Consider the following 144,179-nt stretch of genomic DNA (forward strand, 5'->3'; position numbering starts at 1 on the left):
TCTTCAAAAACAGACCTGGAGTTGTGTTTTGTTTTGTGTAACTCTTTATTATTAGTTTGTCTGTATCTCCAAAGCTCAGAATGTTCTGTTCCACCTTGTGATGTCATGAAGTGGTAGTTTTCAAGGTAACAGCTCCAGAGATTTGCACACTGGAAAAAAAAAAAAAACAACAATCTGTAGGTAAGTTAAAATGACTTAAATTAAGAATATTTTACTTTATTTGAGTAAATTTTACTTGTCAAGTTGAATAATCTGTCAATGGAATAAGTTTGTTTTTCTTAATTCAAGCAACATTTGATTTTGTTTCTTATTTTAAGTGTAAAAAGTTGTTGTTTTTTGTTGTTGTAGAAAGATGTATTTTCATATTTTAAGTACAAAAAAAAAATCATATTCCACTGGCAGATCATTTTATTTGTCAAGGGAAATTTACTCAAATCATGAAAAAAACTTTCTTATTTCAGGTCATCTTGAATCACAGATGAGTAAATTTTTTATTTAGTTTATATTTTTAGTCTTTAGTTTCTTTGCTTTGAGTCACGTTAAATCTCAAATCCAAACCAACACCTGTATTTTCTGCTGTTTCCTGTACAGCTGTGTTTCCCGTCTCGTCCAGCAGGTGTCGCCCTTGACCCGGAGATGCGGCGGGCGTTCCTCTGTCCGCGTGCAGCTGCCTGTGCCGTGCTGCATGTAAACGGCCGCGACCACCCATGATCCACCGCGCGAAAGTCACACAATGTTCCAGCTGCCCCGGCCCCTCGCCCCTCGCCCCATTCACCCGCACAGTACACAGCCTCCTGTCTCTGTCTGCGCGCAAACTACCCGCAAAAACCTGAGGAAGAAAAGCAAAACAATGTCACATCTAACGCTCCTGTTCAAATCTGCTCTCACGTTTAAAGATACACTGTGTAACTTTTCCGTGAATGTACTTTTTTAGACGTATCTGCTTATTCTCTTGTAAACTATAGAAAATAATAACAACGTCAAGCTTCGTCAGGGTTTAGAGTCCGTTTAATCCAGGTTTTTGTTCTAATTTACGTCTAAAATAGTCCAGTTTTAGACCTGGTTTAGTTCTAGTTGAACTCGGAAGATCAATTATTTTCTGAAGTGGTAAAAAAGTGCGAAAAGTTTGAGAAAAATCTGAGCACCGGGCAGAAAGAAAAGTAACAATGTCAAGCTTCTTCAGGGTTTAGAGTCCGTTTAATCCAGGTTTTTGTTCTCATTTACGTCTAAAATAGTCCAGTTTTAGACCTGGTTTAGTTCTAGTTGAACTCGGAAGACCAAATATTTTCTGAAGTGGTAAAAAAGTCTGAAAAGTTTGAGAAAAATCTGAGCACCGGGCAGAAAGAGACGAATAACAATGTAATATCGAATGTTTCTGTTGTAATCATGTTATGTCATATTATGTCATGTTATTTCATGTTATTTCATGTTATTAATGTTATTTCTTCGTCTGAAATGTCCCGCAGTGTGTCATTACTTGTTTCCATCTTGCGATTTATTCACTTACCTTTATTTTACTGCTAAAAAATAACTTGCAAAAACCAAACAAACATGTATTTTTGTCGTAAGCGTCGCCGCCTCTACGCAGATCTGACCTGTAACTCCGTCTGGTGGCTTCGTCGTCTGCCCGTTGCTATGGAAATGAGCAAACTTGATGCCCCGTACCGCGGAAACTTCTCGCCAAAGCAGTCATATCGCCACGGAGACGAACCTCTTCCAGAAAAGTTACGCGGAGCAGCTTTAAATCAAGAATAACGTCTCTGAAAAGGCAATATCATCTTGGTTTTTTCGCTTTGGTTACCACGGCAACGAGTGATTTAAAAATGTTTTGTGCAGCGGTTTTTGAGACGCCCCGGGGCAGATCGGCGAAGACGTGGCTGCCGTTTTCGCGGCTGTGGACTCCACCCCCCCCCCAAGTTTCCGGGAACGGTGAGTGAAGTGTCTTGCCCAAGGACACAAAAGCAGCTCTCGATGTTATTAATGTGTGTTTTTGTCATTTATAAGGGCGATTAGTCGGGTTTGTGGAGACGCGAGCCCGCTCAGAGTCAGGAGGCGTGTTTTTTAGTGCAATAAAAACAGCAAAAAATAAAACAAAATACGTAAAAAGTTGTATTTTAGTGAATTTTTGAGCTAAAACGTTTGATACTGCAGCTTTAATGTTGCTTTTTGTTGATGTTTTCGTTTGCTTTTTAAGGGACACGGTGTGATTTTTCTAATGTAGGGTGGGTTTTTTTTCACTTACAGCAATGTTTGTTTATGTTTACTTGTGTGTTTATGTTTTGTTTAATGGGCTCCGGTAAAAATCGTCTGGAAAAATGAACAAAAACAGCGTGTACGAAAACATTTCTTTAACTGCCCATGTCCTGTTTACTCCCTGTTGTTTCTCCCATGCATGTTACAGGGTGGGTGCGCTTCACTGTTTGCATTGTGCCAGCCCCGGGACCCTCTCCACCCCTCCTTCACTCCGCTCCTCCTCTTTCTCTCTCTTCATCTCATCCCCTCCTCCTCCCTCCTCCTCTCATCCCTCGCTTCTTCTTCTTCTGTCTCTTCTCCACCCCCTTTACTCCTCCTCCTCCTCCTCTGTCCCTCCTCTCCCCCTTCTCTGTTGCATTATTTATTTTATCTCTTCTTTTCCTCTCTCCCTTCCTTCCTCTCCTCTCCTCTCCTCTGCTTTTCTCTCTTTTCTCTTTCTCTCCCTCTTTTCTACTCTTCTATCCCTTCTTTCTCTCTCTTCCTCTATCCCTCCGTCTGCTCTTTTATTTATTCTATCTCTCCTCTTCCTCTCCCCTGTCCTCTACTCATCTCTCCCTCTATCCCTTAACTATTCCTCTATTTCTCCTCTCTCCTCCTCTACTCCTCCATTTATTCTATCTTTCCTCTTCCTCTCCCCCGTTCTCTATTCCTCTATTTATTCTCTCTTCTTTTCTCTTTTCTTTTCTACTCCTCCTCTGTTTATTCTGTCTTTTCTCTCTTCCTCTCCTTTAACTGTTCCTCTATCCCTTCTTCTACCTCTCTATTTATTCTATCTCTTCTCTTCCCTCTTCCCATTGGCTATTCTTCTGCCCCTCTCCTTCCTCTTCCTCTATCCCTCCTATCTTCTTTCAACCCTTCCTCTACTCTTTCTATTCTATCTCTCCTTTTCCTCTTCCCCTTGACTACTCCTCTATCCCTCCTCTCTCTTCCTCTATCCCTTCTTCTATTCCTCTATTTATTCTATCTCTTCTGTTCCTCTCCCCCTTCCCTCCTCTACTCCTCCTCTATTTATTTTTATCTTTTCTCTTCCTCTAACCCTTCCTCTACTCTTCTATTTATTCTATCTCTCCTCTTCATCTGCTCCTCTATCTCTTCTTTCCCCCTTCCTCTATTTCTCTATTTATTCTATCTTTTCTTTTCCTCTCCCACTTCCTCCCTCTACTCCTCTTTTCTCTTCCTCTATCCCTTTACTACTCCTCTATTCCTCCTCTCTCTTTCTCTAACCCTTCCTCTCCTCCTCTATTTATTCTATCTCTCCTCTTTCCCCCTTGACTCTCCTCTATCAATCTCTCCTTCTTCCTCCATCCCTTCCCTACTCTTTTATTTATTCTTCCTCTCTCCCTTTACACTCCTCTATCCATCTCTCCCTCTTCCTCTTCTCCCTCCTCTCCCCCTTCAGTGCTCCTCTATCCCTTCTTTTCCCCTCCTCTTCTCCTCCTCTTCCTCTGCTCCTCTACACCTCCTCTCCTTTTTCCTCTCCCCCTTCCTCTACTTCTCCTCTATGTATTCTATCTCTCCTCTTCCTCTAACCCTTCCTCTACTCCTCTATTTATTCTATCTTTCCTCTTCCTCCTCTACGCCTCCTCTCCTCCTTTCTCTACTCCTTGTCTATTCATTCTATCTCTCCTTTTCTTCTCCTCCTCTATACCTCCTCTCCTTTTTTTCTCCTCTCCTCCTCCTCTATTTATTTTCTCTCTCTTCTTCCTCTCTCTACACCTCCTCTCCTCCTTCCTTTACTCCTCTATTTATTCTATCTTCCTTTTTCTATTCCTCTCCTCCTCTCTCCTTTTCTCTACTTTCCTCTATTTATTCTATCTCTCCCTTCTCTACCTCTACACCTCCTCTCCCTCTTCCTCTACTCCTCCTCTATTTATTCTATCTCTCTCTTCTTCCTCTAGTCCTCTACACCTCCTCTCCTCCTTCCTTTACTCCTCCTCTAGTCTATCTCTCCTTTTCCTCTCCTCCACTCCTCCTCCTCTTCTACTTCTCCTCTGTGTATTTTATCTTTCCTCTACCCCTTGACTCCTCCTCCACTCCTCCTCCTCTTCCCCTTCCTCTCTCTTTCTCTACTTTATTCTGTCTCTCCTCTTCCTCTCTCCCTTCACACCTCCTCTCCTTTTTCCTCTCCTCCTCCTCCCTCTACTCCTTCCCTATGCGTTTTATCTTTCCCCTCTTCCTCCTCTCCTCCGTCTCTCCTTCCTCTTCTCCTCCCTCTATCCCTTTAACGCTCTACACTTTCTATGTTCTCACACACCTCCCCTTCATCTTCCATACACGTTACAGGGTGTTCAGTCCAACCCTTGTGCCAGGCCCGGGACCCTCCCCTCCCTCTCCCTCCCTCTCCCTCCCTCCTTCCCTCCTTCTCTCCCTCCTCCCCTCCAGGAACCTGCCTGTTGCTTCTCATCCCACCAGAGCCCAACCAAACCCTCCTTCGCTCCCCTCGCGCTCACTTCAGCTGTGCCTCTACCAGCTCTCGTCCAAAAACGATCTCTCCGCAAACTTTTCCTCTCACTCTCTTTTTTCTCTCCCGTTTTTTTTTTTTGTATTATTATTACAAGACTCCCCCTTTCAAGGACATCCCATCAGACATCTCTACCGGACGGGACCTGCTTCTTGAACGTTTCTTTAATCCTTGGAGAAAGAGAAGAGATTCGGAAGACAGGATGAAGTTCCAGCTGTTGATCTTCTTGGCTGTGGCCGGCCCGTTCTACGCCGTCACGTTTGCAAGTGAGTGATCCATTTATCAAGCTGTCAGCGCTGGCCTCGGTACACGGTGTCCACTAGAGCCTCGCTCACACGTCCATGTGCCCACCAGCTCATACACGCCCTTTTGTCTAGCCCCCTTCCTGCCCCCGCTCTTCTCACAGAAACCTACAAACTTTTATTTATTTAGTTTGTTTTAATCCCGCTTTATTTCTCGCATCACGCCGGCGTTCAAAGGGTTAAGTCGTGTTCGCGGATTTAAGCAGAAGTCAAGAAGGTTCCAGGTGTTTGGGGGGGAAAAAGTTTGAGTTTTGATGGTTGCTTTTCGTGATTAGAATTAAAATTTTTCATTGAAGTGTTTAATATTCGTGTGCAAGTTTGAGTTTAAGATGCTGATTTGATAAAGGTGTTAAAAAGTGGCCAAAATTCTGTCTCCAAATGCACTTACCTCGAGCGTAAAGGTGCATTCTGTAACTTTTCTAGTCTAGGATCTGTCACTTGACTTTATTGCTTGCTCTGAAATGTTCCACAGTAGCTTTAAACGAATCAATCTCGCATTTCCTCAAATCCAGGTGTTTTTTATTTCTTAAAAAAACACGAGCGGGGGGATCGCCTCTCCGCAGATCTGACGTGTGTAACTTGGCTCGCCGGTGTTCAGTGGGATGCTTCGGAGCGTTCTGGACGAAGCGATAACATCACCATGGAGACGAGGAGATAACGGACCCTCACGCAGTGCAGCTCTAACTTGTTTATAAAATTTTGTTGTGAAGTTTTCATTTTAAAAGTGCGTCGTGTAACTTTCCGTCGAGCGTTTTTTTTTCTCCGCGGAGATGTTATTCCTTTGTCTGGAATGTTTCGCAGTATGGCATTAAGCCTTTCTGTCTGCATGGAAACCAAAGCAAGACCAAGTTACAGGTCAGATCTGTGGAGAGGCGACCCCGCTCACCAGTCAGAATGAAAGTTTTTTGAGGTGTTTTTCAGCTACGAATCCACCCGTGATTGAATAAAAGTAAGAAATAGAGCTGTTTAAAGTCATACTGTGGAACATTTCAGACAGAGCAATGGCGTATCCATAGAAACAAGCAGGTGACAGACCCCTCCAACCAAAAAGTTACACAGCGCACCTTTAATTCGCCCAAGAACGCTGAAAACGCGCTACAAATTCAGCAAAAACGACTTCGAATTTCCAAACTTTGCTGCTTCAAATCTTCAAATTCAGCTCCATTTTCAGTGTAATTCTTAAAACCACGAGCCCCGAACCCTCTAATGTTTTATTACGACCCGGTTGTTACTTGCCAAATAGTGAACTCCAGCACAGAACTCCAGTAAATCTCGATGACCTTCTCTTTTAAACTGATGTAACCAAGCACTGCAACCAACATGATTCTATTAATACATTTAACCGGCTTTATCCAGAAAGGGAAAACACGAGTTAATATCACCAAACGGGTCTGGGATTTTGAGTTAACTTAACATTTCTGAGTTCAAAATGCTTGGTTTTTTTGGGCGCCAGCAGTAGAGATGAGCAAAATGGAGCTGAGAATCTGAAATTATAAACAGTTTTTGTTTATTTATGTGTTTTTAGAGTACATTTATAAAAGTATTTCTCCGGTTTACAGTTGTACAGTACATAGACACGCCCATTTTAACACTTAGACTGTTACACTGAAATCTGTGAACTTTTTCTAAACATATATTTAACCGGCTTTATCCAGAAACAGGAGTTAATATCATGAAATAGGTCTTGTATTTTGAGTTAACTTAACGTTCCTTTGTTCATAATGGTCAAGTTTTTTGTTTACCAGCAGCAGGGAGATGATCAAAATGAAATTATGAACTATTATCGTTTATTTCTGTGTTTTTTGTGTACGTTTCTAAAAAGATTTCTCCAGTCTATAGTTGTACAGTACATAGACACGCCCTTTTTAACACTTAAACTGTTACACTGAAGTCTGTGAACTTTTTTAAAACTTAAGCAAGAAAGGAAAACTGGAGTTAATATCACAAAATAGGTCTTGTATTTTGGGTTAACTTAATATTTCTGAATTTAAAATGGGCTTTTTTTTTGCATACCAGCAGTAGAGATGATCAGAATGGAGTTGAGAATCTGAATTTATAAACTGTTAATGTTTATTTATGTGAATTTAATGTAAGTTTCTAAAAAGATTTCTCCGGTTTACAGTTGTACAGTTTGTAGACACGCCCTTTTTAACACTTAGACTATTACATTGAAGTCTGTGAACTTTTTTTAAACATATATTTAACTGGAAAAACAGGAGTTAATATCATGAAATATGTCTTGTATTTTGAATTAACTTCACTTTTTTTAGTTCAAAATGGGCATAGTTTTGGATACCAACAGCAGAGATGATCAAAATGGAGCTGAGAATCTGAAATTATAAACAGTTTTTCTTTATTTATGTGTTTTTAATGGATGTTTCTAAAAAGATTTCTCCGGTTTATAGTTGTACATTCTTAGACACGCCCTCTTTAACACTTAGACTATTACACTGAAGTCTGTGAACTTTTTTAGACGTAAAAAAAGGAAAAAACAGGAGTTAAAATCACAAAATGCGTCTTTTATTTTGAGTTAACTTAACATTTTTGACTTAAAAATTGTGGTATTTTTGCGTACCAGCAGCAGAGATGATCAAAATGGAGTTGAGAATCTGAAATTATAAACAGTTTTTCTTTATTTATGTGTTTTTAATAGATGTTTCTAAAAAGATTTCTCCGGTTTATAGTTTTTAACACTTAAACTATTACACTGAAGTCTGTGAACTTTTTTAAAACATTTGAAAGAAACAAAAAATTGAGTTAACATCATGAAATATTTCTCGTATTTTGACTTTAAACATTTCTTCGTTAAAAATCGTCTTTTTGTAGAGATGATCCAAATGGAGTTGAGAATCTGAAATTATGAACTGTTTCTGTTTATTTTTGTGTTTTTAATGTACATTTTAGTTTTACAGTTCGTAGACACGCCCATTTTAACACTTGAAGTCTGTGAACTTTTTTTTAAACATGCTCATTCTGCAGTATCTTTGCCATTTTTTTGTTTTGCGTTATAATTTTGTGCGTTTTTTATTTACATTTCATTCCCATCCGTAGATCAGACGTGTATATTTTCCCGTTTAATAATTCATAAAGTGGTTTTTGTTTAGTTTTTTTCTCTGGAACCTGTTGACCCCGTCGCTCGTTCAGTCTCCCGCAGATCCACTGTACGAGATGATTTCAGCAGACGTTTCCTCGATCATCTCATTTTTACACTGTCGCCGGTCCAAGTCTGTCTGCGCCCGGGCCAAACTTTGGTGATTCTCGGCACGAGCGAGGGAAGACGGAGAGATAGAGAGAAGGAGAGAGGGATGGAGAGAGAGAGAGAGAGTGTGATGTAATACGGCACAACTCCACAACTGCAGCCGAGGATTCTTGGCACGGGACAAAAGAGCAGAGCAGAATATCCTCTGGAGCGCGACCAAAGACCAGAGCACGAGAAAAGAGAGGGGGAGAAGAGAGGGAGAGAGGGAGAGAGGGAGGGAGGGATAGAGAAAGAGAGAAGGGAGAGAGGGAGAGAAGGGAGAGAGGGAGAGAAGAGAGAGAGGGAGAGAGGGAGGGAAGAGAAGAAAGAGAGAAGGGAGAGAGAGAGAGAGAGGAGAGAAGGAGAGAGGGAGAGAGAGGGAGAGAGAAGGAGAGAAGAAGAGAGAGGGAGAGAGGGAAGGAGGGAGAGAGGGAAGAGAAGGGAGAGAGGGAGAGAGAAGGAGAGAGGGAGGGAGAGAGGGAGAGAGAAAGAGAGAGGGAGAGAAGGGAGAGAGAGAGGGAGAGAGGGAGAGAGAGGGAGAGAGAGAGGGATTGGGGAGACAGAGAGAGAGAGAGGGGGAGAAGAGAAGGAAAAGAAATGGTAAAAGAGGCAAGGAGAGAAGGAAGAGAGAGAGAAGGAAGGAAGAGTGGGAAAGAGGAAGAGAGAGACAGAGGAAGGGAGAGATAGAAGGAAGAGAGAGAGATGGGAGAAAGAGAGAGAGATGGGAGGAAGAGAGGGAGATAGAGAGAGAGAGAGACAGACAAAGAGAGGGAGAGAGAGAGAGGAAGAGAGTGAGATAGAGAGAGAGAGATAGAAGGAAGAGAGAGAGAGAGGGGAAGAGAGAGATGGAAGGAAGAGAGGGAGATAGAGAGACAGGAAGAGAGAGTGATAGAGAGAGAGAGAGAGAGATGGAGAGGAAGAGAGAGAGAGAGAGATGGGAGGAAGAGAGAGAGAGGGGAAGAGAGAGATGGTAGGAAGAGAGAGAGAGAGAGATGGAAGGAAGAGAGAGATAGAGAGGGAGAGAGACAGAGAGAGGAGAGAGAGGGGGAGACAAAGAGACAGAGGGAGACAGAAAGAGAAGTAAGTGGGAGAGAGAGACAGAGAGGAGAGAGAGAAGGAGAAAGAGAGATGAGGAAGAAGAGAGAAAGAGAGAGACAGAGAGAGGGGGAGACAAAGAGAGAGAGGGAGACAAAGAGATGTAAGAGGGAGAGAAAGACAGAGAGAAGAGAGAGGGGAAGAAAGAGAGATGAGGAAGAAGAGAGAAAAAGAGAGACAGAAGAGAGAGAGGAAGACGAGAGGGAGAGAGAGACAGAGAGAAGAAGAGAGAGAGAGGAGGAGGAGAGGGAGATCGAGAGACAGACAGAGAGAGGAAAGAGAGTGAGAGACAAAGAGACAGAAAGAGGAGGAAGAGAGGGAGAGAGAGACTGCGAAAAGAGAGGAGGAAGAGAAGGAGGCAGAGAGAGAAGGAAGAGAGAGGAGGAAAAACTAGAGGAGGAAGGGAGAGAGAGAGAGAAAGAGAGGTAGAGAGGAGGTAGAAAAAAAAGCAGATATGAGGAGAGAGGAGGGGGAGACAGAGATGAAAAGTAGACAAAGAAGAGAGAGAGAGAGAGATTAAACTACCAAACCCACAGACGTGTACTTCACAAGTTGCCGTCGGTGTCTCAGGTTTCTCTCCTTGTAAATAATTGGATTTTCTCTTGGCTTTCTCCGTCTGTTTACAATCTTTCTCCAATCTGTTCACTCCTTCCTCCCTGGTACGATTGTGGTCGTGACACTACGGCTATTGTGCAAACCTTACATCCTCGCAACAAAGAAACACCCTTATTTCTTCTTTTTTTTTCTTTTTTTCCCCCACATGTTTTCTTTTAGTTTTTTCGTCTTTTAATTTTTTCTTTTATTTCTTTTTTTCTTCTTTTATTTTTTTTCTTCTTTTAATTTATTTTGTTTTTTTAATTCATTTTTTTTTCTTTTTATTTATTTTTTTTCTTTCTTTTTTTTTTTTCTTCTTTTAATTTATTTTATTTTATTTTTTTATTTTTTTTTTTTTTATTTATTTATTTATTTTTTCTTCTTTTAATTTATTTTTTCTTTACATTTTTTTTCTTCCTTAATTTTTTTTTAATATACTTTTATATATTTTATTTACATTTACATTGCGTGTTTGAGTCGTTCTGTATTATCTTGAGTGCCGTAAAATGTCTGTTTTCACCTACCCCCTGTCTCCGCCCACTGAAAAAGTTAAAATGTCAGTCGTCGTGAACAGGAAGTCGCTGGAGCCATTTGTACTATCTCCCTCTATCTCTCTTTCTCTCTCTCTTCCTCTTCTTTCCGTCTTTCTCCTCTTTATCTCTAACTCTCTCTTCTCTCTCCCCTCCCTTTCTCTCTTTTCTCTCTCTCTCTGTCTTCCTTCTCTCTCCCTCTCTTTGGCTTACTCCTCTCTCTCTCTCTCTATTTCTCCTCTTTACGTCTCTCTCCCTCTCTTTTCATCCCTCACTCTCTCTCTCTCCCTCCTTTCTCTGCCCCTCTCTCTCTATTTCTCCTCTTTCCATCATCTCTCTCCTCTTTTTTCTCCTTCTCTCCATCTGTCTCTCTCTCTGTGTTCTCTTCTCTCTCTCTCCCCTCTCTCTTTCTTTCTCTCCGTCTCTCTCTATCATTTCTCCTCGTTCCATCTCTCTCCTCTCTCTCTGTCTCCGTCTTCCTTCTCTCCCCCTCTCTTTGTCTTCCTCTCTCTCTCTCTCTTCTTTCTCTCTCCCTCTCTCTCTATTTCTCCTCCTTCCTTCTTTCCTTCTCTCTCCTCTCACTTTTTTCTCTCTCTCCATCTCTCTTCTCTCTCTTTCTTTCTCCCTCTCTCTATTTCTCCTCCTTCCTTCTTTTCTTCTCTCTCCTCTCTCTTTTTTCTCTCTCTCTCTGTCTCTCCCTCTCTTTTCATATCTCTCTCTCTCTCTCTCTCTCTCTCTGTCTTCCCCTCTCTCCCTCCTCTGTCTTTCTTTCTCTCCCTCTCTCTGTATTTCTCCTCCTTCCGTCTCTCTCCTCTCTTTTTTTTCTGTCTCTCCCTCTCTTCCTTCCATCTCTCCCCCTCTCTCTCTCTCTCTGTCTGTCTTCCCGTCTCTCTCTCCTCTCTCTTTCTCTCTCCCTCTCTGTCCATCTCTCTCTCTGTCTCCCTCCTCTCTTTCTCTCTCTCTCTTTTTCTCCTCATTCTGTCTCTCTCCCTCTCTTTCCATCTCTCTCTTGTCCCCCTCTTTCTTCTCGCCCTCTCTCTTCCTCTTTCCCCTCTTTCTCTTCTCTCTCTCTTCCTCTCTCTGTGAAAAACTGTCGTTCTTGAACAGTTTGTTTCACTAAAACATTTTTAAATCATCGTTACAGTTTTTAATCAACAAAAATGTAAAACGACGATCTACAGCACATATCTTAAAGATGCACTGTGTAACATTTCGGGTTGGGGATCCATCACCTTCTGGTTTCCATGGAGACGTCATTGCTCTGCTTCTTATGTCCCACAGTGTGACATGAAACATCTCTACTTTTACATTTACTCAATTACAGCTGATTTTAAAGCTCAAAAATACTCAGAAAAACTCAGATTGTGACTGTGAGCGAGGTCGCCTCTCCACAGATCTGACCTGTAACTTGGTCTGGTTTGGTTTCCATGAAGATAGAAAGGTTTAAAGCCATACTGTGAAACATTCCAGACAAAGCAATGACGTCTTCATGGAGGAAAAACATTTGACCTCTACCAGAAAACTAAAAAAACTAAGTAAATTTTTAGTTTTTTTTTTTTTTGTTTATTTTTAGTGTATTTATATTTTTAGTTTATATTTTTTAGTTTATTTTTAGTTTTATATTTTATATTTTTAGTTTATATTTTTTTAGTTTTTTTTAGTTTATATTTTTAGTTTATATTTTTAGTTTTTTTTGTTTTTTTTAGTTTTTATTTTATTTTTAGTTTATTTTTTTATTTTTTTTTAGTATTTATATTTTTTTATATTTTTAGTTTTTTTTTTTATTTATATTTTTAGTTTTATATTTTTAGGTTTTTTTTTTTTAGTTTATTATATTTTTAGTTATATTTTTAGTTTTTTTTTTTTATTTATATTTTTAGTTTATATTTTTAGTTTTTTTTGTTTATTTTTAGTTTATATTTATATTTTTAGTTTATATTTTTAGTTTATTTTTAGTTTATATTTATATTTTTAGTTTATATTTTTAGTTTTTTTTAGTTTATTTATATTTTTAGTTTATATTTTTAGTTTATATTTTTAGTTTACAATATTTTCTTTAAATTTATGAACACACTTTTATTAAATGTTGAAAAGCTATAAAACTAATACGTAATTGTAATATATTACTTTTTAATGTTTTAAGTTAAGTTAGTTTGCGTTTGTTTTCAACATAAAGCTTTTTATTGTTGTCAAAAATATCGAAAATCGTAAAATAATCGATATTAAAACTAGTCTCATCGTACAGATATGAAACCACGAGGGAAAATAAAACAAAATATTCAGATTTAAAGTTGAAAATTCACATTCTAGTGTTTAAATAAAGACTTTTTATTATTATGGTCGTATCAGAATCAGTTTTGAGTATAAATCGAGTTTGAAATTGTCGTATTGTTCTGTTTTTGTCCTGCTATCACATTTTATTCCATCCTTATCTGTCTCGTGTCTATAAATACACAGTTTTCTTTTTAGTTTATTTATATTTTTTTTATTTATATTTTTAGTTTTTTTTTGTTTATTTTTAGTTTATATTTATATTTTTAGTTTATATTTTTAGTTTTTTGTTTATTTTTAGTTTATATTTATATTTTTTATATTTTTATTTTATTTTTTTTTAGTTTATTTTAGTTTATATTTATATTTTTAGTTTATATTTTTAGTTTTTTTTTTTTTTTAGTTTATTTATATTTTTAGTTTATATTTTTAGTTTTTTTAGTTTTTATTTATATTTTTAGTTTATATTTTTAGTTTTTTTTGTTTATATTTTTAGTTTATTTTATATTTTTAGTTTATTTTTTTTAGTTTTTTTATATTTATATTTTTTTTTTTTATATTTTTAGTTTATTTTTTAGTTTTTTTTATTTATATTTTTTAGTTTATATTTTTTGTTTATATTTTTTAGTTTATTTATTTATTTTTGTTTATATTTTTAGGTTTTTTTTTTGTTTATTTTTAGTTTATATTTATATTTTTAGTTTATATTTTTTTATTGTTGTCAAAAATATCAAAAATCGTAAAATAATCGATATTAAAACTGGTCTCATCGTACAGATGTGAAACCACGTGGGAAAATAAAACAAAATACTCAGATTTAAAGTTGAAAATCACATTCTGGTGTTTAAATAAAGAGAGTTTTTATTTTCGTTGTGATATCAGAATCAGTTTTGAGTATCGAGTTTGAAATTGTCGTATTGTCCTGTTTTTGTCCTGCTGTCACATTTTATTCCATCGTTATCTGTCTCGTGTCTATAAATACACAGTTTTCCGTAGTTTTCCCACAGTTTTCCGTGGTTTTCCGTGGTGTTCCGTGGTTTTCCGTGGTGTGTGGTGGTCAGGGGAGTGGGGCAGGGGGCGGGGCCGGGTCCAGCTCCTCTCGTCTGCTGCACTTTAAGTTTAATAATAAGCAGACTGTCTATTTTTAAGTGTCTCTTTCGGAGGCGCCCGTCCCACCGGCCCGCTCCCCCTCTTCCTCTCTCTCTCTCTCTCCGTCTCTACCTCCGCCCGCTCCCTCTCTCCGCCCCTCTGCCCCTCCGCCCTCTGCCCCTCTGCCCGCCACATGTGTCAGGATCAGGCTCCGCCCCCTTGGCATTTACCCATGTTTGGTGGGATATTAAAACCCTCAGTCCCCTCTCTCTCTCTCTCTCCTCTCTTTCTCCTCTCTTCTTTCTTTCTCTCTCTCTTGTAACTTGCCATCTCTTTCTCCTCCCCTCTCCTCTCTCTATCTCTGTCTCCCTCCTCTCTTCTGTCTTCCCTCTCTCTCTTTCCTCTATCTCATTCCCCTTCTCCCTTCTCTCTCCCTGTTTCTCCTTTTCTCTCTCCTCTCTCTCTTTCTCCCTCACTCCCTCCCTCTCTCTATCTCTCTCTCTCCTTGGTCTTCTCGCTCTCATTTTCTCTCTCTCTCCTCTTTCTCTCCTCTTCTTTCTTTCTCTCACACTCTCATGTTTTTTTCTCTCTCTCTCTCTCTTCCCCCCTCTCTCTCCTCTATCTCTTGGCCCTCCCTCCTCTTCTCTCTCTCCCTATCTCTCTTCCCTTGCTCTCTCTCGCTCCCTTATCTCATGCCCTTTCCCCCTCTCCTCTCTCTCCTTCTCTGTCTCCTTCCTCTTTTCACTCTCTCTCATTTTCTCTCTCTCCTCTTTTTCTCTCACTTTCTCTCTTCTCTCTCTCTCCTCTATCTCTCCTTTTCTCTCTCTCTGTCTCTCATTTTCTCTAAATCTCATCTTTGTTTCTTTCTGTATTTCTCTTCTCTCCCCCTTTCCTCTCTCTCTCTCTTGCTCTCTCTTCCCCCTCTCTCTCTCCTCTCTCTCTCACCTCTCCCTCCTCTCTCTCTCTCTCTTCCTTCCTCTCTCCCCTCTCTGTCTTCTCTCATTTTCTCTCTCTCTCCCTTATCTCTCTTTCTCCCTCTCTCATCTGCTCTCACTCTCTCCTTGCTCCTCTCTCTCTCTTTCTCTCTCTCTCTCATTTTCTCTCACTCTCCTCTTTCTTTCACTCTCTTGCTCCTCCCTCTCTCTCCTCTATCTCTTGCCCCTCCCTTCTTTCTTTCCTCTCCTTTCTCTCTCTCCCCTCTTAGCCCCCCTCCTTCTCTCTTTTCTCTCATTTTCTCTCCCTCTCTCTCCCTTATCTTTCATTCTCCCTCTCATCTGCTCTCCCTCTCTTTCTCCTTCCTCTCTCTCTTCTCTCTTCCACCCTCTCCTCCCTCCCTCTATCTCTCCCTCTCTCTCTTCTCTCTCTTCTACCTTTTTTCATTCTCCCTCTCACCTGCTCTCCCTCTTTCTCCTCCCTCCCTCTCTCTCTCTCCTCCCTCTCTTCTCCCTCTCTTCTCTCTCTCTCCCTCTCTTCTCCCTCTCTCCTCCCTCTCTTCTTGCTCTCTCCCTCTCTTTCTCCTCCCTCTCTCTTCCCTCTCTTCTCTCTCCATCTCTCCCTCTCTCTTCTCTTTCTCCTCCCTCTCTTCTCCTCCTCTCCTCCCTCTCCTCTCTTCCCTCTCTCTCCTCCCTCTCTTCTCCTCCCTCTCCTCTCTTCCCTCTCTCTCTTCCCTCTCTTCTCTTCTCCTCCCTTCCCTCTCTCTCCTCCTCTCTCTCTCCTCTCTCTCTCTCTCTCTCTCTCTCTTCTCTTCTCTTCTCTTCTCCTCTCTCTCTCTCTTCTCTCTTCTCCCTCTCTCTCTCTTCTCTTCTCCTCTCTCTCTCTCTCTTCTCTTCTCTTCTCCTCTCTCTCTTCTCTCTCCTCCTCTCCCTCTCTTCTCTTCTCTTCTCTCTCTCTTCTCTTCTCCTCCCTCTCTCTCTTCTCTTCTCCTCCCCTCTCTCTCTCTCTCTCTCTCTTCTCTTCTCTCTTCTCCTCCCTCTCTCTCTTCTCTTCTCTCTCTCCCTCTCTCTCTTCTCCTCTCTCTCTCTCTCTCTTCTCTTCTCTTCTCTCTCTCTTCTCTCTCTCTCTCTCTCTCTCTCTCTCTCTTCTCTTCTCTCTCTCTTCTCTCTCTCTCTCTCTCTCTCTCTCTCTTCTCTCTCTTCTCTCCTCTCTCTCTTCTCTTCTCTCTTCTCTTCTCTTCTCCTCCTCTCTCTCTCTTCTCTCTCTTCTCCCTCTCTCTCTTCCTCTCTTCTCTTCTCTTCTTCTCTCTCTCTCTCTCTCTTCCCTCTCCTCTCTCCTCCTCTCTCTCTCTCTCTTCTCTTCTCTTCTCCTCTCTCTCTCTTCCCTCTCTCCTCTTCTCTTCTCTCTTCTCTCTTCTCTTCTCCTCCCTCTCTCTCCCTCCCTCTCTCTCTCTCTCTTCTCTTCTCTCTCTTCTCTCTTCTCTCTCTTCTCTCTCTCTCTCTCTCTCTCTCTCTCTCTCTCTCTCTTCTCTTCTCCTCTCTCTCTCTCTCTTCTCTTCTCTCTCTCTCTCTCTCTCTCTCTCTCTTCTCTTCTCTCTCCCTCTCTCTCTCTCTCTCTCTTCTCTTCTTCTTCTCTCTCTCTCTCTTCTCCTTCTCTCTCTCTCTCTTCTCTTCTCTTCTCCCTCTCTCTCTTCTCTTCTCCTCTCTTCTCTTCCCTCTCTCTCTCTCTCTCTTCTCTTCTCTTCTCTCTCTCTCTCTCTCTCTCTCTCTTCTCTTCTCTTCTCCTCTCTTCTCTTCTCTCCCTCTCTCTCTCCCTCTCCTCCCTCTCTTCTCTCCTCTTCTCTCCCTCTCTCTTCTCTCTCTCTCTGAGCGTGTTGAGCAGAAAGGGTCCGTCTCTATTTTTAAACGAGTCTCTTTACACATTAGCCCGGTCGCTCCATTAGCGCCGAGACGATAACATGTGACGCCGGGGCTAAACATTCGATTAGCGTTGGCGTGCGGTCGACTCGCCGTGCGCGTGTGCGTGTGTGTGTGTGTGTGTGTGTGTGCGTGTGTGTGTGTGTGTTTACTGCCGTTGTGCCGTTGAGCCTTTGAGCCTTGCTGTTCTCTCTGCTCTGCGCTCGTATCTCTGGAGGTTTTCGGGTATTTCCGTTCTGTAAACTCTTTCACATCCGCTCAATGTTTACATTTACTGTCCACTGTAACATGTTCTTATATAAATATAAATCTAAAACGCTCATCACGTCGTCTCACTGCTTTTATTTTATTATTATTATTATTTTATTTATTTATTTCATGTTTATCTTTTTTTTCTGTTGCTGACAATATTTTATGTGCAAACTTTTTTCCGTCTGCTTGGTTCTCCTGATCAGTTTTTATTTATTTATTTATTTTTTTAATAGATATATGAGTTTTAAAAAGTCTATAATTGTGTTTTTAAATTTTTATACTGAAGGAAAAATAGAGAGACTTTTTATTATTTGGACCAAATTGGATTTGAGTGACGATTCATGTTTGTTTTTCCAGTGTTTTTATTTATTTATTTAATTATTCATTATTTTTTTAATAATCTGGCTAAACCAGGACTAAACCAGGACAAAATCTGGACTAAACCTGGACTAAAGCAAGACTAAACAAGGGCTAAATCAGGACTGAACCAGGACTGAACCAGGACTGAACCAGGACTAAACCAGGACTAAAACCAGGACTGAACCAGGACTAAATCAGACCTGAACCAGGACTAAACCAGGACTGAACCAGGACTAAATCAGACCTAAACCAGGACTAAACCAGGACTGAACCAGGACTAAATCAGACCTGAACCAGGACTGAACCAGGACTAAACCAGGACTAAACCAGGACTAAATCAGACCTAAACCAGGACTAAACCAGGACTGAACCAGGACTAAACTAAGTCTCAACCAGGACTAAACCAAGTCTCAACCAGGACTAAACTAAGTCTCAACCAGGACTAAACCAAGACTCAACCAGGACTAAACCAAGACTAAACCTGGACTAAACCAAGACTAAACCATGACTAAACCAAGTCTCAACCAGGACTAAACCAGGACTAAACCAAGACTAAACCAAGACTAAACCAAGTCTCGACCAGGACTAAACTAAGTCTCAACCAGGACTAAACCAGGACTAAACCAAGACTAAAAGGGACTGAACCAAGACAAAATTAGAACTGAACCAACTCTAAACCAGGACTAAACTAGAATACACATCTAAACCAGGTAAACCAGACTAAACCAGACCTAAACCAGACTAAACCAGGACTAAACCAAGACTCAACCAGGACTAAACCAGGACTAAACCAGGACTAAACCAGGACTGAACCAGGACTAAACCAGACTAAACCAGACCTAAACCAGGACTGAACCAGGACTGAACCAGGACTGAACCAGAGGACTAAACCAGTACTGAACAAGGACCAAACCACGACTAAACCAAGACAAAACCAAGACTCAACCTGGACTAAACCAAGACTCAACCAGGACTAAACCAAGACTAAAACCAAACTAAACCAAGACTAAACCAAGTCTCGACCAGACTAAACCAAGTCTCAACCAGGACTAAACCAGGACTAAACCAAAACTAAACCAGGACTAAACCAGGACTAAACCAAGGCTAAAAGGGACTGAACCAAGACAAAATTAGAACTGAACCAACTCTAAACCAGGACTAAACTAGAATACACATCTAAACCAGGTAAACCAGGACTAAACCAGGACTTAACTTGGACTAATTCAAGACTAAACCAGTCCTAAAGTTGAACTAAACCAACTGTAAACCAGGACAAAAGCAGAACCATGTAAACCGGGACTAAAACCAGACTAAACTTAAAACCACGTCCAAATAATAATCTACATAATTTATCAACAAAACACAACTCTGAGTCTGTTTTTGAGGAGGTAAAAACTTTATAACACGTCTTGAGGTGGAGCATGGGAGGCTTTTTTGATTTCTTTCTAGTTTTTAGCATTTTTTGTTTATGAAAATTGCTAAATTGGGAAAAAATTAAATAAAAGTTTGCATAAATAATTACAAAACAACCGCAAGGATTAAAAAATATATAAAAATTATTCTTTTCTGTGTTAAAAACAAGTGAGTCTTAAAAAGTAAACCCGTTTTTTTTAATCATTTTAACTTCTAACTTTAACTAAATTTATTCCAATTCCAATTTGGACAAAGTGTAACAAAAATAGTCCCACATTTGTATCAACAGAGAGAGTAAAAACAGGAAGGGCATCTGGCTTATAAACCTCTATTATGAATTAGTTTCTTTCTTGACTTCCGATTGGTCAGTGAGCTGCCAGTCTGCCCAGTCCCAGCCCTTAGCCCCGCCCCCGCCGTGCTCCTATTGGCCGAGAGTTTTCAAACGTTGACTAATTAGATTCAGGATTTCGCTGGAGACTTTGTGAGCTCATAAAACGCTGAAAGACGATCTGTTACAGGAGCTGAGAGAATTATTGTGGTATTAGGTAACCTTCAGGGTAGATAGACTTTCTTTTCTGGTTTTTAATAGCGCCCGTAACTACATGGAAACTTTTAAAGGTCCTATATTACGTAAAAATTGACTCTTGTGAGATTTAAGACGTGTTATAATGTTTTTACCTCCTCAAAAACAGACCCGGAGTTGTGTTTTTTTGATAGGTTATGTTGATTATTTAGACGTGGTTTTAAGTTTAGTCCTGGTTTTAGTCCCGGTTTACGTGGTTCTGCTTTTGTCCTGGTTTAGAGTTGGTTTAGTCCAACTTTTTGTCTTGGTTTAGCCCCTGTTTCGTCCTGGTTTAGACCTGGTTTAATCTTGATTTAGCCCTGGTTTAGTCCTGTTTCAGTCCTGGTTTAGACCTGGTTTAGCCCTAGTTTAGTCTTGATTTAGTCCCGGTTTTACTCCTTGTTTAGTCTTGGTTTAGTCCTGGTTTAGTTTTGGTTTAGTCCTGGTTTAGTTCTGGTTTACCCCCTGTTTAGTCTTGGTCTAGACCTGGTTTAGGCCTGGTTTAGTTTTGGTTTAGTCCTGGTTTAGTTCTGGTTTACCCCCTGTTTAGTCTTGGTCTAGACCTGGTTTAGGCCTGGTTTAGCCCCTGATTAGTTTTGAGTTACTCCTTGTTTAGTCCTGTTTCAGTCCTGGTTTAGACCTGGTTTAGCCCTAGTTTAGTCTTGATTTAGTCCCGGTTTTACTCCTGGTTTAGTGTTGGTTTAGTCCTGGTTTAGTCTTGGTTTAGTCTTGGTTTAGTCCTGGTTTAGCCCTAGTTTAGTCTTGATTTAGCCAGTCCTGTTTAGTCTTTGGTTAGTCCTGGTTTTTTAGTCTTGGTTTAGTCTTGGTTTTAGTCCTGGTTTAGTCTTGGTTTAGTCCTGGTTTAGTCTTGGTTTAGTCTTAGTTTAGTCTTGTTTAGCCCTGTTTAGTCTTGTTTAGTCCAGTTTTCTCCTGGTTTAGTTATTGGTTTAGTCCTGGTTTAGTCTTGGTTTAGTCCTGGTTTAGCCCTAGTTTAGTCTTGATTTAGTCCCAGTTTTACTCCTGGTTTAGTCTTGGTTTAGTCCTGGTTTAGTCTTGGTTTAGTCTTGGTTTAGTCCTGGTTTAGTCTTGGTTTAGTCCTGGTTTAGTCTTGGTTTAGTCTTAGTTTAGTCTTGGTTTAGCCCTAGTTTAGTCTTGATTTAGTCCCGGTTTTACTCCTGGTTTAGTCTTGATTTAGTTTTGGTTTAGGCCTGGTTTAGCCCCTGTTTAGTCTTGATTTAGTCCTGGTTTAGTCTTGGTGTAGTCCTAGTTTTGCCCTTGTTTAGCCCCTGTTTAGTCCAGTTTCAGTCCTGATTTAGTCCTGGTTTTAGCCCCTGTTTAGTCTTGGTTTAGTCCCGGTTTTAGTCTTGGTTTAGTCCTGGTTTAGTCTTGTCTTGGTTTAGTCCCGGTTTAGTCCTGTTTCAGTCCAGTTTCAGTCCTGATTTAGTCCTGGTTTTAGCCCCTGTTTAGTCTTGGTTTAGTCCCGGTTTTAGTCTTGGTTTAGTCCTGGTTTAGTCCTGATTTAGTCCCGGTTTAGTCCTGTTTCAGTCCAGTTTCAGTCCTGATTTAGTCCTGGTTTTAGCCCCTGTTTAGTCTTGGTTTAGTCCCGGTTTTAGTCTTGGTTTAGTCTTGGTTTAGTCCCGGTTTTAGTCTTGGTTTAGTCCTGGTTTAGTCTTGGTTTAGTCCCGGTTTAGTCCTGTTTCAGTCCGGTTTCAGTCCTGATTTAGTCCTAGTTCACTAAGTTGCGTTTCCCGTCTAACTTCACAAAACCTGGATTTTCTGTATTTTTTAAAGATGCACTATGTAAATTTTCGGTTCGTTTCTATGGAGATGTCATTGCTCTGCCCGGAATGTTCCACATTATGACATTAAACAGCTCTACTACTTTGCATTTTCTCAATTACATGTGGTTTTATAGCTCGACCTGGACAAACTGAGCCCGTGTTTGTCGTCAACAACACGACGGCGCTGTTCTGGTCGCTCAGAGTTAAATATCACAAAGGTTTACGTGGTTCTGCTTTTGTCCTGGTTTAGAGTTGATAAAGTGCAAGTTAAGTCCTGGTTTAGTTCTGGTTTAGATTTGTATTCTGCTTTAGTCCTGAGTTAGAGTTGGTTAAGTCCTAATTTTGTCTTGGTTTAGTCCCTGTTTAGTCTTGATTTAGTCCCAGTTTAGTCCTGTTTCAGTCCTTTTTCAGTCCAGGTTCAGTCCTGATTTAGTCCTGGTTTAGTCCCGGTTTTAGTCTTGGTTTAGTCCTGGTTTAGTTCTGGTTTAGTCCTGGTTTAGTCCTGGTTTAGTCTTGATTTAGTCCCAGTTTAGTCCTGGTTTAGTCTTGATTTAGTCCCAGTTTAGTCCTGTTTCAGTCCAGTTTCAGTCCTGATTTAGTCTTAGTTTTAGCCCCTGTTTAGTCTTGGTTTAGTCCTGGTTTAGTCTTGATTTAGTCCCGGTTTAGTCCTGTTTCAGTCCGGTTTCAGTCCTGATTTAGTCCTGGTTTTAGCCCCTGTTTAGACTTGGTTTAGTCCTGGTTTAGTCCTGGTTTAGTCCTGAATTAATCCTTGTTTAGTCTTGATTTAATCCTGATTTAGTCCTGTTTCAGTCCGGTTTCAGTCCTGATTTAGTCCTGGTTTTAGCCCCTGTTTAGTCTTAGTTTAGTCCCAGTTTTAGTCTTGGTTTAGTCTTGGTTTAGTCCTGATTTAGTCCTGGTTTAGTCCTGATTTAGTCCCGGTTTAGTCCTGTTTCAGTCCGGTTTCAGTCCTGATTTAGTCCTGGTTTTAGCCCCTGTTTAGTCTTAGTTTAGTCCCAGTTTTAGTCTTGGTTTAGTCTTGGTTTAGTCCTGATTTAGTCCTGGTTTAGTCCTGATTTAGTCCCGGTTTAGTCCTGTTTCAGTCCGGTTTCAGTCCTGATTTAGTCCTGGTTTTAGCCCCTGTTTAGTCTTAGTTTAGTCCCGGTTTTAATCTTGGTTTAGTCCTTGTTTAGTCCTGATTTAGTCCTGTTTCAGTCCGGTTTCAGTCTTGATTTAGTCCTAGTTCACTTAGGTTCCGTTTCCCGTCTAACGTCACAAAAATTTTTTTCAGTTACATGTGGTTTTATAGTTCGACCTGGACAAACTGAGCTCGTGTTTGTCAGTATTTGTCAGTATTTGTCAGTATTTGTCAGTATTTGTCAGTATTTGTCAGTATTTGTCAGTATTTGTCAGTATTTGTCAGTATTTGTCTGTATTTGTCTGTATTTGTCTGTATTTGTCTGTCAGTATTTGTCAGTATTTGTCAGTATTTGTCAGTATTTGTCAGTATTTGTCAGTATTTGTCAGTATCTGTATTTGTCAGTATTTGTCAGTATTTGTCTGTATTTGTCAGTATTTGTCAGTATTTGTCAGTATTTGTCTGTATTTGTCAGTATTTGTTGTATTTGTCAGTATTTGTCAGTATTTGTCAGTATTTGTCTAAGTATTTGTCTGTATTTGTCAGTATTTGTCTGTATTTGTCAGTATTTGTCAGTATTTGTCAGTATTTGTCAGTATTTGTCTGTATTTGTCAGTATTTGTCGTCAACAACACGACGGCGCTGTTCTGGTCGCTCAGAGTTAAATATACTTGGTTTGCGTTTCCTCTCGAACTTCACAAAGCCCATGTGTCTTGTAAAACGGCGCTTCACCTCCTGTTCCCCATTTGCAGTCTGTATAATGAGCTGCGTCTGCGTCTCCGGGCCCCGTGACGCCTCCCGAACTCTCCTCCCGAACTCTCCTCCGACTTCTCCTCCGACTCCTCCATCCCTCCTTCTCCGTTCCTGTTCCCGTCCCTTCCGTCCCGCAGAGGAAAGTTCTTCTAACGTTCCAAATATGAGACACATGCTCCAAAAATGCTCGGTCATCGCTGAAGTTTCCGTCAGCGAAAAGAACACGAGTGAGTTTAAGGCCGTTTTTTTTTTTTTTTTTTTTTTACTTTTCCGGTGGAGGGTGCGTCAGATTTTTACTGTTTTGCCTGGAATGTTTCGCAGTATTTAGGAATTAAACCGTTTTATCTCGATGGAGACCGATCTAGACCAAGTTACAGGTCAGATCTGCGGAGAGGCGACCCCGCTCACAGTCAGAATCCGTATCCAACCGACTTTGATCCCAGAGGGGCCGGATCTGAAAACTCATGGCATGTAAACCCCAAAAATATAATAAGTTCAAATATTTGTGCAGAGAAACGCAAATCGATGACAGAAATCTTTGTTAACTGATGAAGTCTTTCTTTACAAAATATTATATTATTATGAACAACCTGAAACGTTAAGAAAAATGCAATTTCAACACAGTGTTTTAATTTTTTCTAAACCAGGACTAAACCAGGATTAAACCAGGACTAAACCAGGACTTAACCAGGACTAAACCAGGACTAAACCAGGACTAAACCAGGACTAAACCAGGACTAAACCAGGACTAAACCAGGGCTAAACCAGGTCTAAACCAGGTCTAAATCAGGACTAAACCAGGTCTAAACCAGGTCTAAACCAAGTCTAAACCAGGTCTAAAAACTAAACCAGGTCTATAAACCAGGTCTAAACCAGGTCTAAACCAGGTCTAAACCAGGCTAAACCAGGTCTAAACCAGGTCTAAACCAGGACTAAACCAGGTCTAAACCAGGACTAAACCAGGTCTAAACCAGGACTAAAACCAGGTCTAAACCAGGTCTAAACAAGTCTAAACCAGGACTAAACCAGACTAAACCAGGTCTAAACCAGGTTCTAAACTAAACCACTAAACCAGGGCTAAACCAGGTCTAAACCAGGTCTAAACCAGGACTAAACCAGGTTCTAAACCAGGACTAAACCAGGTCTAAACCAGGACTAAACCAGGTCTAAACCAGGTCTAAACCAGGACTAAACCAGGTCTAAACCAGGACTAACCAGGACTAAACCAGTCTAAACCAGGACTAAACCAGTCTAAACCAGGTCTAAACCAGGACTAAACCAGGACTAAACCAGGTCTAAACCAGGACTAAACCAGGTCTAAACCAGGACTAAAACCAGGTCTAAACCAGGTCTAAACCAGGACTAAACCAGGTCTAAACCAAGTCTAAAGCAGGGCTAAACCAGGTCTAAACCAGGTCTAAACCAGGTCTAAATCAGGACTAAAGCAAGACTAAACCAGAACTAAACCAGGACTAAACCAGATCTAAACCAGGTCTAAACCAGGTCTAAACCAGGACTAAATCAGGACTAAAGCAAGACTAAACCAGGACTAAACCAGATCTAAACCAGGTCTAAACCAGGTCTAAAGCAAGACTAAACCAGGACTAAACCAGGACTAAACCAGGTCTAAAACAGGTCTAAACCAGGACTAAACCAGGTCTAAATCAGGTCTAAAGCAAGACTAAACCAGGACTAAACCAGGACTAAACCAGATCTAAACCAGGTCTAAACCAGGACTAAACCAGGTCTAAACCAGGACTAAACCAGGAATAACCAAGACTAAATCAGGACTAAAGCAAGACTAAACCAGGACTAAACCAGGCCTAAACCAGATCTAAACCAGGTCTAAACCAGGTCTAAACCAGGTCTAAAGCAAGACTAAACCAGGACTAAACCAGGACTAAACCAGATCTAAACCAGGTCTAAACCAGGTCTAAAGCAAGACTAAACCAGGACTAAACCAGGACTAAATCAGGTCTAAACCAGATCTAAACCAGGTCTAAACCAGGACTAAACCAGGTATAAACCAGAACTAAACCAGGAATAACCAAGACTAAACCAGGACTAAACAAGACTACACCAGGTCTAAACCAGGATTAGACCAGGACTAATCTTGGACTTGAGAGAGAGTGAGACAGAGTCCACAAAGCACGATCGGGCGACAGCTGCACTGAGCCCCGGCCCCGGCCCGGTCCTTTCATCTGCGGTCACCCGACAGTCTACGCGGGCGCACCTCCTGGCCAGTCCCAACAAACAGTCCTGGTTTAGTTCTGGTTTAGTCCTGGTTTAGCACCCCAGCGCTCCTCACTTCTTCTCCGTTCACGTTTATACTGTGTTTCTGTGTAATAAGATGCTTTTATAACCATGAAGTATTTATTGAGGAGTGGATTGTTTCAGACGGAGCACGACTGAAGTCAAGGCAAGTTTATTTGTACAGCACGATTCGTACACAATGTTATTCAAAGTGCTTTACAGAATAAGAAATACATTAAAATCACAATACAAACAAATCAAAACATAAATAATCATCATAAAATTAAAGATTAAAATTAAAAAAGGAGAGAGAGACATTAATTGCTGTATTTTCCCGGGCTATTAGACGCGCTCTTAAGCATCTAAACCCATCAAAAAACGATCGCACACCCTGCAATCCAGAGCGCCATATACATGAATCCACTCAGGTGTCCCAGTACGACTTCAGTAAACTACAAAGCCGCACCACCCGCAGCGCACGCAAACACACACGGAGCAGACAGCGACCGCACGGCGAAAAACACCCACAGACAAAATCATCACTCCACGCGGAACGGAGGAACGAACCGAAAAAGCGAGTGCAATGTGCCACTTCTCGACACGACTGAACAACTGAGTCACTGCGAACACGTCGACAATCCAGCGACCCCAGACAGCACCCTCCCTACACGCCACAACTGAACAAAGCCCAGAGTCACCGTGAACGCCACAAACAAACAAAACCGACTGACCCATCCAACTGTTGTGTTTTGATTTAAAGTCCGGTGCGGTTTATTTGTGAAAAAAGTCTGAAAATAGACCATTTAATGACAGTGCGCCTTATAATCCAGAGAAGAGAAGAGTGCAGAATGAAAACCTTTCAGTTGTTCGCACAGTTAAACAGAACTGATTTAAACAGAGTCAAAGTCGAGTCTCACATGTTCAGACTGTTCCAGGTTTTAGCTGCGTGAACCTGAAACTCTGACTCCCCGTGTTTAGTCCTGACTCTGGGCATCAGCAGGAGGCCGGTCCCTGAAGTCCCGAGATGGTTCATGTGGCACTAATTTTAGGCTTCAATCTGAGACTTATTTGAACATGATCAGACCAGAAAGAGCTAAACACCTAAACAGGATCATGTCCTGATTTAGTCCTGGTTTAGTCTTGTTTTAGTCCTGTTTTCGTTCTGTTTTTGTTCCTGATTTAGTCCTGTTTTGGTCTTGTTTTGGTCCTGTTTTAGTTCTGTTTTTGGTCCTGGTTTAGTCCTGTTTTGGTCTTGTTTTAGTCCTGTTTTGGTCCTGGTTTAGTCCTGGTTTTAGTCCTGTTTTGGTCCAGTTTTAGTCCAGTTTTAGTCCTGGTTTAGTCCTGTTTTGGGCCTGGTTTAGTCCTGTTTTAGTCCTGTTTTGGTCTTGTTTTAGTCCTGTTTTAGTTCTGTTTTGGTCCTGATTTAGTCCTGTTTTGGTACTGGTTTAGTCCTGTTTCAGACCTGTTTTGGTCCTGGTTTAGTTCTGTTTTAGTCCTGTTTTAGACCTGGTTTAGTCCTGGTTTAATCCTGTTTTGGTCTTGTTTTAGTTCTGTTTTAGTCCTGATTTAGTCCTGTTTTGGTCCTGGTTTAGTCCTGTTTTGGTCCTGGTTTAGTCCTGTTTTAGACCTGTTTTGGTCCTGGTTTAGTTCTGTTTTAGTCCTGGTTTAGTCTTGGTTTAGTCCTGTTTTAGTCCTGGTTTAGTCTTGGTTTAGTCCTGTTTTAGTCCTGTTTTAGTCTTGTTTTAGTCCTGTTTTAGTTCTGTTTTGGTCCTGATTTAGTCCTGTTTTGGTACTGGTTTAGTCCTGTTTCAGACCTGTTTTGGTCCTGGTTTAGTTCTGTTTTAGTCCTGTTTTAGACCTGGTTTAGTCCTGGTTTAATCCTGTTTTGGTCTTGTTTTAGTTCTGTTTTAGTCCTGATTTAGTCCTGTTTTGGTCCTGGTTTAGTCCTGTTTTAGACCTGTTTTGGTCCTGGTTTAGTTCTGTTTTTAGTCCTGGTTTAGTCCTTGTTTAGTTTAGTCCTGTTTAGTCCTGTTTAGTCTTGGTTTAGTCCTGGTTTAGTCTTGGTTTAGTCCTGGTTTAGTCTTGGTTTAGTCTGGTTTAGTCTTGGTTTAGTCCTGTTTAGTCCTGGTTTAGTCCTGTTTAGTCCTGTTTAGTCCTTGGTTTAGTCCTGGTTTAGTCTGGTTTAGTCCTGGTTTAGTCTTGGTTTAGTCTTGGTTTAGTCTTGGTTTAGTCCTGTTTTAGTCCTGGTTTAGTCTGGTTTAGTCCGGGTTTAGTCCTGGTTTAGTCCGGGTTTAGTCCGCATGTGGTCTCTGTTACTCAAATTAAGCTTCAATCTGAGTTTTATTTTAACACAATTAGACCAGAAAGAACTAAACACCTAAACAGGATCATGAAAATGCGCCGTTTAAATCCGTTTCGTGTTTTTTCTCGACTTTTCAGACGATCTTCAAACTTTTTTGTCAGTGTTTGTGAAAGTGTGTACACTTTGTCACCATGGCAACGGCTGCATACATCTCTAATGGTGCAACGTTTACACTCCCAGACGTCCGTGAGCTTGCTTTTTTTTTTTTTTTTTTTTACTCCTCACTCCACAATCTTAAGCGACTCCTCCAAATCCCTCCCATCATAAACGCATGAAGTGTCTTGCCCAAGGACACACAAACAGAAACATGCAATGCCAGTGGGCGGAGCCAAAACATCAAGCAGATTTGGGAATTTAACCGGAGTTTTGTCCTAATACAGAGCTCCTTTTATTATTTTTGCCAGATTAAAGTTCTTATTTTTTAGTACTTGGTTGAGATGGGCGTGAGTGACAAAACAAATCTGGCACGAGACTGAAAAACATCACGATTTTTCTTCGTTTAATATTCGACGCTGAAAACAAAACAAATCTCGGTCGTGGCTCGAGGCGGAATGGAGGGACCAGAAAATAAAGAAAATCGTCAAGAACATCTTTAGGGTATTAACCGCTAACACGTAACATATTTAGATCTGCGTGTTACCTTTTATTGTTTTGAGTTTCTGAGTCCACCCTCCCTTTGCTCTCCGCGCTGAGCCACTCCCCCTTCAGATCACTGTGAACGAAACTGCTGCACATCGCTTCAGGTTTGTCAAGTTGTTGTGTATTTTTTATGTCTTTTTTTTAATATTTTTTGGAGAATTGTCGTGTTGGAATCTTACAGCTAAACGTAAGGAAGGTTCGAATTGAGCTCGAGAGAGATCGCTAGATTATCCAAACATGCATGGAAGACGTCTAAAACCACTTCAGGCGTGTTTTTGATGAGGGAACAGCGTTATAACGTGGCTTTTATTGTTTTGGAAAATGCAAAATTCACCAAAAACGAGGTATTACGTTTTCTAAGTTTCAGTTTAGTTTCTGAGTCCACCCTCCCTTTGCTCTCCGCGCTGAGCCACTCCCCCTTCAGATCACCGTGAATGAAACTACTGCACATTGTTTCAGGTTTGTCAAATTGTTGTGTACAGTTTTGTATTTTATTTTTTATTTTTTGGTATATTTATGGAGAATAGAGGCGTAAGGAGGGTTTGAATTGGGCCCGGGAGAGATCACTAGATTACCCAAACATTCATGTAAGACAAATAAAACTACTTCAGGTGTATTTTTGATGAGGGAACAACATTATAACATGGTAGAAAGTAAAAAAATAAATAAAATAAATAAAATAAAATAAATAAATAAATAAAAAAGATTTAGTATAATACTCTGCAAAAAACTAAATCTAGTTAAATTAAAATTACTTGAATTAAGAAAGTTTTATCACAATTTGAGTAAATTTCACTTGACAAGTAAAATTATCTGGCAGTGGAACAAGATTTTTTGTACTCCAGGACTGAACCAGGACTAAACCAGGTCCGTGACCAGACCAGAACCAGACTGAGGCGGGATCAGACCAGGACCAGACTATGATTGAGACCGGAACTGAGACCAGGACCAGACCGGGACTGAGACCGGGACCAGACCAGGACTGAGACCAGGACTGAGACCAGGACTGAGGCGGGACCAGACCAGGACCAGACTATGATTGAGACCGGAACTGAGACCAGGACCAGACCGGGACTGAGACCGGGACCAGACCAGGACTGAGACCAGGACTGAGACCAGGACTGAGACCAGGACTGAGACCAGGACTGAGACCAGGACCAGACCGGAACTGAGACCGGGACCAGACCAGGACTGAGACCAGGACTGAAAACTGTTTAGTCCTGGTTTAGGCCTGTTTTAGTTCTGTTTTAGTTCTGTTTTAGTTCTGTTTTAGTCCTGATTTAGTCTTGTTTTGGTCCTCTTTGGTCCTGGTTTAGTCCTGGTTCAGTCCGTATGTGGCACTAAAGTCCGGCATCACAGTTTAAATCACGGAAACGGAAAACATTATCTGTTTTTCCATTTTTCATTTAAACATTTCATTTTAAACATTAAAACTGAAAAAAAAAAAAGAATCATTATCCATTTTGGACACAAATAATGAAAAAAATCTCTGTTTTTTCATTTTCTTATTTTTGGTTTTATATTGAAAAACAAACGAACGATACTTGGATTTAAACCTTCAGCAGTGAATCCTCCTGAGTTTGCGTCGCGTCCGAGAACACGGTGAATATAAACCCTGTGTCTCCAGTCTGTAGCACCTATGTGTGGTGGAAAACTGAAAAGCGCTGACTCAGACCTTCTTATACAACTGGGAGTTTTGTGCAGAGTGTGGGAGCCGGAGCGGCGATGATTACAACGTGGCTCTGCAGGTTCGGGGTGGCTGCGTCTGTTATCGTCTTGTTTGAAAAGAGGCCATTTTAAAAGAGACACTGTGTGGATTTGGGGTTTACGCGTCGTCCTGCCAGCTATGATTCATTACTTTGAAGGAATTTAATCAGGTCTCTGTTGTAAAGGCCGATTGGAGGTCCTCTGCTCGTATAATGTGTTCCGGTCTGGGCCGAGCCTGATGGAGACCAGATGCCCTTTGCTCGAGGAGGAGAGGTTAAAGGGCCCATGTTACCCTCAACAAGCTTTTTTGTCTTTTTGCTTTTCAGTTTTGAAATGATGCAAACAAAAACAAAAAATAGACAAAAACAAAACAAAAACAATACATATAGGCGAGTTTCATTGTTGACAAAAGCTGGGAATTATTTTGGTCGGCGGCAAGAAACACTAATTCAACATGACGGACGGAGCGAGAAAGCACGTAAAGGGTATTGAGCCCGGTTATTTATCCACTCTAACGGCAGAGGACCCAAGACCATTTGACCAGAAATTGGTCATAAGCATCGATGGACGACAAATCACCCTTTTCAACCCCGACAAAAGGTGGAACCAAACCAAATTTCTGGTCAGAATCGCCAACTACCTGGACAAATATTCACTTTGGCGATATCCACAATGACTTGGTGGAAACTCCTGGGCCATTCACAGCAGAAAAGATGAAAACCTCCAAGAGTCTCGATGTGTTGTTGAACTTGTTGGAGTCCACGGTTTGTTAGGATCTTCTACGTTTGCTCTGCGAATGTTTGAAAGCCGTTTAATTCACCGTTAGTGGTTCTTTTCACTCAGAATACGAAAAAGACATTTTCCCTCTTCCGTGCTTCTATTTGTGCATCCGATAATGCAGCAGGAATTTACCATTATTGGGGATAAATACACGAGGTTACGCACTGTGTTTGACGCTATCGTGTTTCTTGCCTCCGACCAAAATATTTCCCAGCATGCAACACGGGCTTTTAATAACAATGACGTCAGCTGAAACTCGCCTATAAGACTAACACAAATCCTATCTTTACCTTGCAAAAAAAAAAAAAAACGCAGTTAGAGCAATCACATTATCAACTTGGCCCCGTTTACACGAACACTGGTATTTTTCAAAAAAGGACGAAAACGCAAACGGTGAATTCGCTTCAAACAAATCTTTCTAAAAACTCCCGCTAGACTGGAGACTCTGGAAAACTACAGTTTGTCATTTCTTCTGGTGCAAACACTTTTCAGCTGATGTTTCATATCCACGACCAGAGACCAATGAGGCTCAGAGGTCAAACATTCTGCCACTTCTTTAACAGATCTGTGGAGAGGCGAGCCCGCTCAGTAATAGGGCTGGGTATCATGAAGAAGTTGCTGATACGATAAATACCATAGGCCACGATACGATACATATCTCGATATAGTGCACTTTCGATTCGATACGATATATTTCAAATCGATTCGACGCGGTTCAATAAAAAATAAAGGCTAAATTGTGGCTGTGATACTAAAAGTCTTTGTTAAACCACTTCTTGTGCAAAGTTAATATGAAATACGCCCATTTTACTCATCAAAACAGTAAAAACGTCAAATGTGTTGCAGGAAAGAGTTTCGTTCCTCAAAACAAACAACAAAACTCCAGCCCTGTAACAAAAAAAATGTAATAAAATATACCAAAAAATACTCTTGGCGATATATCGATACAGCAGCCCATATATCGATACTGTATCATCACATTAAACGATACGATATATTGATATTTTGATATTTTTGCACACCCCTACATTGTAATGCACGTTCTTCAAGGTATTTTTGAGTAACACTTAAAACTGTAATGAAATAAAAGCTACAGGTTTGAATCTAATCCAAGTTCCGCCCAGAGGTTTGGTGTAGTTATGACGGTGTTCGATGGACTATTTCTCCGGGTTGGAAAGGTTTTTCTAACTTTTTGCAAACGATGCTATGTGCATGATGTTACTTTGGACGGAGGGAGGGAAATATTTGTTTCTCAACATGCCCGGCTCTCCAGTGTCTAGGTCAGGAATCGGAATACACTAGACATTTGCAAGAACCCCGGAAGTTGTAGAGGCGCACCGTCCAATCAGTGAAGAGCTGTGAAGCCATGACGTCAAATTCAAGCGTCTGTCTGGGTCCCTTTTGTGGTACAGCACAACAATAAACAAAGCGTTGAGATGGATGTAGACGAAGACAGACATTCTGTGTTGGCAACGATTCCCGAGATCGAGGATTTAAAGCCGAAACGAAGAGAATGTTTGGTGAATTTTATCAAGGGGAAAGACGTTATTGCCCTTCTTCCTACGGGATTTGGCGCATTACATACGTATCGACCAAACAGCAGCGATTGGTTAAATAAAAAAAGTACCCGCCTACCGTCGAGTGAATGAAGTCCTAATGCTGTGAGGCCAGACAGTTTCCACGAAGTGACACCGGCTATATTCGATGTCCCTGTATCTGAACATATTGAATAATAATACAAAAAAAGTTATAACATGTTGTAACTTGTGCAAATGAAAACAAAAATTACAACAACAGCAACAAAAATACATAGTAGATTTCCTTTAAAGTTCAAATAATAAGCTCTAAATGCTCTGGTCCACCTTGTGATGTCATGTAGCAGTAGTTTTCAAGGCAACAACTTAAATTTTATTACCTTGAGGCTATGTTTGTATGATGACGGTCTGAACAGAAGACGCAAATGTGGCGTCGTGTCTTCACTTTTTATTCTGCGTGAAGAAGAGTGTTTTCAGGAGGAAATCTGTGAGCATACAGTGACGCAAAAGTGTGTGGAAAGGCGGCTCGGTGGTGACTCTACGTGGTGATGTATGTGATATAAACGTGTACGTGACCTGAGCAGATCTGACCAGAGTTTTGCGTCTTGGGCAGTGTAGACGAAAACGCTACAGCGGAGCGTATTCAACTTTTCCACTCTGCAGGGTGGTTTCAGATTTTTGCGTTTTTAAGCCCCAAAAACGCCGTTACCGTCTAAACAAAAGGCACTTCCGATAAAATATTTTGTCGTTTTTACCCACAAACGTTCTCGTGTAAACAGGCCCTTAGTTTAGTACAGATTGGTAATTCCAGGGCTGAAATGATCCAAATGATTCTATGATGAGTTTAAAAACAAAATAGAAAGAAGAACTCAGACTAAATATGCAGGATTCGTGAGTTAAACATGTGTGAATGAAACAAAACACAACTCCAGGTCTGTTTGCGATGAAGAAACAACATCATATTCTATAGATTTTCACTTGTTTACATTGAAAATCACCTTTTTTTTTTTTTTTTTTTTAGATAAACCAATTCATCCTGACACCAAAACTCCCGCCCACTGCTGCCGATGTTTATAAACGCCGTGTATTTTTTTACTCGTAGTGCAGCTGACTCATCCCTCTTTAGCGAACATCTCCCGTTCACTCCTCCGTTTCTGTGTAAATTAAAAGTATTTAGGATCTGGAGGTGTATAGTTGTACTCCCCGACCCCACCGCCGCCGCCGTCGGCCCGGGCCCCTTGCAGCGCCTGATACGGATCATGATGGATGGTGGTTGCTGGTTCTACTCCCACCTTTCTATGCATGGGCCCCTATGTACTGAAGTTCTTTATGAAGTTAGACTGAAAGCACACGGCGTTTACAGCGGACGATCATTATTTAGTAGATTTTGAGCCAAATGCCGTTCCACTCACAACCAACTGTATGAATAATTAGACTTAGATTTACTCGTTTGACTAAAACACAGTTAAGATCATTATGTTATACAATTTAATTCACAATTTGGTCTTTTTTTTTTAAGGTTTATTACTCTTACTTAGCAAACGTGTTATATCGCGGTCCAAGACTCCTCTAATGTGCACAGAATTTATTATTTGACAAATAAAAATAAAAGAAAACACCTTTAATATGTTGAAATAATGCCTGAAATATCAAAAAAAAAATAATAATAAATAATAATAATAATAATAATAATCTTCAAAAAAATCTTCAAAAATAAAACAAACTAAAAAAAATCTAAAAAAAAAAAAAGGGAATATGTTTGAGTGGGAAATTTGGATGGAAAATACTGTATGTGTATTGAGAATGTTCAGTTGTTTATTTATCTTTTCTCTTAATATATAATTAATATGTATAATTCCATATGTAAGGGTCCTATAAGGCATTAGGTAATTAGAATTTTAGGTTTTTAGTTACATCTTGCTTGTAATGCTGCTTAACTTTAACATGCCTGATTATTTTTTGGGAATGTCACTGCAAAAAACATGAAAAAACCCAATAAACAGTGTGAAAAGAAAAGAAAATGTCTTTATTGGGAAGCAAAACAGTGGAGGGAACAACTAAAAGAATAACTATTACATAGGTAGATCGATAGGTAGATAGATACTGTATTGATCCTGAAGTAAATGCACAAAAAGAGTGAAATTTCTGAGTTCAAATTAGGCTAAAAACGATGCTTTGTAGTTCTGTAGTTTGTTATCTGTCAGTGCGTTGGCTTTAAAGAAGGACTTTTTGGAACTTTCTACAGTGTTATAATGTTCCCTCATCAAAAACACGCCTGGAGAGGTTTTGCATGTCCTTCACGCATGTTTGTGTAATCTAGTGATCTCTCCCGGACCCTGTTCGAACACTCCAATACAGTTAGCAGCTGAGTTCTGTCCAATGCTCGACTCGTCTACAGAAAGGAAACTTTTAAAACATGTTAATATGTTGTAGTCGACAAATATAGGAATTTTAAAACAATAAAAGGCAACATGGTGATCTAAAGATAATAACCCCCTGTTGTTGTTTTAAGTTTTTACTGGTTTTACTGGTAACACATAAGGTTAATGGGGAAAAAAATCTAATCAATATATAAAATAAAAATGAATAAATAAATGCAATAAAAGTAAAAAAAAAAATAAAAAAAAATAAAAATAGAAAACAGACAAAATTAGAGTTAGAGTAAATTTAATTTGAATATTAAAAAAAAAAAAAAAAAAAAAAAAGTAAGAAGGCACAACTTATAGTCTCCACACTCTCAGAACATTTACATTTAGCAGAGAAACAAATCATTTCCTCTAAGGGTCTGTTTACACGAGAACACTTGTGGATAAAAATGACAACATATTTTATCGGACGTGCCTTTCGTTTAGATGGTGACGGTGTTTTTAGGGCTTAAAAACGCAAAAATCTGAAACCAAACTTCAGACTGGAAAAGTTGAATACTCTCTGCAGTAGCGTTTCTGTCTACACTGCCCAAGACTCAAAACTCAAAAATCAGATCTGCTCACTTCGCACACGTGTTTACGTCACAAACATACAGTACTCAGAAACAAACATGCATACCCGGTCGTATTCCACACACTTTTGCGTCACCGTATGCACGCAGATTTGCTCCCGAAAACACCGCTTTTGCATCTTCTGTCCAAACCATCATCATATAAACGTCGCCTCAGTTCAAATTAAAGTTTTTCTAGTTGGACATGTCTTTTAAGTCTTGTAACCCTGTCTTTAAAAACACAGAGGAGCACTGTGAATCACCACTGACTTGTTTAAGGATACAGAAACAAATCACAGCATAATTTCAGTGGGAAAAACATTGCTCGATGAAGTCCGTTTGAGCAGAACACAGACCTTGAATTCAGCGAGGCCACCTCAGTGTTTCTTGGGTATTTCCACTGTTATTACCAGTGTGTACCCAGCTGTCTCCAGACCAGAAGGAGGGAGGACGAGGAACAGCTCAGCGCCTCTGACTCAGAAACAACACTTAAAAGGAGACGTTGTGCCCCAGTTCGCTTACGTAACTGCATTTTCGCCGGTACGTCAGGTCAGTTTCGCCACAGTGACATCAGCGAGACCACATGCACGCTCCCGGAGCCGCAGCCTCGCTCGTCGGCCCGCTGTGCCCTCACCGGCGCGCGCGGGCTACTGCTGCTGCATTCATACTTTGAGATTCAATTTGTTCCGATTAAAACCACTCCTAAAACCGCAAAGAACAGGGCGGAGAGCGGTATCGTTTCAAAAAGCCGTAATCGTTTGATAAAGTGATAAATTATGAATGGTCCGCTGTGACGCCTCCAGTTTGTAAACGAGATCTACCTGCAAAGTTTACCCATGTATGTTCCCTCATCAAAAACACGCCTGCAGAGGTTTTGTGTGTCATTCATGCATGTTTGAGTCATTTAGAGATCTCTCCCCGGTCCTATTTGAACCCTCCTTACAATTCTTACCCACCGTTCTGCAGAAATGAAACTTACTGACATGCCTATGACAGATTAGCCTCCTCATTTGTCTAAAACACAGTTAAGATCATTATATTTAAGATTTTACAAAAAGTTTTACAATGTAATTCTGTTAGGTTTGCCTAAACATTGTAAACAAGAAGAAAGACAAGAGATTAATTCAGTTTTACTCGCGAGGAGAACGGGCAGAGAGTGGGCATCAAAACCAACAGTCTCCACACGTTCTGATGACACAAGGCCGCTCTCCTCTTTTTAGTTCATTAGGAGGCCCTAGTTACAGAATGATAATTCTCAAGGGGAAGGGGAAACAGCAAAGACATAATAAGAAACTGATGAAGCTATGCATAGTCCAAACACATAAAACATGATTAACAATCAGGAGGTGCCTTAGGTATGGACAGACACCATCATAACTCTTGCATGTGTGACAGTGGGAGTTGGCTTCATGTGAGGAATCATCTCGAGGTTCACAAGAGCGATAGGACACTGCACACAGTTGTCAAACACACAGAGGTTATTCATTTTCATACAAGTGATTGGTACATTATAAATCAAAGAATTGTAGTTACATAAATGGTTAACTCATAGGCATAGAATATCACACAAGTATTTAGCTAATATGGGATAATAAAATTATTCTGACAAATTCCCAATTTGCCCATTTTTAGGTTTAAATGAATAAGACTTTGACACTTTCTTGAAACAGTGCGCTGGAGGAGAGGGAGCAGCAGAGAGGAAAATCCTGCACACACCGTCTTACTTGCAAATTGTGACATTTATTAGGACATAAACAGCGTTTGGGCACTAGACCTTCATCGAGCAACTGGAGGAAGAGCTCAAGTGGCCATCTTAACTTGAGTGTGGCAAGCACCCAAGGGTGACAGGTCGTTAAATGAACAGTGTAACCAAAAAAAACAAAACATAATCTAAAATACAAAAGCAATCAACACATATACAGTGTAATATAAATCCTTATAATGATACAACTAGTAATAAAAAAGAAGAGTATCCAAATACATCATGACGTTGTATTTATCACCCAACTATGACCAGGCTTCCCACAGTCATGGAAATCTTGGAGGAAAAGTCATGGAAACTGAAAATGTAATTTTCCAGGCCGGGAAAAGTCATGGAATTTTGTAAATTGAATGAAAGTTTTGGAAAAGTCACAAAATTTTAGTATCTCTTTCACACAACTGCAGTAACAAGCAAAGGTCCAAAGGTCTTTTGCTCCTTATAATGTGGGTTCTTCTACAAAAAACATTGCTGCTGTTGTGTTTTATTTCATTTGCGCGTATTCGAGTAATTATTGCATTTCGATATTAAAACTAGTATCGAATCTAGATACTTATTTGAGCCGATATCGATACTAAGAAGGCACATTAAAGGACAAAAATGAACCTTTTCTGAAGCTTTAAAATGATCTTGAGCTGCATCAGAACAAATATAAGAGCAAAAATATTGAAATATATTGATCTGTATATATTTATCGTTAGTGCTGTCATGCGATTAAAAAAATGGAGAGATTAATTAATTATGATCTGTAATTAATTAATCTATTAATTCCATTAGTCATGGAATTTTGTAAATTGAATGAAAGTTTTGGAAAAGTCATAAAATTTTAGTATCTCTTTCACACAACTGCAGCGTTCTGTTAAGTTCTCATGAGGCTATTTTGATTATTTCTGAACGTTTGTGCCTTTTGTTTAAAAGAGACGACAATAAATGCACTGACAGGATTTTGAATGTTAAAAAAACTATAAAACCAAACCATAAGGTGAGCGGAAAGGGTTAACATTTCATATTTAGCACTAAAAGTCTGATAAATTCTACACGTAGGTGCCGTAAAGTCATGAAAAATTCACTGTAGGTCATGAAAAAGTCATGGAAAAGTTTTGAAATGATGTAAAACACGTGTGCTATATTCATATCTATATACACACAATGGATCCAGCATAAACAACATAAACATAAACAACTCGACACACGCCAATAACGTAATAATCACATGGTACTTATGAGCGATACTTGGAAATATATTACGTTATTCGCCTGTGTTGAGTTGTTTATGTCCTAATAAATGTCCTAATAAATTCCACAATTTGCAAGTAAGACGTGTGCGGGATTTTTCTCCATTAGGTTTACAGTTTGACTTTCTTGTTGGAAATCAAGCGAGGGAATTCCATAACTGTTAAACACTGATCCAAAAACTCCTCTAATGTACACAGAAATTATTATCTGACAAACAAAAATATAAGAAAACACCTTTATTTTGTTGAAGTAATGTTTAAAAGAAAGTGTGATGTCTCTAAAATAGAACTCTCGACTTTTTGTCATTTTCAACATATTTTTCAACTTTTCTTCACAAATTGCTTCTTAATCAGTGTAAAACTATAATTTATATCCAGTGTTGGGGAGTAACAGATTACATGTACCGGAGTTACGTAATCAGAGTACAAATTATGAGGAACTGTATTCAGTTACAGTTACTGTTTCAGTGAGTGGTAATTGGATTACAGTTACTTTGCTGAAATAAGTGGATTACACGGAAATATTTTCCTGTTTTTACATTTTGGGCTAAATCCCCCCTTTTTTTTCTGTAATTCCACTCATTGCCGGACACTAAACAAGGTCTAAATCAGGTCTAAACCAGGACTAAACCAGGTCTAAACCAGGACTAAACCAGGTCTAAAACCAGGTCTAAAACCAGGTCTAAACCAGGTCTAAATCAGGTCTAAACCAGGACTAAACCAGGTCTAAAACCAGGTCTAAACTATGTCTAAACCAGGACTAAAACCAGGTCTAAACCAGGACTAAAACCAGGTCTAAAACCAGGTCTAAAACTAGGTCTAAACTATGTCTAAACCAGGACTAAACCAGGACTAAAACCAGGTCTAAACCAGGTCTAAACCAGGACTAAAATCAGGTCTAAACTATGTTTAAACCATGAATAAACCAGGTCTAAACCAGGTCTAACCAGGACTAAAACCAGGTCTAAACTATGTCTAAACCAGGACTAAACCAGGTCTAAACCAGGACTAAAACCAGGTCTAAACCAGGACTAAAACCAGGGTCTAAAACCAGGTCTAAACCAGGTCTAAACCAGGTCTAAACCAGGTCTAAACCAGGTCTAAAACCAGGTCTAAACCAGGTCTAGAACAGGATTTAACAGGACTAAACCAGGCCGCGCAGACCTTGGTCTCCTCCTTTTCTATCAATAATATTTTTTAATACGTTAAGAAAAGTCTGGGCTTTTTATTTTCTTTTAGCAGACAAAACTTCTTATGTGAAAATATCCTAGTCTTTGCTTTTCTACAGCAAATCAAGTAAAGTAAAGTAATCCAAAGTATTCAGATTACGTTACTCACTTTAAATACCTTAATGGATTCCGTTACAAACTACATTTTGAGGTATGTAATCTGTAATCTGTAGGGGAGTACATTTTAAAAGTCACCTTCCCAACACTGTTTATATCAACAACAAGAGGCATTTTCCCACCAGATTTCGTCTTTACATGTTAATATGTTGTTTTTCGACAAATATAAACAGTAACACGCTGAACAGGACAGAGAACCGGATCTGTATCTTTTCTAAAATTGTCGATAATTTGATAAAGTGATAATTTATGAATGGTCCCGAGTTTGTTTAGGAGATCTACGTTCGCGAGCATAAACATATTTATATCTGTGCTGCTCTCTGCTCGCGGGTCAGTGGGGAGTAATTCCATATTGCGAGCCCGGTTTCTCTCGCTCAGGTTCCTGCTCTTCTCGGAGGCCCAGCGTGGTTCTTGACGGCATCAAAAACGTAACAGGAAACTGAAGCTGAAACGTTAGCGTTCTCTGGCTCCTTGGGTGGTTTAAGCTCAGGCGATGACTCGCTAAGAATAGAAGCAAAGGTCCACAGGTCTTTTGCTCCTTATAATGTGGGTTCTTCTACGAAAAACATAGCTGCTGTTGTGTTTTATTTCATTTGCGCGTATTCGAGTAATCATTTCATTTCGATATTAAAACTAGTATCGAATCTAGATACTTATTTGAGCCGATATCGATACTAAGAAGGCACTTTAAAGGACAAAAATGAACCTTTTCTGAAGCTTTAAAATGATCTTGAGCTGCATCAGAACAAATATAAGAGCAAAAATATTGAAATATATTGATCTGTATATATTTATCGTTAGTGCTGTCATGCGATTAAAAAAATGGAGAGATTAATTAATTATGATCTGTAATTAATTAATCTAATTAATCTCATTTTAATCTCATCTAAAAATTGCTGAGAAAAGCTTCAATTTGAGGTATTTTCATTTAAATTCATTATTACATTATTGTGGCAGATCAAAAGACTGATATAGATTAAAAAAAAGACTTTATAAAGTCATTTATTGTTTAACAAATCTCTCCAAATTGGCTGTTGAGCCCAAGTCTCCATGAATAAGAAACTGTTTGTTGTAAAGCAGCAAAGACGAGGAAATCTGAACATAATAACTTTTGTCGACTTAAAGACAATAAAAAGTCCAGTCTTTCCTTAACCATATTAAAAATATTATAGAGAAATGATAGATCCTGGTTTATTAATAGCTTTATAGTCCTGTTTACTGGTTTTAGTCTAGTTTAGTTTAGTCCTGGTTTAGTGGTTTAGTCCTGGTTTACCTGGTTTTAGTCCTGGTTTTAGTTCTGGTTTTAGTTCTGGTTTATGGTTTCCTGGTTTAGTCCTGGTTTTAGTTTTCTGGTTTTAGTTCTGGGTTTAGTTCTGGTTTAGTCCTGGTTTAGTTTTCCTGGTTTTACCTGGTTTTAGTTTTTAGTTCTGGTTTTAGTTCTGGTTTATCTGGTTTAGTCCTGGTTTAGTCCTGGTTTCCTGTTAGTTTTAGTTTTAGTCCTGGTTTAGTTCTGGTTTAGTCCTGGTTTAGTCCTGGTTTTAGTCCTGGTTTTTCTGGGTTTTAGTTCTGGTTTAGTTCTGGTTTAGTCCTGGTTTAGTCCTGGTTTAGACCTGGTTTTAGTTCTGGTTAGTATCGATATCGTGAGCCACTGTATCGATATATCACCAAGAGTATTTTTTTGGTGTATTTTACTAAATTATTTTGTGAATGAGCTACAGTTTTGTTGTTTGTTGGAGAAAGGAAACATGTTTATGCGACACATTTGACATTTTCACTGTTTTAATGAGTAAAATGGGTGTTTTTTATTTTCATATTTGCACAAACTTCGTGGTTAAATAAAGACTTTTAGCATCACAGCCATGATTTAGCCTTTGTTTTTTTACTGAACCGTATCGAATCGATTTGAAATATACCATATCAGATCGTATTGAATCAAAACTGCACTGTATCGAAAAACGTATCGCATCGTGGCCTATGTATCGTATCGGCAACTTCTTAATGAAACCTAAACCTGGAGCACATAGACTCCCACACAGATATAAGACCACACACGGGAATATAAAAGAAAGTACTATGATTCAATGTTGAAAATCACATTCTATTGTCTAAAGAAACTGTGTTTTTTAGTATCATTGTGGTGTCAGAATCTGTATTTTTGAGGATCAGGTCTTAGGTGAACAGATTTTCAAAATAAAAAACTTTGACATCCCTGGTTTGAGTTGGTTGGTAATAGGTTTGCAAAAATATCTAAAGATCAAGATATTGTTTCATTTAATGTGATTATAGACAGTGTTGGGAAGGTGACTTTTAAAATGTAATCCCCTACAGATTACAGATTACAGATTACATTCACCAAAATGTAGTTTGTAACGTAATCCATTAAATTACTTAAAGTGAGTAATGTAATCTGAATACTTTGGATTATTTGATTTACTGTAGAGAAGCAAAGATGAGGAAATTGTAACATGAGATGTTTTATCTGATAAAAGAAAATAAAAAGCCCAGACTTTACTGAACCAAATTAAAAATGTTATTGATAGAAGAAGAGGAGACACGTCCACACAGCAGGATTTAGTCCTGTTAAATCCTGGTTTAGTCCTGGTTTAGTCCTGGTTTTAGTCCTGGTTTTTAACCTGGTTTAGTCCTGGTTTAGTCCTGGTTTTAGACCTGGTTTAGACCTGGTTTAGTTCTGGTTTAGTCCTGGTTTAGACCTGGTTTAGACCTGGTTTAGTTCTGGTTTAGACCTGGTTTAGTTCTGGTTTAGTCCTGGTTTAGACCTGGTTTAGACCTGGTTTAGTCCTAGTTTAGTCCTGGTTTTAGTCCTGGTCCTGGTTTTAGACCTGGTTTAGTCCTGGTTTAGACCTGGTTTAGTTCTGGTTTAGTCCTGGTTTTAGTCCTGGTTTTAGACCTGGTTTAGTCCTGGTTTAGACCTGGTTTAGACCTGGTTTAGTCCTGGTTTAGTCCTGGTTTAGACCTGGTTTAGACCTGGTTTAGTCCTGGTTTAGACCTGGTTTAGACCTGGTTTAGTTCTGGTTTAGTCCTGGTTTTAGTCCTGGTTTTAGACCTGGTTTAGTCCTGGTTTAGACCTGGTTTAGACCTGGTTTAGTTCTGGTTTAGTCCTGGTTTAGACCTGGTTTAGACCTGGTTTAGTCCTGGTTTAGACCTGGTTTAGACCTGGTTTAGTTCTGGTTTAGTCCTGGTTTTAGTCCTGGTTTAGACCTGGTTTAGACCTGGTTTACCTGGTTCTGGTTTAGACCTGGTTTAGACCTGGTTTAGTCCTGGTTTAGACCTGGTTTAGACCTGGTTTAGTTCTGGTTTAGACCTGGTTTAGACCTGGTTTAGTTCTGGTTTAGTCCTGGTTTAGACCTGGTTTAGACCTGGTTTAGTCCTGGTTTAGACCTGGTTTAGATCTGGTTTAGTCCTAGTTTAGTCCTGGTTTAGACCTGGTTTAGACCTGGTTTAGTGTCCGGCAATGATTGGAATTACCGGAAAAAAAAAAAAATTTAGCCCAAAATGTGAAAACAGGAAAATACCTCCATGTAATCCATTTATTTCAACAAAGTAACTGTAATCCAATTACCACTCACTGAAACAGTAACTGTAACTGAATACAGTTACTCATAATTTGTACTCTGATTACGTAACTCTGGTACATGTAATCTGTTACTCCCCAACACTGATTATACAATATCGATATCATGAGCCGATGTATCGATATATCGCCAAGAGTATTTTTTTAGGTATATTTTGCTAAATTATTTTGTGAATGAGCTACAGTTTTGTTGTTTGTTTGGAGAAAGGAAACATGTTTAGGCGACACATTTGACATTTTCACTGTTTTAATGAGAAAAATGGGTGTTTTTCATATGAACTTGGTGGATCGTATTGAATCAAAAGTCCACTGTATCGAAAAACGTATCGTATCGTGGCCTATGTATTGACGTATGTATCGTATCGGCAAATTCTAAATGATACCCATAAGTCATTGGACCACTGAGGGATACACAGATATAAGACCACATGGAAAGATAAAAGAAATACTATGATTTAACGTTGTCTAAACAAAGAGTGTTTTTTATTATCATCGTGCACTGCAACAAAGAAAATCTCGTCAAGTTAAGATTTTTCATGATTTGAGTAAATTTCACGTGACAAGTAAAATGATCTGCCAATGGAGCAAGACTTTTTGTACTTAAAATATGAAAATACATCTTGTTACACTTAAAATACAAAAAACAACAACTTTTTACACTTAAAATAACAAACGAAATCTAATGTTGCTTGAATTAAGACAAACACACTTTATTCCATTTGGTAGATAATTTTACTTAAGTTAAATCGACTCAAATAAAGTAAAATGTAATAATTTAAGTCATTTTAACTTACCTACATTTTGTTTTATTTCCATTGTGCTGTCAGAATCTGTATTTTTGAGTGTCAGGTTTAGGGTGAACAGATTTTCAAAATAAAACACTAAGACATCCCTGGTTTGGGTTGGTCGGTGATAATAAAATTGTTAAATTAAACGAGTGCAGAATTGAGGAAAAATGTTCTGCACTCGGCACTAATGTGAGTCAGTATAGTCACGTTTTCTTCGTGTTTTGGTCGTTTTTAAGCAGCTTTTCTGTATTTTACCTAAACAAATGACAATGTGTGCGTCTCTTTGCTGTTGGCAGGCTTCAAATTGATCAAAAATAGGGACATCTGAGACATTTCTTGTATTAAACTGGGACAAATTGCTGGTTTTATATAAATCTGCTGGAACAGGGGACACAGGGCTCAAAACGGGGACTGTACCGGGTAAATAGGGACGTCCGCTCACCCTGATCAGGTCTGTTCTTTAGCATCGAAATCAACTTTGAAATTTTAGCGTTGTGACACCACTTCCTCTTGAGAGCCAAAATCCTTGGTCCCACTGCGTGACGTCATCCAGTGGTAATCCAGGAACCTTTACCCGGACTCATTGTGATCTTTTCAGCTCTCAGACTGCCTTCATTGTGCAGCTACTGTCACTAACTCGTGTTTTTAGCCTCATTTAAACTGCTTCACTCGTTACTGCAGCAGCAAAAATCAGGAGTTGACTTGATGTGTTTTCGAACTACATGATTTCAATTTAAAAAAATGTTCAAAAGTCATTTAAAACTGTATAATACATAATGTAGGATCTGGAATTGGTGATACAAAACATGCTAAATCAGGAAGTCACCGTTAGCATGCTAGTTGTTGTTAGTATTACTGTGACAGCGTTTGAAAGTTGTGAAATACAGTTGATGTTTATTATGGTGAAGAAGAAGAATCAGAGGTGGGACTTGAAAGCCGTGACTTGGACTCGAGTCAGACTTGAGTCACGATTTTTAGGACTTGAGACTTGATCAAATGGACCAAGACTTGGGACTCGACTTGAAGTTGAAGCTCAATGACTCGGGACTTGACTCGGACTTGAGAAGACTGGATGCTTCTCCTAAAAAAAATATGTGTTTTTAGAAAATACTTTTCTCTTTACGGCTGATAAATGCGGTGATTAATTTTAAAGGAACAAACTGGAAACGGTCAATATTTGTAAAGTTCCGTGATCAATGTACAGAAACAAGCATCATTTTTGAAACTCTGTCATGAATAGGGGTGGGTTCATATAAGTTTTTCTTCTTCCCACTCGTTTTTGAGAAATGTGCTGTTCTGTTGTTTATAATATGATTATTGTTTCTCTCTTGGCACAAACTCGAAATAAAAACCAATCAATCAATCAGAACATGTCCAACCCACTTCTCTGTTTTTTTTATTTTAACTTTGGATGTAAAAAAAAAAAGAAAAAGTTCTGTGATATGGTGTTATAAAAATGTACTACAGTATACATACAGTAACACAGAGGGAACTGTTAAATTAAAGTTATTAAGCATTTTTAAATCTTAATGAAAAAGGAAAAAAGAGGATTTCGACAACTTATATAAATACTCATATATAAATAGGGCTTTTTGTACAATTTAGTTTAAAATTGATATAAATTGCAAAAATCGAAACTATATTTGGTACTTTGGTTTAAAGACTTGAAATGACTTGAAGCTCAAAGCAGACGATTTGGACTTGACTTGGACTTTATGGGCCAGTGACTCGAGACTCGACTTGGACTTGCCCTTATTTGGCTTGGGACTTGACTCGGACTTGAGGTCAAAGACTTGAGACTTGCAAAACGACAACTTGGTCCCACCTCTTGCTAGAATTACATTAGTAAAGTCTATTTTCAAGTTTTTAAGAAGGTAAAACTCAAGTAGAACGTCTTTAAAGTCCCCAAAGTGAAACCTGCTGCCTTCCTCTGCTCTCCGTTGTTGTTCAGTGTGTGGAGGCAAAACAACTTTCTCCAGCTAAACTCTGACAAGACTGAAGTCATAGTGTTTGGTCCACAGAAACAAAGGGACAGTGTCAGCAGTCACCTCCAGTCTCTCTCTCTAAAACCTTCAAATCAGGCAAGAAATCTCGGGGTAATAATGGACTCAGACTTGAACTTTAACAGCCACATCAAGTCAATAACATCTGCAGCCTTTTACCATCTAAAAAACATAGCGAAAATCAAAGGTTTACTGTCTAAATCAGACTTGGAGAAACTTATCCATGCGTTTGTCTCCAGTAGGTTAGATACTGTAATGTTCTGCTCACTGGTCTCTCCAAACGAGCTGTGAGACGCTGCAGAACATCCAGAACATCCAGAACATCCAGAACATCCAGAACATCCAGAACGCTGCAGCTTGGGTCCTGACTCGAACTAGGAAATACGAGCACATAAGTCACAGGTGTCAAACATGCGGCCCGGGGGCCAGATCCGGCCCTCCAATACTTTGAATCTGGCCCTCGGCTGATTTTCTAATAAAATATTTTAATTCTATTTTTTATTAAAATATTGTTAATTTTCTGTGGTGCTTATCATAGCAGCGTCTCCAGCGTCTCTGTACGTGGCCCCTCCCACCAGAGCAGCACAAATGAAGACTTGTCTCTTTCCAAACGCTCTTAAAGGACGATCGTTTTGACTGTTGACCGTGACACCCTCATCAACAAAATGTCAAAAATGAGAAAAGTGGAGGCGAGTGCAGGATTTTCCAAGAAAATTTTACTTATTCCTATATATACAAGTTAATGTTAAACAATTTCATGTTAAAACATTGTGTTAAAATTGTATATTTCTTAAAGTTTCAGGTTGTTCATAATATTATAATATTTTGTAAAGAGTTCATCATTTAAAAAATATTTCTGTATTATATTTGTGTTTCTCTGCACAAATATTTGAACTTATTGTTATTTTTGGGGTTTATATGACATGAGTTTTCTGATCCGGCCCCTTTGGGATCAAAGTCAGTTGGATACGGCCCCCGGACCAAAATGAGTTTGACACCCCTGACATAAGTCCTGTGCTCAGGTCTCTGCTCTGGCTCCTGTGGCTCAGAGACTTTAAAGCAGCTCTGCTTGTACAAGTGTCTCCATGGCCGAGCACCAAAGTCCATCTGTGACATGTTAGTGTCATATGAACATCTCACACTCTGAGGAGCTCAGGGACCGGCCTCCTGCTGGTGCCCAGAGTCACGACTAAACAAGGGGAGTCAGCGTTTCAGGTTCATGCAGCTAAAACCTGGAACAGTCTGAACATGTGAGACAGACTCTTCTGTGACGCTGTTTAAATCCAGACTCAAAACATTTCTGTTTAACTGTGCAAATAACTGAAAGGTTTTCATTCCGCACTCTTCTCTCCAATTTATGTCTCTCTTTTTAAATTTTAATCTTCACGATTATTTATGTTTTGATTTGTTTTTATTATGATTTTAATGTATTTCTTATTCTGTAAAGCACTTTGAATTACTTTGTGTACGAACTGTGCTGTACAAATAAACTTGCGTTGCCTTCTCCTGACCTTGCATACCGCACGAATTATCACTGTTACCTCATTGCATTTATTTGTTCACATAACAAGCCTCCAAGGTCTAAAACAGGGAATGTTTGGAAACAAAACAACAGACCTTTTGAGAATTTATGCCACTTTAGATGTCGTGACACAACCACTCCGCTGGTTTCCCGATGACGCAAAACTGACTCTGGTGAGCTTTAAACCGTCTCGTAATGTCGTTACCTCGTCGTAAACAAACCTGGAGTTGTGTTTTGTTTAATTTACACGTGTTTGAGTATTGGTCTGTCTGCATCTTCCAATTTCAACTCCACTAGTCCTCGTTAAAAAATAAAACTAGTAAAATCAAATAAGAGCAATGAAGGTGTTAAAAAAGTGTGTTGTGCATTACGGTCGTCTAAACGGAGATAAAAGCGTGACTTGTTCAAGAGTATTAAGGATAAGAACGAAGAAGTACAAGCTGCAAATGATAAAAGCCAGATTTGATGACTGCGTTCACTTATTTTTCAAACTTAACCCTTCCAGACCTAAAGGCGATTTTAGTACATTTGTCCTCGATTTTCTTCTTGACTTTGTTATTAAAACTCCCCCTTTTACCCCCTGATGAAGTGTTATACATCTTTTTTTTTTCCAGTACGACCTGTTATTTCACAATCTGCTGCTGTGGTTGTGTCGTGTGGCTGAAATAAAAGCTACAGGACCAGAAATACAAATGGAAACAAAGGAAAATGTAAAGAAAATTCACACTCTTTTATACAAAACATGCAGCAAACATATATAAATAAAACCAAAATGAAAAAAAAAAAACCAAAAAAACCCAAAAAAAAAAAAACAGATGATTCGACTTTTGCGCCACATACAAACTGAACCAGGACTAAACCAGAAATGAACCAGGACTTAACCAGGTCTAAACCAGAAATGAACCAGGACTTAACCAGGTCTAAACCAGAAATGAACCAGGACTTAACCAGGTCTAAACCAAAGAAATGAACCAGGACTTAACCAGGTCTAAACCAGAAATGAACCAGGACTTAACCAGGTCTAAACCAGAAATGAACCAGGACTTAACCAGGTCTAAACCAGAAATGAACCAGGACTTAACCAGGTCTAAACCAGAACCAGGACTTAACCAGGTCTAAACCAGAAATGAACCAGGACTTAACCAGGTCTAAAACCAAAAATGAACCAGGACTTAACCAGGTCTAAACCAGAAATGAACCAGGACTTAACCAGGTCTAAACCAGAAATGAACCATGAACCAGGACTTAACCAGGTCTAAACCAGAAATGAACCAGGACTTAACCAGGTCTAAACCAGAAATGAACCAGGACTTAACCAGGTCTAAACCAGAAATGAACCAGGACTTTAACCAGGTCTAAACCAGAAATGAACCAGGACTTAACCAGGTCTAAACCAGAAATGAAACCAGGACTTAACCAGGTCTAAACCAGAAATGAACCAGGACTTAACCAGGTCTAAACCAGAAATGAACCAGGACTTAACCAGGTCTAAACCAAAATGAACCAAAATGAACCAGGACTTAACCAGGTCTAAACCAGAAATGAAATGAACCAGGACTTAACCAGGTCTAAACCAGAAATGAACCAGGACTTAACCAGGTCTAAACCAGAAATGAACCAGGACTTAACCAGGTCTAAACCAGAAATGAACCAGGACTTAACCAGGTCTAAACCAGAAATGAACCAGGACTTAACCAGGTCTAAACCAAAAATGAACCAGAACTTAACCAGGTCTAAACCAAAATGAACCAGGACTTAACCAGGTCTAAACCAGAAATGAACCAGGACTTAACCAGGTCTAAACCAGAAATGAACCAGGACTTAACCAGGTCTAAACCAGAAATGAACCAGGACTTAACCAGGTCTAAACCAGAAATGAACCAGGACTTAACCAGGTCTAAACCAGAAATGAACCAGGACTTAACCAGGTCTAAACCAGAAATGAACCAGGACTTAACCAGGTCTACCAGGACTAAACCCGTCTCAGTCCCGGTCTCAGTCCTGATCTGAGTTCAGGTCTGAGTCCTGGTCTGGTCCTGGTCAAAGTCCTGATCACCCAACAGTCTACGCGGGCGCACCTCCGAGCCCGTTCCAACACTCCTGGTTCAGTCCTAGTTTAGGACTTGGAGCAGGACCAGACTAGGACTGAGACCAGACCTTTCACTTTGGTGTTGACTTTTAAAATTCGTAACCAATGTTGAGAAAGCGATCGGGATTTTGCTTTGTTTTGGCTCCACATATAAAATGTTCGCTGCAAACTCGGATGATTTAGTCAGTCAAATGTTTCCTTTTTGGTCCTTCCTGTGGATCAATCCTGCCCATCGCCTTCACCTTTCACTATTTTTCAATTCCGTTGGGAAGGGAAACAGTTTGAACAGAGGTTTGAGTCACACACATCTGATTCCCTTTTTGCAGTTATGGAATTCGCAAACTTCCGAAGCCAATTTCTCGAGCAGTTTTCCGCTGTTAGGATCCAACAACCACACAATTACGGTGTCCGAATCCCAAAACTAAAATATGACAATATCAGAACCAGAAACAAAAGCGATGTGGTTCAAAAGACTAGAAAAGATCGACTTTGTCAATAGACGCATCCCACTGGGAAAACAAACATGGCGGTTTGATGCTCACTTTTCCAGAACTCCGAAATTTGGGATGCATGTTTTCAGACACTTGTTTTTCCTGCGTCATCAAGCAGCGTGTGACGTAGGATAATGACGGAAATAGCCGCAACTCTCAGCTTTTCTAAGTTTCTATCTTTTATGGTTGGAAAGTTATGCGTGGTTATATAAAACTTATTCCCAGGATTCATCTGGAAGGGTTAAAATCACTGTCAATAGTAACACCAAAGTTTAAAAAAAAGTTTCAAAAGGAGCGCTTCTTGGACCTCCAGAGGATAAAACACAGTAGACAGAACTCAGTGGTGCTTTTTGGGGAAGGGAAGTCAGTTTAAAGATGCTCACTGGTTAAAATAAAACGCCTTTATCAATTTACGGCAAATCTTAATGGACAATTTACAAAATCCCGACGCGTTTCAAGGAGTAACGCCAAAGCTGGTGACACAGTGACAGAGGTGAAGCTTTAGTTTTCAAGTTTACAGCTCCTTTTTACCTTTAGTCCAGTAGAGTTTGGCAATTCCAGAGCTGAAATGATCCAAATGATTCTAGTGAAGGCACAAACACAAAAACAAAACCACAACGGAGCACTTCCTGACATCACAGCGCGCAACCGAGCGTTTCCGGTCTGAGATAAGAACTCGAGCTTAAATATGCAGAGTTTTTGCGTTAAACTTGTGAATGAACAAAACATAAACACAACCGCGGGTCTGTTTGTGACGAGGAAACTGCATTAAAGGTTGTATAGAGGATTTTCCAAGGAACGAGAAATCCAGCGACTGTTTGTCCTTTTTCAAATGTTGCGCATGCGTGAAACCACCCCCCCTCCCCTACAGCTCCTACGTAGAAACGCCTCCTCCTTACGCCAGAAACAGGTTTGTTTACAGCCGGTGCTGCACATGACTTGTAAACAACTAACTACAGTGTTGGTTTGGCAAGACGGAGAAGTGAGGAGCGGGGGGAAAAGCGGAGCAGGGAGAGGAGAGGGGAGCGGTGCATGGAGATTCCGTGCCCGGAGAAGTGAGGAGCAGGGGGAAGAGCAGAACGGGCAGCGGGGACAGGAGCAGGAAAGGGGTGCAGAGAAGGTTGCGCGGAGATTCAGTGCGAATGAACTAGCTACAACACGCAGCAGCAAGCGGACTCTTTCTTTGCCTTGAAAATTACGTTTTCAGACATAGGATATCGCTTTCGTGTCCTGAAAAACGTTTGTCTCGCTCTTGGAAATAAAGTACGTTTTCATAATAAGCAGAAGTTACCTGTCCAGGAGTAATTTGGCGACCAGTGCGTCAGTCTTTAGACCCTGCGTCTGCTTCAGTCGCGCCATCGCTGGAATGAATCTTCAAGAATCACCTTAGTTTGGCTTCGCTGCTTTTCCCCTTGTCTTCTTCTTTCAGCGACCTCAAAAACGGACTTTCTTTTGCGGCGAACTGCTCCTGGATTCTTGTCGCCATTGCAACAAACTTTGTGCGAACTGCGAGGAAGATATAGGTCAAAAAAAGCCGCTAAGAACTGTTGCGTTGGTGGAGTAAACAGCGTCTGTGCGGCTTGCGTCTGTGGACTGCGTGACAGTCGTACGTAAACCACGTACCGGCGGCGCAGGCAAGTCAGTTACGCTAGAAACGTAGGGAGTTTGATTGACAGCCTGTCAGCTCACAGATAACGAGGCAGTGTCGTTATCTATTGGCAAATGTTTAGCCCCACCACGTCCAGAGTTGATGAATTTTTATTCTCTTTTTTTTGGTCATCATAATTACAAGGCTACTGCATCTCTATAATGCTATCATTGACAACTTGAAACAAAAAAAATAAAAAATAAATCCTCCATACAACCTTTAAAACATAGAAAATAGCCGAGACGCGGGCCCTTTAAAGACGAGTTTTAAACGCTTTCTGCGTGTTCGGAGTGTAATAGTTTAATGACGCAAGATGGATTCAGGGGGAGAGTGTGTTGACCTTTGTGAGAGAGTCAGATTGATCCGGTGCTATTGCGAAGTCCCTGTGTGGTTACATAAAAGTGTTTTGCTTTTTTTAATGTTACGTAAGGCAGCTATTTATCATTCTATAGGAGGACTTGGACAATAGAGTACATGTGCCCCAGCTGTCTCCCTCTCTTTCTCTCTCTGTCTCGCTCCCCTCCTGTAAATAATTATGTTTGAAAACTCTACGCACGTCTCGGTTTGTGTCTTAAATTCCGCAAAAGGTTTATATATTAGAAAAAAAAAAAAAAGCTCCTATATTACACGAAACTGACTCTCGAGAGCTTTAAGCCGTGTTACATAATCAAAAACAGACCTGGAGTTGTGTTTTGTTTCATTCTCACGTGTTCGAGTGACTCTGCATTGTTAGTTCGTGCGTCTGCAAAGCTCAAAGTGCTCCGTTCCACCTGGTGATGTCATGAAGTGGTAGTTTTCAAGTGAACAGCTCCTTTCAACTTTAGTTCAGTGGAGATTGACGACGGTCCGTGTGTCGTTCGTTCATTCGTTTTTCAAAATAAAACCCAAAATAAGAAAGCGAAAACACTAAAGTTTTCTTCATTTATTTGTCTCCAAAACCAAAATGAAAAACGGATCATGATTTGTTTTTTCAGTTTTTGTGTTTTGTGTTTAAATCAGTAATGGAAAAAACAAATAATGGACGTTTTCTGTTTTCGTGACTTAAACTGCGATGAAGAACTCTTGTACGGACTGAACCAGGTCTAAACCAGGACTAAACCAGGTCTAAACCAGGACTAAACCAGAGCTGAACCAGGACTAAACCAGGTCTAAACCAGAGCTGAACCAGGACTAAACCAGGACTGAACCAGGTCTAAACCAGGACTAAACCAGGTCTAAACCAGGACTGAACCAAGTCTAAACCAGGACTAAACCAGAGCTGAACCAGGACTAAACCAGGACTGAACCAGGACTGAACCAGGTCTAAACCAGGACTAAACCAGAGCTTAAACCAGGTCTAAACCAGGACTAAACCAGAGCTGAACCAGGACTAAACCAGGAGCTAAACCAGGTCTAAACCAGGACTAAACCAGAGCTGAACCAGGACTAAACCAGAGCTGAACCAGGACTAAACCAGGACTAAACCAGGACTAAACCAGAGCTGACTAAACCAGGACTAAACCAGGTCTAAACCAGGTCTAAACCAGGACTAAACTAAACCAGAGCTGAACCAGGACTAAACCAGGTCTAAACCAGGTCTAAACCAGGACTAAACCAGGTCTAAACCAGGACTAAACCAGGTCTAAACCAGGTCTAAGCCAAGTCTAAACCAGAACTGAACCAGGACTAAACCATGTCTACCAGGACTAAACCGGTCTTAGTCCCAGTTTGAGTCCTGGTCTGAGTCCTGGTCTCAGTCCTGATCACCCAACAGTCTACGCGGGCGCACCTCTGGGCCCTGGTTCAGTCCTGGCTCAGTCCTGATTTAGTCCTGGCTTAGTCCCAGTTTAGTCCTGATTTAGTCCTGGTTTAGTCCTGATTTAGTCCTGGTTTAGCACTGAGACCGGGACCAGACCAGAACTGAGACCAGGACCAGATCAGGACTGAAACCAGGACTAGATGGGAGCAGACTAGACGGACACGGGACTGAGACCGGGACTGAGACCGGGACTGAGACCGGGACTGAAACCGGGACTGAAACCGGGACTGAGACCGGGACTGCGATCGGGACCAGACCAGGAGTGACACCAGGACTCAGACCGGTTTAGACCTGGTTTAATCCTGGTTCAGTTCTGGTTTAGACCTGCTTTAGACCTGGTTCAGTCCTTTTTCAGTCCGTATGTGGCGCAAAAATCCTAGTTTAAGTCACGGAATCAGGAAATGTCCATTATCCGTGTTTGTTCGGTTCAGGAGACAAATAACAAAAGAAAATAGTTGTTTTTTTCACGTTCTTATTTTTGCTTTTATTTTGAAAAACGACTGAAAGAACTAAATCTGCAGAGTTTGCGAGTTTGTTTGTGACGAGGAAACGGCATTAAACTTTAACACAGATCAGAAAATAGCGTAACATGGGCTCTTTAATCTTCATCGACACGTGAAAAATCCTGAAAAACACGACCGAGCCAATCAAATGACCCCGATGTATCTCCTATCAAAGCCATTGCGTAACGTATTGGTCTTTGGTCTGTTTATAGCCCCACACTGACATTACACTGGGGAGATAGTGTTTTTAAATCAGAGGCAGGAAACCGGAGCCTCGTGCTGGTGGAGCGGCAGATGCGTCACTTAGCGCTGCTGTCAGCACACGGGGGTCTGCACATGGGAGATAGGAGACGAGCTAAACCCTCCTAAAGACTCCCTCCTCCTCCTCCTCCTCCTCCTCCTCCTCTTCCTGAATCAGACTCTACGAAAGCGACACACACGCGCTCGTCTTTACTGCCGAGTGTCTCGTATCGTAAGGTTAAAGGTCCCACAGTCTATTTACATTCACTGACATTTTGTAATCTTGTTTTCTTTCTCTTTTGTAACGTGTTAAATTTAGACTTAAACAAACTTTAAAGACAATAGAAAACATGAAACATCCACTAAACTTACTGAGGAATAAATTGTAATGTGTTTATCAGTTTTACTGATATATATTTAATATTTACTGTGATCTTAGCCGAGCGTGATCGATGAATTTAATTAATTATTTAATTATTATTCAATTATTTAATCCCCGGGGCCAGGTCTAAACCAAGACTAAACCAGGACTAAACCAGGTCTAAACCAAGTCTAAACCAGGACTAAACCTAAACCAGGTCTAAACCAGGACTAAACTAAACCAGGACTAAACCAGGTCTAAAACCAGGTCAGGACTAAACCAGGACTAAACCAGGACTAAAGGACTAAACCAGGACTAAATCAGGTCTAAACCAGTCTAAAACCAGGTCTAAACCAGGACTAAACCAGGTCTAAACCAGGACTAAATCAGGTCTAAACCAGGTCTAAACCAGGACTAAACCAGGTCTAAACCAGGACTAAATCAGGTCTAAACCAGGTCTAACCAGGACTAAATCAGGTCTAAACCAGGTCTAAACCAGGACTAAACCAGGACTAAACCAAGTCTAAACCAGGTCTAAACCAGGACTGAACCAGGACTAAATCAGGTCTAAACCAGGACTAAACCAGGACTGAACAAGGTCTAAACCAAGACTAAACCAGGACTAAATCAGGTCTAAACCAGGTCTAAACCAGGACTAAACCAGGACTAAACCAGGACTAAACCAGGTCTAAACCAGGTCTAAACCAGGTCTAACACCAGGACTAAATCAGGTCTAAACCAGGTCTAAACCAGGACTAAACCAGGACTAAACCAGGTCTAAACCAGGTCTAAACCAGGACTGAACCAGGACTAAATCAGGTCTAAACCAGGACTAAACCAGGTCTAAACCAGGACTAAACCAGGTCTAAACCAGGACTAAACCAGGTCTAAAACCAGGACTAAATCAGGTCTAAACCAGGACTAAACCAGGACTAAACCAGGACTACACCAGGTCTAAAACCAGGACTAAACCAGGTCCAAACCAGGACTAAACCAGTTCTAAAGCAGGTCTTAAAACAGGTCTAAAACAGGGTCTAAAGCAGGTCTAAAACCAGGACTAAAACAGGATTTAGCTGGGACTTAACCGTGCTTCTGCCCTGCAGCACTGTAACACTTTATTTTGTGTTTTTATACGTGTTTATTGTACATAATGTGGATGAATGAACAGAGGCGGTGCTGCCATTAGGCAAACATAGGCGGTTGCTTAGGGCCCCCAAACCTGGAGGGGCCCCCAACCTAATGGCCGATAAATAACGACCAAACTAATAAAACAAGTTTCCAATCCACCATAATTCAAGAGAAAAAATATAAATAAATGGCATTAATAAATTCAAAATAAGTAGCAAAAATAACACAAGATACTGGTTTCAGATAAGGCATAATTATACAAATATATATGTACAAGTAAAAATAAAAATATATAGAAATATAGTCATATAAAATAAAAGTTTTTCAGCATAATAATTGGTAATAAGCTGTATTGATAATATATATAAGGTCAACAGAAAAATAAATAAATACATAAAATTAATATATACATAAAAAACAAAAAGTAAAAAAAAAGTATAAGAAAATAAATAAATTTATTTATTTAAAAAAATATTAATAAATTAATTTTTGACTAATCCTTTTTATTTAAGGTTTCTAAAATAAAAAAAAGCTCTGTTCCACCTTGTGATGTCATCAGGTAGTAATCCAAAAAGTGCAGTTTTTTTTATCTTGTCATTGTCTGCAAACCAGGAGGTGCACTGTTAGCATGCTAGTTGTTGTCAAATGTCTGAAAGAGTGCTAGAAAATATTTAACTGAAAAAAATATTTTCTCGTGTGTTTTTAGTCTGGACCCAGAGTCTGCCAAAATAAACGAATGATCGAGCGATTTAACAAAGAACGACTTCCCCAAGATCCGACTTTTTAACACTTTTCTACAGTTTCCATCTTCTTCCTCCTTCGATCGTTCGTCGGGAGCGTGTTTCCGGAGGGGAGGGGGGAGGGGGGGGGGGGGGGGGCTCAGGAAGGCTGGCAGGGGCAGATTAAAGGGCAGCAGAGGAAGTCCTGGTGGTCAGTGATGTTCTGATACCAGCGCAGGGCGAAGGAAACGCCACATGGAGCTAATTGTGGGAACTGTAACATAATGAAGCGATTGTTAGGGCTGCTTTAAGATTACACACACACGTCCAATCACTGGAGCACGGGGTTTATTATGGCTACTCTCAAATCGTCCTCACACACTGGAGCTGGGGCGGGGACGGCGGTAATTGTACTCGTAAAGAACGTTAACTTGTTTTAAAATCGACTTTTCTGAGCTTGTACACGTGTTATATTTGTTTCTCCTTCTCATTTAGAGACGGGTGTGTTTGTCCCGGGCCCCAGGGTCTAACGGACCTAGAATTAGACCCTCTTCTTTTAAATTTAGGCCCCGTTTACACATACACGGATATTTTTAAAAACAAAAAGACATTTGTGCCCGTCTTTTACACGCAAATCACTTGAAAATGAATCTTTCTAAAAACTCCGGCTAGAGTGGAGATTCTGGAAAACTTCGGTTTCACGGTTGTGTGTAAAGTGATAAACAAAGTTTTGGGAGCTGACGCGACAAAACAGCGACCGATGTTTACTTTTTGCTCTGATGATGATCATGGAGCGTTGAGAGCAGAAGTCGATTTTCTTCTGTAGTAGTAGCAGTAGTAGTAGAAGTAGTAGTAATTGTAGAAGTAACGATAGTAGTAGCAGTAGTAGTAGTAGTGGTAGTGGTAGTAGTAGCAGTACCAGGTCTAAACCAGGTCTAATAACCAGAACTAAACCTGGACTAAACCAGGAAGAAACCTGGACTAAACCAGGAAAAAAAACAGGAAGACACCAGGACTAAAATCAGGTCTAAATCAGTTCTTAACCAGGTCTAAAACCAGGTCTAAACCAGGACTAAACCAGGTCTAAAACCAGGACGAAACCAGGACTAAACCAGGACGAAACCAGGACTAAACCAGAACTAAAATCAGGTCTAAATCAAGTTTAAACCAGGTCTAAAATCAGAACTAAACCAGGACTAAAGCAGAACTAAAACGTGGACTAAACCAAGTCTAAACCAGGACTAAAATCAGGTCTAAAACCAGGACAAAAACAGAACGAAAATTAGGTCTGAATCAGGTCTAAACCAGGTCTAAAAACAGAACTAAACCTGGACTAAACCAGAACTAAAGCAGAACTAAACCAGGACTAAAATCAGGTCTAAATCAAGTCTAAACCAGGTCTAAAATCAGAACTAAACCAGGACTAAAGCAGAACTAAAACCTGGACTAAACCTGGACTAAACCAAGTCTAAACCAGGACTAAATCAGAACTAAACCAGGACTAAAATCAGGTCTAAATCAGGTCTAAACCAGGTCTAAAACCAGGACAAGAACAGGACTAAATTTTGGTCTAAACCAGGTCTAAAAACAGAACTAAAGCAGGACTAAACAGGAACTTGGAGGTGTTCCGGGCATGTCCCAGCGGGGGGAGGCTCTGGGGAAGACTCAGGACTCGCTGGAGGGACTATGTCTGTCAGCTGGTCTGGGAACGACTCGGGGTCCCCCTGGAGGAGCTGAAGGAAGTGTCTGGGGTGAAGGAAGTCTGGGAGTTCCTGCTTAGACCGCTGCCCCCCCGACCTGGCCCAGATAAGCGGAAGAAAATAGATGGATAAACCAGAACTAAAACCAGGACTAAACCAGGATTTAACCAGGATTAAACCTGGACTAAAGCAGAACCAAACCAGAACTAAAACCAGGATTAAAACCAGGACAAAAACCAGGATTAAATCAGGACTAAACCAAACCTAAAAACAGGACTAAAGTCAGGTCTAAACCAGGACTAAACCAGAACAAAACCAGAACTAAAACCAGGACTAAGCCAGGACTAAAATCAGGTCTAAAACCAGGATTAAACCAGAACTAAATCAGGACTAAACCAGAACTAAACCAGAACTAAAACCAGAACTAAAACCAGAACTAAAACCAGGACTAATCCAGGACTAAAACCAGAATTAACCAGAACTAAAAGCAATAAAATCAGGTCTGAATCAGCTCTAAACCAGGACTAAAATCAGGTCTAAACCAGGAATAAAACCAGAACTAAACTAGGACTAAATCAGGACTAAAGCAAAACTAAAAGCAGAACTAAACTAGGACTAAAATCAGGTCTAAATCAGGTCTAAACTAGAACAAAACCAGAACAAAACCAGAACTAAAACCAGAACTAAAACCAGGACTAATCCAGGACTAATCCAGGACTAAAACCAGGACTAAACCAGAATTAACCAGAACTAAAAGCAGGACTAAACTAGGAATAAAATCAGGTCTGAATCAGCTCTAAACCAGGTCTAAAACAGGATTTAACCAGGATTAACCACACCGCATCTTCTTGCAAAATATTGTCTGACATAAACCCAGTTCGTAGCGTAAACAAAGTTGGGGAGCAGTGTTTTAAAGTCCCAGTTTCTTCTTACATTTGTTTTTTTTTTTTTTGTGCTCAGTGTGTAACAGTGGATCTATCTTTACCTCACTATAACTGCCCCTGAACAATTCACTAAAAGTCCACATCATGACTTCACTTCCTCATTTACTTACGTTTGTTCTCACATGGAAAAAGCGAGAGAGAGAGAAAAAAAAAAAAGATGGAAATTTGCAAGCTCGGTTTTTAGTTTTCTCTGTGTTTGGGAGGATATTGGACGAAGGGAAGAGGAATTATTGGAGCAAAATTATTAGTTTCAGTTTCTAACCCAAACCCAGTCCGGGGCTTGATGAGAGACGGAGTAAAAAACTCGTCCTTAGACTTAAAACGAAGTCTCTATTTTCCTAAATGAGCTGCTGTTAAAGATGAGGTAAACCAGACGACTGATAATGACTGGACTCGCCAAACATCCAAGAGCCGAACGAGAAACTCAACTGAGACTTGGAGTTGAAATAACATGACTCTCTCTTTCTCTTTATGTCTCTATGTCTTTCTTTCTCTGTGTGTGTCTCTCTTTCTTTCTATCTTCTGTTTCTCTCTGTGTGTTTCTCTATCTCTATCTCTGTATCGATTTGTGTGGGTGTGTGTCTCTCTTTGTCTCACTGTCTCTCTCTCTCTTTCTGTCTCTCTCTCTCTCACTCTGTCTCTCTCTCTCTCTCTGTCTCTCTCTCTCTCTGTCTCTCTCTCTCTCTCTGTCTCTCTGTCTCTGTCTTTGTCTCTCTGTTTCTCTTTCTGTCTCTCCATCCCTGTCTATCTTTTTCTGCTTCTCTAGCTCTCTTTCTCTCTCTCTCTCTTTCTCTCTCTCTGTCTCTGTATATCTATTTAGCCCTCTCTCTCTACGTCTCTGTTGATCTCTTTCTGCTTCTCTCTCTTTCTGTGTCTCTCTCTGTGTCTCTGTTTCTTTCTCTCTCTCTCTCTCTCTCTGACCCGCTCTATCTCTCTGTCCCTCTCTCTGTCTGTCTTTCTCTCTCTCTCTGTCTCTCTATTTAGCTCTCTCTCTGTCTGTGTCTCTCTGTTTCTCTTTCTCTCTCTCTGTCTCTCCATCCCTGTCTATCTCTTTCTGCTTCTCTCTCTTTCTGTGTCTCTGTTTCTTTCTCTCTGTGTTCTCTCTCTCTCTCTCTCCATCTCTGTCCCTCTCTCTGTCTCTGTATATCTATTAAGCCCTCTCTCTCTCGCTCTGTCTATCTCTGTCTCTGTCTCTCCATCGCTGTCTATCTCTTTCTGCGTCTCTCTCTTTCTGTGTCTCTGTTTCTTTCTCTCTCTCTCTCTCTCTGGCCCTCTCTATCTCTTTGTCTCTCTCTCTCTGTCTGTCTTTCTCTCTCTCTCTGTCTCTCTGTGCCCCTCTCTTTGTCTCTGTCTCCCTATTTAGCTCTCTCTCTGTCTATCTCTTTCTCTGTGTCTCTGTCTCTCTGTTTCTCTCTCTCTCTCGCTCTCTCTCTGTCTTATCTCTCTGTCTGTCTCTCTCTCTCTGTCTCTCTCTCTCTGTCTCTCTATTTAGCTCTGTCTCTGTCTTCTCTCTCTGTGTCTCTCTGTTTAGCTCTCTCTCTTTCTCTCTCTGTCTGTCTATCTCTCTGTCTTCTGTCTCTCTGTCTTCTCTCCCTTTCTGTTTCTCTCTCTCTCTCTCTGTGTGTGTCTGTTTGTCTTTTTTTCTGTCTTCTGTCTCTCTCTCTCCCTTTCTCTCAGTTTTCTGTCTCTCTCTGTGTCTCTGTCTTTCTCTCTGTCTTTTCTCTCTGTCTGTCTCTCTGTCTTCTGTCTCTCTCTCTCTCTGTCTTTCTCTCTGTCTTCCTATTTAGCTCTCTCTCTCTCTCTCTCTGTCTCTGTCTGTCTTTCTCTCTGTCTTCTCTCTCTCTGTGCCCCCTCTCTCTGTCTCTGTCTCTCTATTTAGCTCTCTCTCTCTCTTTGTTTCTCTCTCTCTTTTTCTCACTATCTCTCTGTGTTTCTCTCTTTTTCTCTCTACTTGCCAAACTGTGCAATACTGAAAACCCTTAAACTTAAATAAACAGGAGCTTTCGTGCAGCGTTTATAAATGTCGATCAGTAACAGTAGTTGGAAAACCCGTGAATGAAACCGACCTGGGGGACCTGCGTGTTCGTGTGTTTTCATCTTTGAAAAATGTCCAGGCAACAGTTTTGTACCTTACGTGTGTGACTCAGTGTCTAAGTACAGGGGAAGTGGGCGGAGACAGGGGGTGGGTGAAATTGTCTGAGCTCACAATCTGCAAGGAATTACTCAAACACTCATCAATCAAAACTCAACTTTAAGGGAACAACACCATTATAACGTGATTAAAACCACAATGTGTAACTTTTTAGCCGAAAATAGAGCGAAATAGAATGTTTTTTGGATGTTTTTATGCCATTTTAGTGAGGCTGGTGCTGTCTAGTGCCTCTTCTCAATTTAATTTCTCTCCAGCGACTAGATCAGGAATCAGAATAGACTAGACGATTTGCAAGAACCCCGGAAGTTGTAGACCGCACACCGACCAATCAGGGAAGAGCTGTGAAACCATGACGTCAAACTCAAGTGTCTGTCTGGTCCCTTTTGTGGAACAGCACAACAGTAAACAAAGCGGTCGAGATGGATGTAGAAGAAGACAGACATTCTGTGTTGGCAACGACTACTGAGGATTTAAAGCTGGGAGAAAGAGAATGTTGGGTGAATTTTATCAAGAAGAAAGACGTTATTGCCCTTCTTCCTATGGGATTTGGCACATTACATACGTCACGACCCAATAGCAGCGATTGGTTAAATAAAGAAAGTACCCGCCTACTGTCGAGCGAAAGAATTCTAACGTTGCGAGGTCAAACAGTTTCTACAAAGTGAAACCGGCTGATGAATCAGGCTAATTCCGTTGGGCCGTTCCATGGACATGTTCCCTGAGCTAAAATCTTCTAGCCTGATTCGTCAGCCGGTTTCACTTCGTAGAAAACCGTCTGACCTCACAGCATTAGGATTTGTTCACTTGACAGTAGGCGGGTACTTTTTTAATTTAACCAATCGCTGTTATTTGGTCGTGACGTATGTAATGCGCCACTAAAGGGGCTAACTAGTACATGAAGCTTTTCCAGAATCCCGTAGGAAGAAGGACAATAATGTTTTTCCCCTTGATAAAATTCATCAAACATTCTCTTTGTTCCAGGTTTAAATCCTCGATCTCGGGAATCATTGACAACACAGAATATATGGCTCTTCTCTGATTGGCCGGTGCCTGAACTCGCACTTCCTCGGTTTTCAAACCATCCAGTGTATTCCAATTCCTGACCTAGTCGCTGGAGAGAAATGAAATTGAGCAGAGGCACTAGTTGGCACCACCTTGGCTAATAATCCTCCACATTATGGCATAAAACGTATCTGAAGTACAGTTTGAACTTTCTATTTACGTGGTGATGTCCCACCTCTAGAAAGTTACATACTGTATCTTTAAAAGCTCATTAAAACCTAATATGTCACAACACGTCGACCATAACGACCATAAAACACCAATATCTACTTAGTTACTTCATGTATTTGTGTATTTATCTGAGTTTGAATGGGACAGATTCCAGACTCTGAGAGCGAGTGTGCTGTGAATGTCTGTCTGTACAGTGGCTATATTTGGGGCCCACTATAAAAATCTGTGGTCCATTCCTCTCATAGTTATCCAAACACTGACCGTCCATTTTACCGGCACATTTGTTCACATAATGCGCGTAACAGCCCTTAAGAATGGCATCTAGTCTGCTTTTTCCTTTAACTGTCCGGCTGCAGACATCCTCTTCCCGGGATATTATTACAAGATCAACAGCAGCTCAGTCCTTTTGGTATTTCTCGCTAACGTCACGAGGACCCCGCCCAGCCAAAGTACTGCAGTAAAAGTCCACTGAAGTACACAGAAGTACACATGTGCACGACTATGGGAGCTCCCTTTACAACTGCGGACAGGAAGTGAGGCAGGGGATGTGGCATACCAGAGCATGACGCGATTTCTTTATTTAAGTACAGTTGGACTAGATGCATTGAGTTAAAGCTGCATTGTGGAACTTTTCCGGTGGTGGGTCCTTATTGCTTTGTATGGGATGTTTCACAGGATGGCATTAAACCTTTTTATCTTCATCTTCAGACCATGTTACAGGTCAGATCTGTGCAGAGGCGACCACACTCACAGTCAGAATGTCTGTTTTTTGTAGGTATTTTTGAGCTGTATTTTAATAAATGTAAAGTAGAGCTGTTTAATGTCATACTGTGGAACATTTCAAGCAGAGCAAGGACATATCCATGGAAATAAGCAGATGACGGACCCCCAACCAAAAAGTTACATAGTGATAGTGCAGTTTGAAGATAGTTTTTTATTGAGACACTAAGGCTCCATCCACATTAGTACGTATTCGAGTCGTTTTCGTCACGGATGCAGTGTTCGTCCACACTAATCCGATGGAAAACGGCTCCAGAGACGGAACCATCTGGTGCCGCCAACTCCCACGAATTCATCTGAGTACAGATCTGATCCGGCACCTTGTGGACGCCTGAAAACGTCGATACGCTGATGTAGGAGCTCTAGTTTCGTTCTTATTGGACCACGTCACTGTGACTTGCACCTTCATCGGTCATGTGACGCTATTGCGGAAAACAGTTTAAACAAACCAGAGACAAACGGGAAACAACAAGCTAGAACTACTTACTAGTAAACGAAAAGACTGTTTTCACGGTTGCCATCTTCCTTGGCTCGAAATTGACTGTTGCAACTTCAGACAAGGTGCTCCACTTCCTTGTTTTTACCGCCCACGTGACGCCAGCCTCGTCATGTGACTAGCGTTTCAGGCAGTTTCGCGTTACTGAGTGGATCATGTCTGGACGCAACTCGTTTCCGATAGAGTGAAACGGTGATTCGTTTTGGTGTAAATGTAACCTTAAACATGTATGTTGTCTTAAAAATGATGTTAGATTATAGTATGAGCACTACACTTAAAAACAATCACCGATAAACTGAACTTAACATAATAAAGTAGAAAAAAAAAAACATGCAAAAACATTCAGAGCCAATGGAGCTGTTCTGGAAGTACTTTTCCCATTCATTTTTGCCGTAGACTTTCTAAAAAGAAGAGTAGAGCTGGGTATCAAAAGTTGCCGATACAGTGCACTTTCGATTCGATGATATATTTCAAATCGATTCAATATGGTTAAATAAAAATTAAAAAAAAAGGCTAAAGTATTTGTTAAACCACTTCTTGTGCAAAGTTCATATGAAACACAAACGATTTTCCTTCCTCTAAACAAGCAACAAAACTGTCGCGCTGTGACAAAATAATTTAGTTAAATACACCAAAAAATACTCTAGGTGATATATCAATACAGCAGCCCACGATATCAATACTATATCATCACATTAGGCACATTTAGTTTTAGTTTTACTTCACTGAAATAAAGGTTGAATTAGGAATAACATGAAGTTCAGTCTGACATTGTGCAGCGTTGGGTGATTAAGCCAAAACACTGAAATGAGTCAATATTGTGAAACCATGGGAAGTTTGTAACTGCGTAAGTATTATTGCACAAACGTACCAATTAAACAGCGTAATATAACTGGGACTAAACCCAAAAATGTAACAAACTCGATCAGAACTAAACCAGGACTAGAGCAGGATCAGAACAAGTCTACATCAGGACTAAACTGAGCTCAAACCAAGTCTTCATTCTGACCTGGCATGGAGTTCAACAGTGACTGCCCATTCTGGTTTTGGAAGTAAAATTTCCGTTCATTTTTCCAGTAGACTTTTCGTAAACTCAAATACAGTATGAAGAGTTCAAAGTCCAAAAAGCAAATTTAAAACACAGGATTCAGGGAAACTTTTTTGAATATCTTAGCGGTTTATAAAATTTCAGAAACACATAAAAAATATATATACACTGGAAAAAAAACAATATGTCGGTAAGACTTAAAATGACTTAAATTAAGAACATTTTACTTTATCTGAGTTTTGTGTCTTATTTTTTTGTTTGAAAAAGCCTCTAAGAACCGCTGCATAAACCATGTAATCCCCGCATGCCGGTGAGTCAGTTACACTCGGGAGTTTGACTGACAACCTAACAGCCAATAGAAAATGAGGTAGCCTTGTTTTCTATTGGCTGATGTTTATCGGACCTCACTACGTCCACAGTTGACAGATTTTCATTCATTTTTTTTTTTTTGGGTCATCATAATTACAAGGCTGCTGCATCTCTATAATGGTATTTTAAACTTCCATTGACAATTTGAAACTTTGAAAATTTGATTTTTTTTCAGTTTCAAATTGTCAGTGAAAGTTTAAAATACCATTACAGAGACGCAGCAATTTTGTAATTATGATGATCAAAAAAAAAAAAAAAAAGAATGAAAATCCATCAACTGTGGACATAGTGAGGCCAGATAAACATCAGCCAATAGAAAACGAGGCTGCCTCATTTTCTATTGGCTGTGTGGTTGTCAGTCAAACTCCCTATGTTTCTAGTGTAACTGACTCGCGGCGCGCTGGGATTACGTGGTTTATGCAGCGGTTCTACCAACAAGCCACAAACGTCACTATTTTGCGCTGAAGTCGGCGAAAATTGTTAATGAACTCCGTGTCACTGAAGCGAAGCACATCGCCGCTCACCACTCTTGGCTACGTCTCCACATCCACACGTTCCTTTCAACGGACGTCAATGCCGCTGCCCCACAAAATGCCACGGCCAAAAACCTCGTCCATCTCCTTCTCAATAAATTTTTTTAAAGTTTTGTTGTCATTGGTTACCACACAGCTGATTACTTTTCTAAAATATATGTGGAAAAATTCATGAGAAATTTACTTCTGGAAATGGGGAGTTGAGTCACTGTTGAGCTCTATAGTCCTGGTTTAGTCCTGGTTTGGGAACTACCAGATTGATGAGGTGGCACTTTGTAACTTTTTGGTTCTGCTTGTTTCCATGGAGATGTCATTGCTCTGCCTGGAATGTTCCACAGTGTGACATTAAAGGTTGTATGGAGGATTTTTTTTTTGTTTTTTTTGTTTCAAGTTGTCAATGATAGCATTATAGAGGTGCAGTAGCCTTGTAATTATGATGACCAAAAAAAAAGAGAATAAAAATTCATCAACTCTGGACGTGGTGGGGCCAGCTAAACATTTGCCAATAGATAACGACATTGCCTCGTTATCTGTGAGCTGACAGGCTGTCAATCAAACTCCCTACGTTTCTAGCGTAACTGACCTGCCTGCGCGCCGCCGGTACGTGGTTTACGTACGCCTGTCACGCAGTCCACAGACGCAAGACGCACAGACGCTGTTTACTCCACCAACGCAACAGTTCTTAGCGGCTTTTTTTGACCTATATCTTCCTCGCAGTTAGCACAAAGTTTGTTGCAATGGCGACAAGAATCCAGGAGCAGTTAGCCGCAAAAGAAAGTCCGTTTTTGAGGTCGCTGAAAGAAGAAGACAAGGGGAAAAGCAGCGAAGCCAAACTAAGGTGATTCTTATAGATTCATTCCAGCGATGGCGCGACTGAAGCAGACGCAGGGTCTAAAGACTGACGCATTGGTCGCCAAATTACTCCTGGACAGGTAACTTCTGCTTATTATGAAAACGTACTTTATTTCCAAGAGCTAGTCAAACGTTTTTCAGGACACGAAAGCGATATCCTATGTCTGAAAACGTAATTTTCAAGGCAAAGAAAGAGTCCGCTTGCTGCTGCGTGTTGTAGCTAGTTCATTCGCACTGAATCTCCGCGCAACCTTCTCTGCACCCCTTTCCTGCTCCTGTCCCCGCTGCCCGTTCCGCTCTTCCCCCTGCTCCTCACTTCTACGGGCACGGAATCTCCGTGCACCGCTCCCCTCTCCTCTCTCCTCTCCCTGCTCCCTGCTCTGCTCTTCTCCCTGCTCCTCACTTCTCGTCCGCGAACGAAATGTCCGCACACCCGCTCCCCCGCTCCTCACTTCTCCGCCTTGCCTAACCAACACTGTAGTTAGTTGTTTACAAGTCATGTGCAGCACCGGCTGTAAACAAACCTGTTTCTGGCGTAAAGAGGAGGCGGGAGAAGGCGTTTCTACGTAGGGAGCTGTAGGGGAGGGGGGGTGGTTTCACGCATGCGCAACATTTGAAAAAGGACAAACAGTCGCTGGATTTCTCGTTCCTTGGAAAATCCTCTATACAACCTTTAAACAACTCCACATTACATTTATTCAATTACAAGTGGTTTTATAGCTCAAAAACACCTCGAAAAACAAGGATTCTGAGTGTGAGCGGGGTCGTCTCTCCACAGATCTGACCCGTAACTTGGTCTGGTTTGGTCTCCATGAAGATAGAAAGGTTTAATGCCATTCCAGACAAAGCAATAACATCTTAAATAAGTTAAAACTCCTGTAAAAACGTGTGCAAATGACTCAAATCCAGACTGAGATGGTGACTTGAAATGATTGCAGTGCGGCGTGGGAGAGCGGCGACGTGGAGCCGAGGGGGCGTGGCTAAAGCGGTGATGTCATGAGGTCACCCAAAATCTAGTCTAAATGTTTATCCTGTCAGTCCGACCTTGTCCTCCCACCCTCACACAGGCGCGATTCTCCCTCGCCAAACGCCTACGAGAAACTCACACTTTTCTGCGCACGGGGAGCTACTCTACAAACACTGCTGCGCGCCTTTTAACTGGAACCAAAAAAAAAACGTGAGCAGATTACCCCGATTTTAGCGTCGTTGCACCGGCTTTCAGGTCGTTCCAGAGTTGGTTTTAAGATTTTATTGTTTGTTTTTAAAGCTTTGAATGGACTGGCTACACGTTACGTCTCGGACCTCATCCAGATTTACTCCCCCGCGTGCTCTGAGGTCCGAGGGCCAGCTCCAGCTCGTGGTGCCTAAAACGAGACTTAAAACCAAGGGGGACGGGGCCTTCTCTGTGGTCGGCCCCAAACTCTGGAACGTTCTGTCCCCCCACATCCCTACAGCCCTCACAATGGAGAGTTTTAAGTCTCGTCTTAAAACCCGCTTTTATTTCTTTGGCTTTTAACACCGCGTGTGAGTTGTGTGGTCCTCTGTGTCTTTTTATTCATTTTACAGATTTTTATGTGTGAAAAATCCCTCAGTCGTCCAGGTAGAATCCATAGCAAGAGAGAAAATCAACTTGTCAACTGGACAAAAAGTTTATTTGGTGGAATACGCTTTGCAACTCATCCAAGCTGCTTCTTTAGTTCTGGTCAAAATGCTGGTGGACACTTCCTTATATCTGTCTGCAGGGAGGAGCTAACTACACTGAAACTACTCTGAAACGAACACACACACTCGTTTACAGTTTCTGTGAGTTAGTTAGGCCTATTGAACTGCACTGAATGTGGGCTGTTATCAGTAGAATCATTCAGGAACATAATTGGTACTTTCACTCCTCTGGACCTGATCTGGCTACACCTCTTGTTCTCGTTTGTTTTGATTCAGGTTTGGGGACTGAGTTGTAAACAGGAGACAGATGGTGTCTGAGTGCTCTGTTTCTGTTCAGAGAAGGATTATCTTTCCTAACAAAAACAGCTTCTTTAACTCCTCTCTCAAACCAATTTTTTTCTCTGTACCTCACTGTCCTCAAAAGAGTGGCCCGAGGCTTTTAAGTGGAGACGTACAGAAGACTGAGGTCCTGTGTTGCTCTCTCATCTGTGTTGGTACTAGGGATGGGCATGATTAGTCGATTAATCGATAATTGATCATTAAGAATTTCATCGATTACGTTAATTTTAATCGACAAACTGAATGTAGGTTGCTGTGCGTAGTGTGACCAAACAGGTGTGTACATGTGTCTCTCTGCATCAGAAGGAGCGAGACACAAACGGTCAGTCAGTCTGTAACGTACCGAAGCACAAATGCGTATTTAACGATGATTTGTACAAGAAAATCCACGCTTTCCGTTGCGTTCGGGACAAGTGTGAGTCCATGTGCACAGTGTATAAAGCAGCACATATGTTTCGTGTCCAGTGGGAAAAAGTTTTACCAGGTGAGAGTCGCGCAATGTCGATGACGAGTCCCCACCTCCCTCCCCCCGTACGGTGTCCTGGTTTTGACAAACGCAAATATGGTCACACTAACCTGTATTCCACTGAGTCATGTCTTTTAATCCAACAGAAATTGACCGCATCAGCGACACAAGAGCTGTAGTTTTATCTTCGCTGAGTTTATGCAAATTAGCGATGCGGTTTTAAGTTTCGTTTTCTGTGAGAGTTGCACAAAACTGAATTAAACACATTATAATGTCAAACGGGCTGATGTGGCTCTAGAGTCGTTACGGTTTATATGTCGTAAAGTTGAATTTATTTATGCAGATTAGTAGTGCAGATAGTAATAATAATGATGATCATTTTAATATAAAAACGTTAATGATTAATCGATAATCGGTACATCCTCTTCTCCAGTGTAGCGCTCACTACAGTCTTCACTTCACTGAATGGAGTAGAACACATCGTTTTGTTTGTGGCTCGGTGTTTTTTCCTTTGAATGGACCAGTTTTTGGGCGATTTTTACGGTTTGCTTTTATTTGATTTGAGTGTTTTTATTGTTTTAGAACTGTTCTGACCATTTACCTTTTTGTTGTCTTCATTTATTTTACTGGAAATTGCTTTGTTTGTAAAATGTGGTATAGAAATAAAGTGGATTTGGATATTTTGAATTGAGTTTTATATTTTATTACTCTATTTGAAAATGGGAATAAAAGTAGAGATAGAAAGAGTTGGGAGGGAAGTCATTGCAAGATATTTGTATAGTTGTAACGTCAGTATATTTAACAATGGGACTACAGTAAGTTGAGATGTATATGTGGTTGTTTTATTAGAAGCAGCCTGTATTTGAATCTTAATTAATACCTCAGAAGGCTCAAAGTAATTCCTGAACTAGTGATTTAAGGTCCTATATTACGCAAAATTGCCTCTTGTGAGTTTTAAGTCATGCTAGAATGTTGTTACCTCCTCAAAAACAAACGTGGAGTTGTGTTTTGTTTCATTCACACGTTTGAGTAATGTTTTATTATTAGTCTGTCTACATTTCCAAAGCTCAATATGCTTTGTTCCACCTTGTGATGTCATGAAGTGAGTTTTCAAGTTAAAATCAGCCTTGGAAACATGTAAATGCGCCAATAATAATGCTGAATGTTAAACAAAAACCCCAAATCATGAGATGTATTCCTTAAATTGCCCTTATTATGCTGTTTTCTGATCAATGTTATAGTGTTGTTTCCTGTGTTTTGTTTCATTCATACATTTTTAATGCACAAACCCTGCATATTTTGGCTTTGAGTTGTGAGTTCTTCTCAAAAGTTTCAATTTTTTTAACGGTTTACTGTTGATCCAAACATATTCTGAACTTTTGATTGATGAAAGTGTCCACCTTTGGCAGATATAACAGCTGAACACACTCGTGGCTCGTTCTTTTTACAGTAGAAATCAAATATTCTTCAGAAAGTTCTTCCCAAGTCTGTTGCAGAAGTTCCCATAAATGTGTGGCACTTGTAGGTTGTTTGTCTTTCACTCTTCTGTCCAGTTCATCCCAAACCAGCTCGATGGGGTTTAAGTCTGGACACTGTGCTGGACACTCCATGTTTTCAAGCTTTACCGTCTTGTTCTTTTTTCTTGAGGTAGTTTTGGCAGAGCTTGGATTTGTGTTTTGTATCTTTTTTTTTAACCTCTGTCTGTTCAGTTTTTACCTTTGTACCATTTCAAGCTCTTCATTGGACTCGCACGACTTGAATTGCAATAAATAACTGGAAAAATTAGGGTGTTCTAAAACTTTTGACCAGTAGTGAATATAAAAGTTGTTACACCCTCGTCCTTAGGTTGACCTGAGCTGTTAAACCAAGTTCGTCTAAGTTCATCTGTTAAGTTTGAAGTTAGTTACTCTGGCTTTTTATCTTTAGTATTCAGACTTCGTGGTTTGAGATAAGTGTGAGGGTTTGGGAAATTTAGATACTACATTTCCATGTTATTATCTTGTTCAAAGCACATTGACGTCATTCTAAAACCTGAGAACGCTCATTAGCGCCTCTGCTGGTGGTACAGTGAATAAAAATAACAGGACTGAAAAAGAGACAAAGATTCATCAGTGCCTCGCTTTTCTTAAGGGTCCTATTACGCAAAATTGACTCTTGTGAGCTTTAAGTCATGTTATAATTTCGTCACCTCATTGAAGAAATACTAGGGGTTGTGTTTTGTTTCATTCACACGTTTTTGAGTTTTTATTATTAGTCTGTCTACATCTCCAAAGAACAAAAGTGGTAGTTTTTAAGTTAAAAGCGACGTCCTAGGGCTGAAATTATCCAAATGATTCTAGTGAAGGTGTATGGAGTTTAAAAACACAGTGGAGGACTTCCTGTATCTTAATCTTAAACCCTAAAATCCTCTAGTCCAACACTGGAAGAGTTTGCAACCTGCTTTTTTCAGTGGAGATGTAATTGGTCTCGATTATTACTCGGTTATTATTACAATTTATTATTTAATGGCATCTAAAAAAAAGAAGATAAGAACTAAGAAAAAACATGATTGTATTTCTGAATGATGATTTAATAAAAACATAAAAAAAGTCTAACACTGTAGAAGCCTTTAAAAAAAGCGTATAAATCATTATGTTTTGAAAGATATAGCTCTGGAATGAATGAATTTTGCATTAACTTTAGTTTGTTTTAATTTATATTTTGACTTTTATATATACAGTAAGTTGTAAGTGAAATTGTAAATGCAAACTTGCTGTTTATACGATGCTTTTCTTTATTGGAATTGGCATTATAAATACTTTTTTCTTCAGCCTAAACCCTTTCGGTCATGACCCAATATGTTTTTTCCCGTTGGTTTAAAGAAAGAAAATCAAATTGGCCGGTACAATTTAAACAATACACATTCAATCTTGTGTTTGTGTTTATTTTTTCTATGTACATTTAATTGGCTAAAGCAAATCAACAGTAATTTACAATAGTTAATTGAACCAAAGAGTGTTTGTTCATTGAGCATGTCTTGCGCATGCGCTGTGCCAAGTCGCTCCACCCAACATAGGGGGCAGCACTGACAACAGCCTCACTTGACTCTGCCCAATAACACCGTAGAATATGACACGTGCGCCATGTGCTCTGGCCTCCGATCATCCAAAGAAACATGAGCGAGACCTCGCCATCCCACTGCCAAGCTTCTCCACGATGGAAGGTAGTGATGTCGAGATGAAGCCCCATGAAGCACTGAAGTGTTCCAGCCATTTGCTCGACTCTTGAGCCGACGCTTCAAGGTGCTTCATTTGCTCCACAAAAAATATATAACAGGCAGAGTGAAAATAGAACAATCAACATGGTCATCGAGGTTCTGATGGAAAGATTTATACTGAATAAATGAACGATTAAATATTTGAATGTTTGTGATTTCAACATAAAGTGTGAATGTATGAACCTGGAGTCTGTGTTCGTGATATAAAGGTCGGGTTAAAAGAAAAAGTAGGAACAAATTGGAGATCAGGATGTAATGTGACTGTGCTCGTGTTACTACTTTATGTCTGTGCTTATGCCACAATAAGCACGGCAAAATAGGGTCATTTTATTCATTTTTATTTAAAAATATCAATTTCTTCACAGTATTTGGACTCAGATGGTTTCTTTTTACATTAAATTCTACATTCATTTAATGTAGAATTTTAAATTGGCACGTAAATGGTAATGAATGTTTTTTAATTGACTCAATTAACTTTTGCGTGTTGAGGTAACGGATGTTTTCTTGTTGAACCAATTTATAATTTAAACTGTTTTAGTTCGACCAATTTATAAATATCATTATGATCAATTAACAATATTTAGATGTAAATGATTTCTATATAAATTATAAGTTAAACCAGTGTTTTATTTTTTTCAGTGTGTTTTTTTTTTGTTTTTTGTAGTGCTGCAAAATGACAAGATTCCCAACAAGAATCCATGTTTTATTTCATTTTTAGGCAATATAAAAGCCTGTAGTAATGTAATGTGTTGTGTCATCTCCATGGTCCCAAGACGCAGCAGTGCTTTGAACGCTTTACTCCAAAAAAAAAAAAAAGGAAAACAAAACACCTCAAACGATCAAAACACAAATTATCTCCCAAAACTAAACCACCTTCTCCGCCTTCCTCCAGGTCCCACAGAGCTGCCTGAAGAGCTCGCCCCAGTGACAGAAGGCCCTCCAGAGGTTGCCCCGGCCGCGTCCGAGCCCGAGCCCGAGGCCGAGGCCGAGGCCGAGGTGGTCACAGAAGCTGCAGCCCCAGACGCCCCAGAAGCCACAGATGCCCCGGTCGCCGCCGCAGAAGAAGAACCAGCCGTAGTCACAGACCCCCCAGCGACCGACCCCCCCGCTGCTGCCGAGGTACACAAGTCACTATGAAAAATGTAATGTTTTAGTGATTTTTGTGGAAAGAAACACCAGGATTTTTACTTATTATAGTTGGGTAGATAGGTGCAAATCAGAACTTTTTGGTTGCGAGTCCGTCACCTTCTTGTTTCTCCAATCCAATCCAACTTTATTTGTATAGTACATTTTTATAAACAAGACAGTTTCCAAAGTGCTAAAACATTTTACTTTAAAACAAAAAAACAAAACAAAAATAATGTCAGCAGAATTATGTTACAACCAAGAGGAAACTAATAGAATCAATAAATAAAATAATAATAATAAAACTAATATAAAAAAAAATAATAAAATCAATACATAAAAGCAGTACTAAAAAAAAAAAAAATAAATAAATTTTTTTTAATTTTATGTATTTATTTTGGGCAAGTAAAGTACATTCTTATACAATGGAACATATAACATAAGTTAAATCATAATAGAAATAAAAAATACCCCCCCCCCAAAAAAAAAAGAAAAAAATGTTTTGCCCAAAAAGGAGTGAGAAGAAGAAAATTTATTTAATTCCACCCCTACTCTTCATAATCTAACACAATAAATTAAAATAAAATAAATAAAACAGAATAAAATAAATAAATACATTTTAAAAAGATACAGAGGACCACAAAACTCTCGCAGTGTTAAAAGCCAGAAAATAAAAGCGGGTCTTAAGACGAGACTTAAAACACTCGTGGAGGGGCAGAGCGTTCCAGAGTTTGGGACCGACCACAAACTTTATGTAAATGTCACTGCTCTGCCTCGAATGTTCCACAGTATGACTTTAAACAGCTCTACTTTACACTTATTCAACTGCAGAATGGTTTTATTGCTCAAAAATATCTAGAAAAACTTGCATTCTGACTGTGAGCGGGGTCGCCTCTCCACAGATCTGACCTGTATAACTTGGTCTGGTTTGGTCTCCATGAAGACAGAAAGGTTTAATGCCATACTGTGAGACATTCCACAGCAATAACATCTCCATGGAGAAAAGCGTTTGACGGACCCTCCACCAGAAAAGTTACACAATCTTTTTTTTTTTTTTTAAATCTTGCAAAGTGCATTTTTCATGTTTTTCTGATTATTACTGGGTTTGGGGGGAGTGTAAATGTGGTAAATAGTTATCGTAGTTTTACATCAGTTAAGTGGCAGTTTGTGGAAAAAATGTCGAGAAGAAAAGTACAAAAATAGAGGAAGTAGTGGTTAGTTCTAAAACCGAATCCCTCTGAAGTTTAAACCTTCATTCAACAAAATAAAAATGTTTTGCTCTATTCCAATTAATCTGTTATAACTATTACGCAATGTGTTTATTTTATGGTTGCCAACAGAAAAAAAGTTTCAGTTTCATTAAATCTTATATATGATGTGTGTTTTCATATATTTTATTTATTTATTTAATGTAAAAGTGAGTACAGTACAAAAAAGTGTTGAAAATTGTTTTAACAAGATCATGACCAAAGAACAGTGAAATCCCTAAAGTGCATGTGACAGGTTTTCATGTTTTTCTATTTATTACTTCTCATATTTTTATTTTAACTGTGTTTTATTAAAATATATAGTAGTAGTGTAAGCTGTCATATGCACTTTAAAGGCACTATATTCAACTTTTTTTCTGGGGACTCATATTTTAAAAGTCACAAAACTTCGCGACCCAAGTCAATAGACATTATTCGTAAATCACAAAATAAAGGTGATTTTAAACATTATTGAACATTAATGAGGATATGTTATTGCAGTGTCTCTCTGAACAATTAGTTTTACTCAAATTTTAAATGATGAAAAACAGTAATTGAAGCAGCAATAAAAGGATCCATAAGTCGCCTATTTGGACATTAAATGTAGAACATTTATTTTTCTTTTCAACATTCAATTGAGCCAGCAACATTGGAACAAAATATGTCAACGTTCCAAAACATGTTTAAATATTTTGACATTTCTAATGAGATAGGTGGGCCTGTCTGCATTTTTGTAGCGCGTTTTAGTCTGGGGTGCAGGAGGAGAGTGTAACATCCTGACAAGGCGACCCCACTCTTTGGGAAACAATGCTATATTACACAAAATTGACTCTTGTGAGATTTAAGATGTGTTATAAAGTTGTTACCTCATCAAAAACAGACCTGGAGTTGTGTTTTGTTTCATTCACACATCTGAGTAATCTTTTATTATTTGTCTGTCTATGCCGAGTAGAACATTCAGTGGATGAGCTGCGAAACGTCTTCAACCAAACTAACTTTTGTCCAGTCAACAAACTGAATTTTCTCCTCAGCATGGATTCTACCAGGACGACTGAGGGATTCGTCACACATTAGTCTGTCTACCTCTTCAAATCTCAAAATGCTCTGCTCCACCTTGTGATGTCATGAAGCGGTAGTTTTCAAGTTAAAAGCTAAGTTTTACATTTTGTTCAGTAGAGATGAGTAATTCCAGCACTGAATAAAAATGAAAAAAATGCATATCACACTCAGATGGCTGATGTCCAAAAGCTTTTTCTTTTATTTTTAAATCATGTTTCGGCAAAAAGGCTTACGTCAGATCAACTTTCTTGCCCTGGACCAGTGTATTTGAGCGCTGAAATCATTCAAATTATTCTAGTGAAGGTGTATGCAGTTTAAAAACACAATCAAGCAGTGTCACAAGGTGGAACAGTGTGTTTTTGGCAGAAGAACCCTGTGTAAATATGCAGGGTTTGTGTGTTAAACATGTGTGAATGAAACAAAACACAACTCCAGGTCTGTTTGTGATGAGGAAACAACACTGTACCCCTTTAACCTTATATCTTCTCAATAACTACAAGGAGGTGGTGACTGAAGCTCCAGTAGAAGTCGCTACAGACGCCGCTGAGTCCGAGGCTGTGCCCGCCACAGACGCTCCCGTGGCAGAGACAGAAGCTCCGGCGCCTGTCCCCACGGAAGCCGCAGAAGCAGAAGCAGAGCCAGAGGTGGCGGTGACAGAGGCCCCGGCCGCAGAGGAGGAGCCAGAGGTGGTGACCGAGGCCGCCGAGGTGGTCCCTGAAGTCCCAGAGGCCACCGTGGCTGCAGTAGAGACGGGAGAGGAGGTGCTGGTGGAGGGGGGAGAAGAGGGTGAGAGACGAAATACTGCAATACTAAAATGAAAATTGGCAAACCTTTGTATATTATGCTCAAGGGGCAACTTTCCTGCAGAAGACTCCGCAACCTCCCTGTTTCCATGGAGATGTTATTGCTTTGTCTGGATTATTACTCAGTGTGGTGACAGTAGCTCTGTTGGTAGAGCGTTCAACATTTTACTGTCCACTCATCAGGAACTGCACATGAGCATGCTAGTTGTTTGCTTTACCGTCGCTGTGAAACCTCGCTCTGGTCTCTGAGAGTTGTGAAAAGCCCGTATAAACTCATCTCAGTGAATAATTAGGAAGCTCAGAAATCATAAAATAAAAAATAAAACCAAAAATAAGAAAATGAAAAAACAACTGTCTCTAAAACCAAAATGAAACACGGATAATGATTCGTTTTTTCAGTTTTCGATTTGGCCCATTTCCCGTTTCCCTGACTTAAACTGCGATGCCAGACTTTTGTGCCACATACGGACTAAACCAGAACTAAAACAAGATTAAACCAGGACTAAACCGTTTTCAGACCAGGACTGAGGCCAGGACCAGACCAGGACCAGACCGTGACTGAACCCGGGACCAGACCGAGACCAGACCAGGACCAGACCGGGACTGAGACCGAGACCAGACCAAGACTGAGGCCGGAACCAGACCAGGACCAGACCAGGACCAGACCAGGACTGAGACCAAGACTGAGACCAGGACTGAGACTGGGATCAGACCAGGACTGAAAATGGTTTAGTCCTGGTTTAGTCTTGTTTTAGTCCTGATTTAGTCCTGGTTTAGTTCGGGTTCAGTCCAGCATCGCAGTTTAAGTGACATAAACGGGAAACGACTGTTATCCTTTTTTTTTTTTTTTTTTTGTTTTTTCTCATTATTCATTTAAACACAAAATCGAAAAATGAAAAAAACTAATCGTTATCTGTTTTTTATTTTAGTTTTGGAGACAAATAATGAAGAAAATAGTTAGAATAGTTAAAATAGTTGTTTTCTAGCTTTTGGTTTTATATTGAAAAACTAATAAACAAATGATACATGGATTTAGCTCATTGTGTCTCAAAGCTAACAGTGTTTTACATTAGCTTTGAGTTAAAGTAAAACATCGAGTAAACAACAACAATCATTATTTTATCATATGTATATTATATTATTATTTTTATATGTAGATCTCCTCAGTTTGCAGCGTTGTTGTAATAGTAATTATGACTCAAAATTAGCATTAGCATTAGCACTGAGACGCTAACATCTCTCTTTATCGACGCAGAATTATCCTGTGTTGAAGTTTGTTTGTGTCTTTTTTAACACGTTGTCAGTGAAATCCGCCCACAGCTCCCTGTTCACTACTTTATCTTTAAATATTTATTCATTTTAGCACGACTCAGCAAAAAACACACAGAGCTGAAATGGAACAGGAAGTAGCGATGCTAACGATGCTAACAGTGAGGCTGCCGAACGCTACTGTGGCTAATTAATATCTGTTCCGCCAGTTTGTCGTATTAATTGTCAAAACCCCGTTAAATGTTTGTCTCCAGAGGGTCTGAGCTCGGGGCAGGTGGCGGGCATCGTGATTGGCGCGCTGTTGGCCATTGTCATCGTTATCGCCGTGGTCATCACGGTGGTCAGGAGGATGGGCAAATACTCGTGAGTACACACCAAAACACGACGACGCATACATACAACAAAGTACGTACATGTTTTAAAATAGAAGTAAAAGTACGATTGCAATCACTGATAACTATGTGTACATCATGGAATACATACACTTTACAAATATGAAAGAAATGTGCTCACAAAAGTATACAGTTAAATTAAATCAAACTACCATGATATACCAGCATTTTACTACGGTACATGTAGTTGGCATGGATAACAAGGCTGATACTGCTTGTGTCAATTTCAAACTGAATTTCGATACTAAAAAAAAGACTTGATGCTGATTGTGTCGCTTTTAAACAATATTGTAATTTATAGTATGCACTACTGGTTAAAAATTTGGACTCACCTTCTTATTCAATGTTTTTTTCTATATGTTTACTACTTTCTACATTTGATATCCACACAGAAGACACTAAATATATGAAGTAAGTAAGTATAAATGGCGTTATGTAGCAGATTAGTCTTCAAATTACCCATCTTTTGCTTTGTCGAAAAATATTTAGTTGAGTTATTCAACTTTATACATATTTCATGATGAGGGTAAGATCGTAGATTGACCAGTAAATCAAGAGCGAAAGGCAAAGCTCTCGATTTACCGCTCAATTTACGTTCCTACCCTCCCCTTTGGTCTTGAGCTTTGGGTAATGACGGAAAGGACAAGATCGTGGATATGAGTGGTCAAAATGAGTTTCCTCCGTAGAGTGTCTGGGTGCTCCCTTAGAGTTAGGGTGAGGAGCTCAGTCACACGGGAGGAGCTTGGAGTAAAGCCGCTGCTCCTCCACGTCAAGAGGAGCCAACTGAGGTGGCTCAGGCATCTGTTCTGGATGCCTCCTGGACAACTCCCTTAGGAGGTGTTCTACCAAGACCCAGGACACTCTAGAACAGGGGTGCTCAATACGTCGATCACGATCTACCAGTCGATCACCAAGGTCGTGTGGGTAGATCGCCGTGTCTCGTCTCAGACTCTATCACGTTTGGACTCGGTCTTGTCTCTCACTCAAGGTCTGACACTCAACAAGTGTGATCATATTTCATTACGGCCGCTGCTGTTGGCAGTAAACTTGTAGCGGGTGCAGGAGCGTGTGGGGCGTCTCAGTGCAGCCTGTGCGCTCATTTGAAACCCGCGGAGACTCTACGGCGCATCACAAATACACACGCTCCCTATGCACGGCTCGTCTGCAACAGCGTGTGCCCTCGTGTACCAGCGTGCATCACAGGGCAGGTTCAACTTCCTAAACATCCTACCTGTCCATCTGCCTCACGTCAGCACGCCGCCCCTCGCCTTTTCACGCTCTCGCTCCTTCCTGCGTACAGCGAACACAAGCCCCTCCCACAGTGCGGCTGATTAGAAGAGCAAGACCAAACGTGAAGCAAAAACTAGTCTAAATTTGTGTTACAGTGTTGGCACAAAGCAGGTCTACAGCATAGAGCGGATCTACAGAACAGACCTACTGCCACATTTGGCTGAAGTTTGTCTAACAAAAGTGCACAAATGCATCTGTGTTTGTCACGATGTGCGTTTGGTTTGGTAAACGTGCAGAGGCTGGTAAATATCACTGCAAAACCAGAAAAGAATGAAACTCCAGTTTGGAACTTTAAAAAACAGGTTTAAAAATCTTACCTACTTCCTTCACTTTTTTCACAGTTTTGTGTAAAGTGCCAGAGGAAGTTCTCTTAAAGAAGAGGTTCTCAAACTGCGTGTGAGGTCCAAAAAAGGGGCACAGAGTGTTTCAGTGCAGTTTGCTTGGCTTTGTATTAAGTAGATCATTTTGTAAGTAGCTCGCATGCTGAAAAAGTGTGAGCACCCCTGGTATAGAGGGACTGTGTCTCTGGGCTAGTCTGGGAAGTCTTGAGGTCCCCCGGGAGGAGCTGGAGGAAGTGTCCAGGGTGAATGAAGTCTGTGAGTCCCTGCTTAGACTGCTGCCCCAGATAAAAATGGATGGATGAAATATTTGATGTCTTCTGTATATCAAATGTTGAAAATGTAGAAAAAAACATTGAATGAGATGGTAAGTCCAAACTTTTGACTGGTGTAGGTCTGATAAAACTCAAGATAAAATAAGATAAGATGTTCAGTATTGATACCTGCTCAAATAAGTTTCTAGTTTCAATACTACTTTTAGTATTGATTATCATCTGATTTTCTATACTTTTGTCAACTGTAGATGCTACAAAACATGCTTGCTGTGTATCAATTTATGCCTTTATTTTCTTTTTTTTCTTTGATAATTGAGAAACACATTGAAGTGGCTGGAGCATGTTTAACTAATGCGCATGTGTTTTTTGTCACAGGGCTCCACCTAAGGGCAAAAAACCCACCAAGTCTAAAAAAGACACCGTGATGGTTTCTGTAAATGTCACGTTTTGTTCACTTTTTAAGCTAATACTTTTAACTTACAATAACTGAACCACGTCCCCTTGTCCCTTAATAATAGACTGACAACTGCTGTGTGATTTTCTGGTCCAGAGTGAGATGTCCACTTATCTTAACGACCCTATTTCGGTTTGCTTATGTATTTTTATAGACGTCACTTTAAATGGTTTTATCCCAGGGGCTTTCTGCATCTGCTAATGTTAACTAAAGGATCAGAGGCTGAAACTGATAAAAATACTGAATATAGCGAGCGATGCAACGAAGCAACAATGCAAACGGATCACTGAGGTTGTCTTCTAATCCTAATGCTGAAGGTTTGATCCCCGCTGCTGTGTCTATATTTATTAGGGATGTAAAAATAACCAAAATATCGTGTTATCGTATTGTCAAAAGTCTCATAATAATACCCTGGGGCGTCACAATATATCGAATTACAATATTTTTTGCTTAAATGCATGGTTTTATAGCAACAATAACTAATAAATATCAAGAACTACATATCCCATGATTCATTTCAGTGCAGACAACTTAAATTAATATGTTTTTTACTTGAATTTTTGGGATTATGATGGAAATAATTCACACCAAATTCTTGTCAGAGTATTTTAAAAGCATAAAAACGTTCTATCTACAATTATATCGCAATAAATATCGTACCGTGAGATGCATATCGTGATAATATCGTACTGGGAGATTCATTTTTACTGCTTATTTTTGCGCTTTTGTCGAAGTTTTGTTGTGTTTTGTACAATGGCACAAAATCTACAAACAAAGCGGCAGTGCAAATGGATCACTGAGGTTGTCTTTACTAATCTTGTGTTTAAGTTGAAGGTTTGATCCCCGCTACTGACATTGTATCTGTCCTTGAGCAAGACACTTAACTTAACACATTTTGGCTGTGCGTTTGTTGTGGCTGTATAACTAGAGAGGTTTCGTGTTCCAGAACAGCTATGGTTTGTCATATTAGTGAGGCGTGTTCAGTGCAATTCAAAGCTGTTGTTATTATTATTGCTGATACTTTGCACTGACATTACGCCGGGGGGTTCTGCGTGTATGTCTATGCCAGCAAACGTAAGCAAACACTGCCAGAAAATAAGTACACAAGTGTTCAAGACTTGTTCATATCTCACTCGTTGTAGTTCCAGCTTAGTCAGTTCTTTTTGGTGAGATTGTGTGAATAAAACTCAGATTAAAAGACCCATATTACGCTATTTGCTGATCGATGTTATAATGTTGTGTCCTCATCACAAACAGACCTGGAGTTGTGTTTTGTTCACACGTTTAACACACAAATCCTGCATGTTTAGGCTGAGTTCTTCCACCTTGTGATTAGGAATTAGGGTACATATCTTGATACAGTGAGCTTTCAATTCGATACGATATATTTCAAATCGATTCGATATGATTCAATAAAAATAAAGGCTAAATCGTGGCTGTGATACTAAAAGTCTTGTGAAATGTTAAACCATTTTTTGTGCAAAGTTAATATGAAACACGCCGATTTTAATCATCGAAACAGTGAAAATGTCAATTGTTGTCGCATAAACGAGTTTCCTTCCTCTAAACAAACAACAAAACTGTAGCACTGTAACAAAATAATTTTGTAAAATACACCAAAAAATACTCCTGGCGATATATTGATACAGCAGTTCCCGATAACGGTTCTAAATCATCACATTAAACGATACGATCTATTGATATTTTGATATTTTTTGCACACCCCTACTTGTGATGTCATGTGGTTATACAGGAAGTGCTCCACTGTGTTTTTAAACTTCATACGTCTTCACTAGAATCATATGGATAATTTCAGCCCTGGAATTGCCGATCTTTACTGAACAAAAGGTAAAAGTCAGCTGTTAACTACCACTTCATGACATCACAAGGTGGAATAGAGCATGTAGACAGACTAATAATGCAGGATTAAAATGTGTGAGTTGAAACAAAACCAACTCCAGGTGTGTTTTTGAGGAGTTCATGGCATTAGAACATGATCAAAAGCTCGCAAGAAAACATGTTGTGGTATATAGGCTTCTTAAAGTCTAACTTCAGACAGAACGGTGCCTCTAGTTAGCGTCACACCCCCTGATAATGTTGATGCCATCAGCTGCAAAGTATCAGTAAGGTTACAGGTCTAATTACGCTAAAAACCTTAAAACCTCCCACTCGTGTGTTCACCTAAGCACTAATCCAAGTCAAATATTTAACCATTAGAAAATAGAACTAAACATGAACTCTCCCTTTTTTATTTATTTATTTTTTGCCATAATTGAAAGGTGTGTGAAATATAACAGCATGTGTCTTGTAGCTTTTCAAACTTGTCTCATTTTTTCATGTTCAGAGACGTAAGATGGTGATAGTGGGCCCCCAGTGCACTATTTTATAACACAGGTATAAGGCAATGTGAAGGCAACGTTATTATCTATGCTACCCACCTAATACATACATATACCCACTTCACTGGTGTTTATCCTGCATGTTGAAGTTCACCTTGACATTATGGAGTAGCTACAGGGGCAACGACGCAACTACGGTGGCTCTGAAGGGACATTCTGGTTCATTTAAAGTAGTATTATAGTGAAGAGCAAAAGTTTAGATCATATTCTCAGTCCCAGTTCAGTGCAGTGTTGTGTTTTTCTTTTGTCAAGGTGTTAAATATTTGTAATAACGAACATGTAGTATAGCCGTCTAAAAGACAGCCAACCGCTAGTGAGTTAAAGGTGCACTTTGTAACATTTTGGTTGCTTGTTTTTATTAATATGAATATTGAATTTATCTGCCTGAAATGTTCCACAGTGTGACATCAAACGCCTCTACTTTACATTTATTAAATTACAAGTGGTTTTATAGCTCAAAAATACCTAGAAAAACAGGCGTTCTGACTGTGAGCGGGGTCGCCTCACCACAGATCTGACCTGTAACTTGGTCTGGTTTGGTCTTCATGAAGATAGAAAGTTTTTGTGCCACAGTGTGAAACATTTAAGACAAAGCAATAGTATCTCAGTGGAGAAAAAACATTTTGACGGACCCTCCACCAGAAAAGTTACACAATGCACTTTTAACATCAATATACTGTATTTTTCGGACTATAAGGCGCAATATCAATAATGTTGAATTCTCTCGTCTATTTTTATTTATAAATCACACTGGATTATAAGGCGCATTAAGCGAAACAAACGGACGACACTTAAGACTCTTTAGCCGAGGCATCCACGATCCATTGGCAGATCGTGGTGTAATTCGCAGTGTTGTCTTCCTGTCTTGGTGAATGTGGATTATGAATGTGAATGTGGATGGATAATTTAAGTTTGTTTTTGTTATTTTCTAGGACGACTCAAATATTCATTGAGTAATAATGTGTTTAATGCAGCTTTGCGCACATTTGTTTACGTTTTACAAAAACGAAACTTAAAACCACATGGCTAATTTGCATAAACTATAAGCGCTGAAAAAAACAGCTCGCTCCTTGTGCGCTGATGCGGTTCAGCTTCTGTCAGACTAAGGACCGTAAATTGGGCTTTACTCCATGAGGCTCCTGTCTACAGTAGCTGTAATGTTCCGACAATCCATCAAACAGTGTGGCTTCGTAGTTTACCAAAGTCGTACTAAAACATTTTGACAGATTTTTGAGCACCGTGTACCACATAAAATCGGTTCGAGGTCAATAAACACAACCAGAATTAATACTTAAGGCGCACTGTCTGATCTGTTTTTGAGGATATTGAAGGATTTTAATTACGTGTTATAGTAAAAAAATACGGTATAAGATTTTATCAAAACTCTTCCCTAGTTTTTTCTAGTTTTTAAAATGTTGCTGTAATTTATTATTTGACCTCTTGGTTGAACTGTTACTGTTACCTAGTAACCATAACATTAACAAGGTCCAAAAATTATGGAATTTTCTGTTGATAACATAGGAAGAGGTACTGCGTTTTAGAACTGACCACTACTTCCTCTATTTTTGCACTTTTCTTCTCTACTTTTTTCCACAAACTGCCATTTAGCTGATGTAAAAGCCTATTAACCGCAGATATTATCCCTCCAAACTTAAAGTAATAATTAGAAAGACATAGAAATCTGTCATATGCATATTTAAAGGTGCATTGCGTAACTTTTCAGGTTGATATTGCTTTACCTGTAATGTTCAACAATATTGTACTAAATATAAGACACATTTATTCAATTATGGGTGTTTTTATTGCTCAAAAATACCTTTAAAAACACAAAATCTTACCGTGAGTGGGGCCACCGCTTCACAGATCTCACCTGTAAACTGACCTGGTGGCTCCTTCTGCTTGTCTCTATGGAGATCGGCACCTCAGTCATGGGTCTTCTACCAGAAAAGTCACTTAATGCACCTTTAACATCAATGCATTTAAGATTTTATATGCCTAGTTTTTTCAAATGTTTTAAATGTTGGTGTAGTTAATTATTTAACCTCCTGGTTGGAGACAGACAGCAGACATGAGGTAATATAGAGTAGGTTATATAATGTTAAGGTCCAAAAAGTTATAACATTTTTTTGTCTATAACATAGGAAGAGGTACTGCGTTTTAGAACTGACCACTACTTCCTCTATTTTTGTACTTTTCTTCTCAACTTTTTTCCCCAAGCTGCCATTTAACTGATGTAAAACTATAACTATAAACCTATTAACCACAGATATTGAAAGTAAACTTAAAGTAATAATTAGAAAAACATAGAATCCTGTCATATGCATATTTAAAGGTGCACTGTGTAACGTTTCAGGTTGATATTACGCATTTATTCAATTATGGGTGTTTTTATTGCTCAAAAATACCTTTAAAAACATGAAATCTTACTGTGAGTGGAGTCACCGCTTCACAGACCTTTCTGCTTGTTTCTATGGAGATCGGCAAAACAAAAACACCTCAAACGAGACGAGAAACTGACCAACTCTTCCGGAAAAGTCACATAATGCACCTTTAACTGCTGTATTTATGTTAAACTAATATAATCTATAATCTTGCAATTGTTTTATTTCAGAGGCAAGTCTTTCCTCAAACTAAAAAACCCTAAATGGACAAATAATCAGATCTTTTTTTCCCTCCTTGTAATCCGGTAATCACCAGCTTATGAAATCATGATCTAACCTCCTCTCTCTCTTTCCCACAGCCCTTGAAGAAGAAGGGAGCCAAACAGCCCGAGCGCTCCAAGTTCTGGAAAGTCTGAAACTACTGAACTGTGACGTCGATAAAGAAGATTGCTAAAAAAAAAACCAAGACTGAACCAGGACTAAACAAGGACTTCTTCTGGACTAAAGCGAGACTAAACCAGGACTAGACCAGGACTAAACCAGGACCTAACCAATCTAATCTCGGACTGAACACACCGTTGCATCAAAAGTAAGAAGATTTCAGGACTACACTCATTGCCTACGGGGAGGAGGAGATGTGTTTGTGATGTACGGAAGCCTGTGAAGGACAAAAGCGTGGGTCAAATCCTCCCCTCAGTTACATTTTCGTATTCTAGAAGAGCTGTCGTTCCCATACCAAGATGGCGGCAGCGCGTCAGGACTTTCAAAACGCAACGTCAAAAGGGAGCAGGAGTCAAAACCTCTTTCCTTTATATTTCTTGTGAATTTGTTGATAGTAGATTTACATTAAACGGCAGGTATTTTAAATTTAGGGTTGTCCGGATAGCAGTATCAGTACTATATAGTATTGGTGTATTTTGCTCTCTCCAATACTGTCATAAAAGTACAAGTTGTAGTACAAGTGTTTTTGTAAGTATGTTCACTATCTCTAAGCCTGGCCACGCCTTATTCACCAAGTTCCGAAGTGCCTTAAGTTTTCGTTTTATTCTTCGTCAGTATGCCTTCCTCGATGTTATGTTTTTGTTTTTCTCCTCAGTAATAGCGAATGTGTTTCAAAATGCGTACTTAAGTAGTAATATTAATATTTTATACCCCGACGAATCCAACGGAGGTCCAATGAAACCCAAAAATGGTGGCTGGCCAGGCTATCTCTCCTGAGCACTGTACGGAAACGATTACTGTATAAAGGTTCGGTAATATTATCAAGAGCCCAAACAAAGCTGGTGTTTCTGATAGGGATGGTTAAAGCAACATTGTTTAACTGGCTCAGATTGTGTTTGCTTAACTGTATGGCTTGTATAGGCCCTTATAGCACCTTTTAACACAACCAAATCGCTTGACGTTAAGGTGACCAGACGTCCCTATTTACCCAGGACAGTCCCAGTTTTGAGCCTGTGTCCCCTTGTCCCAGCAGATTTATCCAAAACCAGTGATTTGTCCAAGTTTTATACAAGATTTTTAACCAATCTCATCCCTGCCAACAGTAAAGAGCGGCATAAGTTGTTATTCGTTTAGGTAAAATACAGAAAATCAGCTTAAAAATGACCAAAACACAAAGAAAATGTGACTATACCGACTCATATTTGTCTTGAATGGGCCAAGTGCATAACAATTTTCCTTAATTACGCTCTCGTTTCACAATTTTATCATTACCAACCACCAAAAAAATCAGGGATGTCCCAGTTTTTTATTTTGAAAATCTGGTCACCCCACTTTACGTTGATTTGAATTACTTTTTCACTTCTTAGTCAATCAATAATGGCTACTTTTGGGCGGACTGAAAGAAACACGGCTGCCAATTTGCGGCGCGAAACAGCCTTTTGCAACCGTCAATCGCTTCCAGAGTCGCACAAGCTAGGTTAAGTGTCTTGCCCAAGGACACAACAAAGATCTGAGCTGACGTGAGCAGGATTTGAACTATAAATCTTCAGGAAAATGAGAATCTGCTCCTCACAACAAAACAATATTTGGGTTTTTTATATGCACTTGAAGAATATGAATGAATTTAATTATCTTTTAGAATATCTGTTGTGCAATTATTAGTCCAAGTTTAGAGCCTTGTGTCCCTTGTTCCAGCAGATTTATACAAAACCACTGATTTGTCCCAGTTTCTTACAAGAAATGTCCCAGGTGTCCCTATTTTTGACAAGTTTGAAGCCTGCCAACAGTAAAGAGAGGCATAAACTGTCATTTGCTGAGGTAAAATACAGAAAAGCTGCTTAAAAACGACCAAAACACAAAGAAAACGCGACTACACTGTCTCACATTAGTGCCGATTGCGTAACAATTTTAATTAATTACGCACTCGTTTCACAATTTTATTATTACCAGCCACCGCAAACAAGGGACGATTTTATTTTGAAAATCTGGTCACCCTATTTTGTTTACCTTTGAAGAATATTAATGAATTTGCAATGATTAAAATGTGTTGTGCAAGTTTACCAATAGAAATACATAGAAAAACACTGTCTCTGAATAGTGTTATAAAAACAAATCTGCAAAAAATTATTCACGTTATCGTAGAAAGCTCAAATCAAACAAAAATACACCTTAGTTTTGACCTGATCAACTTTTCCATTGACCAGACGTCCCTGTTTACCCGGGACAGTCCAAGTTTAGAGCCCAGTGTCCCCTGTCCATAGTAGATTTATCTAAAACCATTAGTTTGTCCCAATTTTAAACAAAAAATGTCCAAAGTGTCCCTATTTTTGACCATTTTGACACCTGCCAAGTAAGAGAGAGAGTAAAGAGAGACATAAATTGTAATTTTTTTTAGGTAAAATACAGAAAAGCTGCTTAGGAACGACTAAAACACAAAGAAAATGTGACTATACTGACTGATATTAGTGCAGAGTGCGTAACAATTTTCCTTAACGCACTCGATTCGCAATTTTATTATTACCAATCAAACAAACCAGGGATGTTTCAGTGTTTTATTTTGAAAATCTGGTCACCCTAACAATATTGCCTAAAGAAAAACACAGAAAAACATTGTCTCTGAATAGAGTTATAGAAATATTTGGTTATAAATTATTCAAATTATCGTAAATAGCTCAAATCGAACAAAAATACACCTTAGTTTTGCCTTCAATTTTTCTATTGCACAGATACAGAGCAAGTATAAGGTGACCAGACGTCCCTATTTACCCAGGACAGTCCAGGTTTTGAGCCCTGTGTCCCCTGTCCCAGTAGATTTATCCAAAACCACTGATTTGTCCCAGTTTTATACAAGAAATGTCCAACGTGTCCCTATTTTTAACCAATTTGATACCTTCCAACAGTAAAGAGAGGCATTTGTTTAGGTAAAATACAGAAAAGCTACTTAAAAACGACCAAAACACAAAGAAAATGTGACTATACTGACTGATATTAGTGAAGAGTGCGTAACAATTTTCCTTAATTCCGCACTCGATTCACAATTTTATTATTACCAATCAAAAAACCAGGGATGTTTCAGTGTTTTATTTTGAAAATCTGGTCACCGTAACAATTTTGCCTAAAGAAAAACACAGAAAAACATTGTCTCTGAATAGAGTTATAGTTACAAATGATTCAAATTATCGTAAATAGCTCAAATCGAACAAAAATGCACCTTAGTTTTGACCTCAGCTTTGCGGTTTGACGTTCATATCTGGTCACTAACGCCCGGTAAAGTTACGCAATGTTGCTTTAAGACATGTAAGAAAGGCCGTTGGGACGTGCCTATTAGAAACACAACAAAGAAGTGCGAAGAAACCAAGAGCGTCTGTTCCAAATTCCACAGGATGTATAGACAATGCAGCTCAACGCCACGACTCTCTCCCACGCAGCATCTACGCCAACGAAAAAAAACGCAAAAAGAGCGAGAAAATAAAAAAAAAAAAAAAAAAAAAAAAAAAAAGGGACGATTTTCACATTTCGGATTTCTTTTCTGTCGCCTGAAGCCCACACTGCTGAAGTTTAGCCGACTGTATGAAGAGTGGCCCGTAGCGGCTTCACGACGAGGCGATTTTTTTTTTTTTTTTTTTTTTTTTTTTTTTTTTAGAAGCTCGCCGTTCCGCGTACGCTAACACTGAGATGCTAATACATATCTGTGAAATTTAGCAGAGGGGTTCGTGCCACTGTCAGAGGGGGGGATTTTAACTTTTGAAGTGCGTTATATTAATGTGAGTGACTGTAATGTTTAACCCATTCCAAAAAAAAAAAGAACATGGATTTATTCTTTTGTTAATGTTGTTTTTGTTTTGCTTGCCTAAATGTGGTTCTTGTTAGCAGTTCACACAGAGCACACATTGTCTCCACATCGCAGCCCTGCCCCCTTTTTTTTTTTTTAAATTGACCCCAGGATTTTCGAGTTGCACTTAATTCTCGTGCACAATAATGTTCTGTTTAGCTGAGTTGTTTTGGAGAAAATCGTCGTGCAAATACATTTCGGCTTTCCTCGCTAGCTGCCTGTACAAACCCGGTCATACGTGCACTGAATGAGAGAGTAGTTTTAGTTTTTAGTAGTTCAGACACTGCAAAAAAAAACGTTTGCGACGAAATGTTGTGTGCTGCCCCTCCCCCTCGGCTTGGCTTCATTTTATCACTTCTATGTCTTTAATCTGTGCCATGGGAGTTGTTTGAAACTTTATTTAATTGCGGTGTTTTTTGTTGTTCATATTGTTTCAATAAAATACGGAAAATTACCACGAGTCGCTGCGTCGTTTGTTTTATTGGAAGCGAACGCGGCGCTTCATTATGTGTGTTTATATTAAGCCTCGTTTGGAAAACCAACTGAGACGTGACATGAGCTCAAAAGTGTGTTATGTTCTGGGACACTGTTGCCGGTCTCCACGGAGGTGTTATTGCTTTGCCGAGAACGTTCAAGAGTACGGCGTTAAACCGTTAAACGTACGGTGCCTGTCGTCATGGAGACAAGCAGGTGACGCAGCAGAGCCAAGTCACAGGTCGGATCTGTGGAGAGATGAACCCACCCACAGTCAGAATGTTTGTATTTTTGAGCAATATACACATATCTTATTAAATATAGCCATAATGTTCCAACAATTCATCAACCGGTGCGGCTTCGTAGTTTACCAAAGTCGCACTAAAACATTTTGACAGATATTTGAGCACCGTGTACCACATAAAATCGATTTGAGGTCAGTAAGCACAACCAGAATTAATACGTAAGGAACACTGTCGATTTTTGAAAAAATTTAAGGATTGAAATGCGTCTTAATAGTTCAAAAAAGACAGTATAAAATTGTGTCAAAACTATTGCCTAGTTTTTTCTAGTTTTTAAAATTTTGGTGTAGTTTATTATTTGACCTCCTGGTTGGACTGTTACTGTTAAAATAACTGTTACCTAGCAACCATAATGTTAACAAGGTTCAAAAATTATGGAATTTTCATTATGTGTGTTTATATTAAGCCTCGTTTGGAAAACCAATTGAAACGTAACATGAGCTAAAAAGTGTGTTATGTTCTGGGACACTGTTGCCGGTCTCCATGGAGGTGTTATTGCTTTGCCGAGAACGTTCAAGAGTACGGCATTAAACGTACGGTACCTGTCGTCATGGAGACAAGCAGGTGACGCAGCAGAGCCAAGTCACAGGTCGGATCTGTGAAGAGACGACCCCACCCACAATGAGAATGTTTGTGTTTTTGAGCAATATATACATCTTTAATTGAATATTGATTTAATCACCTCTCTAAGGCTGCGTTCACACTGCAGCCTGAAGTGGCCCAAATCCGATTTTTTGGCCCCTATGTGACCTGTATCTGATCTTTTAATGACAGTCTGAATGACACAGATCTAATTTTTTCAAATGTGACCCAGACAGCTTCGATATGTGCTCCTAAAACCGATACATATCTGATCTTTTGACATGCGACTTCAGTCTGAACGGCCAAGGCGCATTCATCTGAACTACACGTTATCAACAAGCCACAAACATCACTATTTTGCGCTGAAGTAGGCGAAAATTGTTAATGAACTCTGTGTCACTGAAGCGAAGCACATCACCACTCACCACTCTTGGCTCCGTCTCCACATCCACACGTTCCTTTCAACGGACGTCGCTGCCGCTGTCCCACAAAACACCACGGCCAAAAACCTCGTCCTTCTCAATCTCCTCCTTAAAACAAGTAAGTTGTTCATGTTCTGGCTCCGGTACGAGAGGAACTTTAAAATCTCCAGGTGCTCAATGCTCGCGTCCATGTTTGGACAACTTCCGTAAACACAGAGACGCTCGCTGAGGTTGACGTCGTCGTGTCTCCAGTGTCACATGCGGGACACTTTCGGGACGTTTACTGTTCACACTGGAGTCACATACAAGTCGCATTTAATTGGAAATGTGAACGACCTCGCAAACACATCGGATTTCACAAAAAAATCGGAATTGAGCATTAAGCCCTGCAGTCTGAACGTAGCCTAAATTACACTTATTCTGCTGAATAAGTTCAATTAGATGTGTCGTTTTGATGCCTAATTTGTGCACTAATAAATGGAGAATGGTTTATGTTTTATATGCATCTAACTACGCCTCATCCAAGGTTTTCCGTGGCTTATTTAGATTTTAAATTTCTTGTGACTGTTAAAATGAGTAGCTCTCTGGCATTTTCGTTTTGTAAAAGGAGCTCACCAGAAGAAAAAGGTTGGAGACCCCTGCCCTACGTCAATCCAAGCAAACCAATAACGTCTCCATGGAAACCAGAACAGTTACAGAGTGCACTTTAATTAAATGATTAGATTAGATTCAACTTTATTATCATTACACGTGTATAAATACAAGGTAACGAAATGTGGTTTAGAGTCTAATCAGAAGTGCAAGGAGCAGTAAGTGCGATATATATACAGAATGTGGAGTATATACTATATAGACCAAGGAAGGGCAAACTTTTTGACTTATGGGCCACAAAGGGTTCTAAAATTTGACAGAAGGGTCGGACCAGGAGCAGAAGGGTGGAGTTTTTTGGTAATTCAACTCATAAGAGAAAAAAAATAACATTCGATATGTAGAAAATATATCCTATCTGTTACTGAGATATGCAGGTCGTCGTTGCAAATGAGACGGTGTTCTCAATTGATTTACCTGGTAAAATACTGAATAAATAAAAACATATATATAAATATATATCCCATAATTGAAAATCATTACGAAGCATTACAACAATATATCTGTCTTTCAAGTCCAACAGTATTTACTATTTATTGAAATTACTTTTAAAACACTGAAAATTATTATTATTATTATTATTATTATTATATTATTATTATTATTATTATTATTATTATTATTATTATTATTGTTATTATTATTATTATTATTATTATAGTAGTATTATTCAAGTTCTGCAGGCCGGATTAAAAAGATTATATATAGGCAAGGCAAGTTTATTTGTACAGCACAGTTCGTACACAAAGTAATTCAAAGTGCTTTACAGAATAAGAAATACATTAAAATCATAATAAAAACTAATCAAAACATAAATAATCATGAAGATTAAAATTAAAAAAGAGAGACATAAATTGGAGAGAAGAGTGTGAGTGAAAACCTTTCAGTTATTGCACAGTTAAACAGAAATGTTTTGAGTCTGGATTTAAACAGCGTCACAGAAGAGTCTGTCTCACATGTTCAGACTGTTCCAGGTTTTAGCTGCATGAACCTGAAACTCTGACTCCCCTTGTTTAGTCGTGACTCTGGGCACCAGCAGGAGGCCGGTCCCTGAGCTCCTCAGAGTGTGAGATGGTTCATATGACACTAACATGTCACAGAGATGGACTTTGGTGCTCGGCCATGGAGAGACTTGTACAAGCAGAGCTGCTTTAAAGTCTCTGAGGCACAGGAGCCAGTGCAGAGACCTGAGCACAGGACTTATGTGCTCGTACTTCCTAGTTCGAGTCAGGACCCGAGCTGCAGCGTTCTGGATGTTCTGGATGTTCTGGATGTTCTGCAGCGTCTCACAGCTCGTTTGGAGAGACCAGTGAGCAGAACATTACAGTATCTAACCTACTGGAGACAAACGCATGGATAAGTTTCTCCAAGTCTGATTTAGACAGTAAACCTTTGATTTTTGATATGTTTTTTAGATGGTAAAAGGCTGCGGATGTTATTGATATAGACAATATATAGTATATTACAGTGTAGATTGTAGTGAATATATACAAATAAATATGGCATTATGAACAGGAGGGACTTAGGTATTGGGGATATATAAGCAGATGTATTGTAAATATATACTTTGAAGAAATATACAGGGTGTGCTATAGAAAATATAAGTATGTATGACATATATAAATGATCAAAAGATACAGTACCGGTCAAAAGTTTCAGAACACCACACTTTTTCCAGTTTTTTACTGTTTACTGTTGACCAAAACGTATTCTAAACTTCTGATTCATGAAAGTGTTCACCTTTGGCAGATATAACAGCTGAACACACTCGTGGCTTGTACTTTTTACAACAGAAATCAAATATTGTTCAGAAAGTTCTTCTCAAGTCTGTTGCAGAAGTTCCCATAAATGTGTGACACTTGTAGTTCGACGGGGTTTAAGTCTGGACACTGTGCTGCTGGACACTTCATGTTTTCAAGTTTTACCATCTTGTTCTTTTTGCCTGAGGTAGTTTTGGCAGAGCCTGGACTTGTGTTTTGCATCTTTAATCTTTTTTTTTTAACCTCTGGCTGTTCAGTTCTTACATTTGTACCATTTCAAGGTCTTCATTGGACTTAATAAATAATAAATAACTGGAAAAATTAGGATGTTCTAAAACAGGAGGGAGTTAGGTATGGAGAATATATAAGCAGATGTATTGTAAACAACATATACTATGAATAAATATACAGAATGTGTCATAGAAAAAAATATATATGTATGTAAATATGTATAAAATGATGTATCAGATGTAAAAATGAAAATGTAAGCGTGATAATGGATGCTTTCATTCAACTCAAAGTGTTTCTAACCAGTCACAGCTGCTTGTAGTTTTGCTTCTAAACCAATTCTTACATAAATGCACTCTCTCTCCACTCCTCCACGCCGTTATAGCTCAGCTTAATGCAGCAGCAGAAAGATCAGCCACCTCAGTCTCTTCATCTCCTCCTCCTTCCTCTTCATGACACTCAAAGCTCTTTACATCAATAAACAACTCACCCATTCACACACACACACACACACACATTCATACACCGGTGTACACAGACACTGGGGTGATCTTGCGTGAGGCGTGAAGTGTCTTGCCCAAAGACACAACGCCAACCTGTGGGGCAGTGGATCTGATGCTCAACCAAAGACGTTTATGTGGAGATCGGGATTCAAACTTTCGCCGTTCACGAGCGTAAATGTTGTCTTTTTCCCCCCCATAATTCTCAAATGTTTTATGTTACTGGTGTCTTGTTCAAACTGTGAACAAGACACTTCTTTCAAAACCTTCCCCGAGGCTACAGTGACCACACTGAGTCACATTTTCATACATATTCAGTCCCGAATTAGACCCCTTATCTTTCGGACAGCTCCAATCCCATGACGGTAATTTCCAGTTAAAATGCCCTCTGGCTAAATCTGGACTGTGGAACTTCAAACTTCTACGAAACTGATCGTTTAACGCGCCCACGTTACGTTATTTTCTGATCTGTTTTGTAATGTTCTCATCAAAAACACTTAGAGTTGTGTTGAGTAATCCTTTTATTATTAATCTGTCAAAGCTCAAAATGCTCTGTTCGAATTTGCGATGTCATGAAGTGGTAGTTTTCAAGTTAATAACTACATTTTTCCTTTAAACGGAGTAGGGATGTCACAGTAATTGATATCGTATCGTCAAAGTTCTCACAATAATATCGTGTCTCTTTGCTTAAATTAATAGTCATGGAGCAGCAATTGCTAAAAAAAAAAAAGAAGGAACTACATAGACCATGATCCTTTGCTCCATTTCAGTGTAGACTACATGAAGAAATAACAGTTCTAAGCACTTTTAAGTCTTAGTTCTTTGGATTAAGTCTTGTCAAGGCATTTTAAAAGGAAAAAATTGCATATTAGTTTTGTTTGCCTGCACAGAATATCGCAATAAATACTGAACCGTGAGATATATATCGTAAAAATATCGTATCGTATCGTCAAAGTTCTCACAACAATACCGTGGACTATCACAATATATCGAATTCAAGTCTCTTTGCTTAAATTAAGAGTTATGGAACTACATAGACCATGATCCTTTGCTCCGTTTAAGTGCAAACTACAAGAAGAAATAACAGTTCTAAGCACTTTTAAGTCTTAGTTCTTTGGATTAAGTCTTGTCTACGTATTTTAAGAGGAAAAAGGTGTATATTAACAGGTTTAGCTGCTCAGCCTCCACAAAATATCGCAATAAATATCGTACCGTGAGATATTTATCGTGAAAATATCGTACCGAGAGATTTGGATATTGTTACATCCCTAATCATGACCCTTCCCACCTAGGGATGTAACAATAACCGAAATATCGTGATATCGTATCGTCAAAGTTCTCACAACAATACTGTGGACCATCACAATATATCAAATTCAAGTCTCTTTGCTTCCAATCCAATCCAACTTTATTTGTATAACACATTTTTGATTCACATAGACATGCAACATTTTACTTTAAAAAGAAAAAAAAAAAAATCTGCTGAATTATGTTTAATAAAGATATTAATAGAAAAATAAATAATACTAATAAAATGAATGAACAAAAATAATAAAATCAATACATAAAAGCAGTTCTAAAAAATAAAATAGACAAAAACAATAAATAAATACATTAAAATTGAAATGTTCTCTGCTTAAATTAATAGTTGTAGAACTACATAGACCATGATCCTTTGCTCCATTTCAGTGTAGACTTCAAGAAGAAATAGCAGTTCTAAGCACTTTTAAGACTTAGTTCTTTGGATTAAATCTTGTCAAAGCATTTTAACCCTCTCAGGCCCAAATTAATTTTTAGTATCAGGAAAAATCTGATATTTGGGGAAAATTATAATATGGGGTAGTAATATACAATCCTCACTTTTTTATCCTTTGTAAACAAAAAAAGTATTTTGCACTTCTGGCAGGCCGTTTGCACGTAGTCATTCTTGCACAGTCTGCATCGCCCACGTTTATCAGCATGGATGGGAGAAAAGGCTCCTGAGGAAAAAAATCTCATAAAATATGGATGTGGAGTAAGTAGGTACATTGAAATTTAGTTGTTGCAAATCTGCAACGCCTGCCTGGAGAGGGTTAAGAGGAAAAAGAAGCATATTAACAGTTTTAGGTGTTTAGCCTCCACAAAATATCACAATAAATATCGTACCGTCAGATGTATATCGTGAAAATATCGTACAAAGAGATTTGGATATTGTAACGTCCCTGATAGTGAGCCTCCCCACATATGTATGTAACAATATATCGTATCATCAAAATTCTAACAACAATATCATGGACCATCACAATATATCAAATTACAAGTCTCTTTGCTTAAATTAAGAGTTATGGTGCAGCAATAACTTAAAAAATACAGGGGGAACTACATCGACCATGATTCTTTGCTCCATTTCAGTGCAGACTACAAGAAGAAATAACAGTTCCAAGCACTTTTAAGTCTTAGTTCTTTGGATTAAGTCTTGTCAAAGTATTTTATAAGAGGAAAAAGTTGTATATTAACAGTTTTAGCTGTTTAGCCTCCACAAAATATCACAATAAATATCGTACTGTCAGATGTATATTGTGAAATATCGTACAGAGAGATTTGGATATTGTTGCATCCTTAATAGTGAGACTTCCCACCTTGGGATGTAACAATAACCAAAATATTGTGATATCGTATCATCAAAGTTCTCACAATAATATCATGAACCGTCACAATATATCGAATTACAAGTCTCTTTGCTTAAATTAAGAGTTATGGAGCAGCAATAGCTAAAAAAAGACAGAGGGAACTACATAGACCATGATTCTTTGCTCCATTTCAGTGCAGACTACAAGAAGAAATAACAGTTCCAAGCACTTTTAAGTCTTAGTTCTTGGTGTTTTAAGAGGAAAAAGTAGCACATTAACAGTTTTAGGTGTTTGCCTCTACAAAATATCACAATAAATATCGTACCGTGAGATATTTATCGTGAAAATATCGTACAGAGAGATTTAGATATTGTTACATCCCTACCCCCTGAGCCTCCCCACCAAGGGATGTAACAATAACCGAAACATTGTGATATCGTATCATCAAAGTTCTCACAATAATATCGTGGACCATCACAATATATGGATTTCAAGTCTCTTTGTTTAAATTAAACAGTTATGGTGCAGCAATAGCTTAAAAAAAAAAAAAAAAGACAGAGGAAACTACATCGACCATGATCGTTTGCTCCATTTCAATGCAGACTACAAGAAGAAATAACAGTTCCAAGCACTTTTAAGTCTTAGTTCTTGGCATTTTAAGAGGAAAAAGTAGCATATTAACAGTTTTAGGTGTTTAGCCTCCACAAAATATCACAATAAATATCGTACCTTGAGATGTATATTGTGAAAATATCGTACAGAGAGATTTGAATATTGTTACATCCCTAATCATGAGCCTCCCCACCATATCGTGAGCTTTCCTACGATATCGCAATAAATATCGTACCTTGAGGTTCATACCGTGACAATATCGTATCGTGAGACTTGGTTATCGTTTTCTTTTTGGGAGAAGAACTTAACCTAAATATGTTTGTGTGTTAAACATGTGAATGAAACAAAACACAACTCCAGGTTTGTTTGTGATTAGGAATTAATATTATAACTTACATCAGAAAATACCGTAACATGGGCCCTTTAAAGCTGAGATATGAGGTAAATTTAGATTAAAGTTAAGCAAGCAGTGACTATGTTTAGAATCAGTCATCAGGAAATGAATGAAACTCAATGCAAAGGCCTCAAAAAACAAGAAAACCTAACATGTCTTTAGTGATTAAAACTGTACAAAATGTCCTTTTCAGCACTTTAAAATCTACTGGAAAACCATGTATCAATACAGACTTTAAACACTGCTTATATGTGAAATTATAGCCTCCGTATTTCATTTAAAACATGACAAACTCGCAAAGGGGCAGGAGTTTAAGCCCATCTCCTATTGGCCCATTCAAAATCAACTCTCCTGAAAACTGAAAGTGAAGAAAACATCACCAAATATGGATGCCTCGAGTCGGTTACGGCCGTTGGGTTCCTGACAGTTAGCCGTATATTTTTTTGGGTTGTGTTTTCGTTTTTGGACAGAGATGCAGTGTGCGCGCCTACCTCTCTACCTCTCCTCTCTGTGGTTTTAGGCAAGGACCCAGCAACGACTCCCCCTCCTGGACCAGACGAGCGCCAACAATGGAGTCTTTTGAGCAGGGGCAGAGTCAGGGGCATCCCGGCAGGAGGAGAAGGGGGATTTCGGCGCACGGTTCTGGGGTGGGGTCACTTCCTGGGTGGGCCCCCGCTTGTAGACATCATGTGCCTGGAAGTTTATAACAGGGTTTTAATTATGAACCGCACGCCTGCTGGTGAGAGGGCGAAGGGAACCAAACACAGCCCCTGGCGTCGGTTTGAGGAGAAGAAGAAGAAGGAGAGAGGGGGTCACAAAGACGGCACAGTCACAGGCAAGACACGTGGTTCATGGAAAGTTATGGAACATTTATGGAACATTTGGACGCAATCACACATATGATTTTCTACGAGTTTTCCTACAAGTTACAACTACAACTTTTTAAATTCTCTCTCTATTTTTTTTATACTGCGCAAAAATGTAAATGATGTAAGTCAAAATAAAAAAATGCACAGGTACTTTGGCTTTGTTTGCATTCCTACTTTTGGTACTTCTACTATTAATGAATAGGGCTGGGTATCATTAAGAAGTTGTCGATACGATACATACCTCGATACACAGGCCACGATACGATACATGCAATTCTCAATGCAGTGCACTTTTGATTCAATATGATATATTTCAAATCGATTCGATACGGTTCAATAAAAATAAAGGCTAAATCATGACTGTGATACTAAAAATTTTTGGTAAACCACTTTTGTGCAAAATGAATATGAAACATGCACATTTTAATCATCAAAACAGTGAAAATGTCATGAGTTTTCTTCCTCTAAACAAGCAACAAAACTGTAGCGCTGTGACAAAATAACTGAGTAAAATAAACCAACAAAATACTTTTGGCAACATATCAATACAGCAGCTCATGATACTGATACTGTATCATCACATTAAACTATACGATATATTGATATTTCAATATTTTTGCACACTCCTATTACTGAAATATTAGTACTATGCAGTGGCGGAGTTTGCAATTTGGGGGCCCTAGGTGAACTTAAGTTTGGGGCCATCACTTGTTGGGGTTTTTTTGTACTTCTTTAATATTTATTGTCTGTTTTTCCCCATTGTTTTTGAGACATGTCCATCTATATTTATTTGAATTGTGGTGGATTGAAAACTTGTCTTATTAGTTCGGTTGCCGACTAGAGAACCAGAACTGAAAGTAGTTTTAGTTTTTTTGCTAGTACATTTTAATTAGGGGAGTGAAATTATCGCGTTAATTGCGATTCATTAATTACAGTCATATTTAACACGTTATGTTTTTTAATCACGTTAATCTCATTTTTAATCTCTAACTTTACTGTTTCTGTATGCGAGTTGCTTTATTATAAAATCTGTTTTATGTGTTGTTAGGACACAGTCCTGCACTGTGCAGTTCTGCTCCGCTCACTCCCACAAAGAATTGTAATTTTCGTTCCCGTTCTCGCCCGCATTTGCAATAAACCTGCACATGTCTGGTCACATTGGTAAATGGTCACATTTTTCTGTAGCGCTTTTCCACCTTCAAGGCACTCAAAGCGTTTTACAACAAGGAACCACTCACCCATTCACACACACATTCACACCATGGGAAAGGTGGGTTAAGTGTCTTGCCCAAGGACACAACGACAGCATTCGTCTGTGGGAGCTGGAATCACACCAGCCAACCTGTGGGTCAGTGGATCTGATGTGATGTTTATGTCGAGAGCTGGAATCGAGCCACCAACCTTCAGATCAGTGGGCGAATGCTCCACCAACTGAATACTGCTGATCTCTGAAAACATCATGACACAGACACAGAACAGACTCACCTTCACCATCAACATCCGTCTGTCACAGACAGAACATCTATATTCCACTGAGTTGTGTCTTTTAGTAGAAGCTGAACCGCATCAGTGCACAAGAGCATTGTGTTTTTTTTTCTTTTCTCCCCTTAGTTTATGTAAATTAGCCATGCTTTTTTAAGTTTTGTTTCTGTGAGAGTTGCGCAGAGCTGCTTTAAACACATTATAATGTCAAACGGGCTGATGTGGCTCTAGAGTGCTGATGTTTTATATGTCGTAAAGTTGAGTTTATTTATACAGATTAGTAATAGTAATAATAATAATGATACTTATATAAAAACATTAATGATAGTATGAAAATAACGTAATAATGAATTCAAATGAAAATACCTCAAGTTGAAGCTTTTCTCAGCAATTTCTAGGTGAGATTAAAAAAGAGATTAATTAGATTAATTAATTACAGATCATAATTAATTAATCTCTCAATATTTTTTATTGTTTGACAGCACTAATTATGCTATGATTATATTCAAATCAGGGTCGACCTGACTAGTTAATTCTAACGTGAAAGGGGGAAATACTCTGACAGTTAAAATAGATTTGACAATCAGATATTATTTTGATGGTTTTTTTTGTTTGTTTGTTTGTTTAAAAGTAAACTACTCTCATTTAATGTCATATTGAGGGAAAATTAAATTACTCTGAGGTCTCGGTCATTAGCGGCACTGAGAGCAGTTGTTTGGGGGTCCCTCCAGGTTTGGGGGCCCTAAGCAACCGCCGACTTTTGCCTAATGGTAGCACCGCCTCTGGTACTATGACCACTACTACTACTACTACTACTACTACTACTACAGCCACAACCATTACTGCACGTATACTTATTAATACAATTACACTTACCACAGAAGGAGTGGGCAATTATTTTTTCCACAGGGCCAAATGAAAAACAGAAAATATTGTGAAAAATGCTTAAGTCAGTTCTGTGCAATTTTAATAGTATTTCAACATTTAAAAAAAACACCAAATAATTGTTTGGATGAGCTGCTAAGACTGGTAAGAATTTATGTTATGACTAAGCAATGAAAAAATTAGGTTGCCTTACAAAAATGTCTAAAAATAAAGGCAATGCAGCTTTAGTTCATGAGGTAAAATGATAAAATATGTCTGTTTTGTATTTCCAAATTATCTTACTACTGCAGTGATTGAATGATTTTAAAACACACTATAGACAAAAATATATTTCATAGTAAATAACTTTCATAGGATATAATGAGATACAAATCATGTGTACTACTATGACTAATACCTCAAATACTATAAATACTACACGTCTATTGGTTTAATACTCTACAGCAGTGGTCCCCAACATTGTTTGCGGTACGTAACAAGACCCGGCATGGTTAAATCCTGTTTTAGTCCTGGTTTAGTCCTTGTTTTAGACCTGGTGTTAGACCTTTTTTAGACCTGGTTTAGATCTGATTTAGTCCTGGTTTTAGTTCTGGTTTAGACCTGATATAGACCTGATTTTAGTCCTAGTTTTGTCCTGGTTTAGTCCTGTTTGAGACCTGCTTTTAGACCTGGTTTTGACCTGGTTTAGACCTGATTTTAGTCCTGGTTTTAGTCCTGGTTTTAGTTCTGGTTTAGTTCTAGCTTAGTTCTGGTTTAGTACTGGTTTAAGACTTGGTTTAGACCTGATTAAGACCTGATTGTAGTCCTGGTTTACTCCAGATTTTAGTCCTGGTTTTAGTTCTGGTTTAGACCTGATATAGACCTGATTTTAGTCCTAGTTTTGTCCTGGTTTAGTCCTAGTTTGAGACCTGGTTTTAGACCTGGTTTTGACCTGGTTTAGGCCTGATTTAGACCTGGTTTTAGTCCTGGTTTAGTCCTGGTTTTAGTTCTGGTTTAGTTCTAGTTTAGTTCTGGTTTAAGACTTGGTTTAGACCTGATTAAGACCTGATTGTAGTCCTGGTTTACTCCAGATTTTAGTCCTGGTTTTAGTTCTGGTTTAGACCTGATATAGACCTGATTTTAGTCCTAGTTTTGTCCTGGTTTAGTCCTAGTTTGAGACCTGGTTTTAGACCTGGTTTTGACCTGGTTTAGGCCTGATTTAGACCTGGTTTTAGTCCTGGTTTAGTCCTGGTTTTAGTTCTGGTTTAGTTCTAGTTTAGTTCTGGTTTAGTACTGGTTTAAGACTTGGTTTAGACCTGATTAAGACCTGATTGTAGTCCTGGTTTACTCTAGATTTTAGTCCTGGTTTTAGTCCTGGTTTTAGACCTGGTTTAGACCTGATTTAGTCCTGGTTTTAGTTCTGGTTTAGTCCTGGTTTTAGTTCTGGTTTAGACCTGATATAGACCTGATTTTAGTGCTAGTTTAATCCTGGTTTAGTCCTAGTTTGAGACCTGGTTTTAGACCTGGTTTTGACCTTGTTTAGACCTTGTTTAGACCTGATGTTAGTCCTGGTTTAGTCCTGGTTTTAGTTCTGGTTTAGTCCTGGTTTTAGTTCTGGTTTAGTTCTGGTTTAAGACTTGGTTTAGACCTGATTTAGACCTGATTGTAGTCCTGGTTTACTCCAGATTTTAGTCCTGGTTTTAGTTCTGGTTTAGTCCTGGTTTTAGACCTGGTTTAGACCTGATTTAGGCCTGATTTTAGTCCTGGTTTTCCCCAGATTTTAGTCCTGGTTTAGTCCTGGTTTAGTCCTGGTTTTAGACCTGGTTTTGACCTGGTTTAGACCTGATTTAGACCTGATTTTAGTCCTGGTTTAGTTATGGTTTAGTCCTGGTTTTAGTTCTGGTTTAGACCTGATTTAATCCTGATTTTAGTCCTGGTTTAGTCCTGGTTTAGTTCTGGTTTAGTCCTGGTTTTAATCCTGGTTTAGTTATGGTTTAGACCTGGTTTAGTCCTGGTTTTAGTTCTGCTTTAGTTATGGTTTAGTCCTGGTTTTAGTTCTGTTTTAGTCCTGGTTTAAGACCTGGTTTAGACCTGATTTAGACCTGATTTTAGTCCTGGTTTAGTTATGGTTTAGTCCTGGTTTTAGTTCTGGTTTAGTCCTGGTTTAGTCCTGGTTTTAGACCTGGTTTAGACCTGATTTAGGCCTGATTTTAATCCTGGTTTAATTATGGTTTAGTCCTGGTTTAGTTCTGGTTTTAGACCTGGTTTAGACCTGGTTTTAGACCTGGTTTAGTTCCTGGTTTTGTTTAGTTATGGTTTAGTCCTGGTTTTAGTTCTGTTTTAGTCCTGGTTTAAGACCTGGTTTAGACCTGATTTAGGCCTGATTTTAGTCCTGGTTTAGTTTATGGTTTTAGTCCTGGTTTAGTCCTGGTTTTAGTCCTGGTTTTAGTCCTGGTTTTAGTTCTGGTTCAGAGGCACGGGAAACACACATACCGATACCGGTCCACTGTCGTCCACGAGACTGGGGACCCCTGATCTGTGGCACAAAGAGTGAAAATAAACCATAAGCTACACTACAGTAAGTCAGTTAGTCAAATAAATACAGAAATACTTTTATAACTACTACTACTACTACTACTACTACTACTACTACTACTACTACTACTACTACTATTGCTGCTGCTACATATTAAAACTAAAGGCTGTTGCTATGATCTAATACTTCTATTGTGATAATAATCAGATACACGCCGACAGAGATCACAGATAAAACAAAGCACAGTTTGTCCGATGGCGTGACAACCGTAAAGACCTGAACAGCAGCACACGAGGTTATGTTATGACGACAAAACAACTGCAAATGAGAAACAAAAACTTCAAATTATGGGGAGCTGAGTCAGATGAGCAAACCTGACTTATTTTTATGACTTGTAATGAGCTGTGCAGTTTGTCAAAGCCTCTCAGAGCTTTACACTGCACTCATTATTCACTCGGTGGTGGTAAACTGCTATTGTAGCCACAGTTGCCCTGGGGCAGACTAACCCAATCTGCGCTCAGACCACCATCAATCACTCACACGCGCTCCACATTCACGCTGAAGTGAACACAACAACTCGACACTCTGACGGTTTGGAGGACCTCTGCTCAAACCGGCCAAACTTTATCAGAACCTGTGGGGAAACTCGAGGGATTATTTCTGCTGATAGTTACTTCAGTCGTAAATCTCATGGTACAGAATGATTATGGCTGCAAACAGAGGAAAGCAATTAAACATAACTGCATCCACATGTGTACATTGCATAAGACGAATCCTCGGAGTGCGCCCTCCTATATGGACCCTCTGTGTACTTATGTATTTATGTACGTATGCAGGTTTGATTCACTTATACTTTCAAGTACAACATGATTACATAATTCAGATTTTTGGTGTGTTTTGGTCGGTTTCACTTTGTAGAAACCGTCTGACCTCGCAGTTGTAACCCTACGTTGGTAGTACTGTTTGTAATAGGGCCCAGTCAAGCAGAAGTAAACAGCAAGGCCAAAAATTCAAGTTAATGCATCTGATATAAAAATGTATTCAACAGATACATATGTACTCTAGTTTATGAAACTGTTTACCTTTTTTCTGTACCATTTTTGGTTCTGTAAAGTTACATACGTTTTAAACAGACCATGTATGAAACATGGAACAAAAATTATTTCCCAAATTTCAAAGACCTGCAAATCATGTAAATAAATGGATGTATTTCATCAAATCTTGTGTTATTCCATCTTTGAACTGTTGATGAAGGTACATGATTTAAAAAAAAAAAAAAATTTAAAATGATAAAAATTTGCTTGGAAGGACTGACATATTTTATAGAAATAGTTTCCTTTCATTTTGAAGTAATATTAAAGTATTCGGAAGAAAAAAAGCTGACAAATTATGCAAAATCATGCACCTTCTACTTGTTTGCACAATTTTCCCTCCGTTACTTTTCCCTCCGTTACCATGACCTTTCTTAATAAAAAATCTCATGAGTCAAAAAGTAAGAGGTTTTTCAACCTAATCTTGTACCATATGGTAGAAAACTATATGAAGCAAATATTCAAACCAGTTTGTTAAGGATATGTAAGTGAGAACCAAGAGTTATCACTGTTTGGATTTATTGCCCAAAAAGTGCTGCATATTTCATTCCCTCCGTTACCGACATGAGTTTTTAAATTTTTTTGTCAACAACTTGAAAGAATATCACAGGTTTAACTTTACCCTGTTGGAGTGTAACTCTTTCCTACATTCTGATACTTTACTTATTTCAATAGTCCCTCTAGTTTCTGAATAAGAGACATTTGAATGTAAAAAATCTGCCCCTGTTTCCCTCCGTTACCACTTGACCGGACCCAGTAGCTCTTAATGTCTAAAGTGAGGGTTATCTAAATCTAGGTTCAATGAGGAGGTCGGTTGAAAATAGGTCCAATAGTTAATGAACTGATAGATTCCACCCAAAAGAAGCAAACTACAACAGATTGATGATTAAACGTAGAATTGATAATTATTGTTCAGCTCAGCTCTTTTGTTTATCCACAGTAAATTACAGTAACACAAAATATCTTTACACATTTGGCCAAAACAACATCTGAGATCTCAGGAAATAACATCAAAATAAAATATTGTCCAGTCCAAACCAACATTACCCCTGAGTGCACTCAGTTAGAAAAATGTCCTACCGCCCCTTTAATTTAAATGTACTTTTAAGCGTCAGATGAGGAGGTGGACCAGGGAACCAGGCATCAGGGTGAACGAAGAGGAATCCAGCGCCGGTAGAACCAGGAAAAGGACCAGGAATGCAAAATTGCATTTTTTTTTTTTGTAGCTCTCCATTTTTATTTTTCCTCTAACCTTTAGGCGCTTTATGTTTCTGTTTTATGTTTCTGTTTAAATGGTTGTATATATGGATGAAACATCGGGCTGGGGTTGGGTGTGTGGTTGTTGTTGTGTTTAATTATTGTAATTTTTCTGTTGCATGTGAAGCACTTTATGCTACATTTCAAAAGTGCTGTAAAAATAAAGTTTGATTGATTGAACAGTAAACCCTCCTCTAACTACAATTCTTCATTACATTTACCCATTACATTTTAAAAATTACAGTTTTCCTGTGTGCAACTGACCTCTGGTGTAAAGTTTAATGTAAATACTTGTAATTACACACACTGTGGGGGTGAAACTCCAGGTTTATGTGGCTGAGGTGGTGCAAAAGGTCAACATTTGTTACCTGCACTGTACAGTATGAGCCTTTTTAGATCACAAATAACTACTAATAAATATACATAATGCAGTCTGTCTGTAGCCTGATTCATCAGTCGGTTTCACTTTGTTGCTAGAGAGAAGTGAACTCTAGAAGTGAGTTTTATGATAGAATGATCCTCTGTACCTGATTTTCTAAATAATCTATGCTCTTTACTATTAATACATAATTTGGTCTTTTTAAATGTACAAAGAGTGATAAATGAAACATTTGATAAAATCTTAGTTTGGGTTCATTACTGCAGCCTCGTGTCTTCTGATCCAAGCAGGACTCGAACACAGATCATTTTATGAGCAGCACTAATCTCTGCGTTCTGATTGGCTGTGTTCATCACAGCCGCACGTGGCTGACAGGCTCCTTCTGATTGGCTGATTCTCTGTGCCAACTACACGTGACTGGCTGAGGCCAGTTGGTAGTGAGTTTGTAGCTGATTTGAATCCAGCGCTTGACACAATAAACATCACTGGTTGAGCAGGTCGATCCACTGACTCCAGCACCTACAGATGAATGCTGTCGTTGTGTCCTTGGGCAAGACACTTAACCCACTTGAGGGTTGCCCTCTGCAATCTGTGTGTGTGTGTATGTAGTGTATGTAATGTGTGTGTGTGTGTATGTGTACACAGTGTGTGCAGTCAAATCTATAACATGAGAAGACCCCAGAGCAGAGCACAGTGTGGAGGGGCTGTGAGTGCCGTGGACAGCTGGACCTGTACAGGAGCAGACAGGAGCAAAATAGCCTGGTGTGTGAGGAGCAGACAGGAGCAGGCAGGAGCGGGCAGGAGCTGGCAGGAGCGGGCAGGAGCTGGCAGGAGCAGGCAGGAGCTGGCAGGAGCTGGCAGGAGCGGGCAGGAGCAGGCAGGAGCAGGCAGGAGCAGGCAGGAGCAGGCAGGAGCAGGCAGGAGCTGGCAGGAGCAGCAGGAGCAGCAGGCAGCAGGCAGGAGCAGGCAGGAGCAGCAGGAGCAGGCAGGAGCAGGCAGGAGCAGGCAGGAGCAGGCAGGAGCAGGCAGGAGCAGCAGGAGCAGGCAGGCAGGAGCTGGCAGGAGCAGGCAGGAGCAGACAGGAGCAGGCAGGAGCAGACAGGAGCAGGCAGGAGACAGTGAAAGATGACACTGTTCTGTGGGAGCTGTCAGACGTGCAGCTCTGGAGCATATGCTCTGCTATTTTATGGGGGACTTTCTAAATATGTGGGAGGAGGAGGGTCCTGGAGGGAGGCATGTGTTTAGACCTGGGACTGGTCACTTTATTTTTGTATTGTAGTGAATACGTCGCCATGGAGAAAAGCAGGTGGTGGACGCTTTACCAGAAGTTACGCAGTGCACCTTTAAATGACTGTCTGGTGAAACCCTGTTTAATCTGAACTCCCAAGTTGACGAAGTACCAATGCTACTACTCTGTGAATGCTGCAGATATTTTGTACAAACAGCTCTTGATGTCAAAATAAGTCTTAATTATAAACTGTTTAATGTCAGGAAGTGCGGTTAGCATGCTAGTTGTTGGTAAAACTCTACTCTGATCTCTTATAAACGTTTATAAACTCATCATGGTGAAAGCATAAGATAAGTGAGGAATAACTTTGGACCACTGCAAAGTAAAAATCTACTTTATTTTGCACTGTCCAAACCAAATACACACGTTTAAATATTGTGATCACTACTAATACTCCTACTACGACTACTACTACACACGTTATACGCTACTGCTGCTGTATATCCAGTGGTGGAACATAAACGAAGTAAAAATAGTAAAGTGCTGTACTTAAATATAAGTTGTAATTATCTGTACTTTACTTAAGCACATTTTACAGTCGATACTTTTTATTTTTACTTCACATTTGAGTATCTGTACTTTCTACTCAGGAACAGGACTGAAAAGTAAAAGTATTTGGCTGGGTTTTTTTTTTGTTTTTTTTACTTTTTAACTCTTTAAGTACATTTTTACATTTAAATAATTTTACTTAGGTAGTAAATTGAGTACTTCTTCCATCAGTGGCTATATTTAGTACTACAACTACTGCATGTACAAGTATTTATAGGTTTAATCCCTTACAGTGGTATACAGTAGCACTTTTACTTGAGTTTATTTGTTTAGTTTTTTTGTTATCTGTACTTAAGTACCAAAGTTGAGTATTTCTTCGATCAGTGGTTATTGTTACTACTACAACTACTACAACTACTACAACAAATTAAAATACTGTCCCGCTTTTAACTGTATGTTTTAATTAACTTGACCAGAAAGGCTCCTCATAAATAAAATGTATTATTATTTTACTTTTTATTTATTTATTTTACTTTTACTTGAGTTTATTTTTGTTCCGGAAGCTGTACTTTTACTTAAGTAGCGAAACTGAGTACTTCTTTCATCAGTGGCTATTTCTACTACTATAACTACTGCATGTACAAGTATTTATAGACCTAATCCCTTACAGTTGTATACAGTAGTACTTTTACTTGAGTTTATTTTAGCTCCGGTCGCTGTTCATGTGCTTAAGTAGCAAAATTGAGTACTTCTTTGATCAGTGGCTACTACTACTATAACTACAACTACTGCAACAACTTAAAATATTGTCCCTTTTAACTTTTAACTGTATGTTTTAATAGTATTTAACTTGTTTATGTTGTTGTAAGGCGACTTTGAGTGTCCAGAAAGGCTCCACATAAATAAAATGAAGTATTATTTAACTTTTTATTTATTTATTTAACTTTTACTTGAGTTTATTTTTGTTCCGGAAGCTGGACTTTTACTTAAATAGCAAAACTGAGTACTTCTTTCATCAGTGGCTACTACTACTATAACTACAACTACTACAACAACTTAAAATATTGTCCCTTTTAACTTTTAAATGTATGTTTTGGGAGCATTTAATTTGTTTATGTTGTTGTAAGGCGACTCCGAGTGTCCAGAAAGGCTCCTAATAAATAAAATGTATAATAATTATTATTCAATTCTTTTTATTGACTTTTATAAATGTTTAAACATACATAAACATAGCACAAAAACAACAACAAGACAGCAGGCAATTCCAAATGAAAGAAACAAAAAATAAATAAATAAATAATAATAATAATAACATTACTGCATGTTATGTCACTATAGTGAACTACATAAAGCAAGTGAGCCACTACTTATCCAGATTCAAAATAAGATTCAAAGTAAAGGAGGAATGGCTGCCAGGTTTTATGGTAGTTTTGAATTGATCCATTTACAGTGTGTCGCAAGTGTTCGAGCTTTAAGTGGGACATGACTTTGTAGGGAAAGATGCCTGTTCAGGGCCTGCTTCCCCCATTCTGATAGAATCCACAAACCAGGAACCTAGAGAAGTCGGTTCCGCCTGACTGCCTCTTGGTATTTACAACCTCAAGAGAACCGATCTTCGGTGCTTTCACACCTCCCTTCCCCCACGCCAGTGGGACATGAATCAGAGTGGGGAATTGACATGGCTCTGCTAAAGTGATAAGGACTGTTAAATAATGACTTTCTTTATTGTGCTTGAATAAACAGACCGACATCATCTACATACCAGACCATCAGGCGCCAAGGTTTGGACCGGTTAAAACCGCGATGACTGTGGTTGCCACTTTTGGACACTAGAGAAGGACTGGATTAAACGCATCTCAATAACTAGTTAAGGATGTTTAACTGTGTCCTATATAAGGCTCATGTTGATACAAGACAAATATGCCACATTGCTTAATTCATTGTGTTCATAGTCTCTTGTGTGTATTTCATGTCATGTTCCCGCGGAAGTATTTACTGTAACTTCACGGCGTGTTTTTCGGACAGATATACCTTTGATTTCTTTGTATGAATCGTCGGCTAATGTTAATGTAAACAGTTAGTACCTGAATGTGGGAAGTTATCAATTTAATATTTGCAAATGATATTTGTACGGGGACCAGTTCAGCTCAGACGCGGGCGTGCCTTAAATTTGCATATAACAACGCCCACCAAGCGCACTGACCAAAACGAAGCCTCACGCGCGAAAACTTGGCTCTTTCGCTTCGCTTCGCATCAGGTTTTTTCCACTACGCATCGCGCTTTCCGCCTTGCCTCGCGGCGGCGAGGCAAGGCGAAGAGGACCAGGGAAGACGGCCGGTCGGAGAGACCCAGGGGGAGCTGTAACAGACCTGGAGTCGCACCTGCCGAGAGCTGAGGACCAGAGCCGGTGAAGGAGGCGTGGACCGCCCTGCCCGAGGACCATCATCACGCCGCTGCCTGCCCATGCGCACGACCACCGCCGAACCCCGCCATCGCCGCATTCCACACGGACCGAGAACAACATCGCCAAGTCAGGCTGGTTCAGACAGTGAATGAATAAGGTTGGCATCCCTCTTACGATTGCGTCCAATTATTCCCAAGGCAAGCGCAGTAGCGACTTAGCGAAACGCCATAAACTGAGCTAAACTGAACCCCTTTATAACTACCTCAGGTTGTTAAAATCGGTGCTTTAATGTTACGTAACCAGAACTTGGAAGCTGGTGTCTAGTTATTGTTTGTTAATAAAACCACACAAAGGAATTTGCTGGTTTCAGTGATTTTTCTTAAAGTTATCATCAGGTCACTTTTTCGGGTACGTTCCCTTCAGATTGATTTAATTGATAAGTTGTTGCTGTCGCATATGGTTAAGTTTTGATTCGGTCAGAATCTGGTGCCCCGCAAATGTATAATTTCAATAATTCGTCAAAAGCTAAACCACATGCTCAAACACGCACATCTTACAACACGTTAAATCGCATTTTCTCCTACAACTTCCTCCATCCAACGTTTAAAAGATGGTGGGGCTGCTTTCTTCCAGCTAAACAGTATTAATCGTCTTGCAAGCAGCGTATAAAATGTATAATAATAATATTATTATTATTATTACTATTGCGTGTACAAGTATATAGGCCTAATCTCTTACAGTGATATACAGTAGCACTTTTATTTACCGGGATCTGTACTTTTACTTAGCAAAACTGAGTACTTCTTTCATCAGTGGTTATTTCTACAACTATAACTACTACAACAAATTAAAATATTGTCCCTTTTAACTTTTAACTGTATGTTTTAATAGTATTTAACTTGTTTATGTTGTTGTAAGGCGACTTTGAGTGTCCAGAAAGGCTCCACATAAATAAAATGAATTATTATTTTACTTCTTATTCATTTATTTTGAGTTTATTTTTGTTCCGGAAGCTGGACTTTTACTTAAGTAGCGAAACTGAGTACTTCTTTCATCAGTGGCTATTTCTACTACTACAGCTACTGCGTTGCGTGTACAAGTATATATAGGCTCTAATCCTTTACAGTGGTATACAGTAGCACCCTTCCCTCCCTCCTCCCTCCTCCCTCCTCCCTCGTCCCCTCGTTCCTCTCATATCCATGTTCTTGTGCACAGCTGGCCGCCCTGCCCACCACACAGCGCAGTAAACCCTGTGTCAGTGACATGACATGTAGTCTCATGACAGCGGGGCTTTGTCTGCGGGCCCAGGCACACTTCAGTGAGATAAGAGCCTCCCATTGTCCCGCGCGGTTCTGACGGCTCCACACATGTGCTGCCGTGCATGGACCACCTCCCCCCTTCCCCCTCTCCTCTATCTATCTATCCCCCCGCTTTTGTCCCCTGTGCTGTATAGCTCCATAGCTCCGGTCTGAATGTCCTATTGTGTGAAGTGTAAACTCAGTGGCACGGACAGGCTCGCGCTGCCACAGGATGCAGGCCCCCAGCTGAGGTGTGGCACATGTTGTTTCTGTCAGGGCCGATTTGCTTTGACCGCAGACTTGGCTGATGCGACCTGGAGTTACGTCAAATCCAACGTTCCGTCACAAATAAATGAACAGTGAAGCCGATTCCCGTATTAAAGTAGGATATAGAATGTTTATTTCGTGATTTTTATGTAATTTATCAGCTCTGTTCACCAGTTTCAGAGAGACAACCCCGTTTACAGTCAAAATGCTTGGTTTTTTAGGTATTTTTGAGCTATAAAACCACCCATATTTGAATAAATGCAATGACATATCCATAGAAACACGCAGCTGACAGACCCCCAACCAAAAAGTGAAATAGTGCACCTTTAATGTTTACCAATAGCACAAAAGTTCAGTATTTGCGACTGAAAATTAGTACCCCAGACACGCTATTTTATTTTTTATTATCTTAAATAAAACACAAAAGGTTTACACACAAATCAGTGACTTTAAACTCACCTAAATGTGCCCCTTGACTATTAATAATTTGTGGTCATGTAAAGGTGCGTCCAGTATCTTTTTGGGTGGAAGCTCCGTCAAATGTTTTTTCTCCAAGGAGCGGTTATGGCTTTCCCCAAATGGTATTAAACCTTTCTATCTCCATGGAGACCAAACCAGACAATGCTAAAGGTCAGATCTGTGGAGAGGCGACCCCGCTCACAGTCAAAATGCCTGCTTTTTCTAGGTATTTTTGAGCTATAAAACCATCTATAACTAAATAAATGTAAGGTAGAGCTGTTTAACGTCATACTGTGGAACTTTCCAGGCAGATCAATGACAAATCCATAGAAAGAAGCAAGTAAGAGACCCCCAACTAAAAAGTTAAATTGTGCACCTTTAATGTTTACCAATAGCACAAAAGTTCAGTAATCGAAACTGAAAATTAGTAAGCCAAACACACTATTGTTTTTTTTTTTTATTATCTTAAATAAAACACAAAAGGTTTACACACAAAATTACTTTTAACAAGGCTTTAAACTCCCTTGATTATTAATAATTTGTGATTTTTTTAAAAGCTAATTCAAATGGCTATAGGCAAATTGTACAGCTCCTGGGCCACATACACACATTTTGTTTTGTTTTTTTTTGCTTTTGTTTTAGAGGTGTTTTTTAAAATGACATTTTGTGTAAGGCAACCTCACTTTTTCATTGCTTAGTCATAACATAAACTCTCACCAGTCTTACCAGCTCGTCAAAACAATATTTACTGCTTTTTATAAATAAATACAATCAATATTATGCACAGGAAGTAACAACAGCTGACCACGCCTACAGGAAGTATCCGTGCGTTCGATTATCTTCCGACTCTCACTTGGACCTCGGATTTAACGTCACGTCCGAGCTTGAAGCGTATTATGTTTTGCATGTCAGATTACGTGGATTATGAAAACGCTGCCACTTACACTTCATTTTATGTTATGATTTCTCTTCCTTTGCAATCTTAGGGACGCTAACGCCCGTTAAATCAAGAACACTGGCCTCACCACACCCAGAGATACGGACGTGGTGAGGTACTGCAGTAAAACGAGTGACTGAAATTCTCTTTTAAACCACCAAAGCGTCCAAACACAATGAAAACACTTCATATTTACACGTCACAGTGGGCGGAGCCGTCTTGACTCGGAATCCTTGCTCGGTCTACTTTTTCCGTCACCGAGGTCCAAGTTGCGCCGTCCCAGGAAAAGGGGCGTGTCGCATGGCATCTTCCTCGGAAAAACCGATTTGGAAGGACACAGGGTAAAAACAACTGACCACGCCCACAGGAAGTAACAATATGAACCAAAAAAAAAAAGGCTTGTAACTAACAGCCGAAACATGTCAACAAGTTGTTTTTTTTTTTTTAAAGAAGACAAAAAGTTGCAGTGTTTTGTTTTATACATTGTAATATTTATTATTACGTCTCACATTTCTGTACAGTGATAATACGACTTATATTTGAGTAGAATAAGGCTTTATATTTGTACAATCACTGCATCAAAACTGGCTAAACTGGAACTCAACTCATGACTAAACCTGGATCCAAGAAAACCCTGATGAACGATTTGGAAAAACTGCTGATTGCACTTTTTATTGCGACCTTGTTAAGATTTACGTTCTGAATGTTCTATTGTTTCTAAAGCGTAAACACAAGGTCACGGGCCGAGGTGGGACGCACGCTTCTGTCCCAGCGCACAATAACGTCTTCCTGAAACACTTCCAAGTCGTAAAGAACCCTACGATTACAGATTCATCCAAAATGTAGTTTGTAACGTAATCATTAAATTACTTAAAGTGAGTGTAATCTGATTACTTGGATTACTTGATATTGCATGTTTTTTGCATGAATGTAGCAACCACATCCTGAAAATTCTTGTTTGTTTTTTCAGATTCTGAGCCCGTCTATGAATAAACGATGATGTCAGACTCCAGATCTTAATATGAGGTTTTGTCTGTTTAAAGCCAAGATCAGCCTTTCAGAACCATATTCCAAAAAATATTATTGATACATTGTACTTTGTCAACCTATGATTATGTCCATGTAACCAGGTCTTTACGTTAGTCGTGGTACTAGTTTAAATGCTGGAGTCCTGATCGTTTCTGTTACTGACTAGACACTGAATTCCACTGGTTTGTTTCTGTTTAGGAAAGCGGTTTAAAAAACAGTCCACACGCGGCGCAAACGTCGGTGTCCGCGCCGTACTACGGAAAACGTGGTCCGCGGGCAGGTTGATAAAATAGGTGTGTGTTTGTGTGTGTGTGTTTGTGTGTGTTTGTGTGTGTGTGTGTGTGGCAGTAGTGCAGATATATATATGAGTCTACAGGTTGTTTTCACCAGTGCCAGCTCCGGTTTCACATTTAAGTTGTAGACGATTTTATATTTGTTTTTTTTATATACATCTCACTGAATTTCCAAGACACAAATGCGTTTTTACCAATGCACTGCTGCTTCCACTGTGTGACTGACACCGCCAACTTTAACATGACGTTTACAGCTCTTTTCTGCGCTGTTTGGTTCCGGCAATGAGTGGAATTACGAAATAAAAAAATAATAATGCGAGGTGCAAAATGTGTTGTAATTTATTTGTACTGATTGAAAGTAACTGTGAAATACAGTACTCATAATTTGTACTCTGATTACGTAACGGCGGTACATGTAATCCGTTACTCCCCAACACTGAGTATACTATTGGGATCTCTGCTGGAGCTGTGGACAAAGGTGGCATACGTCTGATCCACAAGTTTAAGCGTGTCCTTCTGTCCCCGATGTTTGGGAAGCAGATCATCAGTGGCAGTGTTCACTGGAGCGGGCCGGCGCCTGTGGTCCAACACAAAGACCCTCCCTCCTGCCTTCACTGGTCCAGTCTGGGCAGTAGACAGAGAAGACAATGATGAGGTGTGGTAAAATATAATACATCAATGTTTGAAAACAATAAAACTAAATCTATATTGAGAAAGGTACTGACTTCTTACCTGACTTTAGCTGAGGCTGAGTCACTGAAAGTGTCTTTCAGGTTAAGACATCAGTGAAGTTCTTCATCAACCTGAGGACTGACGGAGATCAGCGGCGGCTGGTGCGGGTGCAGAAAGGGCTGTAAGAAAAGAAATACACCTTGAACACAAAGTACAACAAAGAACAATACTGTATTTTTTGGACTACAAGGTGCAATATCAATAATGTTGAATTCTCTCGTCTATTTTCATACATAAGGCGCACCGGATTATAAGGTGCATTAAGTGAAACGAACGGACGACACTTGAGATTGATCACTTAGCCCAGGCATCCATGATCCATTGGCAGATCGTGGCGTAATTCGCGTTGCCTCCTTGTCTTGGTGAATGTGTATTGTGAATGTGAATGTGGGTGGATAATTAATTTTTTTAAATTTCCTACAAGGAAGACTCAAATATATATTGAGTAATAATGTGTTTAATGCAGCTTCGTGCACATTTGTTTACGTTTTACAGAAGCGAAACTTAAAAGCACATGGCTCATTTGTATAAACTATAAGCGCTGAAATGACGCGGTTCAGCTTCTGTCGGACTGAAGGACACATCTCAGTGGAATATACGTGATCTTTTTGTGACAAAGGCGACAGCAGCAGTGTGCGCTGAGTCGACACAAAACTACACTTCACCCTTTTCTCCGCGAGGCTCCTGACTATTGTAGCCGTATTGCTCCAAAAATCCATCAAGCGGTGCGGCTTCGTAGTTTACCAAAATCGTACTAAAACATTTTGACAGATTTTTGAGCGCCGTTGTACCACATACAATCAGTTCGAGGTCAGTAAGCACAACCGGAATTAAAACATAATGCGCACTGTCGATTTTTGAGAAGATTAAAGGATTTTAAGTGCGCCTTATAGTCCGAAAAATACGGTATATGGATCAGAAAATAGGGTAATACGTGCCCTTTAAAATCTCCATTGAATTGCTAAGGAGCCATTGGCAGCTTGACAGGTAATCGCTGAACTGTGGACTAACTGCTGTGAGAGGCTCCCACGGTCATGTATGTGTAACTCAGGTGTGTGTGTGTGTGTGTGTGAGACCCAGGTGTGTGTGTGTGTGTGTGTGTGCGTGCGCTCTGACCTTAAACTTGGCTCTGGACTATTTTTACCTGAGCCAAAGGGGAGAGGGCAGATTAGTTTCTTTAGCGTCACGCGCATGTCTCCTCTGACACGCGAGAGCAGCTTTTTCACTCACCAGATCCCGACTCTGCTGACTCTGCACGCTGTTAAAAGTGCACTGTGGAACTTTTCTGGAAGAGGGTCCGTACCGCCTGCTTCTCTCCATGTAGATATTGCCCGGAATGTTTCACAGTATAGTATTTATTTATCTGGAATTTATTCATCTCTATGCAGGGCCAAGTTGGTAAATGGTCACAATTTTATGACTGATTCGTTTTAATTTCGAGTTTGTGCCAAGAGAGAAACAATAATCATACACAACAACAACAACAACACACTACTGGTTAAAAGTTTTAGAACAAACTTATTTTTCCAGTTATTTATTACAGTTCAAGTCGTGCAAGTCGGAACGAGCTTGAAATGGTGCAAAGGTAAGTGTAAGGTCCAAACATTTGTGAAGCCATAGTTGACGCTTTGCACACCTTGTTCCACCTTTTAAAACGCCTCAAAAATGAAAGAATCCACGAACAGCGATCCAAGTGCAATTTAAAAACTCTTTACTGCGGATTCACTTTATAGGACAAACAGATACAAACAAAAAGGGGAACTTTAACGTGTAGGTGACAGGAGGTCAAAAAACTGTTTGGCTCCACTCCACCCTCTCCCGGTGCACCTGCACACATCTTAAATAGGGTAGACCACAAAATAATACAAAAATTAAACATTACTTAAATAAACTTATGATTAACATTAGCAATAATTAGTTAAAGAAAAAATATAAATAGATCAAATTACTTTGTAACAAATAATCAACAAATAATCAAGTTAACCATAAAGAACCACCAAAATACCAAAAATCATGCATTTTAAGTAAACATTAAATCAAACAAAATAAGAATAATTATCTCAATAATGAAAAAACTACAAACTGGGTTTAGGCTCCTACAGTAAGTATGGATAGAATAGAAATCCGTGCATATTTGGCTGTAGTTGCGCATAAAATAAATATTCGTAAACTCTCAAATGAGTCCAGTCGTACATAAAATATATTGTGTGTATTTTATCCATCACGAATACGAATTGAAAAGTTACGATGTCAAGAATTACAATCACGAAATGAAAATTTATGATTACGCTTTCATCAGTACGAATACAAATACACACAGACGTGACTTTACTGTCAAAAATACATCATCACTTCACAGACATTATTTATCGAGCAGAAGAAACATCGATCAAGATCAAGACTGCGCATGCTTAAAGGTTGTATGGAGGATTTTTTTTGTTTCAAATTGTCAGTGATAGATTATAGAGATGCAGTAGCCTTGTAATTATGATGACCAAAAAAAAGAGAATAAAAATTCATCAACTCTGGACGTGGTGGGGCTAAACATTTGCCAATAGATAACGACACTGCCTCGTTATCTGTTAGCTGACAGGCTGTCAATCAAACTCCCTACGTTTCTAGTGTAACTGACTTGCCTGCGCCGCCGGTACGTGGTTTACGTACGACTGTCACGCAGTCCACAGACGCAAGACGCACAGACGCTGTTTACTCCACCAACGCAACAGTTCTTAGCGGCTTTTTTTTACCTATATCTTCCTCGCAGTTAGCACAAAGTTTGTTGCAATGGCGACAAGAATCCAGGAGCAGTTCGCCGCAAAAGAAAGTCCGTTTTTGAGGTCGCTGAAAGAAGAAGACAAGGGGAAAAGCAGCGAAGCCAAACTAAGGTGATTCTTGAAGATTCATTCCAGCGATGGCGCGACTGAAGCAGACGCAGGGTCTAAAGACTGACGCACTGGTCGACAAATTACTCCTGGACAGGAAACTTCTGCTTATTATGAAAACGTACTTTATTTCCAAGAGCTAGTCAAACGTTTTTCAGGACACGAAAGCGATATCCTATGTCTGAAAACGTAATTTTCAAGGCAAAGAAAGAGTCCGCTTGCTGCTGCGTGTTGTAGCTAGTTCATTCGCACTGAATCTCCGCGCAACCTTCTCTGCACCCCTTTCCTGCTCCTGTCCCCGCTGCCCGATCCGCTCTTCCCCCTGCTCCTCACTTCTCCGGGCACGGAATCTCCGCGCACTCCCGCTCTCCCTCTCCTCTCCCTGCTCCTCACTTCTCGTCCGCGCACGAAATGTCCGCACACCCGCTCCTCACTTCTCCGTCTTGCCTAACCAACACTGTAGTTAGTTGTTTACAAGTCATGTGCAGCGCACCGGCTGTAAACAAACCTGTTTCTGGCGTAAAGAGGAGGCGGGAGGAGGCGTTTCTACGTAGGAGCTGTAGGGGAGGGGGGGTGGTTTCACGCATGCGCAACATTTGAAAAAGGACAAACAGTCGCTGGATTTCTCGTTCCTTGGAAAATCCTCTATACAACCTTTAAGTTTGTAGCAGAGGGTAAAAACGGACTAATGGCACAACAAGGAGCTACAACAGCGACCAACAAGTAGATTAATTAAAATTTATTGTAAAAATGTCGTGTCTTGCCACATTGAATTTGGGAACCGAACGCTGCTGTGTAATATTGTGTTGAAACACCTCCCCTGAACGGGAAATTGCACCTATATGTTAGTAGATAACAGAGTGGAGCCAGTTGGCGAACATCAAACGTAACATTATCCCAGGGCTAATTACCAAATATCAGGGTTCTCTGCATGTTTAAATTAAAAACATTCACGGCTACAGCCACAGCGAGCTTCAGTCAGTCTTAACCTTCATCTCAGCTGCATTTCTCCCATGAAATGCCACCAAAAGTTCCTCGGGACGCTGAAATGTCCCAGTTTACTCCAAACACGACCAAACTGTCCTGGTTACAGACGTCACAGCCAATGAAATGTTACACAGTTTAATGCAGCTTCCAGCATCAATTAATGTTCGTGTTTACAGACAACACCTTGGTATGTAAAACAGTATTTACCGGTAAGTTTAACATCACCGCGTCATGGATGGATTTGCTAGTTATAACCCATTATAACTCATATATAACCCATTGTCTGTAACCAGAAAAAATGAAGATAAGAACTAAAAAAAGTGACTGTATTTCTGTTAGTTTATGGAACAATCTGAGTAATGATTTTATAAAAAGTCTAACACTGTAGAAGCCTCTAAAAAGAGTATAAAGTATAAATGTTTTGAAAGATACAGAGCAAATGAATGAATTATGTATTAAATTGAGTTTGTTTTAATTTATATTTTGTCTCTTATATATACAGTAAGTCATAAGTGAAATTGTAAATGTAAACTTGCTGTTTCTACGCTGTTTTTTTCATGGAATTTTATCGTTATTTAACAGGGTCTGGCGTTATAAGTACTTTTTACTTCAGCCTAAACCCTTTCGGTCATGATCCATGGGATTGTGTAATGTTTTGTTTTGTTTTGTAGCGTTGTAAAATGACCACATAAACTAAACTAAATTAAAACAACAACAACAACTACCATGTAAAAGTGAATTAACAAAATAAATTCAATAAAGTAAAGGTGTTTTACTGTGCCACGTGTTTGGAAATGGAAGGAACGGTGTCAAATAAAGAATTACACTGGCTTAAATTTCCGATATGTCTGTTTTTCTAGGTATTTTTGAGCTATAAACGCACCTGTCATTGAATAAATGTAAGGTAAAAGCGTTTAATGTCACACTGTGGAACATCTGAACCAGAGCAATGACACATCCACAGAAATTCGCAGGCCTTTAATACGATCTGTGAATGAAACGACGTTGATTTTGCATGAGTACACGTTGTTCCTTCACAAGTATCTGTGCGTGTGCGTGTGTGTGTGTGTGTGTTTGGGGAGGGGGAAGCTCGGTCGGACTTGTGTGACTTCCGCACCTGCTTGTTGGAAGACTTGACAGATGAGCTGGATGTGAAAAACCGTGAGCAGCGCGTGGTCACTTTTCACAGCTGACAGCCCCACAAGTCCTGGAGATACAGTAGAAGAGAGGAGGAGAGGAGGAGAGGAGGGCGCTACCGGATATAAATAAATATACGACATCTCACTTCACTCGCACTCAAGTGATTTCAAACGTTATCGGCTTCTGTGTGTTTGTGACGACGTGAGACTAACTCGAGAACACTGAAGGTGATGTAGTTATTGAAAATAGAATAAGACAGGAAGCACAACAGTTTGAAAAGACGTCGTAAGCAAGTAGAAGTACATATATGCCGGTAAATATTTTGGGGGGTTTTGGCACACATCCAGCTCACAGTTTATTTACAGACCCGGGCGAGTACAGTATACAGTAAGCATGGGCTGGTGTAAAGGACATATTGGAAATCTAAGTCAGTGTAATCCTTCATTTGACACCGTTCCTTCCATTTCCAAACACGTGTCACAGTAAAACACCTTTATTTCATCGAATTTATTTTGTTATTTCACTTTTAAATGGTAGGTTTTTGTTTTGTTTCTTTTTTAATTTAGTATATTTGGTCATTTTACAACACTACAAAACAAAACAAAACAAAACAAAACATTACACAATCCCGTAAATCATGACCAAAAGGGTTTAGGCTGAACAGCAAGATTACAGTTACAGTTTCACTTACGACTTACTGTATGTATAAGAGACAAAATATAAATTAAAACAAACTAAATTTAATGCATAATCAGTGTTGGGAAGGTGACTTTTAAAATGTATTCTCCTACAGATTACAGATTACATACCCCAAAATGTAGTTTGTAACATAATCCATTAAATTACTTAAAATGAGAAACGTAATCTGAATACTTTGGATTACTTGATTTATTGTAGAGAAGCAAAGACGAGGAAATCTTCACATAAGATGTTTTGTCTGTTAAAATAAAATAAAAAGACTAGACTTTATTAAAAATATTATTGATAGAAGAGGAGGAAACATGGTCCACGCAGCATGGTTTAGTTAAATCCTCTTTTAGTCCTGGTTTAGACCTGGTTTACACCTAGTTTAGACCTGGTTTAGTCCTGGTTTTAGTAATGGTTTAGTCCTGGTTTAGACCTGGTTTAGACCTGGTTTTAGTCCTGGTTTAGACCTAGTTTAGACCTGGTTTAGTCCTGGTTTTAGTAATGGTTTAGTCCTGGTTTAGACCTGGTTTAGACCTGGTTTTAGTCCTGGTTTAGACCTAGTTTAGACCTGGTTTTAGTCCTGGTTTAGTCCTGGTTTTAGTCCTGGTTTAGTCCTGGTTTAGTCCTGGTTTAGACCTGGTTTTATTCCTGGTTTAGACCTGGTTTAGACCTGGTTTAGTCCTGGTTTAGTCCTGGTTTAGACCTGGTTTAGACCTGGTTTTAGTCCTGGTTTAGTCCTCTTAAATCCTGTTTTAGTCCTGGTTTAGACCTGGTTTTAGTCCTGGTTTAGTCCTCTTAAATCCTGTTTTAGACCTGGTTTAGACCTGGTTTAAACCTGGTTTTAGTCCTGGTTTAGACCTGGTTTAGTCCTGGTTTAGACCTGGTTTAGACCTGGTTTAGACCTGGTTTAGACCTGGTTTTAGTCCTGGTTTAGTCCTCTTAAATCCTGTTTTAGACCTGGTTTAGACCTGGTTTAGACCTGGTTTTAGTCCTGGTTTAGTCCTCTTAAATCCTGTTTTAGACCTGGTTTAGACCTGGTTTAAACCTGGTTTTAGTCCTGGTTTAGACCTGGTTTAGTCCTGGTTTAGACCTGGTTTAGATCTGGTTTAGACCTGGTTTAGACCTGGTTTTAGTCCTGGTTTAGTCCTCTTAAATCCTGTTTTAGACCTGGTTTAGACCTGGTTTAGACCTGGTTTTAGTCCTGGTTTAGACCTGGTTTAGACCTGGTTTTAGTCCTGGTTTAGACCTGGTTTAGACCTGGTTTTAGTTTAGACCTGGTTTAGTCCTGTTTTGACCTGTTTAGTCCTCTTAAATCCTGTTTTAGACCTGGTTTAGACCTGGTTTAGACCTGGTTTTAGTCCTGCTTTAGACCTGGTTTAGTCCTGGTTTAGACCTGGTTTTAGTCCTGGTTTAGTCCTCTTAAATCCTGTTTTAGACCTGGTTTAGACCTGGTTTAAACCTGGTTTTAGTCCTGGTTTAGACCTGGTTTAGACCTGGTTTTAGTCCTGGTTTAGACCTGGTTTAGTCCTCTTAAATCCTGTTTTAGACCTGGTTTAGACCTGGTTTAGACCTGGTTTTAGTCCTGGTTTAGACCTGGTTTAGACCTGGTTTTAGTCCTGGTTTAGACCTGGTTTAGTCCTCTTAAATCCTGTTTTAGACCTGGTTTAGACCTGGTTTGGACCTGGTTTATTGTCCAGCAATGAGTGGAATTACCAAAAAAAAAAAAAAAAAAAAAAAAAGGGATATAGCCCAAAATGTGAAAACAGGAAAATACCACCATGTAATCCATTCAACAAAGTAACTGTAATCCAATTACCACTCACTGAAACAGTAACTGTAACTGAATACAGTTACTTATAATTTGTACTCTGATTACGTAACTCCAGTACATGTAATCTGTTACTCTCCAACACTGTGCATAATTCATTCATTCCAGCCACTCTGCAGCTTTAAAAAACGCTTATACGCTTATTCAAAAACACTTTGTACTCTTTTTTTTTTAAGGCTTCTAGAGTGTTAGACTTTTTTAAATCATCACTCAGATTGTTCCATACACTAACCCGTCGAACAGAAATACAATAACTTTTTTTCTTAGTTCTTATCTTCATTTTTTAAAGATACCTGATCCTCTAAACCAAGAATGTCCAAAACTTTTTTCATCAGGAGTCACATATCTAAACACAGATGAAGCAGAAGGCTGATCGAGGGCCGTAGACTGATGCTCAATACATTGAATAATTGAAATATGTGCATGTTTAACACGTTAGAATGAGCCATCAGTTTTTATTCATGCTCAGATCCTTAAAACCACACACTAATAATTTGGTAATTTGGGCCAATTCACCTGAGGACATGACTCAGTAAAATATGAGTGTTCTTTCTGTGACAGAGGGGTGTTCTGCTGATGGTGAGTCTGTTCTGTGTTTCTGTCGCGTTGAAGATGGTTCATGTGAAACTTTTCAGAGATTATACGTCTGCAGGTCGTACGCACAGACCGTAAATATGAGTGGACATATATTCTAGCGTCTCAGTGTTTTGATGGTGAATTACCTCGCGGCGCATAGACCTACACCGGCGTATCAGCGTTTTCAGGCGTCCACACAGTGCCGGATCAGATGAATTCGTGGAAGCCGGCGGCACCAGATCGTTCCGTCTCTGGAGTCGTGTTCGATCACTGCATCCACAACGAAAACCATTTGAATACCTACTAGTGCGGACGGGGCCTCGGTGTCCACTAAATGAATGGACCGGGTCTCAGGAGGATATGTTACAATGTTTTCTCACCAAAAACATCTCCAGAATTGAGTTTTGTTTCATTCACGCCCATTTAACACACAATCCCTGCATATTTAAGCTGAGTTCTTCTCTCAAACAGAAAACACTGTGCTTGTGTTTTTATTATATATATATTCTAATTACTTTTTGTGTGTTAAAGTTCCACAGTATGACATTAAACACACCTGTCTTGCATTTATTGTGCCATCCCCTGTACTAGGTAGATAGTAGTTAAAAGGGATGTAACAATAACCGAAATATTGTGATATCGTATCGTCAAAGTTCTCACAATAACATCGTGGACCATCACAATATCTCGAATCACAAGTCTCTTTGCTTAAATGAAGAGTTATGGTGCAGCAATAAAAGACAGAGGGAACTACATAGACCATGATCCTTTGCTCCATTTCAGTGCAGACTACATGAAGAAATAACAGTTCTAAGCACTTTTCAGTCTTAGTACATGAAAAGAATTTAGACCCAAATTTAAAAAAATTGCCATTAATTTAATTATTGTATTTGGCAAATTTTATATTCACAAATGTAAATTCTCTCATGCGTCTTTATTTGTTCCTGTTTTAATTAAGCACTTAGAATTATACCTATCTTCTATCTAGTGTAAACAAAGAAAAGCTGTATTGACATATGAAAGTTGTATATCCATGAATATTTTTGTATAATGTAACAGTGGCAGTGATTAAGCTTTTCTTCCACGTATGCCTCCCCCTGGCGTTCTGTTTGTTATGTCACTTGTTTTGTGTCACGTGAAAACAGAGGGAGGACCCAAAACGCAGGACTGCTTCAAAAATATTTAATGACAAATCAAAAAATCCAAAACTCAAGACTAAATTGCCATGACAAGAGACACAGAGACACAGAGACACTCGGACAGAGACAATGGACCAACAAAGGGCAGAGGAGAACACAGGGTATAAATGCACACACATAGACACAGGTGAAACACATTAGGGCGGGGCAAACAATCAAGACAGGAAGTAAAACTCAAAAATACAAGGTGACAGGACAAATGTCAAAATAAAACACAAACTACAACCACTACAAAACATGAACCATGACAGTTTTGTATATTACTATCTGTCATTTATTTTAAAAAAAAAACAACAAAAAACTAACTTTTAAGTCTTAGTTCTTTGGATTAAGTCTTGTCAAGGCGTTTTAAGAGGAAAAAGCAGCATATTAGCCTCCACAAAATATCACAATAAATATCGCTCTGTGAAATGTATATTGTGAAAATATCGTATCGAGAGATTTGGATATTGTTACATCCCTAATCGTGAGTTTTTATCGCAATAAATATCATACGGTGAGGTAAATACCGTGACGATATTGTATCGTGAGACTTGGATATCGTTACACCCCTAGTAGTTAATGCTCTAGTGTGAAACATTATGGAGTCAAACGGCTGCCAAACCCATCACGAAACAAGTAACATAAGTGCGCTTTCAATCCTTATAGTGAAAGCGTAAAAAAAAAAAGAAACATGGACGCTGACAATTGCTTATTTACAAGAACAGCATCTCCACAGAGCGCAGACATAAACCATTAATCACACCATATATATTCCGCCCTCTCGTATCTCCTCCTCGCTACTTCCCTTGTAACAATTGTCAATAGCCTCACGCGCGCTCCACTCCTCAACCCCTCAAACCTACTGTCATGGCCGCCTTCCCCCTGCTTTCACATGGCATTACTGCAGCCCACAGAGCCGCACCGACAGAATGGACCCGCATTGAGCCGGCCCTGTAGGAGTTGTACGTATGCCTTACATTGCACTGCACATGGGTGGTGTTCTCATAGTATATGCATGATATGTGGGCTCAGATAGAGAGATCGAGCTGCCCGGAGCTATGTCCAAATGAAAAAAAAGTCCTATAGAATGGGACCTCTGGGATGTACGGGGCATATGTCATGTTTGGTATTTGATAGCTGAATGCCGGGCGAGCCTACAAGCAGCATGGTCAGATTGAAGTTACTGCCAGCTGGGTTAAGGAAAACAAGATATGCCATGTAAGATTATGGCTGAATGCAGTAAAAGGTGGAGAAAGTTATGTTAAAAAGATGATGTATGAAGCCGGATTACTTGATTGTCAATGTAAAACTTCCTCTGTATGATGCAACTTTACTTTTGTTACTGAAACTGAATGATAAAATAAAAGTAAAATTCAAGTACTTTTGCCTTTTTGGTTAAATACACAACAAAAACTATACTTAAATTACTCTAAATGTCTGAGTAGGATATTATTATTTAGTACAGTAGTGTGTAGTAATGAAATGAAAATGCCAGTGTGCAGGCTACTGTACAAAACTGGAAAATTCTCTTGGAACATGGCGCCATCTAGCGGTGTGTCGACTGCACTACAACACTTTCCCCCCCTCAGACAGAGAATGCTCTTATTGTATACATAGTGCATTCTCTAAATAGCCGACTATAAAAGCTGTCCGCTTGTGTGTGGAGCCAGACACATAAGGGTCAAGCAACGAGCGCCAGCAAATATGTCTCAGTTATTCTTAGACAACACAAATGTGTACGTAAGTTTACTTCTGAAGCAATTGTTACCATCTTAAAATGGAAAGAAATGAAAAGCTCACACTGTAGGCTACTGGAACTTCAGATTTAAAACTATTTATCAGTTTTAATGTTTTTATGTCAAAATAATTCAAAATTTAAAAGGAATTACCTCGTTCAAAAGACTCTTTAATATGTTATAGACATGAACTTATTTGGTGTGTTTGTGTGTTTAATGAACAACAGTGACTTTTTATTGACATTTAAGGAGGTAAGAATCCTACAAAAAAATAAATAAAAGCATAAAATGTTAATAGTTGGTTTGGACAGGGACTTTGGCTCTTGCAAGAATATCTGTCTACAAGAATATTTATAGAAATTATACACGCCTAATTAAGCACAGAGACTGATAAGGTCTTATCATTATCAATGGCATTGACTGATTCCTCTTATCTACTTCCTTAGCGATTGATTAATTGATTCTTAGTAAAAGTATAATGTGCCTTTATGCATCCAGTTTTATTACTTTACATTTGATCTAATTGTGACTATAACATTACAGTGACCAGATTCTCTAAATCAAAAACTGGGACATTCCTGATTTATGGTGGTTGGTAATAATAAAATTGTAAAACGAGTGTGTAATTAAGAAAACTTGTTACGCGGTGATCATGTGAGATCATGTGAGTCAGTATAGTCACATTTTCTTTGTGTTTTGGTCATTTTTTTATCATGCTTTTCTGCATTTTACCTGAACAAATGACAATGTATGCCTCTTTTTACTGCTCAGATTGATCAAAAATAGGAACAGCAGGAACATTTCTTGCACAAAGCTGGGACAAAGCAATGGTTTTGGATAAATCTGATGGGACAGGTGGACACAGGGCTGAAAACTGGGACTGTCCTGGGTAAATAGGGATGTCCGGTCACCTATATAAGTGACACAGGATACAGGCTACATTATAATCTACAATGAAAGTAATTTAGGATATTGTAAAACTGCTTTTAAAGCTACTTGTTAAATATTACATCAGTATTTAAAACAATATTGTACTGTGATAAATTATGGGCAGGGTTGGGGAGTAACAGATTACATGTATTGGAGTTACGTAATCAGAGTCTAAATTATGAGTAACTGTATTCAGTTACAGTTACTGTTTCAGTGAGTGGTAATTGGATTACAGTTACTTTGTTGAAATAAATGGATTACACGGTGGGATTTTCCTGTTTTCACATTTTGGGCTATATCCCCCCCTTTTTTTTTCTCGGTAATTCCACTCATTGCCGGACACTAAACCAGGTCTAAACTAGATCTAAACCAGGACCAAACCAGGTGTAAACTAGATCTAAACTAGATCTAAACCAGGACCAAACCAGGTGTAAACTAGATCTAAACCAGGACCAAACCAGGTGTAAACTAGATCTAAAACAGGACTAAACCAGCACTAAACCAGGACTAAACTAGATCTAAACCAGGACTAAACCATGACTAAACCAGGACTAAAAGAGGACTAAAACAGGACTAAACCAGGTCTAAACTAGATCTAAACCAGGACTAAAACAGGTCTAAACCAGGACTAAACCAGGTCTAAACCAGGACTAAACCAGGACTAAAACAGGACTAAAACAGGACTAAACCAGGTCTAAACTAGATCTAAACCAGGACTAAAACAGGTCTAAACCAGGACTAAACCAGGACTAAAACAGGACTAAACCAGGTCTAAACTAGATCTAAACCAGGACTAAAACAGGTGTAAACCAGGACTAAACCAGGTCTAAACCAGGACTAAACCAGGACTAAAACAGGACTAAACCAGGTCTAAACTAGATCTAAACCAGGACTAAAACAGGTCTAAACCAGGACTAAACCAGGTCTAAACTAGATCTAAACCAGGACTAATCCAGGGCTAAAACAGGTGTAAACTAGATCTAAACCAGGTCTAAACCAGGACTAAAACAGGACTAAACCATGCTGTGTGGACGTGTCTCCTTCTCTTCTATCAAGAATATTTTTAAGACGGTTAAGTAACGTCTGGGCTTTTTATTTTCTTTTAGCAGACGAAACTTGTTATGTGAGGATATCCGAGTCTTAGATTACATTACTCACTTTAAGTAATTTAATGGACTCCGTTACAGACTACATTTTGGGGTATGTAATCTGTAATCTGTAGGGGAGTACATTTTAAAAGTCACCTTCCCAACACTGATTATGGGGCCTGTAAAGGTGAGCTCATTAAGCAAAGTAAACAGGTGAATTGTCTATTTTGTCTACAGGTTCCGTTTGTTTTAGATACACACGTGTTTTTAGACATCACGTGATTTTTTTACCGGTTTCTTGAGCCTCAAACTGTCTGTGGTTTTTCTTGCACGAGTTCACAATAACGAACTTTCACTGTTGTGGTTACAGCTGTTGTTTTCTGACAGCTGCCTCTCCTCTCCGCTCGCACACGCCCAACAAGCCCGCCTCCGATTGGCCCGTTTCTCACATCAACACTGCGCCAGCCAATCAGAACGCCAGACGCTCCCTGGTGCATTGAGGAAGGGGAAAAACATACACAGCTGTCCACAATCTGCACGAGAAGAAAACTATTAATGTGATTATTGTCGTAAATCTAAACGGTGCGTATTAAAACCGTAATCTAGTTCTACTTTTTGTCAGTAAGAGTTGGAATCCTTACGCGGTTCTGAGTGGGATTTAGCGCGAGTTTAGCATCGGGGCTAACGCGTAGGACGCTCGCGTTTTCGCGCTTCGTAACGCGATTTCTACGCGTAAACGCCGATTAAAACACGCGCGCCGCTACTTTGCATCTTCGTGTGCGAGTTGTTGGTTTAATATGAGTCGTGTGCACGGATCGGATAGCGTAAAATGACCTTCTCGCTGGTGCTAGTGGTCCCGTAGCCAAACAGCGAAGTGGCGACGTGTTGTACATTGAGTAGGCAATGGTGCAAGGACGGGGAGCGTCATCAGCAGGTGAACAGCAGTGCATTTCAACGCAACATTACAGGAAATTACCATCTATATTATTTTAAACAGTGTCAGAGTTTAATATGAATGCACGTCGGGTTGTATTCTAAAATAATTGCCTGGATGTGAAAATGCCAATTAAAAGTATGCCGCGTAATTAGGGTTTATCTGAGGTCGGATAAATCTTGAGCGTAGGCCTGATCGTCACTCCTCTGCGTTATTACATGGGGTAAACTAAAGAATGATGATTTAGGTTTGTCGTGAGTGAAAAGGAAACTTAAGATTTTAGGTTTGGTCCAGTGTTAAAAGGTTGACAAGAGCGTTTTAAGGTATTTGGCAACGCTTTCCAAATGGTTACAGGTGCGTGTGACTGCGTCAAATGAGGAATTCTTTCAACAGGACAGGTTAAAAATGTTGCCAGAAATAACATGACAAATTATAATCTAAAACATCCACATTTGGTTTAAAGTATGAGAATAGATTTGCCCTGCAGTACTCAGAATAAGGTTCACTTTGGGTAAGGTAAATACATGAATACATAAGTAAATATAAGAAAAAAAAAATGTTTGTTTTGCGCAATGTAGTTGAAGCAAATTGTAAAAAGTGTCTTTTTTTTATTTTTATGATTGGCTTTTCCAATAAGCCAGTCATGGATCTAATATTTCCCTTTTTCATTTCAGGAATACTTTGGAATAACTATATACTGCATACTGGATAAACAGTAGACATTGCAATGGTAAGAGCTTTTACTGTTTTAATCTATATACTATAAATTAGACTATATCAAATATTATCTTGAACCTCATTAATTCCAAAATGATCCAGTTTGGTGATTAGCATTTCTACCTCACCACAAGGAGATCCCCTGTTTTATTCCAAGACTGACTAAGAGCTCTGTGTGGAGTTTGCGTGTTCTCTCTCTGTCTGTGTGTGAATTTACTCAAGATGTTCCAGTTTATAATATACTACACTGTTATTATCACAACATGCAGGAGTTCACAAATATGAATATTGCTTTATGTATGGTTCAAGTAACTTATTCAATCCCCTCATTGGTGATTTTACTAACGCTTCATTGCAAATATAGTCTTAGTTTTTAGTTTTATTTATTTAAAAGGGACAATATACAGAACATATAGTTGTAAATATGCCGGAATTAACCCCGAAGACTACTTTTCATCTGTAGTCCCAGGCAGGTCAGAGAGACAGAGACAACATAAGACAACGTCAGTGACAATTCACAGGACAAACATGGTAGAAACAGCACAATAAGACACAATCATGACATACAACACTGACATTTACATAGAGGCATATGAATGTGAATGTGAATATTAAAATGACGAATTTTTGATATGTTTTTTAAAGTTAAAGTGGAGTCTAAGGTGACACCAAGATATATATACTGACTGACAACCACTGAGTACATTTATATGGCCAGTAAAAAGCAGATAGACAAATGAGGTAATAAAATAACTCAATGGATCGTAGTTTTTCGTATGCCCTTACATGCAAAAAAGAAAGAAATAACACCTGGTGATGTTTAGTACTGATAAGACAAAGTGCAATGAAGCTTAAAATTACCTTTCAATTTGTTATATTTCATTTTTGTCCTATTTTTGCTTAATTTTCCTTGTCAAAACTTGCACAGGCATGAACAAGCATTAAGAAATCAGATGATTCAACATCAGGTGGAACTGTTTACCTGACATTTCGATCACATTTCAATCATCTGATAACTCTAGAAATCAGATAAAGGTCATATTTAAGTTTCATTTGTTCAGGTTACTCACGTCTCGCTCTGCTTTTTCAGGTGTGACCTACCAAACGTAAACCATGGCCCACTTCCACTCGTATGTATCACAGTACAGAGACAACAAGGAAGCCGAAGAAGATGATGCCAACCAGGCTCCAGACACAACCAAGCCAGACCTCAACAACAAAGACACGAAAACCCAACCGGACTGTTTCCCCTGTCCACACTGCGAGAGACGCTTCACCTGCAAACAGGGCCTGGAACGCCACATGCACATCCACAACAAGAAACCGGCAGTAGGGGGCACTGTTCAACCCGATTCTTCATCTCAAGCTAATATAGAGACTTCAGAGGGGCACCATCCTTGTCACCACTGCTCCAAAGTATTCAACTCACTCACAAACAGGCAAAGACACGAGCGCCGGTTCCATGAAGTACAATCTGAAGCAACACAAGATGAAAATACACCCATTATAATCGACACAGACTCGCAAGAAGTTGAAACTGGGCAAGCTGGACAATACATACTTGACATTTCGAGTAATATTTCAGAGAATTTGAGTTTTTTCATCGACGGGAAGCTCGTCTCTGCGAGTACATTGCAAGAGACCGCAGAGGCTTCAGCTTTAGTCAGCGTGGATGCCTTGATTTTGAATCCTACCCAAGTTGTAAATGATAATAATAACTCTGATCTAACTACTGCAAGGTTTAAAAGACGAACCAGCACTCCCCAGCAAAATGAAGAAACGCCAGACGTAACTGAATGTAATGTAAGTGTTGAACCAATAGAAACTCACAATTACGCGTGCGATGAGCAAGCGGCCGATGAAAAAGCAGAGCCAGTCGAAACTGTGAAGGAGCTGGAAAGCGGTAGTAAGCCTTTAGTGATTGGAGGTCACTCTTGCAATCAGAAACCGCTCGATTTGTCCAATACCGTCAAAAGAAGCGAAGACGTGGCTCTGGCGAACGCCGTGCTGGATTTAAGCGTGCAGAAGAAGACCGCGGAGGACTCTGAACCAGTGATCGCAGTTACTAACGTGAATGAACCGAGTGGCAGTGATAACGCTGACGAACAAAACGCAAACTTGACCCCTCTCGTGACGGACTTCGCCATAGTAACGGGTTCAGATCTGGTAACCCCGGTGGAGCAGATCGCAGACGGGCTCGTGTACGGACTCGCAATCCCCGCAAACAGCCTGACGCCAGCTCCGACATCTCTAGCCCCCGTAACGTTGCAACCCACTTCGCCGTGCGCTATAGCGTTTGCTTCGCCCACTCTGCCCACTACCCCTTCTTTGATAACCGTACTGGCACCGCCGTCGCTCCCAGCCCAAACGAACCAGCCTCTTCAAGTTCTCGCTCCTAATTTAACCCAAGAGCCTTTAGTCATTTGCGCAGACAACAGTTTGAACGCAGATTTAAGCACTGCGAATTCTGCTAATCTAGTCACGCTGACGCAACCAATGGACCCAACGTTGAACATACCAGGACACGTCTTCTTAGCCGATCCAATCTCTCTGAATCCACCTCTAGTCGAGTCCACCCCCGTGGCGCTTAACGATCTCAACTCCTTCAATATCGCGAGCAACACCGTGCTGATAGAATGCACGATATCGCTAGAGGCTACAGGAAGTGTGGTCCCCGCCGCCATAGCGTTACAAGAAAATCAAGTAGAACAACCAACGCAAGTGCTGGTCAATCACATAGAGCAGCAGCAAATTGTTTCAACGCCAAATGTGGATTCTGCGATAGTTATGTCGTCCGTTGAGGAATCGGTGATGATCTCTGCGGCGACAATGACAGAAAGTCCTACAGCAACAGAAACTCGCGATGTTGAGCCTTCGGTTGTTGTTGAGACGGCTGCAACAAAAGATGATCAACAGCAGGATGAAACTATTTCGGAAACGCAAAACGCAACAGAAAGTCAAGAAGAAAAAGTGGAAAAGGAGGAAGATCTGGATGACTCCCAAGAGCAAACCTTCACCAAAAATTTCATCTGCAATGTTTGTGAGAAGCTGTTCCACTCGATGAAGGAGCTGGGGCAGCACGTGGTGGACCACGCCGAGAAATGGTCATACAAATGTGAATTCTGTCTGCTTCTTTTTGAAAAACCGTCCGATCTGCTTGAGCACCGATCAAGCCTCCACGGCGTTGGAAAGACGTATGTTTGCAGCATTTGTACGAAGGAATTTGTCTTTCTGTGTAACCTGAAGCAGCATCAAGAGGAGCTGCATCCAGGTCAACAGTGCACGCATACAGAGGAGGAGAAGGGAAAACTTAGACCGCAAAATTACAACAACTTCTCAAAAGATAATAAACTTAACGCGCAAGAGGAAACCAAAGTCGTCAAGAAGGAAGAAACTGATGTAGCGACGGATGAGCTGTTCACAACTATAAAAATATTGGCTTCTGATAACGGTAAACACAAAGGGCCAGACGTGCGAATGGGCATAAACCAGCACTACCCAAGCTTCAAGCCGCCTCCGTTTCCTTATCACAACCGCTCGCCGGCCGCGTCGCACGCTTCCGCCACCAACTTCACCACTCACAACATCCCCCAGACCTTCAGCACCGCCATACGCTGCACCAAGTGTGGCAAGAGCTTCGATAACATGCCCGAGCTTCACCAACACATATTAGCCTGCGCGAATGCAAGCGACAAGAGGCGGTACACGCCCAAAAAGAACCCCATCCCGTTGAGACACTTCGCCAAGGGGCAGAACGGCGTGCTGTCGACGACCAACGCGGCAAACGGGCTGAACACGGAGAAGCTGAGCGCGGAAGCCAAAATGAAACTGAAAGTGCTCACCAAGAGACAGAAGAAGCTGGCGCAGAAGCAGAAGGCGATGACGTTGACGAGCGCAAGTCCCACTGAGATGTTTGTGTGTCCTCACTGCAAGAGGGAGTTCACGATGCGGAGAAGCAGGACTAAACACATGGCGGTCTGTCCCAAGAAGCCAGCGGAGAAACGCAAAGACGGAATTGCGAATGAAAACGAAAGGCATCAGCTCAAAGCGCACGCAATCGATAAAGCTAAACTTCAAACGTCAATGCATCACAACACCAGACTACAGACGGGAAGTGTGAAAAGACCAGCTGTAGACGGCATTTTCTCCAGTAAAAGAAGTAAACTTATCATTAAAGAAACTCAAGAGGCGTCGCTAGACAATGAACTTCCAATCGTACGCACTTTCAACCCGGCCATGCGTCAGTACGGCCGGGTGCACCACAGCATTAAAGAGCTCCCCATTAAGATCACCATAGTGAAGCCGCAGCAGCCCGAGCAGCAGGGGGAGCGCGCACACATACAGGGACAGGAGGCCACACCCAGCGCAGAACAGACGGCGGCAGTCTGAGCATCGCACACAAACAGGTATTTCAGTGGATAACTCTGCCGTACACTGTGAAATTATTGTAATATTATCGCACTTTTTAATTACTGTACTGAAATTTCAATACTTAAAATGAAAACGTGTTTCATCTGTCAGAATCTTTGCCAGTTTAATTTGTATTCAGTTTTTCTATTTTGTTCCTTAAAGGTACATGGAAATGTTATTGCTTTGTCTAGAACAGGGGCCCGGGGACCATATGCAGCCCTTTTAATCTTTTTAATCTGGCCCACCGAACTTTAATAATAATAATAATAAATTTCAGTGTTTTAAAAGTAATTTCAATAAAGAGTAAATACTGTGGGACTTGAAAGACATATATTTCGTTGTAATGCTTTTCAATCATAAAAGATATTTCAATAACATGGGACATGTTTTCTCCATCCATCTGCTTCTGGTCGAGGCCCTTCCATCAAAATTGGGCCATGAGTCAAAAAGTTTGCCCCCCCCTTGGTCTAGAATGTCCCACAGTATGGCATTAAACTTAACTATTTCCCTGAAGACAAGCCCACGATACCTCTTCACAGATCTGACCAGAGACTTAGACTTAACCTTAGACTCGGACAAACTTTATTGATCCACAGTGGAAATTATTTGGACACAGTAGCTCACACATCACAATATATTACAATAACAAAGAGCAAAAAATATATAAATGGTAATAATAAATTCTAAATAAGTAGCAAAAAAGATAGCAAGAGACAGGTGTCAAATAAGACATAATTATATAAATGTAAATATACGGTTAAAAATAAAAAAAATAGATAAGTAATAAATTGTATTGTTGTACATCTGGCAAATCTCTAACATCTTTAGGGAGACAAGCTGGTGGACACTACCTTGTATAATGTGAAAGGTTTTTTATTTATGTAGTTTACATTTTAAAGGTCCTATATTGCACAAAATTGACTGGTATGAGCTTTAAGGCATGTTATAATACTGTTACTTCCTCACTTCGTGTATCACCACATGACATTACAAGGTGAAACAGTGATTGAAACAGTGTTTTAAGGAAGAACTCAGCCTGTGTGTTAAATATGTGCAAATTAAGCAAAACGTAACTCCGGGTCTGTTTTTGATGAGGAAACAACATTATAACAGACCAGAAAATAGTGAATATTAGGGGTATAACGATATCCAAGTTTCACGTAATGATATCGTCACGGTATGAACCTCACAGTACGATATTTATTGCGATATTTTGCGATTATTTTTATCTAACAAAACTGTAAATATGCTACTTTTTTCCTCTTAAAACGCCTTGACAAGACTTAATCCAAAGAACTAAGACTTAAAAGTGCTTAGAACTGTTATTTCTTCTTGTAGTCTGCACTGAAATGGAGCAAAGGATCATGGTCTATGTAGTTCCCTCAGTCTTTTTTAGCTCTTGCTGCACCATAACTCTTAATTTAAGCAAAGACACTTGTAATTCGATATATTGTGATGGATTGTGAGAACTCTGACGATACGATATCACGATATTTCGGTTATTGTTACATCCCTACATAATATTCAATAAAAACTGCTTTTATTCCAACTCATTTTCCAACTCAACAAGACCTATAAAAACATGATGGTGTAATAATCTTCTGTAACAGCGTTTGGAAACAGATCATGCAAATCACCGAGGCTTGGACTATGATTAGCAATTATTTATTCAGCGCACGTTTTGCTTTCTCCAATCGGAAACGCTCTCATTGCCATTTCTTTTATCTCTTGCAGGCCTCTTCTGTACGGAGCTGCTAATTAGCCCGGCTTCTGCGGCGGCTCGGGGGGGGGGAGTTGGTGAACTTTTATCGAACGCCTTTAGCTGTAAATTGAAGGAGGACGCTGGCGAAGGCGGGCGCAGTCACTGGATTTTCAGATTCCACTTTTACAGTCCCCTTTTCATTTGCGCTCGAGCCTGGATTTGCACTTTGAAGTTAATCAGAGCCCTCCACGGCGCTGGATGGAGAGAGAGGTACTGGGTATAAGGAACTCTCTGGTAATTTTTTTTTTTTTTGGGGGGGGGGGAGGTACCACGCAATCATTGGAAGCATGAATTTGCACTTTTTTTCCTTTTTCTATGTGTTTCGTGGCCTTTTTCGGTTCAGCTCAAGCATGCTTATGGAGTTATGAAGTTTATTTTGTGACAGTGATCCTTAATGAGATTTGGCCTTAAAGGTGAACTGTGTAACTTTTCTGGTGGAGGGTCCGCTACCTGCTTGTTTCCATGTAAATGTTAACGTTTTTTCTTGGAATCTTCCACAGTATGCCATTTAATTTAACTGTCTCCATGACACAACCAAGTTACAAGTCAGATTTGTGGAGAGGAGGACCCGTTCTCAGTAATAATCCAAGTTTTTAAATGGTCACTGCAAAAAAACTTGGCCAAAATTGAAGATGTAAACACTTAAATCTATCAGAAAATGACTCAAAAGTAGTGAAATTATCCGTCCATGCATCAAGATTGACAATTTATCTTAAAATAAACGACCTCTAGACTAGATTTAAACCGTCTCAGAACTAGAAAGTAGATAATAAATCAAAAAAAAATAAAAGAATAACCTTATAAAAGCTTTAAAATCTTGACCAAATCAGAGAAATTTGCAGTGTTTTGAGAAATAAAACCACCTGTAATTGAATAAATACAATGTCTATTTGTTTAATGCCATACCGTGGAACATTTTGGGCAAAGCAAAAACATCTCCATGGAGACAAGCTGATAGCAGACCCTCCTTCAGAAAAGTTGCGCAGTGCACCTTTAAACAACGCTGGTTTAGTTTAGTTGAGTCATAAACACAAACTAAGGTCCTGGCTGTTTGTGCGTTCATATTTGTACACTTTTGGTTTCTGTTAGAGTTTCTGAGATTTTCTGAAATGACGATTTTCCGAAGAGTAGTGCAAATGTCAAGTAAGAGTAATATATAACTTTTTACTGATATTACTCAAGTATAAGTACAAAGCAGTGGTTCAAGAAATTACTCAAGTAAGAGTAAAAAGTACAGCTGCAAGAAACTGCTTCTCAAATAAGAGTAATTTTATGAGGAGCTGTGAGGAAGTTTGAAAAAAAAAGTGGTGTTTTTAATTCGAAATCTGTGTAATTCGAAGAGCAAAACACGCACAATAGTATTTTCAGCAGAAAGAGAAAAAACAAAGTGATATTTGAAGGAGTAATGCACTTAAAAAAACACTTTTGTCGAAGAGTAACCAAAACATAAACTCAAGTTACTCAAATAGGACTAAAACTGAGACGAACAATTTAGCAAAAACCTACTCAAGTAAAAGTAACTGAATACTACCTGTTTCTGATAGTAACAACAATGATTGGCTTTGTGTATTACTGTGTAGTCTGTCATTTTGAATTTGGCAACATCATTTTTAAATATATATAAATATTTACTTGTACAAGATACTAAAGAAGCCCGTATTATGCTTTTTTCAAATTTATTTTATGTTGTTTTGTCATCACAAACAAACCTGGATTTGTGTTTTGTTTCATTCACACAAAAACTCTGGATATTTAGGCTGAGTTCTTTTCTCAAATGGAAAACATACAAGAAATGCTCCACTGTGTTTTTGTCTCTACACCTTCACTTAAATCAGGCATGTCCAAACTATGGCCCGTTTTTGAAAATCTACCTTGATAAAGCAAAAGTTTAATATTTCGTGTGTGGTTTTGAGGATCTTGGCATGAATAAAGACAATTATTCAGTGTGTTCAGCACCGGTCTACGGCCCTCGATCGGCCCTGTGCTCGTCTGTGTTTAGATATGTGGCCCTTGATGAAAAAATTGTGGACATCCCTGACTTAAATCAGTTGGATTTCAGACAATTTGTACGGAATTAAAGAGAAAAGGAGCTGTTACCATTACTTGACATCACAAGGTAAAACAGAACATTTTGAGCTTTGGAGATATAGACAGACTAATAACTAATAAAGTGTTACTCAAACATGTGAATGAAACAAAACAAAACTCCAGGTCTGTTTTTGAAAACATTATAACACGTCTTAAAGCTCACAAGAGTCAATTTTGTGTCATATCGGACTTTTAAACTTTTACTCGAAAGTCATAACTCACTCACAGATTTGCTCAGATGACCGAAAGTAGCTCTAAAATAACATTACTAAACAAAATCAAAAGTGAAAATATGTGTACAAATAGCTGGATCGTAGAAAAACAAAAGGACATAGAGAACAACAGTTTACTGCACTCTCATTTACTACAAAAATATAACAGTTAAAATGAAACTGAATGTAATATTTGACTGAAATCCTGTTGCAGCCTTTGGTTATAAAAAGTCTGTATTTGTATAAAAGGCTTTAAAATTGAAAATGCTTAAAATGTGCCAGTATATAACAAGCAACTAACTTAAGTGTAACTGCTAACGTCTCCTTACCTTCATGTTTCCTCATGTCTAAATTAGGGGTGAGCGATGTGGACAAAAAGTTATATATTTGTATTTATTTATGCTTTGACCGTCCCAATTAAGTCATGAGTTTGTTAAAGGAAGTGATAAAATTAAACACAAAATGGTAATAAATATCTAGTCCGACTTTAGACCCTGTTTAGTTCTGGTTTAGTTTCCATTTAGTCCTGGTTTAGTCTTGGTTTAGTCCCTGTTTTGTCCTGGTGTAGTTCTGATTTAGTTACTGTTTAGGCCTGGTTTAGTCCTTTTAGTCCTGGTTTAGTCTTGGTTTAGTCCCATTTTAGTTCTGGTTTAGTCCCCTTTTAGTCCTGTTTAGTCCCGGTTTAGTCCTGGTTTAGTCTTGGTTTAGTCCCTGTTTTTTGTCCTGGTTTAGTCCTGGTTTTAGTCCTGGTTTAGTCCCTGTTTTTTGTCCTGGGTTTAGTCCTGGTTTAGTCCTGTTTTGTCCCTGTTTAGTCCTGGTTTAGCCCCTGTTTTTTATTAGTCCCTTTAGTCCTGGTTTAGTCTGGTTTAGTCCTGGTTTAGTCCTGTTTTCCTGGTTTAGTCCTTATTTGTCCTGGTTTAATCCTGGTTTAGTCTGGTTTAGTCCCATTTTTCCTGGTTTTGTCCTGGTTTAGTCCCTTTATTCTGGTTTAGTTCCTGTTTACACCTGTTTTTGTCCTGGTTTAGTCCTGGTTAGTCCCTGTTTTGTCCTGGTTTAGTCCTGGTTTATCCTGGTTTAGTCCTGGTTTAGCCCCTGTTTATTCCCTATTTAGTCCCTGTTAGTCCTGGTTTAGTCTTGGTTTAGTTCTGGTTTAGTCCCTATTTTGTCCTGGTTTACACCCTGTTTTGTCCTGGTTTAGTCTGGTTTAGTCCCTGTTTTGTCCTGGTTTAAACCCTGTTTTGTCCTGGTTTAATCCTGGTTTAGTCCTGGTTTAGTCCCTATTTTGTCCTGGTTTAATCCTGGTTTAGTCCCGGTTTAGTCTTGGTTTATTCTTGGTTTAGTCCTGGTTTACACCCTGTTTTGTCCTGGTTTAGTCCTGGTTTAGTCCTGGTTTAGTCCCTATTTTGTCCTGGTTTACACCCTGGTTTGTCCTGGTTTAGTCCTGGTTTAGTCCTGGTTTAGTCCTGGTTTAGCCCCTGTTTATTCCCTATTTAGTCCCTGTTTTGTCCTGGTTTAGTCCTGGTTTAGCCCCTGTTTATTCCCTATTTAGTCCCTGTTCAGTCCTGGTTTAGTCCTAGTCTATGTTCAATTACAGGTGTTTTAAAGCGCAAAAATATCTAGAAAAACATGAATTCTTACCATGTGCAGGCTCGCTTCTCCGTAGATCTGACCATTAACTTATCTCCGTCGAGATAACCAATTTTATTTTCATTCTGGAAAAGGAATATAGTTATTTAAGAGGGATTTGTTAAACAGTAAAAATCATCTCACCGCTCTTTTTGATCAGATAACAAAACTCAGATTTTGTCTGTTTTGAGCATCAGAGCTTCAGACAGAGCAGTGCCTACAGTTAGCGTCACACCCCCAGGGAATATTCATGACGTCAGCTGCAAAATATCAACAGAAAAAGTACTTCCAGAACAAAATACCGGGCGGTCATTGCATTAAATAATCAGAAAATGTTTTTGTTTTCATTAAATCTAGCTCCCCCTGTGGCCGTGTCTGGTATAACAACTATTAACTATTAACTTAAAACTACAGACCGACGTTTAGTCAAAGCATCCAGAAAAAACTGACTTAACTTTAAAGATGCACTGTGGGACTTTTAAGGTGGAGGGTCTGCTACTTTCCTGTGGAGATATTATGTCTTTGCACGGAATGTTCCTCAGTAGGGCATTAAACATTTAGTGCCTCTTTTGTCCTGGTTTAGTCCCTGTTTAGTTCTGGTTTAGTCCTGGCTTAGTACTGGTGTAGTCCCTGTTTAGTCCTGGTTCAGTACTGGTTTAGTCCTGGTTTAGTCCTAGTTTAGTCCCCCTTTTAGTCCATGTTTAATCCCAGTTTAGTCCCTGTTTAGTCCTGGTTTAGTCCTGTTTAGTCCCTGTTTAGTCCTGGTTTAATCCCTGTTTAGTTCTGGTATAGACCTGGTTTAGTACTGGTTTAGTCCCTGTTTAGTCCCTGTTTAATCCTGGTTTAGTTCTGGTTTAGTCCTAGTTTAGTCCCCCTTTTAGTCCATGTTTAATCCCAGTTTAGTCCCTGTTTAGTCCTGTTTAGTCCTGGTTTTAATCCTGTTTAGTTCTGGTTTAGTCCTGGTTTAGTCCTGGTTTAATCCTGGTTTAGTCCCTGTTCAGTCCTCGTTTAGTCTTGGTTTAGTCCCCATTTAGTCCCTGGTTAGTCCTTGTTTAGTTCCAGTTTAGTCCAGTTTATCTGGTTAGTCTGTTAATCCGGTTTAGTCCCTGTTTAGTCCCTGGTTTAGTCCCTTTAGTCCCTGTTTAGTCCTGGTTTAATCTCTGTTTAGTTCTGGTATAGACCTGGTTTAGTACTGGTTTAGTCCTGTTTAATCCTGGTTTAGTTCTGGTTTAGTCCTAGTTTAGTCCCCTTTTAGTCCATGTTTAATCCCAGTTTAGTCCCTGTTTAGTCCTGTTTAGTCCCTGGTTTAATCGTTTAGTTCTGGTTTAGTCCTGGTTTTAGTCCTGTTTATCCTGGTTTAGTCCCTGTTCAGTGCTGGTTTAGTCCTGGTTTTAGTCCTAGTCTATGTCCAATTACAGATGTTTTAAAACTCAAAAATCCCTTGAAAAACACGAAGTCTTACCACGTGCAGGCTCGCTTCTCCATAGATCTGACCATGAACTTATCTCCATTGTGATAACCAACTTTATTTTATTATTTTTATTCTGGAAAAGCAATAATTAAAAGCAAAGCAAAGCAGGTGAGGGACCCTCCACCGGAAAAGTTACACAGTGCGTCTTTAAAACAACAATTTAACTTAATATTACGTGATGTATTGTTTTACGAGCACTTGCTTTTGTCCGTTTTTTTGTCAAATTATTGTGCGATGTGTAAAACTAACTCAATATCCCATCTGTAAATGGACTTCAAATACTGGAATTTATTTAGTTTTTAGTTTTTAGTCAGTAGTTTTTCTCTTTTCTTGTTTTATTTTGTTAAAGGGTCCATATTACGCTATTTTCTGATCTTTGTTACAACGTTGTTTCCTCGGACCCGGAGTTGTGTTTTGTTTTATTCACACGTTTTTGAGCTTCTTCTCGAGGTCTTCTCTCAAACAGGAAACACCTTGTGATGTCATGAGGTAAATGGTAAATTAGGGGTGAGCCATGTTGATAAAAATTAATATATTTTTATTTATTTATGCTTTGACCGTCCCAATGACGTCGTAAGTTACAGGGAGTGATAAAAATTAAAGACAAAAATGCTAAAATATCTTTCATTTTACCTAGTCCCTCTTTAGACCCTATTTAGTCCTGGTTTAGTCCTGGTCTAGTCCCTGTTTAGTTCAACTTTAGGTTCAGTTTAGTCCTGTTAGTCCCTGTTTCATCCTGGTTTACTCTTGATTTAGTCCCCATTTAGTCCCAGTTTAGTCCTGGTTCAGTCCTGGTTTTGTCTTGGTTTCATCCCTGTTTAGTACTGGTTTAGTCCCTCTTTAGTTCCCGTTTAGTCCTGGTTTAGTCTTGGTTTAATCCCTGTTTCGTCCTGGTTTAGTCCTGGTTTTGGTCCCTGTTTAGTCCTGGTTTAGTCTTGGTTTAGTCTTGGTTTAATTCCTGTTAAATCCTGGTTTAGTCCGTGTTTAGTCCGGTTTAGTCCCTAGTTTTAGTCCCTGGTTTTAGTCCCGGTTTAGTCCAGTTTAGTCCTCCGGTTTAAGTCCGGTTTAGTCCCTGTTTAGTCCCGGTTTAGTCCCGGTTTAGTGTTTAGTCCTTGTTTAGTCTTGGTTTTAAGTTTAGTCCCAGTTTAGTTTAGTCCCGGTTTAGTCCCGGTTTAGTCCCAGTTTAGTCCCTGTTTAGTCCCTGTTTTTTCCTCATTTAGCCTTGGTTTATTTCCCATTTAGCCCTGGTTTAGTTTCCCTTTAATCCCTAATTAGTTCTGTCATGGAAAAAGAAAATGTCATTTTCCAGGCCTGGAAAATTCATGGAAAAGTGTTGAATTTTTGTCAGTGAAAAAGAGTGGGAACTTTGTTGTTTTTTTTTACTCCTCACACCTTCACTTGAATCATTTGTATAATTTCAGCTCTGAAATAGCAAATCTCCACTGAACAAAAGGTGAAAAATGTGGCTGTTAACTTGAAAACTCCCACTTCATGACATCACAGGGTGGAACAGACGTGTGAATGAAACAAAACACAACTCCAGGTCTGTTTTTGATCAGGTAACAACTCAATAACACAGATTAGACTAAATTTTGTGTAATTTTGGACTTTTAATTCACACAGCAACTTAAAATGAAGATGTAAACAGGGTAGCTGAAATACAAACCGTGCTTCTGTTCTGTGCTTTTTTTCATTTTCGCTCTTTACGACGAGAGAGTTTTGTTCAAATTGTTGTTGATTTTTGCCTTTCGTACCACAGTGGATGTACAGGGCGGTTGGAGAGACGTATTTAACTGTGAAAAGTGCTTGTAGCATTGAAAGTGTATATTTATTATCCAGACTAATTTAAAATCGTGTACGTAACGAAATCTCAGATCTGTTCCTCTGTATGATTTGCACTAAAGTTTTTTCAAGCGAGCGTTAAATAAATGGAGAATGTTAATGCTGTAAATGAAAAAGATCTGGTCTGTTGTAATTCTTGTTCTGGTGTTTTTGTGAGCTGTGTAATTCCACAAACGGACAGTAGGTGGCACACTTCCCACACCTAAAAACACACAGATTTGAAGAGATCACTGAGAAAATTCACATTCATTATTTATTTATTTATTTATTTTTTATTAAAGTTGCTCTATGTAATCTTTTTTGTAGAGCCTGTCGTCATGCAGAGGTGT

The 144,179-nt window shown here is 39.5% G+C and overlaps 2 protein-coding genes across 4 annotated transcripts in view; both read left to right on the forward strand.

The window, feature by feature from the left end:
* Nucleotides 1–4,602: 4,602 nt before the first annotated feature.
* Nucleotides 4,603–90,002, forward strand: si:ch211-156j16.1 (uncharacterized protein LOC564557 homolog). The gene is made up of 5 exons (XM_020923318.2): nt 4,603–4,980; nt 73,136–73,362; nt 76,175–76,460; nt 78,001–78,109; nt 85,635–90,002. Exons 1-5 carry the CDS (start codon nt 4,917–4,919, stop codon nt 85,639–85,641), a joined length of 693 nt encoding a protein of 230 aa, XP_020778977.2. The 5' UTR covers nt 4,603–4,916; the 3' UTR covers nt 85,642–90,002.
* A 39,246-nt stretch (nt 90,003–129,248) lies between these two features.
* prdm2a (PR domain containing 2, with ZNF domain a) overlaps nt 129,249–144,179 on the forward strand; it is a 15,845-nt gene continuing 914 nt past the window's right edge. The window contains exons 1-5 of one of the 3 annotated variants that reach the window (XR_008633667.1): nt 129,249–129,370; nt 130,397–130,452; nt 131,530–134,845; nt 136,584–136,845; nt 144,157–144,179. The exon at nt 144,157–144,179 is cut by the window's right edge and continues 914 nt beyond it. Coding sequence is in view for 2 of the 3 variants with exons in the window: in XM_020923316.2 (XP_020778975.2) it covers nt 131,553–134,828 (3,276 nt within the window). In the remaining variant the exon portion in view is untranslated. The other 2 variants (XM_020923316.2, XM_020923317.2) reach the window with 2 other exon arrangements.

The sequence above is a fragment of the Boleophthalmus pectinirostris genome, unplaced genomic scaffold (genome assembly GCF_026225935.1).
Source record: "Boleophthalmus pectinirostris isolate CB_2022bp ecotype Guang Dong unplaced genomic scaffold, ASM2622593v1 HiC_scaffold_8, whole genome shotgun sequence".
In the NCBI taxonomy this organism is placed as follows: domain Eukaryota; kingdom Metazoa; phylum Chordata; class Actinopteri; order Gobiiformes; family Gobiidae; genus Boleophthalmus; species Boleophthalmus pectinirostris.

Excerpts from the sequence above, each read along its gene's own strand:
- si:ch211-156j16.1 (XM_020923318.2), top strand. The coding sequence starts at position 4,917 with ATGAAGTTCCAGCTGTTGATCTTCTTGGCTGTGGCCGGCCCGTTCTAC. Across the intron at positions 4,981-73,135 it reads CTACGCCGTCACGTTTGCAA|GTCCCACAGAGCTGCCTGAA; the intron begins GTGAGTGATCCA and ends GCCTTCCTCCAG. Across the intron at positions 76,461-78,000 it reads GGTGGAGGGGGGAGAAGAGG|AGGGTCTGAGCTCGGGGCAG; the intron begins GTGAGAGACGAA and ends GTTTGTCTCCAG.